The 144179-nt window shown below is 34.9% G+C and overlaps 12 protein-coding genes across 22 annotated transcripts; 3 read left to right on the top strand and 9 right to left on the bottom strand.

The window, feature by feature from the left end:
• Nucleotides 1-3180: 3180 nt before the first annotated feature.
• LOC132301084 (uncharacterized) lies at nucleotides 3181-4065 on the bottom strand. Its single transcript, XM_059798372.1, has 3 exons — nucleotides 3880-4065; nucleotides 3554-3617; nucleotides 3181-3413 (listed from the first exon to the last, which is right to left on the bottom strand). Exons 1-3 carry the CDS (start codon nucleotides 4063-4065, stop codon nucleotides 3181-3183), a joined length of 483 nt encoding a protein of 160 aa, XP_059654355.1.
• Nucleotides 3407-13703, bottom strand: LOC132299381 (putative disease resistance RPP13-like protein 1). 6 transcript variants are annotated; one of them, XM_059795940.1, is made up of 10 exons: nucleotides 9514-13703; nucleotides 9285-9410; nucleotides 8958-9203; nucleotides 8683-8851; nucleotides 8289-8498; nucleotides 7911-7977; nucleotides 5480-5722; nucleotides 4401-4492; nucleotides 4090-4296; nucleotides 3407-3908 (listed from the first exon to the last, which is right to left on the bottom strand). In XM_059795940.1, the coding sequence occupies exon 1, from the start codon at nucleotides 13624-13626 to the stop codon at nucleotides 9583-9585; it is 4044 nt and encodes a 1347-aa protein (XP_059651923.1). In that variant the 5' UTR covers nucleotides 13627-13703; the 3' UTR covers nucleotides 3407-3908; nucleotides 4090-4296; nucleotides 4401-4492; nucleotides 5480-5722; nucleotides 7911-7977; nucleotides 8289-8498; nucleotides 8683-8851; nucleotides 8958-9203; nucleotides 9285-9410; nucleotides 9514-9582. The 6 variants fall into 6 exon arrangements, with proteins under 6 accessions (XP_059651923.1, XP_059651921.1, XP_059651922.1 ...); XM_059795938.1 differs by having other exon boundaries at nucleotides 4401-5722; XM_059795939.1 differs by having other exon boundaries at nucleotides 4090-4492.
• A 2685-nt stretch (nucleotides 13704-16388) lies between these two features.
• On the bottom strand, nucleotides 16389-22191 carry LOC132299380 (putative disease resistance RPP13-like protein 1). The gene is made up of 3 exons (XM_059795935.1): nucleotides 18658-22191; nucleotides 17907-18154; nucleotides 16389-16758 (listed from the first exon to the last, which is right to left on the bottom strand). Exon 1 carries the CDS (start codon nucleotides 22091-22093, stop codon nucleotides 18740-18742), a length of 3354 nt encoding a protein of 1117 aa, XP_059651918.1. The 5' UTR covers nucleotides 22094-22191; the 3' UTR covers nucleotides 16389-16758; nucleotides 17907-18154; nucleotides 18658-18739.
• Nucleotides 22192-26516: 4325 nt separating this feature from the next.
• On the bottom strand, nucleotides 26517-31761 carry LOC132299379 (serine/threonine-protein kinase-like protein At3g51990). 2 transcript variants are annotated; one of them, XM_059795934.1, is made up of 3 exons: nucleotides 29958-31761; nucleotides 28692-28784; nucleotides 26517-27608 (listed from the first exon to the last, which is right to left on the bottom strand). In XM_059795934.1, the coding sequence occupies exon 1, from the start codon at nucleotides 31496-31498 to the stop codon at nucleotides 30029-30031; it is 1470 nt and encodes a 489-aa protein (XP_059651917.1). In that variant the 5' UTR covers nucleotides 31499-31761; the 3' UTR covers nucleotides 26517-27608; nucleotides 28692-28784; nucleotides 29958-30028. The 2 variants fall into 2 exon arrangements, with proteins under 2 accessions (XP_059651917.1, XP_059651916.1); XM_059795933.1 differs by lacking the exon at nucleotides 26517-27608 and having other exon boundaries at nucleotides 28383-28784.
• Nucleotides 31762-36597: 4836 nt separating this feature from the next.
• LOC132299378 (structure-specific endonuclease subunit slx1) lies at nucleotides 36598-40891 on the bottom strand. Its single transcript, XM_059795932.1, has 3 exons — nucleotides 40567-40891; nucleotides 38393-38499; nucleotides 36598-36992 (listed from the first exon to the last, which is right to left on the bottom strand). The coding sequence occupies exons 1-3, from the start codon at nucleotides 40803-40805 to the stop codon at nucleotides 36799-36801; spliced, it is 540 nt and encodes a 179-aa protein (XP_059651915.1). The 5' UTR covers nucleotides 40806-40891; the 3' UTR covers nucleotides 36598-36798.
• A 1106-nt stretch (nucleotides 40892-41997) lies between these two features.
• Nucleotides 41998-62864, bottom strand: LOC132299377 (protein transport protein SEC31 homolog B-like). Its single transcript, XM_059795930.1, has 22 exons — nucleotides 62298-62864; nucleotides 60344-60398; nucleotides 60108-60227; nucleotides 57431-57527; nucleotides 57284-57320; nucleotides 57072-57177; nucleotides 56929-56986; nucleotides 56173-56270; nucleotides 55805-55924; nucleotides 51690-51732; nucleotides 50540-50649; nucleotides 50323-50450; nucleotides 49652-50216; nucleotides 49345-49437; nucleotides 48057-48239; nucleotides 47762-47975; nucleotides 45427-45533; nucleotides 45135-45302; nucleotides 44398-44523; nucleotides 44037-44319; nucleotides 42690-42928; nucleotides 41998-42546 (listed from the first exon to the last, which is right to left on the bottom strand). The coding sequence occupies exons 1-22, from the start codon at nucleotides 62612-62614 to the stop codon at nucleotides 42457-42459; spliced, it is 3357 nt and encodes a 1118-aa protein (XP_059651913.1). The 5' UTR covers nucleotides 62615-62864; the 3' UTR covers nucleotides 41998-42456.
• Nucleotides 62865-65789: 2925 nt separating this feature from the next.
• Nucleotides 65790-67624, bottom strand: LOC132301083 (glyoxylase I 4). Its single transcript, XM_059798371.1, has 2 exons — nucleotides 67334-67624; nucleotides 65790-66023 (listed from the first exon to the last, which is right to left on the bottom strand). The coding sequence occupies exons 1-2, from the start codon at nucleotides 67622-67624 to the stop codon at nucleotides 65790-65792; spliced, it is 525 nt and encodes a 174-aa protein (XP_059654354.1).
• A 4286-nt stretch (nucleotides 67625-71910) lies between these two features.
• On the top strand, nucleotides 71911-79491 carry LOC132301081 (agamous-like MADS-box protein AGL15). Its single transcript, XM_059798370.1, has 10 exons — nucleotides 71911-72248; nucleotides 74149-74268; nucleotides 74561-74647; nucleotides 74812-74890; nucleotides 77274-77338; nucleotides 77427-77526; nucleotides 77690-77731; nucleotides 78120-78161; nucleotides 78289-78464; nucleotides 79057-79491. Exons 1-10 carry the CDS (start codon nucleotides 71911-71913, stop codon nucleotides 79142-79144), a joined length of 1137 nt encoding a protein of 378 aa, XP_059654353.1. The 3' UTR covers nucleotides 79145-79491.
• Nucleotides 79492-81734: 2243 nt separating this feature from the next.
• LOC132299376 (F-box/WD-40 repeat-containing protein At3g52030) lies at nucleotides 81735-96309 on the top strand. Of its 2 annotated transcripts, XM_059795928.1 has the most exons (9): nucleotides 81739-82048; nucleotides 83348-83551; nucleotides 84736-84790; nucleotides 85851-85949; nucleotides 89224-89330; nucleotides 91915-92004; nucleotides 92742-92881; nucleotides 95378-95462; nucleotides 95815-96309. In XM_059795928.1, the coding sequence occupies exons 1-9, from the start codon at nucleotides 81906-81908 to the stop codon at nucleotides 96179-96181; spliced, it is 1290 nt and encodes a 429-aa protein (XP_059651911.1). In that variant the 5' UTR covers nucleotides 81739-81905; the 3' UTR covers nucleotides 96182-96309. The 2 variants fall into 2 exon arrangements, with proteins under 2 accessions (XP_059651912.1, XP_059651911.1); XM_059795929.1 differs by lacking the exon at nucleotides 84736-84790 and having other exon boundaries at nucleotides 81735-82048; nucleotides 83348-83546.
• An 11957-nt stretch (nucleotides 96310-108266) lies between these two features.
• Nucleotides 108267-118320, top strand: LOC132299374 (N-terminal acetyltransferase A complex catalytic subunit NAA10-like). Of its 4 annotated transcripts, XR_009480095.1 has the most exons (4): nucleotides 108267-108955; nucleotides 115937-116059; nucleotides 117208-117292; nucleotides 117654-118320. XR_009480095.1 is itself a non-coding variant. In XM_059795927.1 (2 exons), exon 1 carries the CDS (start codon nucleotides 108380-108382, stop codon nucleotides 108944-108946), a length of 567 nt encoding a protein of 188 aa, XP_059651910.1. In that variant the 5' UTR covers nucleotides 108267-108379; the 3' UTR covers nucleotides 108947-108955; nucleotides 115937-118320. The 4 variants fall into 4 exon arrangements, 1 of the variants encoding a protein (XP_059651910.1); XR_009480093.1 differs by having other exon boundaries at nucleotides 117208-118320; XR_009480094.1 differs by having other exon boundaries at nucleotides 115937-117292.
• Nucleotides 118321-119070: 750 nt separating this feature from the next.
• Nucleotides 119071-120048, bottom strand: LOC132301080 (mitogen-activated protein kinase kinase kinase 20-like). Its single transcript, XM_059798369.1, has one exon. The coding sequence runs from the start codon at nucleotides 120046-120048 to the stop codon at nucleotides 119071-119073; it is 978 nt and encodes a 325-aa protein (XP_059654352.1).
• Nucleotides 120049-138168: 18120 nt separating this feature from the next.
• LOC132301079 (mitogen-activated protein kinase kinase kinase 20-like) lies at nucleotides 138169-139146 on the bottom strand. The gene has a single exon (XM_059798368.1). The coding sequence runs from the start codon at nucleotides 139144-139146 to the stop codon at nucleotides 138169-138171; it is 978 nt and encodes a 325-aa protein (XP_059654351.1).
• Nucleotides 139147-144179: the final 5033 nt, after the last annotated feature.

Genomic DNA, 144179 nt, shown 5'->3' with positions numbered 1-144179 from the left:
GTAGAGGTCTCAAAAGATTCTGTGAAATCTTATGATATAAGAATGTGGGGTCTATTTGTTTGCAATCAGAGTCCATTTGGGAATTTGCCCATTTCCAAAACATAAAAGGCCAACCAGAAAAAGAAGATATATTAGTGGGCCAAGAGCTAGGCCCACCTTCATCAGCGTGGTATCAATCTGATGTGAAAGATGCTGGTTAGTTTTTGTATTCTTGTTATTACAAAACATAGCCCTATCACACACACTCATTTTTTTAAATTTTTTTACAAAATTAAGATGATAAGAATGATACATATAACGCAAATTCTGATTTTTGGGATTAATTAGTAAAGCTATGTAATGATCATCGTTCAATCTGTTGGCTTTCACTGCGGTCTCCATTTCTTTGAAAAAAAATATTAATGCTTCGGTAGCAATTGATTCAGGGTTTAGAGTTTAGGGTTTAGGATTAATGCTAAAATTGAATTATTAATACAACAAAAAAGGAAGAACACAATTATTAAACCGAGGCAAGACTATTGTTCAAGACAAAAGTTGGAGATTGAATGCCCATACTTGCTAATAATAAGTTAATATAGGCAACAACATTGTTAAACTATATATATATATATATGTTTGCATGTGTGTATGTATTCTTTTTGCTCTTCCCGAAACCCTGAATTACTTTGAAAGTTGAGACTCAAAGTTATTGGGATAAAGATAGACCAGTATAATAAAATATATATATATATATATAATTTTTTTTAATCTTGCGAAAATAATAAAATGAGCAAAGGATGTGACAAAGTGGGACCCACGTCCTGATAGGATGCATTCGGCTCAGCATTTCGGTTGCAACGTTGGACCTCCAACTCTACTTGCAAGTCAAAAAGACATCTAAATGTCTATAACAACAGTTCAACTCTACTTGCAAGGCATTTGCCCTAATGTGTGTGTGTTTGCTTTACTATCCAAAATAAAAAAATAAAAAAAATAACATTCTAACTCTACTTTTCAACTGATCCATAATAAAAGGAAAATTTTCTCTTTTATTTTATTAACAAGAAAATTAAAAATTAAGCATTGTCATTGAAATGAAGGTTGAGTGAAAATATAATTAGGGCTTTTGGTAATGCTTTTGATATATTCTTTGTCTTGCATTTTAGACACACAGAATATGGATCCATAGCACCATGTATGTGTAATAATTCATTTTTAACTTCATGGAATTGACCTAATTGAAAAAGACTGACCCCTAATATCTAATGAAGTATCATGTCTCATGATCGATTCTTGCCACGTATAAGCCATTCTTTGGAGGGTACGTGTGAGAAATAATTAATAAAATTCCTTAATTATATATTTTTGCAAGGGCAAAAAAATGTGCAATAACAATACCTATTTTCGTTACGTTACTCTGATACACACCCGATTTTGTTATGCCGTGACATACTGAGGAACATGTAGTTAAAGTAGAAATGAAGCAATGTTGCATTCAGTCTTTTCGCATTTTAGGTACCACACAGCCTGTCTAGTGACGAAAGAAGCCAAATTTTTATTAGGAAACTGATTATGACACAACAAAATGATAATGACCTTAAAAGATGATAATGACTCAATGCGGTGACAAGAAATTGAGAAAATTTTTGTTACTTTTTGTTGTCCACTGTAGAAATCCAATTCATATGCACTTTATGTGATAATAGGAAAACAGAAGAGATGAATAAGGTATTTGCATTTTTTTTTTGTTTTCTTAAAATTGTTACGTAATTTTGACAACCAAATAGATTTTAGAGTTTGTGTTTTCTGAAAATTGTTTTGTAGTTTTTTCAAACAAGTTTATTTTTACACTAAAAAAACTAAAAATTATTTAATTCTTTGAAAATTGTTCTCATAGTTACATTCAACAGAAGATGAAGTTTTTCTAACATCTGGATATCAAATTTCTACAACTAAAAAATTGAGATTCTCAAAAGTCAACAAAAATTGATTGATAAAATGGTTAGATTTCAAGAAGAATAGTGTTGTACAATCTTAGTTCTCAGTTCAATGGCAGAAAAATTAGAAATTTTAATTTTTTTGTAAGTAATTTGCTAAGATTTATTTTGAAACATAAGAATGAAGAAGTGGGTCTTTTCTTAATAATAAGTAAAGAGCATGTTGTATAAATTAGAGTAGAGTAGGCTTCAGCCTAGGCTGAAGAAACAGGCCATAGGCCCATGTGAACAAAAGAGAACAAAACATGGCCCAAAAACGAGGACACAAAACACCTACTGGCTAGTGTTTCAGAATCGGTTGTAAAAAGTAGTTCTCCAGAGTTTGTTTGGGCCACAAAATCTGGGCCACTATTTGCGTTTTGCGACCTTTGTTTTCTTTGTGCCTATGGGCCTAAAGTTGGGCTGTATTGCCCAATAAAATTATAAAAAAAAAAAAAACCCTAATTTACCCAAGCCAAAACCTGCACACCGCCTTCTATATGCATTATCTATAGATTTTTTTTGTCAAGGGGCCAATCTCCCAAAACCTGGACTTCGTTACCAAGTAATATCCCCTCTTCCTTTTTGGCAAGTAATATATATATATATATATATATATATATACACACGCGCATGACCGCCATATCTGCACACCGCCTTAATCTCTCGTGCCACAGTTAACGGGAGCCTCGGGTATACTACGGATCGTAGGTGAAACCAAGAGTGCCCGGTTGTGAGCAGCCGACCGAACCGAAGATCAGTACGCCGTGAGTAGCAGCGGGTTATCGGAGGCGTTCCGGTCAAGCGCTAAGCGACATCAAGCAATTCCTGGGTTTTAGTAAGTAAGAAATCCCATAGGTTCTCTCTCTTCTTTTTAGCAGCCAAAGTATTTTTCATGGACGCCTCTCTACAATTCTTTGAAGAACCGTATGAATGGACGTTGAAGAAACATATTCTTCTTCTTGGCCGTAAATCATTGTGCTCTGATTCGTTTGGCCTGTTTGCATTAGTTGCATACAACAATGGAATTCCCGATGTGTTTGAAAAAAAGTGCCCGATTTCGACAACGGTGTTGTCTTCCGATGAAACCGCACGCTCGTGTTTCTCTCAATTCCTCTCTATGGTTGGAATCACTGACGGTCTGTTTCGTGAAATTCTCCGTTCTTGTCGTGTCTTGACTATAGACACAAGTTCAACAACTAGCATACCCTTTCTTGACGATTTCTCATAGAAGTCCAGAAACTTGGGCATTAAGGAGGACCGTGACAGATTCCATGGAAGACGATGTGTCAAAGACTGCACCGGCAAGTGAGTCGTCCATTGAGCAGAAAGTGATGGTACTCGAGGGATCCATGGATGAATGTATGATATGTTTGGACAAGTTTCGGGTTGGTCGGAAGTGGTCAGCATGCCATGCTCTCATTATTATCATGGGAGTTGTTTTTGTCCAATTTGTAGCTTCAACAGAATAATTAATCACATTAGACAGATTGTTGTAAGGTTGAATGTATCAATTGTAATTACAATATTGTCTCCTATTTTCCAGTGAATGTACTGACAATTTGTTCTATCAATATATATAATATGCAAGCCTTTACACTTCTCCACAATTTCTTTACCAATCATCTCTAGGTCTGCATAATCTCCATTTACAGATGCATGCTTTACAAACAAATGACCAACAATCATCAACTGACAATTGCTCTAAGCGATGACTAGGAACAGTGACAGACACAACATTATGGATTCGTGTTGTTATGACAATCTTACTTGTATGTGCTCCAGCTCTAAAAGGTCTTCTTAGGAGGTCCCAATCCATTGTAATTTTCATTTCAAACAGCATCCAGAACTAGAAGAAATTTCTTTCCAGTTAGGCTTTCTTTCAACATGATCTGAAGTTGATTTAGGTCATTGATGTATTGACCGATGTGCTAAGAGCCTCAAAAAATTTCTCTGTTACAATAGAAATATCCAATTCATTAGAAACATAAACCCATGCTTTCATATCGAAATTTTGATTGACCCTATCATCATTGTAAACAATTTGATCCCAACAATGGGGATCAACATGATCTACCCTCAACTCTACACCTTCATTAGAAAAAGACATTGAAGTTGACATGATGCCTCGTACCTGAATTTTGCTGGACTCGGACTCTGCCTCCAACTTGCTTTACGAGGCCCTAGTAGCAATCACATCAGCAAGTCCTCAGCATGGTGGACAGTATGTTGGAGCTCATCGAGCCAACAGTTCACTGCTGTGTTGGTAAACTGCTTCACCTCTGCATCATCCATCACTGCTTTAAGAGCCAGCAATGCTATCTTCAGCTTCTTTAAGAGCCTGCCATCATGTTTTCGTCCAGTAAAGAAATTTCTGAACTACCGAGAAGTTACTCTATCAAATAGAGGTGAACAGAGTATGTTTGTCCTAAAGGCTGGATTTACCTGAGAGAAATTTCTTTGAGAGAGCCCAAAAGCATTTGTTAAGGGCTCATGAGAAGCAGCAGTTTTCACATCAAGCGGTTGATATATATAATCTTATCAAATTGATACAAAAATACACACACAAAGTGTTATATACAGTGGAAAATTTGATGAAATGCATATTCACTACTAAATTCAAACCAGAGGGGCAATTTTAGCATTTTATTGGATTGGTAAAGCAGATTAATTGAGGCCGATCTGCTGTAGAGATGGGTGCAAAGGAAGAAAGAGAATAAGCAGAGCGTTCAGAAAGTTTCTAGGTTGTCTTTGTTTTGATCTTTTTAGAACATGGTCTGAGTCACTTTTCAAATTTTTTTATTAAAAAATATCATTAAATACTCGTAGAGGAAAACCAGAGATAAGACTTAATATTTGATATAGTTTTGCACGAAGTGAATGCTCTCCTACTTGAAATCACATGTTCAAGGCTTGTTAGGCCAAGTTTCTACCACTGAATTAAACAATGACCCAAAAAGCAAACCAGACCAATCTAAGCTACTTGCCACATTGTAGTCGAGTGTGCACCAAAATTGATGCAAACAAGAGTCTGCATGCATTTTGAACCGATGCTACTTAATTTTGCCTACCTTGTCATAGTATTTAATAGGTCCAAGTGAGCTCCAAAGGCACATGAACCTAGTTTTGGTTCCTTTATAGCATGAATATATACTGCCAAAAAATAAAAAATTCAGGGATTATGGCTTCACAAGACCCTAAGGCAATAACAGGTATCTGTCCTGTAGATCGAAAAGTCTGTTTTTGACAACCACACATAGTTTACAAACATAAGGATAATTTACTAGAAAAAAAAAGTAGTAGTAATTTAGTAACTGATGCAAAGTAGAATTACAAGTCTACTTTGCCTAGGGATATAATATACAAATCAATAAATCACCCTGTGCTAAGGATATAATATGCAGACCAATTTGATAATAAGAAGAATTAAAATAAAGGTGGCAAAAAATTCATGCAGGTCTTGATGTTGAATAGAAACAAGTTGACATCATAGTCTCTCCAATGCCATGGCAAAAATTCATTACCAAAGGAAATTAAGAAATGCTAACTGAATTCAGCCATTCAACATGGGTCCAAACCAGCAATGCTTCCCATGGCTTAGGAGTTGCCATCACCAACAGTACATCTAATCAACCTTGATCCCATATCACAATAAGCAAATGAGGGGATTGGACAGCCAATCACATTCCAAAGAGGTTCCATGATTTTGTGCTTCAGCATCAGTCTTCAGGCACCAGTATCCACTTGCACTTGCATCCATATGTCCCCTGCAATGGGTTTTATGAGAAATTGAAAACAGTATTGCACAATAGTAGTCAAAACAAGTCTTGGTTACAATATTGCAGTGACATTGCCACATTGTAGTTAAATATTCACCAAAATTGGTTCTAGTACAAGTCTGCATCTCTTTTGAACATATCCCTAGTCAATTTGCCTACCTCATCGCAGTACAAAATCCGTCCAAATTCAGGACGGGCCAAGGTCCATGTGAGCTCCAAGGCACTCAAGTTGTATTAGTTCCAACCAGCATGCATATACACTACAATTAATAAAAGATTGACAGAAGTGCTGGCCTTGTCTCAAAGCAAAGTGGATCCTTATCCAGTATGTCAGAAACTCTAATATAGACAACCATATTGCTGGAAGAGGATACCAGATCTCCAAAGACACAAAAAGGTGTACCAAATAACCATAAGTCATGCAAGAAAATATGAAACATGGATAGGAGTGGTGCATGTAAGAGAGAGAGAGAGATGTCCTTTTTCCTTTCCCTAGTGATAAGGATGATTAATCTGAGCAGCAACAGCTTGAAAGAATTTTCAAAAAATTATCAAGTGCTAGTTGCCAAATTCCAAACTTCAAAACGGAAAATTTTGGTAACTATTTCATGGTTAAAATGCCTTTTTTTGCTCACCCATCTATAAAATTAATTTATTTTGACAAAGCTTTAGCAATAAAACTCCTTAGAACTGCATAATTATGTTCTTAGCTTGAAATGTTGCCTCATTGTATGTATTTGAAAGCCAATAGCCTCATTGTATGTATGAACTACATAATTAATGAAATAATGATTTTGTTCAACTAATCCTAGACTTCAATTTACTAGCAATCTCTATTCTGGATTGCCTACCACAAAGAAACCTTGACTTTGGGCCTGACTGACAAACTCTTTAAGAGTAGCCTCAAACTAACCGTATCTTTATATCTTTGCGCATTTTTCCAGCCACTATCTAAGGACATTGTTTTCTTTTCAAATTATCTTTATTATTTTCTTCAATCTCATTCATCTACAAGTGACTTTACCCTTCTTCCTTTATCTTAATTATTTTCAAGTTGGTTAATTCATGTTGAAAAACAAACAAGCCCCGTGTCAGTGCAGGCTACTGCTATAACAGAGTAACATAAGGTCACCCACTTAGAGAATTTTAAGCTAGCACCCTTCCTAACAGCATTGAGACCTCCCATTGAACACATTAAGGTACGTAAAATTTCTTTATTTTCAGCTAATAACATTTTATTTACTGAAATTTCTATTTGAGAAATCCAGGAAAACAAAATATAGCTACTTGAGAAACATACCAGCCACATTCTATTCTTGAGTTAATGATATGAACATCACCATAAAATTCGCCATGGCCTCAGCAAACATAATCATTCATCTTTTATAATGACCGAAACATTTGTGCCTTACTACTAAATGCAAATATTTAAAGGAAAACCATCTCTTCCGAAGACAATATTTTTAAATTTAACCAATGGGTAGTTGAGTAAAAAGTAGTTGTCTCCACTGACTATGATAAAATATACAAATCAATTTAACTATGAGAAGAAACAGACTTGTAAACCACAAGTAAAATTTACATAAATTCTCAAAATTTTGTGATAATATATCAGTTTTCCAACACTATTATCCACTCCTGTATTTCCAACACTATTATCCACTCATCGGTATCGACCTATGCTAAAAAGCTTTCATAGATGTATATCAATCATTTGAAAAATAAGACCTAAATATACTATTATAATGTTACCATGTATTGGGGAGATTATGGAGGACTATCAATAAGAATTGAACTCAAACTCCCGCACAATTCCCTACAATGCCTTAGTTCCATGTGAGCTCAAATTAAAGGTATATGAGCTCTCTCTTAGTTCCATAACATGCACACTGCCATTACTAAAAAATGGAGCGATATGCTGACGCAATAAACTCAAGGCGAATGGAACCTGCAATACATAGCTTAGGAAGTATATTATGTTATATGCAACCTATAGTTCTGGAAGAAGATATCTAGATTTAGAATCATATGGTGAATTGTCATCTAATTAATAAGTCTTGAAAACTAGAATTTAAACGTGCCTGAGCGGCTAGTGAAAGTGAAATTGAGGAAGACAGTCATAGATCTTGCTATCAAATTCACAAGGACAATGTATGTACTAAAAAATATCACTTACTAAGGATCAGTGCCTCTCTTATTCGACAAGGATCCCATCATCAGAATCCAGTCACACTCACATGTCTCTGCAAAAGCATCCAATATGTCAGAAATTGAGATTTTTAAAAACTATAGTAACTAAAAGTGCTGAGATAATTATTATATTTCCATTATCTTCTAGAGAGGCAGGGGATTATGAAAATTAATTGACCTAAAATCCCCCAACCCCACCCAAACAAATCACATGTTTACCATGTTACAATGGCTCTGACACATGATGGTTAAATAAAGAAGTCGCTCATTACTCAATTTTGTTTCAACCAATGCATAGTACATGCAAGCTGAGCTTTTAGCATTGAATCCAAACAAGGACTCCAAAAGAAATACTGAAACCAACCTAAGCTAGTTGGCCATATTGTAGTGAATAATAACCAAAATTGATGCAAATAGAAGTTTGCATTTCTTTTGAACAGATGCTGCACCCGACGTGAATTGTGCTTTAGTTCCCTTCTAGCATGCATGAATAGCGCAACTAGTGAAACATAGAGGATTTTCTTGCCTTGTAAAACCCAAAGCGAATTGATGCGTGTCCCATAGCTTAGGAAGTCTGTTATTGCCAGCCATGCAAAAATCAAGATTACAAATATGAGAAGAATTTAATCAAGCAACTAAAATTAACCAACAATTATGCAAACTAAATTGCAACATGTGTTTATGAGGTCATGTAAGAGAAATTGAGAGTTCATTGATAAAAAAAAAATAACAATAAAAAAATAAAATAAAAAATTTACCCAGTTTTGGTCCCACCAATGCAGGGTCCTTGGGAGGGAGGACTTAAGACAGACATAACCTTTTGTATTTTCTACAGTGACTGCTCTGAAGCTCGAACTTGCGTCAGAAAACCGATGCTCAAGCATTTTACTGCTGAACCAGGCGCCGCCCTCAGAGAAATTCATTGACCTTGTATTTAACGAGAACAATAAAATAGCACTCATGAATGTCAGAATTATCAAAATTACTCAAAAAAATGTTTGTGATCAACAACTGTGTTGCAAATAAGACTCACCAGAGATTAATGTTGCTGCTGTACCCACAACGGTGTTAAGGTGGAAGATACCATTCCTTTTCTTTTAATCCTGGTGAGAACTCGCCCAAAATGTTTGTGATCAACAGTGATTGGATACTGCTGGGCTTGCCTGTAAAGATATCATTCCTTTCCTTTCCTTTCCTTTTACATTTGCATTTCACTTCCCTATTGTTTCCGAGAATCAGAACAGAGGCAAAGGATACTTTGCTGCAACAGAAGAGGAGTCTAATGGTGTGTCAGAAGCATCATATAATTGGAGAAATAACATTAATTAAGATGGTATGTTCCCAATGTGGAGGCACATACCTGATGAAGAATGAGATTTCTGTGCAATATGAGGGTTGATAATTGAGAAAAGCGACAGATTGATCTGGGCATGCACTTCAACAATGATTCTGTCATCAATGCCAGTGGTCCAAAAAGCCCACACCGCTGGTGTTGAATGATTATGCAAGGAAAGCGAAGGAAAAAAAATGAATAGATAGAAGAAGTATATAAAATTTGGGTTATGTTGTATAGAAAGAATATCAAGTACCTGACTGGAATTCAGGGTTTTCCAGCCTGAATAAAAACCAGAAGGATCGAATGTGAGAATGAGTTTGAGTCAAAAGTTTAAAATGTCTTCAAAGTCGAGCTTGATGTGACGGATTCGAGCAATGGTGGACCAATCTTTCCCTTTCTGCTCCTGGTAACGTTCTTTCAGCAGTGGACAGTCGATTATTTTCAGGAAGGAGAGGGAGTTGGGCAGACCCTCTTCAGGCAAGGACAGTAGGTTAGTGCAATCACAGATGTATAGAGCTTGAAGAGAGGTGAGGTGTTGAAGGCCCTTGTGGTTCAGAGACTTCAAATTTGGAAGATGGCAGAAGTGAAGAGAGGTAAGAGTGGTGGGCAATAGCCACTCCTCCGGAAATGGCCCCGACACATGTTCTTCACATTCACCGGCGATGGTGAGTTCTTCAAGAGAGGGAAGTCTTTGCAAACCCCACTCCATGCGGCACTTCATCAGTTTCTTGCAATTAACAATCTCAAGTTTACAAATGTTGGCAGGCAATCCTCCGTCTGGAAAGGATTCAACTTCTGGACAGTTCCATATCTCCAATGATTGAAGAGATGGGAGGTGGGTGTGCATTCGCTGCGGCAGCAACTTCAGTTTCTCGCAGTTGTAGATCTCAATCTTTGTCAGATTTTGAAGCTCATCTGGAAGTGAAAGGGCTTCAAAATTTTTACACCTCCAGATATTGAGAGAACAAAGTTTGGGGAAGAAACTTAATGACAGAGATTTGAGAGAATCACAGCTATTGTATATATGCAAATGTTCAATGGATATGGAGCCCTCAGACATTATGGGAAACTCCAATTTCTCACAATAAATGATGGATATCTTTTTCAATGTGTCAGGTACACCACCAATGGGGAAAGACACCAGAGATGAACAATCAGAGATGGATAAATCCTCAAGGCAAGTGTTGAAGCGCATGATTCCCTCTGGTAGGGACTGTATAGCATCACACTTTTTGATCTTCAGAGTTTTAAGCATTGGCGGCAATGCAAAGTCTGGAAATGACACGAGTCTGGAGCATGAGTCTATCCGCAACTCTTCAAGATTTATTAGTCTCCACAACTCCCGCGGCAATTCCTTCAGGCATGGCATGTTGAAAATTAGCAATTTCTGCAGAGAATGCAATTGTTTCAACTCCGGTGACAACTGCGTCAAGTTTGACATATTTGAAATTTTCAATTTCTGCAGAGATGACAGGTTTTGCAGCTCTGACGCTAATTGCATGAAGTTTGACATTTTTGAAAATTTCAATTGTTGTAGAGAAGAGAGATGTTGTAGCGACAGCCCAACTTGATCAGACTCCAGTCGTTGGCATTCAGAAATTCTGATTTTCCTTAAACATGGAAAGTGGCTGGGTAATTTCCCGGTTAGATTGGGGCAACGAACTAGTGAAAGTTCAAGAAGAAGAGAAAACTCTCCAGCTCCAAATGCATGCCATTCCTTCCACTCTGCCATATTCTCGAAGCGTAATATCTCCAAAGATTGAAATGGTTTGATCAGAGAAGCATCCCCATAGAATTCCTCACCCACCTTCCTTACTTCTTTCATCCCACAAATGGAAAGGTGTTTTAGAGATGAAAGATGCCCAAGTGATGGCAAGGAATCACAGTATTCACAATTAGAAAGATGTAAACACACTATATTAGTAAATGACAGATCACCTAACCAATCTGGAAGTCTTCTGCCTCCAAAGCCTTTGATCGTAACATACTTCAAGTTTGTATGAGGCTTTAGATTGTCAAGTACATCACTTTCATTTTGTGAATCATGAGTATTGCCACTCCACTTCAATTTTAACTCTTCAAGGTGGTGCTTATCCTTAAAATTGGCCTCCAGTGCATCCCTACTATTGGTAACATTTTGCAGCTCCAAAATGGAGAGTTTCCCACGAAGACAATAAAGTGTCTTCAAGTCGCTGATCCCTGATCCACTGTCTTTGCCAACTACAAAATCTGTTAAGTGTCGGAGACGTATGAGCCTGCTCATCTGCATTGGCATTTCTCTTAACATAGTTCCCGTAGTATCAAGATAGTGCAAGTTAATTAGCTTCCCCAAATCTATAGGCAACTTTGTTAGTCCAGTATAAGCAACATTCAGACGGTGCAAGTTAATCAGCTTCCCAAAATTAGTCGGCAACTCGACGAAATCTCTACAACTTGATAAATTCAATGTTTCTAGATTGCACAAGGTTAAAATTGAATCAGGCAACAGTTTGAGTCTTGTGTTGGAGAGATCCAAATAGCGTAAATGTATCAAATAGCCAATTGTTTGAGGCAATTCAAAAATCTGATAACCACATAAAGATAACACCCTTAAGCATCTCAATCTTGGTAACATATCATGTAAGACCTTTTTGCTTAGGAAATATCTTCTGTGTTGCGGAAATGATATGAAAGTCCGTAAATACTTGGCCTTATTGTCAAAATTGAATTTCTCAAATGCATCATATTTGACCCGAACATATGAAAAATGACGGACTTTTCTAGAGAGATCACCTGGCTTGCCATGATCATTCTCTAACTTAAAACAGAACTCTCCAGATACAAATTCAGCTAAATCATGGACTAGGTCATGCATTACAAAGGAGGAATTGGTGCCACTTAATCGCTGAAAAAAGGACCTTGATATTAGTTCAGAGAAGTAATTGTTACCTTCATCTTCCATTGATTTATTGCCTTTAGGTGGTCGCTGCACAAAGCCTTCTGCCATCCATAATTGGACCAATTCTTCCTTTTCAAACTCGTGATCTTTAAGAAACATTGAACAATATGCAAAGCATCGCTTTAAATGTGAAGTGAGATAATGGTAACTCAATCTTAGAGCTGGAAGAATGTTGCTCTGCAGATGCCACATCTCACTTTCTAAAATACTTTTCCATTCCTCAATATCCCGTTCAGATCGTAAGAGACCTCCAAGTGATTTCACTGCTAAAGGCAAGACTCTACACTTGTTCACAATTTCTTTACCAATCATCTCCAAGTCTAGATATGCAGAAAAATCTTCATTTTGAAATGCATGCTTTGCAAATAATGACCAGCTATCCTCAAATGACAATTGCTCTATGTGATGACTAGGAACACTGCGCATGACTTTTGCAACATTTTCATGACGTGTCGTTACGATAATTCTACTTTTTGGTGCCCCAGATCTAAAAGGTCTTCTCAAGAGATCCCAGACATCATAATTTTCATTCCAAACATCGTCTAAAACAAGTAAAAATTTCTTCCCACTTAAACTATCTTTCAACTTGATTTGAAGTAAATTTAGGTCGTCTGTGTCATCACTCGATGCGGTAACAGCCTCAACAATTTTCTTTGTAATCATAGAAACATCAAATTCATCACAGACACAAACCCATGCTTTCATATCGAAATTCTGATCCACTTCAACATCGTTGTATACAAGTTGAGCAAGGGTGGTCTTGCCCACCCCACCCATTCCCACAATGGGGATTACAGGGATTTCATTGCTAATGAATTCATCAGACAATAGCAAATCAATTATTTTCTCTTTGTCCTTATCCCTACCATATACACCAGATTCATCCACCAGACAAGTCGTTGGAAGCCTTTTCAACTGTTTCCTTCCAACATCTTCCCTCAAACCATGGATATCTTTTTGTGTTACAAAATATTCCAAGTCAACGATGACCTCTTTTATCCTGGACTCTATGGCTTCATTAGATAGATAAATAGTAGTAGAGACGAAACAATTAATCCGTACTAGAAATTTCTTCATTAGATGGATAAATCGATTGAAACCAACCTGATTTGTGCTGCTCTGGGACTCGGCTTCCAACTCGGCTTTCAAGGCATTGGTAGCAATCTCGTCCAGTAAATCCTCAGCACGGTAGACAGCATGTTGGAGCTCGTCAAGCCAAGCTTTCACCTCTGGGTTGGTAATCTGTTTGTCCTCTGCATCATTCAGCACTGCTTTGAGGGCCAGTAAGGTTATCTTCATCTTGTCTACGAGTCTATCATCAAGATTTCTTTTTGAAAAGAAGTTTAGGAACTCGCGAGAAGCCATCCGATCAAACAACACTTGAAGGGATGCAGATAGAAATGCTCCACCCACCAAGGCTTCAGCCATGTTCTACTCTTCTGCAGTTGGAAGAGAGGGTGTGTAAGTGAGAGTAGTTGTGAAAGAATAGCCGCGAAGAGAGAAAAAAGATCAATCAAAGCTATTAATGGTACAGTAAATTGCACCAAAAATCTTATAATTGTTGCTGCAATAGAACCCCACACGGCTAGTATCATTTTCAACATTTAACACTTCTAATTGTTGGGTCTCCTACGTAGACTACATGAAGCATCCAAGAAGTATCATTTTGTACGTTTATGGACTTTGTAGTTAGACGTTGGTGTGGTGGAAACCAACATGAAAAGAAAGTTGTTGAGGTTGTTACCGCGTCAATGGAACCCACACCAGGCGGGCTTACCAGACAGAATTATCTTGGAAGGTGGTTAAAAAAAAAAAAAAAAAAAAAAAAAAAAAAAAAAAAAAACAGTATGCTTTATGTCTTAATTGATACCAAATTGGTATAATACAACCTTTCGAAAAAAAGAAAAAAGAAAGGTACATAACGGCAGTAAAGGGAAGAACCCAATAAAAATCATTGATACAGATAGCACAACAGAAGAATGCGCAAACACCTAAGAATTGAATTTCTCAAATCGAATACTCCAATTGTTGTTCTTAGCTAGAAATGCCCTTTGAGCATATGTTTTCTCACATGATCTTAAGACATTTATGTTTCTCTCATATCATTTGAACCAAGTGGCGAAAATTTATGGCTGTAAAGCAATTCGGCAGCAACTCTGTTTTTAAAGTTGGAAGTAACATCGTCTCGCTCTCCAGAACATTTCACAGAAGGGCTTTGCTTGGTTCAGTTTTTTGGAATGTTTTATTTTATGAAAAACAGAGTGTTACTTTTCATAGAACTGTCTTCCATGCGTTTTCATAGAGCTGTGGCTGAAAACAGTTTTCGGTCTTGGGTTTAAGGTACTACGAAAGGAAATTGCAGACAGTTTTTGGTCTTGGGTAGGGTACCACGAAAGGAAATTGCAGCTGCAACATAAGGATTGTTGGCATTCATTATGCCTAGATATGAGTTGTTTTCTTAGTAAGTTAATTTGACTATGTAAGAATTGTGTGGTTGATAAATTTGTACGTGTTGAATTGTAGGCATGATGAGTTGTCAAAAACGTAAATATATTGCCTAATTATTTATATAAATAAAATACATACGTTGCTACTTTAAAAGTATAAGTATATATATATTTGTGGAGGTATGACTGAATTGTCAATGTATAAATAAATATACTGGGCATGGTTGAGTTACCAATATATATATAAATATATTTAAATTAAATTGCTATGTGTTAGACAATTAAAATTTTATATATGATTATTGTATGGATAAGTTGGATTAGGATTACATATTCTTGATAATTAATACTTACAAATTAATCATTTATTACACGAAGCATCCAAGAAATATCATTCTGTACCTGGGGTAGGTTGCTTTCAACGTAAAAATGAAGTTGGAATAATTAATGGAACCCACATTCCAATAATGGAGGCTATGTTTGTATTAAAGGCTGGGAGAGAATAATCTTGGTGGAGTAGTGTATGTGTAAACTAAACTAATTGGGGAAAAACAAACTAATAAAATTCGTCAATACAGAAAATCCAACACAAGAATGCATAAATACCCAAGAATTGAATATCATCAAAAACACTAACTCTTATTTGCTAGAATTCTAGAAATGCCCTTGAACATATGTTTTTTCACAGAATCCTAGGGACATGTATTTTTCTTTCTGACAGTTTCTATAGCTGAAGTAACATCCTCTCCACTAATTCATCCATAAACTGAGTTATATATACTTCTAATTTTTTTCCCCAAGATCCTTGGTGCTTTTCATCCAAAAACCTCAGTTGTTAAATGACAAAAATGCCCATCAAACCTCCCTCATCTCCCGCCACTGTGATTCTCTCATTCCCTCACCCTCTCAGTCCATAAAACCTAATTTTCATTTTAAAAAAAAACTAATCTCTATCATAAACCCTGTGGATTGTCCTAAATCTCTCTTATTTCATCTCTATCATGTTTTTTTTTTTTTTTTCAATCTAGTTTTAAATCACAAATTATCGTTGAAGTATATTTTTAGGGTTTCGGAATGATTTCATATGAATTCGACAACTTTGTTTATGGACAATAAATCAGAAGATTTAAAAGAAACAGTGAGTTGAATGTGTACCCGGCTTTGTATTTGTAATGGCGGAGACCTGTCGCCGGAGAATGCTGAACGGGGAGAGATTCATATATTTTTTCGTTCTTAATCTAATAATACCCTCCAACCCCTTTTGGGCTCTCTCTTTCTTCAATCCCAAATCGCCCAATATTGATTTTTCAAACCGATTGTGTATAATTTGATTACTGGGCTTCAATTTCAAACCGATTGTGTATAATTTGATTACTGGGCTTCAATATATATGTTAATGAATGGATTAGGTACACATTGAGAACCAGAGTAAAGCAGAGGATTCGAGTTCGAATTGATTATTGGGCACTGAAGGAGCTAAACCGAATTATATTTTACTTGACTTGTTAAATTCATGAAAATTAATAGAAAACAAGTACGTACTAATTTGTTTTCCAATTTTCCATCATTAAAGTGACTTGCAGAGACTGTAACTGTCATCGTTATATAGTTAATTAGTATACAGTAAATTATTAAATGTAACATATATATTTCAAATAGTTTCATGTTAGTATTTACACAATAAATTTAAAAGAATCGAGTTAAACAGAAAATTCTAGAATAACCCAGCCATTGGATGATCCATATGAAGAAAACAAAGGAAATGATTTAACATTTACTGGGGGGATACAATCAACAACGGGCCTCTAAGCAACATATATTGGCTGAATCAACAAATATATGAACACTTTGAAGAACAATGCAAAGCACAAATAATTGAAACCCATAATTAACCTACATCAATGTGATTTGTGAGCTCGAACCAGTAGTGTTGCTTATAGGAGTGACCATCACTAGGCAATAGTACATCTATCAACCTTGATCATATCACAATAAGCAAATGAGAAAGTGTTGGACACCAAATCACATTCTTGATAGGTTCCATGATTTTGTGATTCAGCATCAGACATCAGTCTCCAGGCTCCGGTATCCACTTGCATCCATAATATGTACCCTGCAATATGTTTTGGTTTTATGAGAAATTGAAAACAGTATTCCCAGTAGTAGTCAAAACAAGTCTTGGTTACCATATTGCAGTGACATTGCCACATTGTTGTTAAATATTCACCAAAATTGGTTCTAGTACAAGTCCGCACCTCTTTTGAACATATCCCTAGTCGATTAGTTGCAACCAGCATGCATATACACTTAGAGAAAATGTTAAGCAAAGCACCCCTCCCAACAGCATCAAGAAAATTCTTTATTTTCAGCTAATAACATTTTATTCACTGAAAAATCTATTTGGGAAATCCAGGAAAACAAAATATATTTATTTGAGAAACATATCAGCCATATTCTATTCTTGAGTTAATGAAATGAACATCACTATAAAATTTGTCACAGCCTCAGCAAACATAATCATTCATCTTTTCAAATGACCGACACATTTGTGCTTTACTAATAGATGCAAATATTTAAAGGAAAGCTAGCTCTTCCGAAGACATTATTTTCAAATTTAAACAACAGGTAGTTCTGAAAACAGTAGTTGTCTCGATTGACTACGATGAAATGAACAAATCAATTTAATTATGAGAAGAAACAAACTTGTACACTACGAATCCGTTTGTTTGGATGTAAAATATTTTTCAGAAAATATTTTTTTATTTTTTGGTGTTTGGTTGTCATAAAATATTTACGAAGAAAAAAAAATATTAAAATTTAACAAAAATAACTTATCCATCAATTTTCGGCAAGTTATTTTACATTTTCTGATGAACTCAACCTCAACCTCGACGTAGACCATTGCCAAACACCGTCAAAGTAAAAATAAAAGAATATTTTACCTGAAAAAGAAAAATATTTTTCAAAAAGAATATTTTACATCGAAACAAACGGAGCCTACAAGTAAAATTTACATAAATTCTCAAATGAATAAAAGTAATTAATAAGTCTTGCAAACTAGAATTTAAACATGTGTGCCTGACAGGCTCATGTAAGTGAAATTGAGGAAGAACCAGGCAGCACCCTCAGAGAAATTCATTGATCTAGTATTAAACGAGAACAATAAAATAGCTCTCATGAATGTCAGAATTATCAAAATTACTTGAACAAAATGTTTGTGATAAACATATAATTGGAGAAATAACATTAATTAAGACGCACCAGAGATTAATGTTGCTGTTCTGCCCACAACATTTGTTGTACACTAGTACATGCCACCGTCTTCAACAAAGTCGAAGGTTTAGCAGTTCTATGGAGAATCCAATGGAACTTCAGAACCAAAAAGGAAAAGATGAAAAATGCTATGAATTCGAGCTCCATTTCTCTCTCGCTGTGCAGATCTTTGTCAAAAACACTTCCCATTCCATCTTCTTTGTTCCGTGGACAACATTGATTGGATACTGCTTGGCCTGCGTACAGAGAAAGTATACCGATTATCCCATAAAGCCATTGAATTGCCCTTGGTTGTCCTACCCATTTGTATCTTATTCCAACTTAAACAAGTTACTAGTGTTGTCATTTTTATTTTTTATTTTACTTGTTTGGTTGTAATGGAAAACTGTGGGGAAAATAAAATAAATGAAGGGAAAAAGAAGAGGATTTTCGCAACTAAAAAAAACACAATTTTTTATTCAGACTAACAAGAAAATGGCAGAAGACCTGTAATGATATGATTCCTTTCCTTTCATTTTACATTTGCATTTTCATTTCCCCATCGTTTCCAAGAACCGAAACAGAGGCAAAGGATACTATGCTGCAAGAGAAGATTATATTGGTTGGCAATAGTATTCTTTGAAACACAACCAGACTTATTAAACATGTTGTTAATGAATGATAAATTTGTCAGACGCATCATACCCTTGGAGAACTAACATTAAGTAAGATGGTATCTTCCCGATGTGGAGGCACATACCTGATGACTGAGGATTCATCTGGGGCAGTTGTAGATCAAAATCTGTGTCATATTTTGCAATGACAGAGATTTGAGAGAATCACTACTCTTGTTCAATGGAGGTGGAGCAGGGCTCCATTTCGTCAGACATTACGGGTAACTCCAATTTCTCGCAATTAGAGATGTGAAGCTTTTTCAATGTGGCCGGTACAATGCCAATGGGGAAAGACGCCAGAGATGGACAATCAGAGATGGATAAATCCTCAAGGCAAGTGTTGAAGCGCATCTTTCCTTCTGGTAGGGACTGTACAGCGTCACAATTTTTGATCTCCAGTGTCTTGAGCTTCGGCAGCAATGCAAAGTCCGGAAATGACACAAGGCTTGAGCATCCTTCTATCTGCAACCTTTCTAGATTTTTTAGTCTCCACAGATCCGGTGGCAATTCCTTCAGGTTTGGCATCTTTGAAATTATCAATTCCTTTAAAGAATGCAGCTGTTGCAACTCTGACGGCAATTGCATCAAGTTTGACGTGTCTGAAATCTCCAATTTTTGAAGAGAACACATGTTTTGTTGTAGCAATAGCCCAACTTGATTAGACTCCAGGCTTTGGCATTCAGAAATTCTGAATGTCCTTAAACATGGAAAGTGATTGGGTAATTCCCCGGTTAGATTGGGGCAACACAATAGAGAAAGCTCTAGAAGGCGAGAAAACTCTCCAGCCCCAAATGCATGCCATTCCTCCCACTCTGCCATATTCTCAAACCTTAAAGTCTCCAAAGATTGAAATGGTTTGATCAGAGAAGCATCCCCATAGAACTCCACACCCACCTTCCTTACTTCTTTCATCCCACAAATAGAAAGGTGTTTCAGACGCGACAGCTGCCCAAGTGATGGCAAGGAGTCACAATATATACAATTAGAAAGACATAAATCCACTATTTTAGAGAATGAAAGATCTCCTAACCAATCTGGAAATCTTCTGCCTCCATAGCCTTTGATCGTGACATTCTTCAAGTTTGTATGAGGCTTTAGATTGTCAAGTACATCGCTGTCATTTTTTGAACCGTGTGTATCACCACTCCATTCCAATTCTAACTCTTCGAGGTGCTCCTTATCCTTGAAATTTGCCTCAAGTGCATCCTTACAATCGATCACATTTTGCAGCTCTAAAATGGAGAGTTTCCCATGAAGATGATAAAGCGACCTCAACTCACTGATCCTTGACCCACTCTCCTTGCCAACTACAAAATGCGTCAAGTGTTGGAGACCTACCAACTTGCTGATCTGCATTGGCATTTCTGTTAACTTAGTTCCATTAATATCAAGATAACGCAAGTAAATAAGTTTACCCAAATCCACAGGCAACTTTGTTAGGCTAGTAAAAGCAACATTCAGATGGCGCAAGTTAATTAGCTTCCCAATATCCACAGGCAATTCTGTCAGCTTAGTATGACAAACTTCCAGATGGCGCAAGTTAATTAGCTTCCCGATATCCACAGGCAATTCTGTTAGCTTCGTATAACAAACTTCCAGATTACGCAAGTTAACTAGCATCCCAATATCCATAGGCAACTTGATAAGATTTTCACAACCTGACAAATTCAATGTTTGTAGATTGCACAAGGTTGAAATTGAATCAGGTAACAGTTTGAGTCTTGTGTTGGAGAGATCCACATGGCGTAAATGTATCAACTTATTAATTGTGTGAGGCAATTCAGAAATCTCGTAACCACATAAAGATAACACCCTTAAGCATTTCAGGTTTGGCAGGATATCATGTAAGACCTTTTTGCTTAGGAAATTACCATTCCTTTGCGTAAATGATATGAAAGTCCGTAAATACTTGGCCTTAGTGACAACATTTAATTTCTCAAATGCATCAAATCTGGCCTGAGCATATGAGCAATGACGGACTTTTTCAGAAAGACCACCAGGCTTGTCAAGATCCTCTCCTAACTTAAAACAAAACTCTCCAGATATGAATTCAGCTAAATCATGGACAAGGTCATGCATTACAAAGAAGGAATGGGTGTCATTCAATCGCTGAAAAAAGGACCTTGATAATAGTTCAGAGAAGTAGTTGCTACCTTCATCTTCCATTGATTTATTGCCTTTAGGTTGTAGCTGAACAAAGCCTTCTGCTATCCATAACTGAACTAACTTTTCCTTTTCAAATTTGTGATCTTTAAGAAATAATGAACAATATGCAAAGCATCGCTTTAAATGTGAAGGGAGATAGTGGTAACTCAATCTTAGAGCTGGAAGAATGTTAATTTGAGAATGCCACATCTCACTTTCTAATATATTTTTCCATTCCTCAATATCCAGCTTAGATCGCAAGAGACCTCCGAGCGATTTCACTGCTAAAGGCAAGCCTTTACACTTGTTCACAATTTCTTTACCAATCATCTCCAAATCTCGATGTGCAGTAAAATCCCCATTTTGAAATGCATGCTTTGCGAATAATGAACAACTATCCTCAAAAGATAATTGCTCCAAGTGACGACTAGGAGCACTGCCCATGATTCTTGCAACACTTTCGTTGCGTGTCGTTACTATTACCCTACTATTGGGTGCCCCAAATCTAAAAGGTCCTCTTAGGAGGTCCCAATCATTGTAATTATCATTCCAAACATCATCTAAAACAAGTAAAAATTTCTTCCCGGTTAAACTATCTTTCAACTTGATTTGAAGTGAATTTAGGTTGTTGGTGTCATTGCTTGATGCAGTAACAACCTCAACAATTTTCTTTGTTGTAACAGAAACATCAAATTCATCAGAAACACAAACCCATGCTTTCAAATCAAAATTCTTATCCACCCTAGCATCATTGTAAACAAGTTGAGCAAGGGTTGTCTTCCCCATCCCACCCATTCCCACAATAGGGATCATCTCAGGATTGCTAGTGGCATCATCAGACAACAACAAATTAATTATCTTCTCTTTGTCATCATCCCTACCGTACACACCAGTTTCATCTACTAGAGAAGTTGTTTGTTGTCTTTGTGATTGTTTCCTTCCACCGACATCGCCTTTCAAACCAAGGATATCCTTTTGTTTGACAAAATAATCCAAGGTTTCGAGGATCTCCTCTATTCTGGACTCTATTCCTTCATTAAATGGAGAAGTAAAAGTGGAGACGATGTCCCGTACCTGATTTCTGCTGCCCTGGGAATTCAGCTTGATTTGCAAGGCTCTGGTGGCGATCTCATCCAGTAAGTCATCAGCATGGTAGACTGCATCTTTAAGCTCATCAAGCCAATCCTCAACTGCTCGGCTACTGAACTGCTTGTCCTCCGCATCATTCACCACTGCCCCAAGGGCTCCCAAGGTTGCCTTCAGCTTCTTTAGGAGTCTATCACCATCTTTTCGTCCTGAAAACAAGTTAATGAAGTCGCGAGAGGCGATCCGATCAAATAGCACTTGAAGGGAAGCTGAGACCAAGGCTTCAGCCATTTTATTTCTGCTGCAAGTTGGAAGAGAGGGGTGAGAGAGAGAGAGAGAGAATAGATGAGTGAGTGCAACAGAGAATAGATGTGATTAGCTCTTCAATATACAAATTTTCTGGTTAATAAGGGATTAAGTAAAGCTACCAATGGTACAGTAAAAGCTATATAGGATTTTTTTTGTGGTTTATCAGTTACTCTGTATAAAATTGGCACTTCATTTTAACCGAACATAGATTCGCCCCTACAATTAGAATGGAAATAGTAGTTTGCATAAATGGTAAGAGACAACGGAGGGTGACCAAAACAAATGTTTTTTAACTTTTATTTTTTTATAAGTAAAACCTTGTATAAAAAATAAGGATGGCAATTCACCCGTGGATTTCGACGACCCCGCCCCTAATAGGGGCGAATTTGGTAGCCTATTAAATAATTTGGGGCGAGTATGATAAAATGATTGAAAATTTGACACGGACTTGGGGTGGGGACGAATTTGGTGGTAAACCTATCCCAACCCCGCACCAGTTATATATGTAACTTTAATTTTTTTATATATATATATATATATATATATATATATAAATAAATGTATATTTAATATTTTGAAGGCTCTTGTTACTTTGGTGGAAGTAATAGTCACTACTTATCCATTTGGTAAATTTTGCGCTTATAATGTTGACGTGCGAGGGTATATATTTTTTATCATTATAGTTAAATTCTTACAACCCTTTAGACACAACCTGAATTTTGAGTGAACCAAGTAAAATTTGTGCGTTCTTGTTGTGTATATAATCTTTTTTCTTTTTATTTTTTATTTTTTATTTTTTTATTTTTTATTTTCTGTTTAATTTCGCAACAAAGCACTCAAAAATTTAATTTCGATCTGAACCTAAGTCACATAATTCGCTCAAACCACTGGCGCTCCATCGTTCTGCCCGCGAATTGGCGTTTTGAGAGCGAAATCACCAAAAATTCACGCTCTCATGTTTTTGAATTCGTGAATTCATAATTTTGAATTCGCGAATTCAATTTAAGAATTCGCTGGTTTTTAAAGTTCAATTCGACGAATTGTGTAAAGTAAAATCGCGTATTTTGTTCAAGAATTCAACGACTTTTGACAATAAATTCATGAATTTAGTGTGAATCTTGATAAATTTCAATTTTACCCCAACTAAAATACACCAAATAAGGTTAATTATGTAAAAAAATAATCAATTTAATTTAATTAAGTAAACTCTGTCGTTTATAGGTAAAAATCAAATAATATAACAATATACTTAATATTTAATAATACTTATTTATTAGTAAAGAAATAAATGAATGAATAACTTTTCATATTCTGATTGTGATTTCTCAATTTTCTCTATGCTATTAACTGTTAGATTCGTGATTCTTAAACTTCTTTAACTAGTAATTGACTCTTGATTCACTCTTATAATCTTATTCTCGTTCCATCATTTCATATTCTCTATGTTATTTCATATACTTTTCATATGCTTTTGAACATTTCTATTTCAAAGACAATAATTGTCACCATGAGAGTTTAAAACAGGTTAAATGTATAAAAGACAATGTTTTTTGAACATTGCCTATTCTATTATACCCTATTCACTGTTATGTTTTTATTTTTATAAAATAATTTGTTTAATTGTCATATTTGTTAATTTATGCATTTTTATAAAACATTATATTAGTTATAATAGACTCATATTTGATTCATTATTTTATCTTTTTATTTGCATGAAATTTATTTAAAACATATATTTACTATTATAAATTAATATTTTATATATTTATAATGCGGCACTCTAGCGGCGTTCCCGCTCTAAGATTTTTTGAAATATGCCGCTCTCACGGTCCTGCTCCCGCTCTCGTTCCCGCTCTATGTAACTTAGATCTGAACTTTGAATTTTTTTTTTTTTAAAGCTAGAAATGCTCTTTGAATTTTTTTTTTAAAACTAAGGAATTAAAATAATAATAAAAATAATACTTGGATGATTTTAATTATTTGTGGAGGTTAGGACATAAATTAGTTCCAGCTAAAATAGCGTTGTATGAAGTGAAAGTGTTCATTTAATAATCTCATCTGCCTCCATTCATTGCCCCTCCATTTCAGCCTTTAAATCCCCTTCCCCTTCTCTCTCTCTCTAGGATTTTATTTCTCTCACTAAAAATGCCACAAATATTGGCGTGTGGAATATTCAATAAAGCTGCTTTTTGGCCAATTTTTCTTACAGAACCGCAGAAAGAAATATAAAACATTGACCCAACACTTGTGGAATACACCCCATGAAAAGAAAGCTAGAAAAATGGGCCAATTTAAAATTTATTTTTTGTGACTTTCCCAAAAAAAAAAAAAGGTAGAAAATGTTATTGAAACTGGAAACCAATAAAATAACTTGTTGAGTAAATTATACTTACCTCATCTAAAATTTATTAATATCTCACATAAATCTTTTTATTTTTTATAATTTTACTTACGTTGTAGACTTATAAAGTGTTTATTTTATTGTTTTATCCATAAAATATTTACTTTTATTGCAAACATTAAAAAGGGCAAAACTAACATTCTACCAATTTTGTAGTACTGGCGTCAACAGATTATATTTGACTCCATTAAACGTTTAACCCTAAATAAAAACTCTAAAGAAGGTAAGTAAAATTATGAATCATAAATGTGTCTACTTAAATATTAACAAACGTCAAAAAAGTTAATGTAGAATTTATCCAAACTTAATTAAGAAAAGACCTGTTTCAATAACTATTTTTTATAATTATCTTAATATATATATATATATATACATTTTTTTTTTTATTTGAAAATTATTTGGAAAAAATTGAAATTCGAATGACAAATTTTAGAATAAAAAGGATCTTTGTTAAAGTGAATTATAGAAAGTGTAAGATGTCCCCACACGGCTAAGCCGCCAAGGAGGGCCAAATATCCTTGGAGGGACTGTAGTGATTTAGACATTTGAGGAACTCTTGAATATTCCACACGGCTAAGGTAGGCCCAATAAGGCAATAAAGCTACTTTTTTCTTTTTCTTTTTTTACCAATATTTCTTATAAGAATCACCTAAAAGAAATATGAACATTGATCCAACACTGGTGGAATGCACTACGAAATGAAAGCTAGAAAATTTATTGAAATTAGAAACCAATACAAAAACTTGTTGACCAAATAACACTTACCTTCTCTAAAATTTATTAATATCTTACATAAATCTATTTACGTTTGGTGATTTCACTTACCTCATTTCTTTCTGTCAGGCTGTTGTAGTATGTCATTTTACTGTTTTATCCGTAAAATATTTATCTTCATTTCAAATATTAGAAAAACAAAACTAACCTTCTACCAATTTTATTGATACGATCCATTTACAACCTTAACAATGACCCATTGCATTATTAGAGGTGTGTGTTATCACACTACCTTGAGGGTGACATGGTCAGTAGTAACACCATTATAGAAGGAATGTCAATCATAAAACCTTAAAGAAAACAAAAAATTCTATGATAATTTTTTTTTCAAAAAAAAAAATTATTATTATCAAATTTGTCACCTCTTGTGTTGCGTAGGTGCTAATCTAGTTGGGATGTTTGTAGTTTGTCACCTCTTAATGGTACTATTTTAAATAATCCCATGGAGATAGTCTAGTGACAAATATTCTCAAATTTTATCTTGAAAGGGGAGAGGTTTTTTTTTTTCCGGTAATTAAAAAAAAAAAAAAAATACTATAAAGTCCTACAAATTACTACTACTAAATTTAAAATGTAAAAGTAACAACTACTGTTTTTTTTAAGGAAGAGCGGAAGTTGCCGAGGCCCTGCCAGCATGGGTTTACTTTTGCAGTTCGGCCCAACTCGAATCAAAACTTTGGATTGGACTGGCCCACTCTACACCCTAGTGCTAGTTATTTTAAAATAATAATAATAAAAAAATAAATACTACAGTAATAAATTAATAATTAAAAGATCAAATCTTTTATTCGACCCAAATCGGAATCTCTATTGCATTGACCCCTTTAACTGACCTAGTTAATAAAATAGGTTTTAATGATACTGTAAACTACAATGACCTGAGTTTGATTTAATTACAAATAAATTTGAAGTTTGACCCCATTTTGCAAACACCTCCCCTTTGTACAAAAATCAGTATTTTTTGTCAGAAAATTTATAAAATACCCTTCAACTAAGTGGAAAAGACCCTAATACCCTTATATTGTGATGAAATAACAAAAAAAAAAAAACATGTAATAGTATACCAAAATACCCTTTAAATAAATTTAGGATATATTAATATATTTTGATTTGTAATGTTGTTATAATATATTTGATCTAATAATATTCTTAAATATACAATATATTTCGATTTATAATATATTTAATCTAATAATATTTTCAAATATACACTATATTATATTAAATCAATATAAATTACAGAACCACATGCCCTTGGTGGTGATTATGGGATGCTATAAGAGGCCCAACACAACCATCGTCTCCAAAAAAAAAATAATTATTAATAATAATGAGAGAGCCAGAGAGATGGAAACAGAACCAAGAAAAGATTGATTAGTTGGATGAACCTGCATCTGAAAATGGATTTAGTCTCAGTTTCAAACACCAAATCCACAAAAGTATGCACAAATCCTGGGTGCCCAATCTAAGAAAATGTATATTTAATTAACAAAACACAAGATAATTATGTCACACGTACTTAATTGTCATTAGGCAAACAAGATAAATAGAAACCTGAATTTACTTTTCCTTCAACCAAAACAATGGTGTCAAGGCCTTTTCTACAAGGTAGGAAGAGAAGTTTCAAAAACCTTATTTTTTATACTAGTGCTAGTGATTTATATTTTTATTTATTCCTGAACAAGTACAAAAGAATAATAGTGTTGGGTGACTTTATATCCACAGTTGAATAGACTAAACAAGCTGCATCACAACAATCCAACAAGATGCTCCATCAATGTACAAACAAAGAACATGCAGTTGAGGAAATGAGTGCATTTGACATTTTACTATCCTACCAAGTAGAACAATTCACCATTTTCCTCCATTATGATGAAAACCCTTTTCCCCTTCTCTAAAAAAGTAGCACTTTCTCTCATAATTTTTTTTTTTTTTAAATAATAATTAGTGGGCCTAGGTTAAATTTTATCCAAAAAAAAAAGTCAATGCATCGGGGCTGCTTAAAAAGAGGACTTACTGATCGAAAGGTGAGGATCAACGGTCTGGAGTGCTCCACTAGTTGATGCCAATCCATTCAAGCTGTGCTCAGGTCAAACATTCATATATGATACACAAATACATGTGAGAAGTGAGATATCAGCATGTCAAGAGGAGAAGCACATGGAAATGAATATACATTAGCTGTAAAGCCTTGATATGAGGAAAGGAATATATAGTTTCATACTTACTGTTGGTAGCTAGAGACACCATCCCTCTCCAGTTTTGGGGGTGTGAGTTATCTGGGCCAGCTTCTCACTATCTTGATAATTGAACTCCAATTGTCTGTACTAAAGAGGGTGTCTACAACAATAAGTCTAGCTGAATACAGTTACTTGGTGTCTGTGTAAAAGTCCTTTTCTTGGATAAAACACACACTAGTATGCAAAGAATGCGCACCAGTGCCAGGATAATTTAACTGACACCAATCCAATATTCATCACAGAATGCACACAGAGCAATGAAGAAGTACTTAAAAACAGTAATATACAAAAATGATCCCATCATGTTAATGTTTTTAGTCAGAATGACTCCATCTGAAAGACAGCGGGTTTATTCCATTTCATGCACAAGATCATGACCTTTCAATGATTTCACAAGGATGACAATCATTCAAAAAAAAAAAAAAAAAAAAAGACGGACCATTGGATGAAGTAATTAGAAACAATTTAAATTTTTTAACATAATAGGAAAATAACTTGTAATAGAAAAAATAAAATAAAAATAAATCATGTGGCTAATCCTATTCATATGGAATAAAGTCAGTGATGATGATGACAGCAATAGTTCAAGAAACTGGAAGTTTGCAACAGAAACTACCCAAAGAGGCAAAAAAATAAATAAAAAATGGAAGCACCTCTTTTCGATATGAACTGCTCTACAAGAGGAGTTCAGAAGCTCCCCAGGCATAACAAATGGTCCCACTAGGATTTTCTGTCTACAAGAAGATTTCATAGTTCGAAACACCTCAAATGAAAGCACCTTAATGCAACTACAGCTACTTTTAATTGAACAAAAAAAAAAAGGCAACAGTCAGAGAGCAAATTATGACAATAATGAGGATAAATTTACTGATCAATTGCCACTACATGTAAAGAAATGACAATGACGAAATCCGAGTTTTTGCTGAACTCTCTCTTACACTCACAAGCTAGTAATGAGAAAGTATTTTGGCTAAATATGGAAACACCAACAACTATGACTATGACATATGACAATAATTCTTGAAAGATCTATACATATTATATACGAACTTAGTTTGGTGTATCATGACCTAACCAATAAATCAAATAAGAAAATTATGGAGTTCTAGTATGATTATTTCGGAAGAACCTGAGACAATACAACAGTCAAATGCTGTTAACCAACCTTGCTAATTAATGGCCCTCAGAATCCAAATGGCTTTAGTTAACAAAAGAAGTTTCTTGTGCTGTAGATTATTTAACAGTTTCGACTGCTGGCCTGTGAATTACAACAGATAATAATTGTAAATAATAATAAATAAATAAACCATTTAAATATTTAAAGATTAACACTTTTCAAGTTTTGTATTAGAAAAAATAATTGCTTTATGAATTTCTTCTTACCAACATTGCAACATGCTGTTTGATGAGTGATGATAGTAAAAGTTCCTTTGCATAAGGCAATCATCTTTGAGATGCAAAAAGCAGGCTTCTTATCAAAGGAAATCAATTTTAAGACAGTTACTCCAGTAAGATTAAACACCATTACAATAAAAAATCTCCAAAAACCCCAATAAGGAATGCATTCCAGAAAAATCTTCTTTCTTCCGGTGCAGACGAAATTTCGACATGGAAATTGCGATGAAATTTGAGCATTTTGTGGAATCACTAATTAGCAATGACAAATATTCTTTCTTGGACTTCATTTGATTTTAACCAAAAATTCAGTTACATTAAGTTTAAACACATTCTGAATGCAAGAACACATATTTTGACACAATGATCTTGCACCACAATTTTGTATGGGAACTCCAGCATTTTCACAAAGAATCCATTGCAGTTATCAAGAACAACATTTCTTTCCTAGTGTCACGGCAGCCCCACTTTCATTTACAGTGGGTGCACAGGGAGCGTAACAAGGTTGCCCATATCCCAAGTCAATTTGCTAAGTCTCAAAAGCAGTGGTCTGTTTAGAGAGTGAGTTTCCTGATGTTGCATCTCATATTGCTCTCCTCCAGTGTCTGATTCTATCAATGAATTATCTTACTTGCCTTGGTTTGAAATATAAAGAAGAAAAAAAGTTATAATAGCGAGGTATTGATAGGAGTTCTGATATTTGTAGCCCGGCATAATTTCTTTTGCCCCTTCAAAAACATACAAATAATCCCTCACTCTGAAAATTTTAGTGAATATTTACCAAGTCAACTTACATTCAATTCAAATTACAGTTCACTGGAGATAATACAATAGTACAAAGAATAAGATTAGCATTAATACAAAATTCCTATTATTCATTAGTTTTGCATAATGAAGAAAACAGATGAAGGGCTCTAAGCAACATATATGGCTGAATCAACATATACATTAACACTTTCAACAACAATGCAAAGACAAATAATTGAAACCAATAATTAGTCTACAACAATGTGATTTGAGAGCAAGAAAAGCTTACACTCTTTAGCTTCGCTTGGTTGTCAAATCGGCTAGAGACTGCAAATGCTCTCAACAGAATTTTGCATCAAACTAGCTAAAGTCAGCTGCTCGAGCACTAGAACTCGATCGAATGATCATGTCAACTCTTCTTGAGTATAATTCTGAACTTTCACCAACTGATTGGTTTCGCCTCATGCGAAAGCCACTGCCTTTCTCATTACCACGAACCACAGTCCGAGAGCTCCTGCCAACAAACCTTTCACTAGCAATTCTAAAACTAGAACCCCCATTTGCCGATTTTGATTTAAGCTCAGCTCCATCATCCTCCCCCCGAAATTCATCATTTCCAGCCATGAGATCCATCAAATTATTCCTGAAACCTAAATCAGAGTACACTCTCCGCGAATTCCTCAATGGCCGAGCACATACAGCATCCCCACCATCTTCAACACCCTTTGGCCTCGAATTCAATTGGGCATTCCCTGATTCCACCGGACGTCCCACTGTCTCAACCATCAAACAGGGATTGCTAAAACCATTCCATGAATGAAGAGGAACCAATTTACTCAAGGCACCAAGACTCTCAGCCACCTCCTTCATTGAGGGCCTCCGTTCCTTACAAGACCTCACACACTTAGCAGCAATCACTGCCAATTGCTTCCTCAACGAAGGATCCTTCGGAGGCGGAATCCTCGGATCATATATAGCTAAAAGCTTACCCCTTCTTATAAGTGGAATTGCCCAATCCACAATTGAAGGTGGTGAATGCCCAACATCAATAGCTTTCCTACCACTAATAATCTCTAACAACAATATACCAAAACTAAACACATCAGTTTTAGTACTCAAATTATCAGGAGTCACATACCCTGGATCAAGGTACCCAATTGTGCCAGCCGGTGGAGTTGATCGGAGCCGGAAATCATCGACATGGCACCGGAGCGCCAACCCGAAATCACCCAACCGGGCATTGAAATTCCGATCAATCAACACATTTGCTGACTTTATGTCACGGTGGATCACCGGAGGGACAGAGGAATGGAGGGTGTCGATGGCTTTTGCTGTTTGAAGAGCGAGCCGAATTCTTCGGCCCCAATTGGGTGGCCGAGGACTGGAATGAAGAACCTCGTACAGGGTTCCATTGCTCATGAACTCCACCACCAAGAGGCGATCACGAGAATCGCTTGTGAAACCCACCAAATTGACGAGTCTCGGACTGTGAAGTTTGGAGAGTATGTCGATTTCGTTCTCGACTTCGTTGGCGCTTTCGGGTGCCGAAGAGGTGGAAAAGCGAGGAGCTGAGAGGCTGCCTCTGGAGGGTTTCTTCACGGCGACCAGCCGGCCGCCGCGGAGGACGGCTTTGTAGACCAAGCCATGGCTGCCTCTGCCGAGAAGCTTCTGGTCGGAGAAGCCATTGGTGGCTGCTTCAAGGTCACTGTACTCGAATTGTTGGATTTTGATGGGCTTTTCGATTTCTTGCTGGGTTTTCTTGGAAGAGGTTGGCGTTTGAGAATCGGAGATTGAAATGGATGATTCAGCTTTACAAGATAGATAACCCATTGATGTTGGATTAGATGCAGAGATATGACAATATATGTATATAAACTAACATAAGCATAAAAAGTGAAGAAGCTTTTTCCAAAAGGTTTTGTTGTGTCTGGAGATCTTCTGGAGATTGAAAGATGTGCTCCTGCTGGGAAGCTCGTGGTCTATGGAGAGAGAGAGAGTGAGGAGAGAGATAGAAATGGGAACTTTCGGACTATTTGGTCTTAAATTTGGGTACCAACCTGGAATCCAAAGATTGCCGATGCCAGCCCATAGAATGTGGATTATGGTCCTTGGATACAATAATTTAACTTTTGGACTTTTGGTCCACAAAGTTAAAAATTGTCATAAAGTTTTATTTTTATTTTTCAGTAATTATACAAAAATAAATAAAATTTTGTGTCCACACATACATGTCTTGATTGGAATTTTTATTATTTTTCAATTGTACAATATCAGTAACAAAATACAGATAAGATGCATAACTCATCCACCGGGCATGGATTTACAGTGAGCTCGGTGGGGCATCCGTTCCCACTAAAAATTTTTGTTTTTGCATTTTACATCTTTAAATATGTACCTTTTTGTATTTATGCCTATAAACTTTTGAAATTGTCCCCACTGAAATTATAAAAAAACTCCTCTATATAAATTTGTCCTCCCTCGTATGAATTTCTAAATCCGTCATTGCTCAACTCAATGCATGTCTTTGTCTAAAATAAATTTGAATTGAATTTTTGAATTGAACTTATTCGAATCGTAAAATTCCTGTTTTTTTTCTTATAACTCTCCATGTAAAATAAATTTGAATTGAGCTTTATTTAATTTGAACTAGTGTCTGATGTTATGAAGAAGCTTTATATAATCCAGAATTATTAATTAAATTGCAGTCACCCCTCCTAAAGTACGATTACAGAATTACTAACTGTCTTGAAATGGATATTTATGACATACAAAATCAATAACCATTAAGATCTGGTAGGAATGTCTGTTTATACGCAAAGTACACATAAGAAAATTTTAGAATATAATAATTTATGAGTATTTTTGTTTGTCCCCAAGGATTTTTTTTTTTTTGAGGTGTTGGGTCTCTTTCTTAGAACACCCTATAAGTACAATGTCTGTCTCACATACACCAAATAAGAATATAAAAAATTTCTAAGAGTGGTCTCGAGTGAATTCAAACTCTCAACCTTCTCAATGAATTTGTGAATTCAACCCGTGATGAATTTTCTGAAATAGACCCTAAATGTTGAACTTGAGATCCACTGGAGATCCGGATCTAAATTTCCTTTTAAGGTCCCAAAAATAATTTGAAAAGTTGTCACTTTGCAGTTGTCTCAAATGCTAAGATGGTAATGGTTTTGAATTGTTTACTGAAACAGAAAGGGCAATAATAACCTTTGCTCTTTGGATGCTTTTACAGTGTTTCCAAATGAAGCAGTCTGATGCTTTAAAGCAACAGGCTGTGAACTGCAACAGCTCTTTTTCCAACATTCATTGGCGCCAATTTCACCACGCTTGATAAGCCAATAGTGATTTGCATGCCATAAAAAGGGTATTTTGGGCATGAATTGTACAGTTTCACAGTACAAGCCCATTGATGTGAGCTGTGAACTACTGTAGCTGCAAAGTTGAAGGTGCAGGGTAGTTTTCACACTGTTATACAACCCCATTGGTGCAATGCCACAACCTTCTAAGATTATGATTGATTTATAGATATTGCTAATAATTGTATGGTCTTAGGAGCACCGAATTGACGCGTTGGATTAAATTTCATTTATTAATTTCATTGTCAAGACGTCAATTCAATGTTCCCAAACATAGTTTCAATGTAAGTTTATCAACTTGCTAGTATCATTAGGGAAATAATGGAATTCAATAGTGGCAAAGATTTATTTTTATAGCTCAATGTGTTATTCGAAATTTTGTCATTCTTCGAAAGATGTTGAAGTTGGTATGGTGTCCTTTTTGACTGAAATGGTAGCACCAAATAAATCTTGTCATAAGCACATGTAAATCCAAATAATAGATACACTATATATATATATATATATAATACAAAGGGGAAAAGAAAGGAAAAAAGCAAACCAGCCAAAACCAAACCAAAGAAGATAGATCCTGTGATTTCCACCACAGGAGGGGATCCGGATCCCTGCCAACTATGCCTCCAAACGTCAATGTTTTATGGCACAGGATAGGCCACAAGAGGGGACCCATCAAACAAAATGAGTGCAAACACTAAATAAAAGATGCTAAAAACAATTCTTAAAACCAACAAACACTTTGGATGCAACCTATCAAAAATAAAACTTTGAATATAACTCAGTTGATAAAAAGGAAAGAAACTATTCTAATACAATATCATCATCATTATCATTGTTTGAGTCTTGAGGGTAGGTTTTCGTGGGGAGGAGGGGTGGTTGCATTGGGATATCAAATTGACCAAATTATAGGATCCCAATTCTTTTCTTCTTCCAAACTTGATTTGTTCTCTCTCCACTTATAGTTTTAACCATAATACTCACAAAAGATAGAGAAATTAGTCACTGGCAAACATGAGATTATTGCAACACCAATCTCAAAAAGGTCAATCAAGAAAGTAGATGCCAACAAGAAGGTGAAAAAAACAGGAAAAGGAAAAGAACAAGATATGAAAGAATGAATGGAAGCTTCATCCAAAGAGTAAAGGCATGCTATAATTGGCATTAGACTTTGAAAGTGCTAATCTAATGATGCTATGTTGAAATTATGTATGCAAATTTACCTTTCTTTATGTATACTGCAAGCTGCTGGGCCTCCTCATCTTTTGTTATCCCGTGTGTCGATTCTGTACAAAAGCTGAAGAAGTTTGGTGAACTATGTAGTCGTGACCCTTCGTGTCGAAAATGATATTCAGCCCTTCTTGTGATTGAGGAATAAATTAGAAATTCATTGCTAAAATAATACAAAACGAAGGTCAAGTGGACTGCAAAGCAAACAATCATGTCTACAGCTGGCCAAGACAGCATTTTAATGAGTTTCCAGAACCACCACCACCGGGGGACCTTCTAATATCATGTAACTTCGTAGATTTAATAATAACTCTTTAATAGGTCTACAAAACTGTATAAATGAAATGGGAGCATATTTATAGTTAAAGCAAGCGACTATATTATGAACTGGCATTTCGACTAGATTAGAAGACCTACCTAGGTTAAAACCATAGTCATGAGAGTGATAATTAAGAACAGGGAATGCGAGGGATACAAAAGTGAAAAATACATCAGGATCATTTTAGTTGTATGGTTAATCAATGATTACACTTTATGCTTAGCCAAAAAAGAATGATTAAACTTCTACAAATAAAATAAAATAAAAAAGAAGAAGAAGAAGAAGAAGAAGAAGAAGAAAGAAAAAAGAAGAAGAAAAGAAACTTCAAGGGCAACTAGAAAGATAAAAAGGGGTTTAATTCAGGTGTCTAGTTGAAAAGTTCAGTTGCATTCTTGAAGCCAATTAACATTCACTTTCAAGAGAAATACCAATGCAGAAAACCAAGTAACCCTCCTTTTAAAAAAATCAAAATAAATAAATAGAGCAAACAGGATTAATAATTTAATAATAAAAAATAGAATCTTTCCAAACCTAAGTAAAACACCATAAACGCATTCAGTTTCTATTCCATATCCAAAATCCCCATAAACACCTAGCTTTCTTCTTCTTCATTATTTACTTATTGTCGATTATCCCATATCAATAGACACACCACCCTTTCCACCATCCTAAAAAGAAAACAAGAAAAAAGGAAAGTATCTTCTGTCCCTCATCAGCGAAACAAAGACATCTAAGTGGCCCTTGATTGTTGCAGCACAAAACTAACAATTTTTTTTCACAAACAAACATACAAGCAAACACGTGTAAATGGTAAAAATGTTATTTTAACATATATAAATTAATCAACCAAAATCTATCAAAACTGGCATGCTGCACTTCCATTTTTAGTTTTAAATAAATTCAAAGAGGTTTTTCAGGTAGTCATTGTCCAGGAAGAATATCGATAATGTATCAAGGTTTTAGAAAAAAACAGAAGCATCAAGGATATTAAAGTCAAGTTAAAAAAGTAAAAGAATATATCACATTTGAATTATAGCTTATACTTACATAAGAGGCATATCACACATGTTCAATGACTTAACAATAAATCAAGGACCATGACTGCATGACATTTACAAATATTTAAGACAATCATCGAGATTTGAACTGGCGAGTAAAATGTATGATTAGAGGAGACATGTTTATTACATAACTGCAGCCATAAGCATCAACTACTAATTGTTGTTTGTACTGAGAATGTAATTTTTCTTTCTTTTCCTACCAAAGGAGGACGGTAACCAGCAACTGTTTGTTTTCCTTTCTGCAAGGATTCAACTGTTTTCTAACTTCATGGTATGGGAGTAGCAGTAGACAAGAATGCTTGCATTCTGTATTGAACACCACCTCTGTCAACAAAGTAGCAGTATGTATGCAAGACTTTAAATATATATCTTTTCTTCTTCACATTCATTACCCCCTATCTTGCAATTATCATTACTTTTCTCAAATTTTCTCCAAATGACAACTTGAAATAAATAGTAGACTTGAGAAGTATATTGGACCAAACTCTAGGCTATGACTAGAGTAGCACAACGTCGTGATCTAGACCTAGAGGGGGGTGAATGGGTCTTGAATTAAACCTTAACTAATTCTAACTGATTTTCAAATTAACTTAACAGATTTCCAAATGAATCAAACATGAAAATCATGAAACCCTAAATATTATATGCACAGACCCTAATTGGTGGACGTCACAATTCAAGTTGTAATTTTCCTTGTTATCCTTACCACACTGTGAAATTCTCAATCTGCCCAAGAACAAGGTTCCCTAAAATAAACAAAAATACAGACTCTTAAGGTTTCACCACAAATTTGACATTCTAAGTCCTATAACTAACAAGACTAAAAGAAGTCCTTTCTATATATATAATAGCATATAGAGATTATGCATTAGTTATATTTCTCATCTCTTTATCTCGTAAACTAATAGTCCATCTCTTTTTAGTTGTTCTTACCAAGCCTTTAAACAAAGAAAGAAGAAGTAGACCAAAAAGAGGGTCCCCATTATATAAAATAGAAATACTCAATTACATTGATAGTGCCTTATTCAAACACTAACCAGTAAACATGAAGGTGTTAGGAATTACATATGCCCATAATATATAACATTTTTATCAACTTCAATTTGCTTAAAAAACTGAAGTAGATTATACATTTGAAGAAAAAAAATGAAAATTGTCAAATCAAGAAGGATTCAATTGCCAGTCAATTTCTAAGTGATCACAATCAATTGAACCTTTAACTTTCTTTAGAGCTGCTTGCCTGTGTTGCAACAGCAGAAGTGAGCCATTATCTAACGGTTTCTCCATCTCATCACTTATCCTCTTACGAGGCAGTTTCCTCGAGTAACTTTTCCATTTTGTTTCAAACATGCAAGCTACAAATAGAAATGTTACAAGGAAGTTGTCAGCGGCCTCAACCACTAAGAAATGAAAAATCATTGAACTGTGACAGAAACACTAAAGGAACAGAAGAAGTCAGCAAGTTGGCATCAAGGAGCAGACAACAAAGAAGAATATCTTGTTAACTCAAATTTCATTATACAGGGACATTCAGCTAGCAGAAAAACTATTACCACTTAAATGACTGTGACTATGTTGATTTGTGAACCAAAGGTGACTTCACCTGAAGTATCTTGACCCATTATTTGACAAAGTATTCACAGGAAAAACAATCGTCATTGGTCCATGGTGATGAGATATTTCATACTGGTATCAATCTTCCTGTTATGAAGCTCGTGATCACTTTATAATAGGTCAATTTTGGAAAAGACAGATATCTTTGCAAGTTGAACTATTTTTCTACAGCAACTGTGTGTGTGACAAAGTTTTAAACAGTTTGAATATAATCAAGCACCACTATCAAACCACCGTTTGGCTAATATTGAAAAGATAAGCTGAGTCTAGTGTATCTCATATTAAGACACTAAACTAGATGGTTCAGAAATCACCACACTAGGAAAGAACAAAATTGTTAAAAAGGACAACAATACTGAGACTGCATAAGAAAATAATGCATGCTCAAAAGCAAAGATATATCTCTAAGGGATAACCTTCCATTGTTAGTGTGTGACAGATCATGTTAAAAAACACCATGAACCACACCAAAGTAATTGGTAGAATTTGACAACTGTGGGGAATTGGGAGAATAAACATGATAACCAGATAACTGATGCACGCCCTCAAGTACTGTGATGTGTTGCTGTGAGTGGTAATTGCATGACTACAAATGAGCTAAACAGCATAAACCCCATACACCATAATGCTCATGCACCAGTGTTGTAAGCTATATAATCGAACAGTTTATCAAGGGTAAGCATGACTTCCAACATAATATGCAGAATCTGTTGGAAAATGCCATAAACAAGAAAGAGGAAATGGACTAGTTCAAGAAATGTGTTCTAGGATTGTCAAGAATTTCGCAACAAAATTGACCGTCCGGTACAAGGTAGCCTTGAAGAACAAGAGTATGGCTTCTAAGACAACTCGAGAGCCGCTGAATCATATTTACAATAAATGAAATGGATGGGAAGGATGCAAAATGGATATCAAGATTTCCCCAAGGTAGCATGAACATGAAATGGGGTGCCATTAGAAACAGTGGATCGTTTCAAATCCTCCAACATCTGACAATGTTAGCTCACATGAATTTTTAGCATACAGAAGTTTTAAGACATTCCTACTTTCTGATAGTGCTGCAAAAATATTAGTAGTCCCTTGATATAAGGATAAACTAAACAGGCCGTTAATATGCTATGACATTAGATTAGACAAATACCTTCACTTTGATCCTTAAATCCTCGAATAAGGCATGCACAAACCCATGGCGTTCCAGCACGAGCGGCCTTTGCACCTCCTTTCAGTTGACCATTATGTTGTTTCAAACTATAAAGAAGTACCAATAATATAATTAGAATATTTTCATCAGGTAACTTAAATAGACTACCCATGTTTTATCATCTGAGAACAAAAGGCAAAGCTAAACAGTTCTACTTTCTTAAATTTCAATATAATTAGTTTCATGAAATGCTCAGGAATCAACATCTTTTTGGCTGTGGAAGCTAAATTTCTGATGCAGAGGTTGTAAACATGAAAAGGGGAAAATTGTAAATTTCTCATAAATCTCTCTGGCTCTCTCTCCCTCACACACACGCGCGCATGCACACGCACACACAAGCACAAACCTTTTCAGCTGTGGAAACTAAATTTTTTATGCAAATGCTTTTAACATGAAAAAGGAAAATTGGAAATTTCTCATAAAGCATGGAGGAGACCACGTGCAATTGAATCTTCTCTTAAATTTAGTCTTATTTTTGTCAGTTTTCACAAACTTAATAGCCAATAAATATCTATATAATCTTTTCATTTTAACCGAGTGATTTATGGGAATTTAAACTTTCAGTCCCCATATCAAGACAATAGGTAAGGTCATAGATTCTGTTTCACAGTTCTATTTCAGTCCCCATATCAACTCCATTACATTACCAAGCCAAGCCATAATCAGCCCTAACCTATCATCCTACACAAAACCTTACCTTACCAAGCACTAATCAAACCTAACCCATTTCGCTACTCATTGTCCTTTAGTTTAACACCACAAATCAAATAAACTCTTACTTACCTGAGTTTCAAGTTTATACAAAGTTTCTTTCAAGTTTAAAACTTTCTGCATGAAGCCAATTCCCCTTCATCTATAGATATTTTCTTAACTTACAAAAAACCTACATCTTTAAGCTTCCCTTGACCTAAGCACACCATAAAACCATTCATGGGCAGCACTAATTTGATTTTGATATATTTTTTTTTTTTATTAAAATTTTTTTTGATAAGTACACTAATTTGATTTTTGACTTTCTAAAACCGTGCCTATCTGTAATCGTCCTGCATCAATTTGTTAACTTGGTGGAACTATACCTGCAAAAGAATTTTTTTTTTTTTAATTAGTAAATTTAAATGCAAACTTCAACCTACTAAAGAATTGGATGCACACAGCATACTTTTGGGCCATGGAAGGTCAATTTATTACTTAGTGGAACTGTGGAACTGTACCTACTGAAGAATGATAGAACATAAAATTTCCTACAGAATATTATCCGTCTTTCTGAATAAAAAAAGGCTTGATAATTCTCTCCTAAAACAAACCCCTGATGTTTGTTTCAGTTCCCGAACAAATGCCACAGCTCTTATGATCATTATTTGGCACCACGACTCCTCATTCGGACACATTGTTCTCGTACATTGATTCTTAACCACTTATTGCTTCCCTCTTCCCAGTCATATTCCTGTTTCCATTCCCACTTTCTCCTCTCTGAATTCACTCTAGCAATTATAAGCTAGACATAGCATCAAAGACCATCTAGTACTAAACTTGGGATATTTAAACACAAGATGATAGCTTTATTTTCAGATTAGTAGCCAAAAAAGAACAAAAACCTCACAAATGAAAGGCAAACTCCAATCCTTGCTCAGCATCCATGTTTTAGACAAGCACACAATGTTTTGATTATCATCATTATGAAAATCAATCTGAGAAAGCATAGTCGGGTTACTAAATTAATGGATCAAATAATCAAAGTCAAAGATGTGTACTTTCAATATAAAAAATTTCAAATGAAGCATTGGACAAAGAATCACGAGATATAGCACATATAATAGAATGATCTTTAATTTAATTCAATACCCACAACCGAATATTGAAATTGATATTAAAATTTTCAGAAGGAAGCAACGGGTAATTAAAGAATTACAGATATAATAGCATGATATTTCATATAATTCAACACCCACAACCGAATTTTGCCATAGAATTTGGAAATCGATATAAAAATTTCCAAACAAAGCATTGGGTAAAGAATCACAGATATAATAGCATGAATTTTCATTCTCAATACCCGCAATCGAATTTTGCCAGAGAAATCGAGAAATTTCAGAAGAGATTGGTTAAGGGTATACCGGCGAGAGAAATTGGTAGAAACACCAACGTAAGTTTTGATTGGGTCGCCGGTGGAGAGGATGAGATATACGCACCATGATTGCTTCGACAATGTCAATCTTTTCAATGAGGTGGATGTTGATGGTGACGAATTCGATGATTGGGAATGTAGTGGTGATGATTTTGGTGGTGTAGGGTTAGGTAGACAACTATGAGGCTTCAGGGATCGGAATGTCTTTGACAGTAGCCTCACCATCATCTCAGGCTACGATGATTTTATGACTCGTGTTTAGTCTTTTTTGTATTTTGCTTTTAACAACGTAAACGTTACCTCTGGTCCTCTACATCTACAGGTAGAAATTTTCACGTCACATTTATTTTATAGGTAGAACAAATATGTTAATATGATTTAAGTAATTTAAAAATAAAAATAAATATGATTAAAATGTATTCCAACTTTCAATTTGAAAGTATAAAGCATTGATGAAATTTAGAACAAATGTTTTGGAGACATGATTTAAGAGTGAAAATTTTGAACACAATATGTATGAAAATTTATAATTTTCTCAGTTTCTCCTCTATTCATAATCTATTTAATTTTATATATATCAAAATGGACAATAGAGTTTTTTCACCTCTTTTTTAAGGGGATAATTAACTGCAAAAAAGGTCTTGTAAAATTTGTTTAATAGCTCGGGGATTTATTTGCCAAAAACATAATTAGGGAAGTTCTGTGTCACAAGTAGGGATGGAACCGCAACGAGAGGAGATCGCATTCCCCATCCCCATTTTCCGTGAATTTTTTCACCCCATCCCCATCCCCGCCCCTGCCCCACCCCCTAAACCGGCTAAAGGTTAAAGAAAAAATATATATCCTCTATTGGTGAAAGTAAAAAGTAAAAGAAAGATATAAAAAGGTGAAGGGAAAGAGACTCCTCAATTAATGAGAGACGGAATAAAAAAAAAAAATTTAAAGTTGTTCTTACATGTTATATATATATATATATATACACACACTTACCCTTAACATATATTTAAGGACATTTTTGTAAACTTACACCATAAACGGGCCTAGACAGGGCAGGTTTACCCTATCCCCAACCCAGCCGGGTTTTCAAAAATCATCCCCATCGTCATCCCTATTTACATAAAAGGATCCCCAATCCCGCCCTAAACAATGCGGGGCGGGTCCCTGCCAGATTGGAGATTATTTATCCATCTTCTTGTTCTTGTTTATTGAGTGGAGATCATCTATCTTCTTGATTATCTGAAATTGTGTGTTCTTTCCATGGAACTGTGGTCCTATACATTCCTCACCTAAAAATTACAAAAAAAATAAATCTGGTTCTTTACTGTGGGTTTACACAAAAAAAAAAAAATCAAAATTTGACGTTCTTTCAGCCTACCAAAAAGACAAACAACATAAAAGCTGAATGGCAAAACAAAGAATATTAAGATGCCAATCACAAAACTAAAATTCATCTTATTGATAATTGATGAAAGTACAAGTGTTGGCCTGCAAATACAAAACCAGGGGGAAGGAAAGTTTCAGATGCTAACTACTACTCAGAACTCAGAAGCAGCTTGCTGACTCAACTTCAAAAGAATATGCTAAATGAAAACAAATTCTATTTCTTAGAACTACAAATGTAAATGAAAAAAAAAAATCAGCAAAGTCCTTTGATATCCTTCGCGCTATCTACTCTAACCGCTTTCAAAAGAATGGAAATGGGAGCCAGATGAGAGATCATCCCTGGCAGAGAGTAAAAGAACACACAACCAAAAGCCTTCCATCCAATTTAGAGATGCCGAATCTTGTGTACATCGAAAAAGGGGGCATCCTGACATATCCCCACGCGTAAGAACTAAAAACCATGGTAGAGATGGTCGGTGAATACTAGCCTTCTAATTTATCTCATATTCTGCCTAGTCTTGATCATTCGTTTAAGAGTCGCTAACCAGAAGTTGCATTCATCCCAGTCACAAGTGGTAAGAAGAACCTGTACCAAGCAGAATCAACAAAGGGACAAAAATGTCAATCTATAAAGCATAATAATAATAATAATAAAGAGAGAGGGGGAGGAATGAAAAGAATTTGCACATCTCAATCAGAGTTGCCTCTCTAAATTATCAGGACCGTTACCTGGACCTGGAGGGCAGCATTGAAATCACCATTGTCCAAAGCCTGACAAAGGTTAGCAAGCCTCTCAGCAGCACTTTTTGATATGTCCCCACCATTAAGTTTACCAAACAATGCACCTATTTTCCGTGAATTGTCTTCTATTTCCCGCTTCTTAGATGGATTTGCACGAGAACCTCCCAGCGCTTCTGAAGTCTCGTTAAAAAGTCTTGTCAAAGTTGTAATAACAGGCCTTTGATGCGCTGGAGCACATAATGCACAAAGCTAAATAGGTTAGATACTGCAAAATGAGCAAAACCACTATAGGCTGCTTTCAGACAAATAACACAACATTAGAATAAAAAACAAAAATAGAAAAAATGCAAAAGAACAGCATTTTACAGAAGAAAAGAAAATACCAACAAAAATTCATTTCTCAGACCAGCGACTAGTAAAGAAATATTAGATGATTTAGTAAATTTACCAAAGAGAGAGGGAGAGATCCCAAGGGGACAACAAGGGTGGCTTCAAGACCACCCTTTAGGAGTCCGAGCCCCACCCTTGTCTCTTTACTTAACAACCAAAACATATTGTACTATGAAATTCATTGGTCAGAGCAGTATAGGTGTCGATGGCTTAGCTTATTTTAGTAGTCCTCAAACTACAACCCACATTCTTCCCAACAACCAAGTCTTTTAAAATTGCTTTTCAGGCAATAGTCCCAAAAAAATCCTCCGATCAGCTATCTTTGAACAAGAGGTTGATGCCATGAAGGGCATCAAAGCATCATTTTGGGTGTCCAGCATTCTACAATATATAAAAATATACTCTAATGTTAGCAATTACTTTGCCAGGATTACAATCAATAAGCACTACACCATTACGGGATCCAACGCCAGTCGCATAGCACTGTTGTCATACACCTAGACCTTAACACAGGCTTTTTTATCTTTCAGTCTTAGGTGTAACTTCATTAGTGGAAAGAGAACTTTGAATCCCTAAAATCGATTATATTATCAAACATAAATTTAAATAAACGGGTCCTTACTCATGGTCCCCGTTAATCGAGGGTGCTATGACGGTTGATTAGAAACAGACTTATTCTTTGGCATTAATTGCACAAAGTGGCTGCTCATCAAACATAGATTTGAATGCGTTGCTTTAATTTTTCAATGACTAAATTACACGTCACTGAAACAAATGTTTTCATCAAATCCCTAACCCACTAACTGGTCCATGTTTGTCATATTGGATATTTATGAATCGGATATTGCCAACCACACAAAATAAGGAGCTTCAGATCTTTTTCACCCAACTACAATTGCAACTCTCATAAATTAATTTTGAAAGGCAGAGAGAGAGAGAGATTACCAGGTACATTGGAAGTATCCGCTGTCTGTACTGTAAGCAAGGGAGCTGCAGAAGTTATGGCTCGTTGTACTGATGCTGGCTGAGTAGCACTTGGCGGTTGCATTGGACCCATTCCAGGATTTTTAATCCCTGAGTTAGTAATTGGCATAAATCCCCTAGTTGATGGGGTGGAAGCCACAACCTGAGGCATCTTATGCCCAGGAGGTGGACCTGGTTGAGAAGATAATGGGTCAAGTGAACCACCACCAGGATTCCCAGCTTGATAACTATGGTTAGCAGTCCCCTGAAACAAAGAAGGGAAGTTCTATTATATCATTCAGATTTTAAATATTTCACTTAAAAATGAAGTGCATATACATACAGGATATAACTGAGAACCCAACGTGGGCTGCTGATATTGCTCCACATTTCTCAACGCAGCAGGAGTTGCAGGAATGAATGGTTTTGCTGCAGGCTGAGCAGCAACGGGAGGTGGAGCAAAAGTTGGCTAGAAGGAAAAGGGGAAAGAATCTTAGTTCATTATGGGAAACAATCTTTGAAGGCGGTATTTTTCATATACTATCTTGTAATATAAAAATGTGAAGAAAAGGGGATGCGAGACAAGTTCACACAATTGCAATATCAGAAGGCAAGAAATTCCAGCTAGAGTATCAATTAAAGACATAATGTATACGTTAAACATGAAAAAGAACACTGCTTCTAGCTGAAAGATCAAAAACCAAAACTACTTCAGAAAGAGCAACTATAATTGAACTTCTACACAGCCGAAACACTAAAAAAATCTCTCTCAGGATGGCTGGGTAGTTAACTATGAAAAGGAACAATGCTTTTGATAACAGATTTATAACCAAGCAAATTCCAAGAGAGTGACTATAATTGATAAACATCACTTGTACGAAGCCGCAAGAATGGAAATAAAAACATATTTTCGCAAAGCCAGCTAGTTGAAGATGAAAAAGAGCAATGCTTCTGAATTATGTAAGACAGTCGCCACTAAAAACAAAGAGCAAAACATTATTATTATTACTGCTGATGTAACTAAGCAAGTATGACCTAGTTAATTAACTCCCAAGGCGAATAGACCAATGATGCAAATACCTGATGTACTTGAGGTGGCTGGGACGGAAGAAATATTTGAGGCTGCGGTGCAGACTGATATGGTGCAGGAGCACCAAATCCTCGCCCATAAGAACCAAAAGACTGTTGGTAATTTTCACTATAAGGACTGCTAGGAACATTTTGCTGCGGTAACAATGGTGCTGTTTCCTAAGCAGAAGACAGCATAAAAAATGAAAACAAAAAAAAAAAAAAACTTTAATACTAAAGCAGCAATTAAAAGAAACTGCAATACAAATATATCACATATTGAAGAGATGCAAAACAAAAGAACCTGATAATAATTTTGAGAAGCACCAAGACTGGATTGTTCAGCACCATATACAGATCCTGTTTGTGATTGAGAGTTTTCAAAAGCCACAGACCTGGGCTCTTCTTTTTCTGCGAGAGAGAAAGAATCATAAGCCGGCTAAAATTTCTGGGAACACAAAGCTCACCCACAATAGGTGGTACAGAAACTTATTATCAGTGGGGAAAAAATCATCATCATAGATACAATACTATTATATAAGGATTACCAGCATGCAACATATTACAAAAAAATGAACAGGCAACTTCTGGATCCTATAAGGACATATGATGGACACACTGAAAATAAGAAGTAATATTCTGCCCTTGTTGATCTTATCAAAAAACATTTAATTTTGATTTGGAGGTATTTATAATCCACAACTCAAGAGTTTACCTTAAATTTATATCATCTTTTGTTTCCTAATTGCAAACATAGAAACCAAAACTAAATTGATTGTATACATATTTAAAGTGGTAATAATATTACATTTAATTTTGATTTGGAGGTATTTATAATCCACAACTCAAGATTTAATCTTAAATTTATATCATCTTTTGTTTTCTAATTGCAAACATAGAAACCAAAACTAAATCGTGAAAACATAGAATGAATATTCTTCTTCTTCGATAATGTAATAATGCCGTCTAATAGGTAAGGCGCTTGTCATATTCACTACCTCTCTAAGATGCTTTCTAGCATTTATCAAAAACTTCCATTAATAATATCAACTTCCTATTACTCGCTCACCATATGCACCAACCATTTTGATCATATTAGCAGACATACGCTTTTAAGCAAACATTTGTTTTGATAAGTATGCTTTTAAGCAAACTTAATGGAAAATATTTAATAATATAAACATTACTAGTTTCTTACACACAATCATCACAATCTTCTTCAAAAAAGTTCACGCAATTACCATTAACTCCATTTCTTTCATTGATCTAAGAATTTTTTTTTTTCCCCATTAGAAACTTTCTAATGACTTTCAAAACTTATAAAAAGTAGGCAACATTTTCCTGAGTTTCAATCAGATATCATATAACTGCCAAAATAGACCTTATCACAATGACTAATTGACTATACTCCAAATTCATTCTAGTGCCAATACCTTTAAGATCACCAATTCAGGAACAATGATTCCATATGGTACGATTAATTCATGTCCATTTTCTCTTATTGGCCCTCTATTTAGAAGTTAAAAATCCAAACATAAATAGGAGACCTACCTCAAAGGTCGATGCACAAAAACTTTCAATTCTAAAATGAAAGATTCTCTAAGCACGTACAAACATGTGGAAGAAATGGTTTTCATTTGGAGTTCTGTAGATTCTCTCTCCCCTGAATAAGATTCCAAAGATACCCAATAATACAAAAAAGCAGGAAGACAAATGAAGAATATTTATGTCAACCTTGAAGCCCTTCAAAATATTTTGAAATCCCAACGTTAAAATATTCATCACTACCATGTAGATCCTGACTACACGATGAGTAATATCCACATAAATATCATTAAAAAATTTATTGTGGAAACCTGATTTTGAAATTCTAATACAGCGACCTTTTTAGTTAGTTGAACATGCCTAAGAGAAAATCACAGCCACAATATCTACATCCAATTAGGTGACACTCGTAAACCTGCTTCACTCACCACTTGACAGTGACTATAAAATGAAAATTTAGAACGTGGTCAGGGATTTGTGAGAGGAAGGATGTTCAAGTATCAGATTGTGCCATCACACGTACACATGCACATGCAAGTAACTACTCATGGTCATGCTTTAAGAAGGCATGCAAAACCATGTATCGGCTGTAAATGCAAGTAACTACTCATGGTCATGCTTTTAGAAGGCATGCAAAACCATGTATCAGAAACCATGTATCAGCTGTATTGTCTAGTATAAACAAAGGAGCATCAAAATAACAAAATATACTGCAGATCAATTTTAGATCGATTACAAATTGGACAAGGTCAATTCCAGAAAATGATATAATTCAACGGTCAAACTAATCAACTTCATTAACAATAGGCATGAATCGGGATCCTAATGCAAATGGATACATATGGTCCAATGGGGACTAGAATTTCCAAGAACATTTGGAACAACTAGTTTCTGATCTGAAGAGTTGTTTTCAATCCATTAGCATTAATGTATTTTCATATATATTGAAAGAAACAAGAGTGCCCAATGCGTAAATCCTGAAATAAACCAAAGAGTTTCTTCAAGGAATACGAGGAATATCTCCAAATCATCAGCAAACTAATTAGAAAAAGGCACATAAAAACTGCAAATAAGTTTTTACTAGAGAAACATACCCGGTTCTGCTGAACGAGCAATACGATCCTGTAAGATCATGAGTTCAGGAGACAATTCCTCAGTCCCCATAAGCTTTAAGTATTCCATAGCTGTAGTTAAAAGCCCTTGACTTACTAATATTTCAGCATAATTCTCAACAAGCTTGCACAAAGAAGTGCTAAATCGCTTCTGCCCGGTTGCCAACGCAAGGACTATAGTCTTTTCCATTAAATCCTAATGAGAAATTAATAAATCTTGTCACATCCTTGACTTGAAAAGTATATTTCCAATAAAATTCAAAGGTAGGACAATAACCTGGACAAGATCAACATAAGATTTTCCCTCATGCTCTGCCAGACTCCGTGACCAAATTTCCACTGTTCTATCGATATTTCCAGCACATATATAACATAAAGTTGCAGCTAGCGTATTGCCAGCACCCATGAGTCTAGAAGCAAGTGTGTCACAAAGCAAAGTCCAATCCTCTCTCTGTGCAAACTGTTTGTATGGCAATGATAAGAATAATGAGAAAAGAAACAATGTTATAAATGCCACAATCTCAAGTTCATTATCTTTCACTTCCATGTATAGAATAATGGTAACCAAAAATGATTTTAATACAAATAAATAAATACATACATATATATATATATATATATATACATACACATACATATATACACTTATCCAAGTAAAAAATTATTGGGCCTGCTTTTGGTCTGCATTAGTTCTGGCAAAGGCACCATGACCACAACAAATGAAGAGGGGCGCTGAGTCTTTCGTGACAAGAGGGATTTCTTGACTTCATAATTATAATCAAGGGTTGAGCGTTCTAGAAAATTTTGATTAAGAATTCACTCTGAAGAGCAAAAATTTCTACAGCATTTGCAGCAAGTGATTGCAGCAGATAGGGGTGGAACTAAAATGAGACAGTGACAGCCAAAGGACCCCCAAAACTTTGTAAACCCCTAAAAAACGAGTTCCCTATAAATGGTGAACATGAAAACAGAAAAAATGATTCAACATGTGAAACTCCGAGGCCCCACCCCAAAACTTATAAAGAACTTCAATTTTGGATATTTTTGCCTCACTTTTAGAAGCCCACATTTAGAGGGAATGGTCATAAGACCCAAATATAACACATATCCCCTGCTCATTTAAGCACTAAATGGATTATGAAATAGTTTCTATTTACAAATAATCTTATCTTAGATCTTATATTGTAAAAAAGAGAAATATATTACCCCCCAAAACACACAACAAAAAGGAAGGGGGGGAGGAAATGAGTGACATTTACTAAGTCTGCCCCTTTCAGCAGATATGGGGTACCAGATATGTACTGCTTTAGTTCCATCATCAGATTTTGGGGTTTTTATATCTCGGGCATTATCATGCAAAATCAGGAAATAGAGTTGTTAAAATTTCAAATAAAAAAATTGCACAAGGGACAGACAGTGGAGAGATTGCCCGAAATTTCCTGTAACAATATTTGCATTCCTTTCATATACATATAGATTTCCAAATATAATCGAAGAATGAAAACAATCATGACAATGCAGTGTCATACAGTAATATCCTGATCCCTAAATTTTGAGAAACTTACAGTGCAGAGGAGAGCAAGTGTTTCTTTCCAGGATTTCAGGGGCCTAATGTTGACAAGGCTTATAAGGTCATTGTTCAACATCGCAGAAACAACCTGGAGGTGGAAATGAAATGATAGAAATTCTCAAAACAAACAGTAGTCATCCCATAGTTAGTATAAGTAGAGGAGAAAAAATCTTAATTCATCATATGAAACCATATCATTACTTGAAATTAGAAAAAGAACAACACAGCTTCTTAAGGAGAATGGGTGAACTGCTTAAGAGGTAAACTGCTTCCAAAAAAAAACGGAATGAAATTTTTACTACCTTAAGATAAGGAGAATGGGTCATCTTGAGGTACTGATCACGCGTACTCTCCCACAAGAAAGAGCCACCAAGATGAGAAATAACTAAAGCATCGGCCATTTTCTTTGCAGAAATGCACTTTTCAACTGCCCCCTTGTAGTCCCCAACAACCAAAGTTCTTTGAATGGCGTCATCAAATGATGGGTCAGTAGACTCAACACTCTCCTTTTGTACATTCGTTTCTTGTTGCATTTCTTCCCCATCAGGAACAGAGGCTCCAACAACAAAGTTGTCCCCAGAAGTCGACAGAGGTGTATCAGCCTTAGGACTTGGAAGATTGTTAAAGAAATCCTCTCCATTATCAGAAGGGAAGAGAGTGGTTTCTTTGTTCCCCACATGTCCTTCTTGATCAGCTAGCATTTCTTTGGGGCCAAGACCACTTAATTCCTGAGATATGTCTTCTACAGTATCTTTTCCTTCAGTAGGTAGACTGAAACCAAGGTGGTTAAGCAGCTTTGTCCTTGCTGTTCCATCATCCTCAAACATAACCTTCAATAAATCCCATGTTTCTCGTTCATCCTCCAATCTGCTCAGGCAATTCAATGAAAACCACATATTTCAAGTAATGGATCAGTTCAGCACTTAAATTAAGGAGAAAAGAAATAAATTTATTCCTTTGCACAGAAACATACATGGACTCTTCAGATTTTTTATCACATAAAAGCTTCAGCGAAGATCTCTCTCCGTTTTGTATCGCTGCTTTAAATTCAGAGGAGCGACTCACTAAACTGTGTTCTGTAACTAAGTTATGCACAAAGACCTGGAACAAAGAGGAACAGAAAATGCCATGAAATGAGAACCAATTAAAAGAAAACGAGAACCAATTAAAACAGAACCCACTAAGCATACCTCTGAAGTTACAGCTGGAGCATTTGTGGAGCAAAATGAAACAAGCTTGCCTCCAAAACCAAAAGAGACTCCTGCTTTACGTTTGTACCATTTTGGGGCTCTCAAAGGTACTGCATAGAATGGATAGAATGTGAGAACAAAGATCGAAACAAGTAAATTAAAAGGGGGGAAAAGAACCACCACTGATTAAAAGTAAAAAAACATGCAAAAAATTAGCTGAAAACTTATAAAAGTTTATAAGAGGGCTGATTGGTAAGGAGTGACAAAATGAGTACTTTGATTAGGCAACTTTAAATTTGTGGAACTCAATACTGATAATCTTGACAACTTTTATAATCCTAAATACCAATTCTAATAGATGTGTGCAGACTAGTTCTTTTCGCACAACTTTTGACCTGAAATCTTCAATGTCCTTCAGAGATCTGACTTACGCACTCCTGACAGGCTCTTGCTTGTCCAGAATATTTCAATTGGATCTCCATCATTTTTTGACCTAAGGAAGACTAGGCTGTCTCTTATCAGGTCATGTGTAATTTGCCTTTCCTGGTTTCCAAATAAATAAAGTTTTCTTTTTTTTTTCGATATCCCGATGCTCATCTCCATAAGTTATTAAAGGAAATTCTCCTTCATATTTGAATAGGAGTCCAACATATCATATTTTTTTAGTAAAATACCAATTCAGAGACCAAGTCCTAATTCTAGTGGCAATAGTGTCCACAATTTCTCTCTCAATACACGAAACTATATAAATGAACTTGCCACCTACACTGAAAATAATTTGACCAACATTACATCTTCCATATGGTTCTTGTTAATATTGAACTGACTACTAAAAAGCTACATGGAACTATTACAATAAAAAGATAATCAGGGTGTAATATGTGAGCATATAAATATGACTTAATGCAATTTAAGGCTTTAAGCTCATTATATAAATAGATTTATCTAAAACTCATAAGTAGGCCCATCATAAACTCCTCTGATAATTGCAGATCGATAAATGTTTGAAACCCAAAAGCAAACAAATCGCACATAAAAAATTCATGTTGGATGGACAGATGTGGAATATCTGATCTTAAATCTTGCTGTTGGACAGTAACAAGTCATTTTGAAACAATACAACATTAGGATTATCTAGAAACTACATTACCTGAAACAAAATCACCTTCTCCAACACCATATTTGCTGCAACCCTACAGGAAAAAATCAAATGTAAATGATGCAGGACGGGTAGGGGCGCTTCGATATCAAAATTCAAGGAGAATAAGAGAGAGGAGAAGAAGAAGAATGAGGGGGAAGGAAAATCTGTAATCACTCAATATTGAATTCAATAATCATAAAAAGGTGCCTTAACAATGTTATCATCCCACATATAAATAGGCATCAAGGAAAACCCTGATCAAATAAATAAAACCCTAAAATACTAAGTTACCAAAACATCCCTAAAATCAAAACATACTAATATAGTTATAATATAAAATGAAAATCAACCCTAATTATCTATCTTTGCCAGGTCTCCAATTAGAGGCGACACATGCACTTCAAGCTTTCGGGCTATGTCCGATTCTCCATCAGTCCTTCCCGGTTGAGAAGAACTCTCCTCCAGAGAGTAAATGCATATGTACATTATCTTAATCTGGATAGCCTTTCCATCGCACAAGGTAATAATTAATGTCTCCAATATGAAAAGCATCACTCTGATAGTCAAAAATATCCTCAATCCATTCCATATAATGCAGCTGAGAAGGAAGAAGAACTAATGCTGGTGCTGAAGGAAATGTAACTCCACCTGTAGGAACACATGACAATAGAATAGGAAGCTAAAAGGTGCCTAGGTCAGATAGCAAACACATGACATCTATATCTGGGTGTTTGAGTAAGTTATTTGCACGTAAGACATTTATTCCAGAGAGATTGCGTGTTGAATTAATGTTGATGGATCTTGTCCCACTTTGCATAAAAGAAACTGTAACTCATCAAGTAGGTTAAGGAGTTCAGGATTAGTAGATGGAAGCATAAAGAGTCTATTTCCAATGTTTAGGAGTTGTTGGACCACTTCCCTTTCGACAATTCTCTTTCTCTCACTTTCATCTTCACACCAGTTAATACAATTTTCGTGTGATAGGAAGTTTGGTCTGCGCTAAACAATCTTAGTCTTGCCTGGCATAGAACACAACCATTTGGGACATAAAATGATGTTCTCTAGGTCAGTGGAGATAGTTCAAAGAAGGTTGGTGATGGTCATGGTGTCCTAATGGAATTGTATACACATAAGAATGTTTGGGGATAATGCTGATATAGGACTTAAATTGAAATAAGTAAAACCAAATTATAACTATCACAATGCACAACTAAGAAAACCAAATGCAATGAGATTGGTATGCCAAAATTAATGCGCCGGTTGCAAATATTTAGTTGCAAAAATTAAGTGAAAACAGTTATAACAAAATAAGAGTGGATGTAGTGAGATCAAAGGCAAATGGCAATAGAAAGAAATAAAATAGCGATTGATGTAAATAGTTTACTTCACTAATCAAATGGTTTCAGTTAGGACCTTTTTGCAAATTTCTAGACTAATCAAATAGATAAGGTACTAATCACAATTTTTCAGTTGAAGTATACGTACCTTTTTTCCAAAGTCCAATGCAGCTCCCAATTGTGGAAGATTACCCGAAAGTGGTTTGTGTGAACTGAAATAGAATTCTGTTATATTTTTATTTTATTTTTTTTAGTTGTTGTTGTTGCTGCTGAACTGGTTCAAGCTTGGACTGGTTTTCTACTAAAGTGATTAGCTGGAGAACGGTTCAGTTCTGGGTTAGTTCCATAACTAGGTTAGCCCTGTACTTGTAAACAAACAGTCCCAATGTGACTTCTTTTATATATATCTCTGCTCTTCCTTTTGCAAAACAACAGGCGGACCCACAACTTGCAATCGAACCTTGACCTCCCAGCAACAACCAGTGGAGGTTCTTACGAGGATGACGAGCTGACCAGATGATGGCGACGACTAGAGAAGTTCCCAATAACGACGGGATGGTGACAATCTGTCAACGATTGATGATGATGAGAAATTCCGATGACGGCAAGAGATGCTTCGATAACGAAGGTTTGGAGAGGTGAGGATCCCGGCGACGATGGCAAAAGAAGTTCTGGGAACGATGCTGTGGAGCAATAATAGACTATGAATTTGCAGCAAGGTTGCTTTGATGGCAAACCACAAATGGTTTCCAACAATGGCTGTTGGCTTTGGTTCCAAATATAAAAGAGAGATGGGTTGTGGGTTCGGGTTGCATTGGTGTTCGGGTTTTGGGTTTGGATTGCGATTGGACTTGCGGGCTTGCGGCTTGGATATGGTGAGATGGGTATTTGTTGATCGGGTTGGGGCTTTGATGTATGGTGAACGGTTCTGATGGCAGTGGTTAAGTAGGGCTTCGTTTGGCTTGGGCCTGTTGTAAATGGTGGCAGTGGCAGCTACGGTCATTGGGTGGTGGGTAACTGTGTTTGTGGTGGAGATGATGGGGTTGATCTAACGATGGAGGATTTTGGGTTGGAGTGTGGGCTGTTGCAGCGGGCAGAGAAAGATGACAACTAGTGTTTGTTGGGTTTTGGTAATGGTGGGGCAGCAGTGATGGGGTTCTGGGTTAGGTGGGTGATGATAAAGGCTACGGTTTGATTGGATATGGGTGATTGGTGTTCTTGATGAACAATACATATTGATTGCTGTTGAATACTATGGATCTTTGCTCTGATACCAAAACTGATGCAGGACGGGTAGGGGCATTTCAATATCAAAATTCAAGGAGTATAAGAGAGAAGAGAACTAGAGAAGAAGAAAAATGAGGGGGAATAAAAATCTGTAATCACTCAATATTCAATTCAATAATCATAAAAAGGTGCCTTAACAATGTTCTCATCCCACATATGAATAGGCATCAAGGAAAATCCTAATCAAATCCTACTACCATATATAAAACCTTAAAATACTAAGTGACCAAAACATCCCTAAAATAAAAAATACTAAAAGAATAATAACATTAAATGAAAATCAACCCTAATTATCTATCTTAGCCACGTCTCCAATGGTAGAGGCGACACACATGCACTTCAAGCTTTCGGTCCATGTACGGTTCTCCATCAGTAAATCTAAAACAAAATAACAAAAATATGACTCATAAAATCCACTTGACCAGTCAGACTAAAATGCATTCGCCATGTTAAAGTTGGAAAACTAATAATGTTGATAAAAAATGACAAAAACGATGATGACAATAATGAATAAATTGCAAGAAATATTAAATGATCACACATGTTTTTTGGGTAGTGTACATTTTCATTAAACAGTAACAAAAAGAGAGTGCATATCCCAGGTACAGGTGAAGTTTACGAGAGTGAGCCAAATAAGACCAAATAAGCAACCTCGAGTCAAAAGGAACAGAAAATTTTAAAAAGGGACTCAAAAGGACCCTATTCAACTTGTGAGACGATGATAGAATGTCCCCAAAGAAACTGTGATTCCTTTCTATCCAAGCACTCCATAGAAGACACCCAAAAATAAAATAAAATAAAAAATCATCTTCCACTACTCCAACATCTCCAATGTCCACTACTCCTACACCTAGGGGTTCTTGCAATAAAATCGGAGGAATATGAATCTGAGTGTGCATATTCTACATTGTCACAAAAATTATACAAATAAAATCTGTAATCTCTGTTTTACATTGTGATGCATCTATGTTATTCCATTAGTAATTAATAAATACTAAATCATGTTAAAAATAATAATTTCGATAAGGTGCTGACGGTTGAGGAGTTGAGACAAGTCAAGATTCAAGAGTACTCATGTCCTGATTTTTGCGCATATTCTACATTGTCACAAAAATCATACAAATAAAATCCGTAATCTCTGTTTTACATTGTGATGCATCCTGTTATTCCATTAGTAATTAATAAATACTAAATCATGTTAAAAATAATCATTTCAATAAGGTGCTGACGGTTGAGGAATTGAGATAAGTCAAGATTCAAGAGTACTCATGTCCTATTTATGTAAGAACTTTTCGTAGACCTGCTCAATTTGTTGACTCGGTATTGCATGTCAAATATATATATATAGGAGATTTAAAGAATTGAAAGAAAAGAAAGTGCGACAATGAACAACCCCCCAACTTAATTTTCCATTACTCATAAAAGAAATAAAACCATGCTACATGAACTTACCAAATAAACCATTCTACAAATACATATTAACATGCAACATGAACTTACCTCAATATTATAAATGCCAATTTTTCCATCAAATGAAGATGCTGATATAACCCCTGGTATCTTTGGGTACCAGTGCACATCAAAATTCCAGTTAGTTCCTGCAGGCAATTCAGAGACAATCTGCACAGAATCAAGCATCAAAAACAAAGTCAACATATCTGGAAGTAGAAGTAGGATAGATCATGGTTCCCCGACCCTCCAGACCCTAAAATAATAAAGAAAATGAAGGGGGGGAAAAAAATAATAAATAAATATATAAAAAACAAAGAAAGAGAGAAACATGCATGCGCACAGAAAAGAAAAAGTTTCAGAACAAAAATAACACAATCAAGGAAAGAAAACTGAAGCCTATTCACATGAATATCTACCTCTCCAGAAACTGTGTCCCAGCAGATGGTACGATTGTCTTTGGCACAGGTTAGCAAAAACGAGCTGTCATTGGGACACCATGACATTGCAATTACACCTGGTGCAAGATATGTGGGAAACCACAGATTAAAAAAAGAACATAATGAACATGTCCACATTAAAAAGACTAGAAATAGATTGTAAAGGATCTAAGAACTGAAAATCATTAACCAAATATAAGAAATTGTCCCTGTAGAAAACCTAACCTAGAAGATAAAGCTTCGGCATAAGATTGAAACATCTAGAGTACAGCATAAAAAAGAAACAAAAAAAAAATCTGCATTACATACAATCTAGGCTAGAAGCTAAGGCTTCTGCTTAAACTTACAAGCAAGCATCAGAAAGAGCATAAACCATTGAAAAATAATATGTTTCTATACTATATAATATGAATACCCATAACAATTGAAAAGCATAGCATAAAATAAAGAAATAATGGGAAATTTTAAATGTTTGATGGTTTTTAAAAACGCTATTATTTGTGGAAGATAATGGAAACTCAAATCAATCTAAAACACAAATTCAGATATAGTTATCACAAAGATAAAGCCACTGGGTTGAACTTCAGCCAATACAACATTATAATTGATTTGTGCAAGTTTTAGCAACGAAAAAATGAAAATTGTCTCAAAAAAAGTGAAAATGGAAGGCAACTCTAAATAGCAGCAATTTGTAAATATACAGAATATAAATTATTTATTTGCTCACTGGTGTACCTTTAGTGTGCCCCACAAACTCTTTGACTGGTGATATTGTATTCCTCATGTCCCAAAGCTGCATGCAAACATAAAAGGAAATTACGTGCATAAGACATTTCACATCTATAAGATTAAAAAGGAAAGGGAACCAAAATCCTTACTCTAAGTGAAGGTGAACTATCTTCATCAGAAGCAACTATAAGCTGAGTGGCAACATCAGGATTCCACTGCAAAACAGAGCACCTCCTCCTATGTGAATCTGAGAAACTGATAAGTTTGCAAGTTCAGGTTAGTAAATGAGGAAAACAGAGTGTTTTGACTTTTCGATTCAAAAACGACCAACACACTTCGCATTCAACTGCAGAAATTTTACCTTATCACTGGCTTTTGCTTCTTTAGGTCCCAAATCACTGAATATAGAGAAAATATTCTTTTAACAAGTGACAAAATTAAACATATATAAATCCAAGAATAAAAATTAGAGAAACAAACAAAAAAACTGGATATATTCCATACGCACCTATTGTCCCATTATACGAAGTGGACGCCAATATGTGTTGAACCTTGCTATTCCAAGATAAAAATGAAATTTCACCTTGAGTAGCAGATCCATTACCCTGCATAAAGATCTCGTGAACTATGTCGGATGCCACAAATAGATTTTGAACATTGAAATGGAAGAATGGAAACCACCAAGACAGCGAGAGAGAGGGAGGGAGAAAGAGAGGGAGAGACAGAGAGAGTTATAAATCCCATATAGACTTGAAGAATTCGATTAAATTTGGAGCACAACTTCAAAACATAAGATGCCTTTACAAAGTAGAAATATAACAAAAGTCTGACAATTAACTGAACTACTGTGTAAGAACGTAAAGCAGTGACAAGAAAAAAGCACACGAGCAGATGCCACTAAAGCTCATATAATGCTCAAATTTGGAGCAGATCAAGCCTCAAGGTATATTCGAACCTAATCCACTCGGACAATATTTTAATCCCATCCCATTTTAATAATCAGATCCCATCCAACTCTACTGGAATCATCAGATACTATATATTATACTACATTATATTATGCCCTGTTATAATGTATATATGTTCACATAATTGGATAGAATCACATGTATCTAAAATTACTTCATATCTAAATCCAACAGATAGTATTATTTCAAATTGATTGGACCGCCAAAAAGTAGTCACATCAAAAGATCATATCAAATCATATGTTGACTCATCTGTGAAGTTTGAAGACTTAACCCACATGTCCATCATTTTTTAATAAATGACATAAAAATAGAAAATTTTGTACAAATTTTAAGACAGCCAAATTATCTATATATTTTCGTTCAATAACTACAATGTTTTACGGCATTCTAGTTCAATAACTACAATGTTTAAGGCATTCTACACCACCTTGAGGCACATCTTGAAGCAAGACATTCCCAAATCGGACAAACACAACAGTTCAAATGCCTATTGTGCCTAGATCTCAGGCATTCAAAAGCAACAGTTCAAATGCCTATTTTGCCTAGATCTCAGGCATTCAAAAGCAACAGTTCAAATGCCTATTGTGCCTCCTATTTGTTTATACACTTCTCACGATTGGCCATGGAGTCCTTTAATGGAAATTTTAAATTATTATATTAAAAAAAGAGAGGAGGAAAATCCTTAACTTAAACGGATCGATATAGAACAACTAGGGGAATGGAAAAATTAGTTACTCTTTCCTTCAACAGGCTTCTGCTTTTGCAAATCCAAATAAATGGAACCCATTGATATAGATAAATTAACTACTGGTCAGATGCCTGAATGCTATACTGGAATTTTAAACCCTTAAGAGGACTCTTACGAAAACAAATAAGTTCTTCTATACAATTGTGAATCTTTCATCTTCCCTACTAGCATGCATGAGAATGGAGGAAGCTTCAAATTTTGTAGGTATATGATGGACTCATTGCATCCTCTTCAATCAAAGAAGGAAATAGGCGAAGGCCCAAGCATGTTGTGGTCATACCATGAATTAAAGATGTACCCTAATTATTCCAGATATAAAAAATTTCTAATTATTTTTTTTCCCCGAGGAATTTACCCCATTTCTGACCCTTTGTAAAATTGTAATAACCCACTGTTCTCAACATTTAAAATGTTAAAGTCTTGAAAAGCTCAAAGATTCAAGACTCACACCATACCTGGTGAGGGGTGTAGTTTTGCCTTACACTAATGTATTTTAAAACTATGATTCAATAATCATGTCTGCATACTACACACAGCTTATCCAAGTACCTAAGGCTTACTATACATATCTTACACACCATTAATAAAAAAAATTCAATAAAATACATAAGGTGCTATTTATAACCCTATTAAGTACTTAAAAGTGAATAAATTAAGTGATTCTTCAATTAAATGTGTTTGACAACGTAATTTATGTATAACAAAAGACCATCACCTAAAACCGGTCCCAGTTACGAGTGGTGCTTTGGAGGGGAAGACTGAAGAAAGACCTAAATTTTGACTTTTTTTAAAAACCATCTAAACTTGACTAATCATAGCAACCAACTGTCAAGATTTAATCCCTCACAAATTGTCCAAAAAAAACAACAAAAGAAGTACAACCACTGGAACATTAAGGAGCCTTACACCACCCTCCAACAAAATTGCTCCTCTTATGTGTTAACAAAGGGCACTGACCGACATACCTGTACAACTGACCTTCCAAACCAAAGCACTAAAGCCATTGCAAGTATGTTGTATACTTGTTGAGAAGGATACACACACATATGTATACATAGAGAGAGCCAGAGAAAGAGAGACTGTGTTGCCATGCTTTTTTACTTTGACCAATGTCTTTCACATTTCCATCATACTTGCACTTACATTAATTGAAATTTTCAGGGAGGGGGGCGAATGTTTTGGTTTTTGACTTTGACCAATATCTTTCACATATCATCCATAAGTTCTTATTTGCACTTATATTAATCAAAAATTTCAAGCAAAGAAAACAAAAGTTATTGGTGAAAGAAGGGGAAAAACCTAGAATCCCACCTTCTCTTTCTTATTACAGACTTGCATTAATACAGCTTGACTCATGACAAATATTAGTGATCAGACAAACTGATTTCCTACATGTTGGTTGTAAGAATTTTAAAGATGAGGAATGTGACTTTGTGTGTATTGAATGTCAGAACATGGATATATACCTTGAGAGGAGGAAAATGAGTAGGTTCTGTTGGTTTTGCCACATCCCATATACAAATTTCACCTTCATCGGCCCCGGAAGCAAGATGGTGAGACTGAGAGTTAAATTCTAGACCACGTACCTGAAAAGTAGATATGATGTTAGATCAACCTCATTGTACTATCTTCCTATGCCTGTATAAATGGAAGAACCATCAACAACCACAGGCACATAAAAAGGTAAAACATGAGGTCTTACAGGCCCACTATGCCTCGAAAGATGTCCAACAAGAGCGCTTTGAGTTTCCTCAGCACTGAAATAATAAAGATCAAAAGAAATCAATCAGGAGAAAATGAAAGTAAGAAAAAATTATATATTGTTTGCTCCTCAAGAAGATGATAAAGCATCCACTAGACAAGCTGGCATTGACAATTTATTCAGATTATTTTACACTCGAGAAATTTCCTTTTTTACAACCCACCAAAAAGTATTTACTGCAATATAAGAAAAACCATATATTATTTCCTCCTTGAGAAGATGATACAGCATCCATCAGAGAAGACAGCAGTGGCAGAATTCATTCTGATTAATTTTCACTAAAGAAATTTTCATTTTAACAACCTACCAAGAAGTCATTACCGAAATATTACCCCCGAGGGATATTTTCATCCCTATGATACCTGTTCTGACTCATATATCCAATGTTGCTAAATGTACAATGCATCACTCCTTGTCTCAAGAAAAGAATAGCCACAGGCCATTAAAAGTTTAAACATGGAATATATAACAAAATATAGCACAACAATAATAACCTAAGAACTACAAATACATTCAAAGAGAATCTGTATCAATGTTGAACACTGACACTTACTCCAAGATAAATTTCTAACATAATTTTAACATATATATAATTTAAAATGACTGATATTTCTCGACCTTTTGCTAACATATGACTTATAAACCTATGATTTTGGATTAAGACTTTCTTTTAGCATGGAAAAATGATTAAAAATAAAAGTAAAATTAAGGTTTATATAGAACTTATAGAAAGTTTGATGATGTGTTTAAAAAATAATAAAAGGAGTTATACAAAGTTTTTATTAAATGATAGGGTATTAAAGCAGACACGGACTCATCAAATTAACAAATGATACATAGTGCAATATAATCAGAACAAGGTATTATAGTAAAAAAAGAATCTCGGAGATAGGTAAACTTATCAACAGTTTCCTCATCCTCTCTTTTTTGTATGTATATATACATATTGTGCCCTTGTTATGAATTTCTTTATATGACCAGTTTGATTATGACTATATAATTTATTATTCAAAAGTTTCACATAATCATAGAATATTAGAGATAAATTTCATGAAGTAATGTTTGTTATAACATAAAAAATATATATATATTTTGTTACATGTTCTCATCATGTCAATGCCCTACATTTTTAAGATTTGTCATCTCGACATATCCATATCATATTATGTCCATACTCCTAATGGAATAGCCACTTTCAGTATAATATAGACACGTCTAACTACAGAAGAAGAATAAAAAAAACAAAGTGACAGCAGTTGTTGTCCAATAGCAAAGGTAAAGTTCCTAAGAGTAAAAGAAGGGAACAAGTTATTGTAGCAAATGGAATTAACAAAAAGAAACCACATAGCCATGATTCCTGTAGTAAAAATATAACCAATAATCAATAAGATAATATCAAGGTACCACATACTGCTTTCTTCTATCAAGTTACACACCGACCCATACTTGAGTAAAAATCAAATCCCCTACTTCTCTATACGCCAATTGAAAATACCCAAAACTAAAAGAAAAAAACTAAAAATGGAAGATTCATTTTACGAAAGTAAACAAGCACACAGAGAAATTGATAAATGACAACAAAAAGACATAGCAATGTTCAATCCGACATCCAGTTTTTGCTTCAGAAGAACTTGGGATTTCAACTGGTTTGGTGTCCTAGGCTGTGCAACAGAGTGATGTGACAGGTAAATGGTCTCTTAGTAAGAGGGTGGGAGATCTGCGATCTAATTGAATCAGTGCAAGGTCAAGAAATATATACTTCCTTCCAATCAAATAAATGTACAAACCCTCAAACTATGACACCACAAACAGCCCAAATTCAATTCACAATATGATAAATTTCCAAACAAATTAAAGAGTCGATATAGAAACACAGTGAGAACAAGATCAGTACTTGATCAGACTGAGAGGATTCCAAAGTCCAATATTGCCGTCAAGAAGCCCACCGGCGATTAGACCGAGTGAGAATTCCTCGGAGCCCGATGGATTCCTCCCCCAAGCTAACCGATTGAACCGCTCGGAACTCGGCGAGGCACCAACTAATGGGAGTTCACGATCGTCGGACTGGAAATCGAGCTTGAAGATTTCAAGATTCGCCGACGAACTGAAGGAAAGATCCACCGCCCCCGCCATCGTCCCCGCCGCCAGGTACGTCGCGTCCGGCGCGAAAACCACCGACGCCGATCTGTTCACGCCCTTTATGCACGCCATAGACACAAACAGAAAGACACAGCAACAATATATGTATATGTGTGGTATAGAATTGTATAGAGAGGAATTGAGATCTGACAATGTGGAATTGTGTGATTAGGGTTTGTGACCTTGAATTGGAGTGGTTTTGATGAGAAAGATAACAGATCGTGAAGAAAGGTAATGAATGTTTGTGTTTTCTCTCACCATTTCGCTTATTCTCTCTTTCTGTTACTTCAGTTCTTACAAAAAAAAATTTCGTTTATGGGTTTTTTTATTGGCGGGTTGAGCTACTCTGGGTATTACACACTTTGATTCATCATTCGACCAATCAGGTTCTGCCACGTTGTAGTTTAAATAATTTCTAAGGAGAAATTTTAACATTGTTGGGATTACATAGCACAACGAATCAAAACCCCACAATCACGAGTAAATATATCAATTTTATTTAAATTTTTATTTACGTGTTAAGTTATAATTATAATAAAAATAAAAAATGTCGAAACTTTCCAGATTTGGAAAAGAAAGAGTGTCTGTTATATGATATAACTAAAAAAAAAAAAAAAAACAACTCTCCAAGATTAGAAGGAGAGGACAAAAGAAAATAAACAGAAACACAGGAAATTCAGTAATGTTCTGTTATGTATTCAGATTTATAATTTGGGTAATGGAGAAAAGGGAGAGTTTTTAGTTTCCAAGTTGCGAGGGGAAAAAAGAAGCACCTTGTTTTTTATTTTCCTATTTCTTTTCTTTCTTTTTTTTTTTTGTCTTTTAATTATAACTTATACCATGTAAAAGGGCACTCTTCCTTTTCTTTTTTTCTTTTAGTGTTTTCTCTTTCGGGTTGTATGTCATTGCTCTTGTAATAAAATAAAATACACTCTTAAAACAGTCCTAATTAATGTTAATTAGAATAAAAACCGATCACAAAATTTGTTGTTTACTTGGGTCCTTGACTCGAGAAGGTCTCACCCTCTCTGGTTATTTATTTTTTTTATTATTATTATTATTTTTTTGGCCACCCTTTGTGGTTGGGACCTATGTAAATTTTGCCATCTTTTCATTGGAAATTGGCTGCAAAAAAATAAAAAAATAAATAATCCATTTGAAGCTATCATATGCATATAATGTACTGATCCATACCCATGAAATGGAAATCTGGATTTATATACTTCTGGGTATCAATGTTTCTACGTATATAATTGCGTGGTGTAATGGATGGACATGTCAATGTCTATCCTCATAATTGCAAAAAGTTGTTATACTACAATACAAAAATTGTTTATATCAGCACTATATTTCTTTACTCTTTTTTTTTTTTTCCTTGTATATAAATTGGTTTTTGAATGATGCCATGTTCTCTACAAATGGTGCATACATTAGTGATAAACTAAGATATTATATGGATTCTTGCTATTCTTGTCGAGTCGATTCCAGTGATCACGATATAATATATTTAGACGAATATCGGTGTAAATCGATTCAAAATAGTCGATTCATAAAGTTTGTAACAATATTGAACTCTTAAAAAATGGTTACGAATCGATCGATGTGTCGCGTATCAACCGATACGGCGAACCATGGTTACGAGGAACTGAGAAGAGAAAGTGCATGCTTCTTGTGGGTTCCACCACGACTTTGGATCTTGTCGATTTCAACCCAATTTTACAAGAATGACATTTTTCTACTATATTATTATCCTTTGAAGCAACGTAATAAAAATGTTGGAATAACCAACAGGCTTGTGGTCTAGCGGTACAAGGCTTCTACCTCTCAAAGGGAGGTCAGTAAGGATGGCAATTTGACCCAGCTCCGCGGTTATCCACCCCACCCCGCACCGTTTTTGGATGTTTTGGGGGATCGTTTTGCTTCTTTGGGCGGGAATGGTTTGATGTAATAAAAACCCGCACGAGTTTGGTGCAGGGGCGAGGGAGATTGCCTCGGCCCGTTTAGATAGGCAAATTACTTAAGTACTCTTATTTCATTAATGTATATATTTCCTACTATATATTAAGTACCCTATATAACAATATTAAAGTAACAGATGAATTTGATTAAAATGAAATTTGCAATGGTGAAGAATTGAAGATGAGGGGAAAAAAATAGAGCAAATCTATTTAAACAATAAATAAATTTTGGTATTAAACGGGGCGAAATGGGTAACCGTGGGGTAAAAATGTTAAACGGTTACGGGGATGGAGTGAAAAGTTTCCCCGTTTTTACGGTTTTGGGCGGGAACGGGGGCGGGTTTTTAAACGATTGGGGGGCGAGGGAGGGTATATCCACCCAAACCTGTCCCCGTTGCCATCCCTAGAGGTCAGGGGTTCAAACCTCAGTGGAGGCAGTGTGTGTGAGTCCCAACTAAGAAAAAAATAAAAATAAAAATAAAAAGGTTAGAATTATGTCATATTTGTTTAGATGTAAAATATTTTTTAATTTTTAATTTTTAATTTTTTTGGGTATTTGATTGTCAAGAAAAAATAAATAAAATTTAACAAAAATAACTTAACCATCAAATTTTGACTAGTTAATTTATCCGCCCCATTCTTGACTTGAACGGCACTTGTGTTATGTATTGATACAAGTACTCTAACAAATAATAATAATAATGAAAGCATTAAATATAGTAAAAACATTAAATAGTGCTGGTGAAAAAAGTTACTGTACGAGTAATTAATAGTTTAGGTTCAATTACAGAAATATTACGCCCAACAATGAGACTCGCAAAGGTTCACTTATGGTAACTTACGATTAAAAAAAAAGGTTCACTTATGGTCATTGGATCATAACAGCCATTCAAACGAGGGAGGATAAGGAGAAATAGGGAATAGGCTAGTTGTTAAATTGTCAAATAAGATAATATAATGGTACGTGTAATCATTTTGTTTATTAAAATAAAGAATTAGAGTACGAAAAGAAATTTATAGGACACAAATGTCTTCTGTTGGAGTGCGAAAAGAAATTTGTGGAAACAAACTTGATGAGGAGCGAAAACAAACTTATTTATATTTATATTCACACCGGCATTGAATATTTGTACTGAATTATCTAATTTAATAATTTTTAATTAATTATTAATTTATATTTAGATACAACGAAGTGAAAGACCCCAATTTCCAAAATTTCCAATTTCTTATTGAAAAATGATAAAAGATCAAACACATGTTGTTAATGGCATTTATTCATGTTCACAATTCTAATTGGCAAATATCATTGCCTCCAACTCGATTGGGGGAAGTTTTATGTTGCCGAAAGAAGCTGCAGGAACCAGCTTGAGATTTTCGCAGTTACAAATCTCTATCATGAATCCGTCTGGATCTTTGAAAAAGAGTTGGTCCAAAGCTGTCCCATTTTCATCTTCCACTGTCCTTTTCATGTACTTTATTTTCAGCTCCTTCAGTTTTTGCTCCACTGCTTCAATATCTTCACACTGAATGTACCAAAGGGATTGCTATTAAAAAAACTAGCTATATCCATGAATAGGGAGGAAGAATTTTTATTGTATTATTTACAAAAAAAAAAATTTGTATTGCTGATTTAGTTAAGCCTTGAATTGAATCTAGGTGAATTTAAAATCTTCACTCTAGTTAGTAAATAGGGTTGAAAAACACGTTTTTTTTTTTTTTTTTTTTTTCTAAAAATTCGATCACATGTACTATTTTCATCTATTATGCCTTATTACAACCATTTAAAATACTAAAAATAATAAGAAAGTACGGAGTATTGTAGAGATGAAGGATTTTAAAAGAACATTGATGGGTTTTGTAGAAATTGATAGATTGAAAAAATATTTAAGAAGGGTAGAGAATGTGTAAATACTATATATAAGAGGTCTACAAAATAAATGTAAATTCTTGTCTGAAAATACAATATTTATAGCTCATATAATAATACTCCACGTATGTTGACCTGCTCACGACATATATATAAAATTAAAGACGAAAAATAAAAAAACAATAAGAAAATAACTACTATACGAATTTACTTCTAATTTTGCAAAAATACGTGGTAGAGCTCCCTTAAAATTGTGTCGTTGTGTTTGGGCTGCAAGGGGCACTTGCATAGTTCAATGTGCTCATCAACGCCTAACTACAAGGTTGAATCCAGGAATTATTAATAGGGAGTTAATATTAAACAAGGGAGAATTGGGGATCCAAAGATTAAGGAATTGAAAATTTTTAGAAAAAATAGGGTTAGACTTTAGAGGGAGAGAAGGAGTGAGCTCTCTGATTTGTGCAAGATTAGGAATTTAGGAGTTCTCTGTCCTTTGACTTAGTGATTGTTTAGGTCTTGTTTGACTTGGGCCTTTATTTTAAAATTGTGACTTAAAGATTGAGCTTGTTTGGATGGGTTAAAATTAGGGGCTTATATTACTACTAATTTTTTTCTTTTTCAAAACATTGGGCTAAATATACCTATACTAAAATAATAATAAAATTTCTTGGGAGGCCCTTGGATCCACCATGGCCTGACTATGAGATGTGAATCATTCCAGACACATTAGCATGTGTATTCCCCAGTTCGAACTGGGTTTGAAACCAAACTTCTCCTCAGGAGTATAGATGGGGTGATTGAGGTAAGCTCCAATGTAGATCCAACTTTCAATTCACTCCTGCGAGTATTTTTTTTTGGGTACTTTGTATACAACTTTTTAATTTTTTTATTTTTCTGAGTAAACATTTGTTAAAGAACTAACTTGAAAATGGCATAAAAGCTAGTGATTTGATGAGTAGAAGAAACCTGAAATGAGATATGGTTATCCATGGGATCCAAGTCATCCGAATGGGCCAACCTCTCTTCATCCTCAGAATGCACCAAGTGAATCCCCACGCCATAATTGAACAACCACGCGCCGTCGAAGTGGAACGCTTTCGGCCGTTTGATCAACACAAACCCAAGAACTTTGGTGTAGAAATCAACAGACTCCTTCACACACCTGCACAGTCTTGAAATATGGTTGAGCGCCATTAGAGGAAGCTGCTGATCATTCTCTGCATGATTGCCTTTGTTTCTCTCGTCTTTCTTCTCCATTTTCGACCTCTAATTGTTTCAAGTGCAAGCATTTGTAGTGTCGGTTATGAATGTGTGGAGATGACACGTAATGAATTAAGTACTGCATGGAGGAACTTATACGTGTGGGGATATGCTGAAGACGCCTCTGATGGGAAATTTATACGTGTGAGAATATGCCGGAGACTTCTCTGATGAGCAGAGCGACAAGGTATGTTTTGAGGTCTGACATTGGCAGGGTCTCTGTTAGCACGGGGAAGCTCTCCCCTGACTTGAGCCCCACAATATATATATATATATATATATATATATATATATATATATACATATTTCTAAATATATATACATATTTCTAATTCTTTGTTTCTTCCTTTAATTTCTCTTTTACTTTTCCTTTTGTTTAGATTCCTTTAATTTAATTTAATTTAATTCTTCCTCTTCAATCAATCCTATAATTTGTATTATCTTCGTTAATGAATCCTAGTTTTTATCTTTTGGAATTCTATATGATGTATGTGTTTTAAAATTCTCTTTTTATTGTTTTCCTGTCACTACTTTTTTTCTACTTTTATATATATATATATATATATACATATTTCTAATTCTTTGTTTCTTTCTTTAATTTCTCTTTTACTTTTCCTTTTGTTTAGATTCCTTTAATTTAATTTAATTTAATTCTTCCTCTTCAATCAATCCTATAATTTGTATTATCTTCGTTAATGAATCCTAGTTTTTTCTCCTTTGAAATTCTATATGATGTATGTGTTTTAAAATTCTCTTTTTATTGTTTTCCTGTCACTACCTTTTTATATTAATTAATGTCTATATTTATGTTTTGAAATCTTATTTACTATTGGAAAAAAAAAAAATAGTCTTTTTATATAGTAATTTAATGTTCCAATTGGAGACTTGGAGCGTTTGTTTCTAATTAGTATAAAATATCTTCTAAACCTGTAAATAAATTTAAATCATCATCAATGTCAAAAAAAAAAAAAAAAAAAAAAAAAAAAAAAAAAAAAAAAAAAAAAAAACGCGTCATGTTTATATTTTAATGATAAAATATATTTAAAAAACAAAGTAATATGTATAATTGTTACACTACTCATTTTTATATTTTAAAAATAAAGTAATAAATATGCTTGGTAATATACTTTTTCACATTTTAAAGTGGAAGGTTGAGGGTTTAAGTTTGAAAAAAACATGTGAGTGAATCCCAGAGTTGGTATAGCGGGTGAGAACTTGGTCGTGATATCTCATGAAATATTATGGAAAAATAATTTATGTGGTTTATCAACTAAGAAAAAAAATGTGAGTGCGTTATTTCTTTGAATAAAAAACTAAATATATAAGAATAAAAGTAGTAAGTGTATATGTGGATTATTTTTTTTTAAATCTTCCTTTGGTAGGAAGGAAAATATTAAATGGATGGGGGAGAATATGAATCAATGAGATCTCTTTAGAGAAGAGATTGTGTTATTTTCTCTTTTTGTTCGATTGGATGAAAAAGAACATAATAACTATGTTTGTTTAGAGAGGAGAGTAGTTTAAAAATAGTTTAACCACCCATCATTATTTATGGTATTGTTATGCAAGATAGTATTAGTATTATAATTTAAAATTTGCATGCATAATAGTTTTACTTGTCTTTCTCTGCTCGTATTTGAAAGGATGAAAATTTGTAAATGATTAAATATGATTTGTCTATTTTATTATCCTTTCTCATTGTTTCCTCTTCACCTAACGAAGTAAATTTGTACATTCCTTCATATATATTTTTTTCACCATTCTTCATTCCTTCATTTTTTTTTTTTTTTTTTTTTTTTTCCCGGCCACCATTTTTCATTCCTTCATACCGAACAAAAGTATTAGTGCATATGCAAATAAGTTATTAAAAAAAAAAAAGACGAAGAAAAAAAGGAAGGAAAGAAAAAAAAGTGTTCCCTGGAGAAATTCTTTATTTCCTCTGTATTTTTAAAGTTAACGGATGAGAGTTCAATTTTCTATAACAAACATGTGTGAATTTCTTTCCAAGAAAAAAAAAATTGAAAAAGAAAGAAAAAACTCTATCTATCCCTTTGGAAATTAAAAGAAGGTTTCTAGATTTTTACAGTCTTTTACTTATTTGATTGGTTCATTTGGTTTCATCATATGATCGAGAATTCGAGATTAACTTGGAATTTTTTTTTTTCCCCTTCAACTTGCCAAATGAGGCAAAATGACTAACATGTACGGCACGGGTTCAAATTAGAGAAGGATGAGCTCTACAAAACTTGTTGGAAAGGGATAGAAGTGAACTCAATTTCAAATGAAATTTTATTCCGCACATATGCACAAATCCAATTCCTCTGTTCCGCATTAATTGTTAATTCCAAAAATTTTGACTTATAATTTTTATGAGTTAAAGTTATCGAAATAAATATCTAATATGGGCTAAATATATTAAAAGAATATGACTAAAAATAACATTAAATGATTCAAAAATAAAAGATGATAATAAGTCAAAAATTTTCAAATTGACAATTATTATAGAAAGGGGGTAGTATAAAAATAAATCTCTACAAATTAGAAAGTATGGACATTTTTTAAATTTTATTCCGTACATATGAGGACATTTTTTAAATTTTATTCCGTACATTTACACAAATCCAATCTATAAGAATAGTTCGCCTACAAATTCGGAAATAAGGACTTTTTTTATGTGATAACTTCAATTTAAAATTTATTCCGTACATATGCACAAATCCAATCTATAAGAATGCGTTGCCTACAAATTAGGAACGAAGGACATTTCTGTGATATCGTGGTAAACACGTTGCGAACACTTCAGAATACTATAGATAATTTTATAAATATAATTTTTATTTGGACATTTTCAAAATATAACGGTTAATTTTATAATTAATTTTTAAAGGATAAACACTTTTAGGATATGATAGATAATTTTATAAATATAGTTTTTATTTGGACACTTTCAGAATATGACGGAAAATTTTGTAATTAATTTTTAAAGAATGAACACTTTCAAAATACGACACATAGTTTTATAAATATAAATATGACTTTTATTTGGACAATTTTAGTGATATCCTGTAAACACATTGCTAACACTTTCAGAATATGACATAATTTTATATATATAATTTTTATTTAGACACTTTCAGAATATGACAGGTAATTTTATAATTAAATTTTAAAGGATGAACACTTTTAGAATACAACAAATAATTCTATAAATATAATTTTTATTTGGACACTTTCAGGGTTTGACGGGTAATTTTATAATTAATTTTTGAAGGATGAACACTTTCTAAATACGACACATAATTTTATAAATATAAATATAATTTTTATTCGAACACTTTTATTAGAATATGAGGTAATTTTATACGTATGTCCTATTGTACATTCTTAGCTTGTAAATTAAGCCAAGTAAACAATAATTGTAATTGAAAAAAAATATATAATAACTGTAATTCTTATTATGCTTAATAATTTAACTACTTCGGAAGACAACAATTAATGTATTATTGTGAAATCAATAAAAAAAGGGGCTCTTAATATTGACAAACCTCGAAGGGATAAGATAATTATAATTTGCCCAAAATAAGAAGATGAATTTAGCATAACAAAATGCCTTTTAAATCATTCTCCAACTATTATCACTAATGGGACTAACCTAAAAGAGGAAAAAGAAAGGAAAATAAAAGCAATGACCAAACCAGAAAACAAATAAATAAAGCAAATATGTAAATAGAAAAAAGGTAGTCAAATTAGCAATAATAGCAATATTACTGGTAAAATCGAAAAAGTAGAGAGAGAGAGTAGAGAGAGAAAAAGACGAGTCTTCTGGCTCCCTCCAAAAGGCCAAAACTGCTAAGTTTAAATTTACAGAAATAGCCACAGGTCAGAGCCTGTACCAAATATGGCAAACACTTTACCAAATGCAGAGAGATGCGAATACCCAAAATAGCCAAAAAAAGTGGGACCCACCCGTGAGCCCCATACTGAAAGAAGTCTAAATGTGGCGAAAGAGAAGAGTCGTGCGTTGTATAGAATAGCCATGCAAGCAAGCTTACCGTTTCAAGGCACTGCCATTTGGGGTAAGACTCTCTATATAGTCTCTTTATCTTCTGCTCTAAATATAGCACCCAAATTCCAACTATAGCAGAGCAACAGTAAAGAGGGTTTACATATATATATACATACAGACATATATAGGTTTATATATATATACATAGATATATAGAGAGAGATTGAGAATTGTTTAAGGGGTTTTTTATCAATTGGGTGTTCTGGGTCTGAATCAGATGGGTCGAGGGAGGATTGAAATAAAAAAGATCGAGAATGCGAATAGCAGGCAAGTCACATTCTCCAAACGCCGTGCTGGGTTGCTGAAGAAGGCGCGTGAACTAGCGGTTCTATGTGCTGCCGAAGTTGCAGTTATTATTTTCTCAAACACAGGGAGGCTTTTCGACTATTCGAGTTCTGGGTATGGTCTGGTTTTTTTATTTTATTTTTTGTTTTTGGGAATAAAAAAATTCACATACTTGCATGTGTTCTTCGTCATGTCAATTGATTCTTACTCTGTTTTGTATGATTTTTATTTTTTATTTTTTATTTATATATATTTGGATCTTTACTTTTGATCAGATTGCATTCAAGTTTTTCTTTAATTTACTGAAGTGATTCAATGCTTATGTTAATTTTTATGCTTTGCAGGCTTGTCTAGATGATGTTGGTACTCTGTTTTTTTTAGGGTTTTTGTGGCTTAGTTGTTGTTTCTGTAGATTAGTGCCTTGCATGTGTTTGATGATCATCCCCTCTCTGTTAGATACTGTGGTTTTTGAGAGTTTCCACTGTTTGAGTTATTTATTTCAATCTTATTCTTTTGAATTTAGTAAAAGTGATAAAACCCAATCATTTTCCTAATTTTTAAAGTAGCATGCTTGAATATGATTGTTAACTATTCATGGTACTTGATACTCTGTTGAGTAAGGTTTTATTATGCTTAAATTTATCCTATTGAGATTCGATTTAGCTTTTATTAAATCTGAAGGATGATGCGCCTGATTGATTTTGTTCTCTCCTTATTAAAACAGATAATAGAGGTATATCTCCAAAGATTTAATGGAACCAATCTTTGCCTAGTTGACAATTTTAATGTCTAGCTTAAAATTATATATATATATATTGATAAGTTTAAAATTATTTATATTTGAAATGTTTTATCTTTAAGCAACTTGGTTAGAATACTATAGATGGTTGATTGAATACTTTCTTTGACGCTATAATTGTGAGATATGGATTGTGACTGGATTTTCGGGAGGAGCCAAGTTCCCTCATTTGGATATTTCATTTCCAATGCCTGCCTTGCTTTTCTGAGATTGGATTGTGATTGGAACTTGTTTGGAGATACCAAAAGAAACCGAATCCCTTCATTATTGAGGAAGAGTGACTTGGTCTCCCTTAGTAAATTTAGTGTGCTGGCAATTAACTTAAATGGGCTAGCTGATTTGCGTTTTTGTTTTCCCAAAATATGTTTAGAAGTTTTTCTATGGTGCAAGACTATTTGATTGAAATTTAAAGGTCAAGTGTTGCTGATATGAGTTATGATCTGAGTAATGAATCACACCATATGTAGAGGAGTAAGATAGAAGGACATATTAAGACTCAATGCTGTTAATTGAGAGCTATGTCACCTTCAATCATTTTTTTCCTGCAGCGGTATGAGATCAGGCTATGAAGCATGTGCTCATGGGTCTGAGTCTTAGAGTAGCTACTCTATACAAAGCTAATGCAAGATCTAAGTCTGTGTTGAGTTTATCTCCTTGAACATGCTAAAACAAGATGAATTTTAGGCATCAACTAGAGAAAATTATAATGTCTTAATTGATTTGACATAGAGAGCAGGGTTAAACTTTAGCCCTTATTTCCTACGTAGCGGAGCACAAAACATGGCTACAGGAGCCCTTCTATCCTGCGCTGGTAGAAAAAACATTCCAAGCGAACTGATCCCGTCTAAGCCAGACCTGCTCTTTTAGCCTCTGTATTCATCTCGTTCCTTATGTACCTAGGGTGAGAGCCACAAATTCTGTCATGGTTCTTCTTTAATATCAAAAGAAATGATGCCATCTATTTTTGAAAGAAACCTACAAGGTAACCTCTACAATGAAGTGAAAAGATAAATGAATCTGTAGTGCAAGAATCAATGAAAGAGACCTACAACGAACCGACTTTTTATTATTTTTTAATCTTCAGACACGATGCCTGCTCTTTTTGGAAGAGACCTAAAATGAAACCTCTAATGTGAAGTAGAAAGGTAAATGAATCTGCAGTGGCTGATTAATAGTGATGGACAAAGAGATTAAAACAACATTGGAAATTTGAGACATGTCCAGTATGCATGTATGTGTGTGTGTAGATATATTGATATATGTATAAACACATACTAGGATGAAATTGCTGGCAACCATACTTGATTTCCACCAGCATCCAATTTGACAACCATATCACCGATTGTGTTGTGGCCATGGAAATGTATGCAGCAGCCACAGTTGTGGCAATCACAGTAAGCGTGCATTTTCTGCTGCTCAGTCACAGCATATTTGGGCTACGGTGATTGCAACCACAATGTGCTTGTTTGATAGCTCCTCGATCATGCGATGGTAGGGCTTTCCCCATTTTCTTTCTTTTTAAACAGATGGATGAGGCTTAAGGGAAAATGATAGATGAGGGGAGATTTATTTGATAGAGAGATATTTGGGGGCTGATAAATGAGAGAGATAATAGTTTGATGGGGCATGGGATACCTAAGATATTTTTGGGGTTTATGATTGGTACAGGTTGGTATTATGGATGGGTTTGGTCTTTGTGATGGGCTTACCAGATCATTCTCTTTAGCGTGCCTTATAGGATTCCAGATATAATCACGGCTCTGAATAAAGTTGTTGAATGTAGGATTATTGGGCATGTGTTTGATATATTTATGGATGTGTTCATGAGCCTATACAAGCCGAGTGAAACCCTACTTGAGTCAATTATTAAGTGAGCCTAGAAAATGAGCTCAAGCTTGGTTGAACAAGCACAAGCTAAGCCAAGCTGTTCATGAATAGTTTGTTTCCTTTTGCTGCCTGATTCATGCACAGCTATTATAACTTCAGATTTGCAGTTTATCTAAGGTATTCCTATTTAATTGTCTGTTTTCACAGCAGCATGAGGCAAACGCTTTTAAGATACAATGAATCTCAAAAATCTTCAGAGACTGCTCTAGTAGAAGTGAAGGCAGAGGTACTTTGTGTTTTATTTTTACTTAAAATACATGTGTATTTAGTTATAGAATTTATTCTCTTGTTCACATTAGTTACTACTACTATCTTTTGCCTTATTTCTGCTACGTCTGCAACAAACTCTCTCTCTCTCTCTTAATAATTATATGACATAAATTGATGGGATTCGTGGTAAAACGTGAATGTGATGTTCCTGGTTTTTGGACAATGAGTTACCATTGTTTGTGTTAATTGTTTCGTGGAATGGGTGCTGTAGAAATATGGATCCTTTCCTTAGAAATCTGAGTTGTATCTGAATGAAGGATTATGTTTTAAGTTGTGTTAGCACACTTGATCAGTTTTAACATCCATTAGTTAATCACAATGTCGGGAATCTATGGACTGCCCTTGCATGATAATCATCTTTTTTTTTGGTCATACAAAATGGTCTACCATACACAGTTTTTCTGAAAGAGAGAAACTGAAGAAGTGACAACTCAGATCTTTTGTAAAGTCAGTTATTGTCACAGACACGTATGCATGTTCGGGTCCCACATCGGATTATTGTCACAGACACGTATGCATGTTCGGGTCCCACATCGGATGGGTTTTATTGGGTAATCTCTTTCTTCTTAAGTGAGTGAGGGAAACATCATAAGTGACTCGTGTGGAACTGTCCCCTTCACAATGGTATCAGACACGACTTAGAGTATTACCGTGTGACAGTAGGGAAAACTGTTCCGTTGGTCCAGGTGGAGGTGTGGTCCTCCTTTCAAGGGTGCAAGGCCTGGTTAGGGGAGACTGTAACAGAGTGTAGACATGTTTTGAGTCCAACATTGGGTGTACTGCATCATCTTTGACTTCTAAAGTGGACAAAGGGAATCCAACAACTGACTAGTCTTTTTGTGTCAGGAACCAGACGGTGGTATCAGAGCTGGCACAAAGGTACTACCATGTGACTTGGGAGAACTATTACGTCAGTTCCACGCCCAGTGTGGGTCCCTTTGTGGTCATGGTTATTAAAATCACAATCTGGATCGTACGATTCTATGATCCCAAATTGCCGAATCCATCGATATCACACTAAAAAATGCTCGACATTAGGATTGTAGTGGGATCGGCAGGATAACAAATAGGATTGTGTAGGATCTTATGATCCCACTGATCCGAAATTTTGAGCCTACAGCACATTCTAGATCAGAATCGCAGGTTTCAAGTATAAAGCCCAAGTGCTCAACTCTTTAAAGCTCAATACCATTTAAAAAATATGATGAAAATCTTGTTAAAACTCAATAATCGGAGCTCAGGGCTCAGCACTCCTTATTTTCTTAGTGAAGCTATGTGACTTCCAATGATATTCGACGAGCTTTAACAAAGCTTCTAATCAGCTCCTCTAGATTTTTTGTTCACATCTTCAAGGGTAAGTTTCATAGCTGAAATTTCTTCTTCTACTTTACTTTGCATCTTAATTTCTTCTTCTTCTTTTTTTCCTACTATATTCTATAATTTTTCATTCTACCACCATGCTCTATTATTTTAATTTCTTCTTCTTGGTCTTATTTTCTTCATTCTATTTCTTTATACTTTTTTATTTTCTTCATTCCACTCCTTTATAATTTTTTCTTCTCCTTTTTATTTTATTCATTCTCTGTTTTCGGTTCTGCGTCTGTTTTTTTTCCTCCAATTGAAGTTAATAATGTTCATATTGCAGAGACAATACACTACTAAGAGAATGTTTTCTTTATTTTTTATTCTTTTTGTTTCAAATCTCTTTCTATTTAAAAATAAATTGACTCAGTTATGAATGTTATATATGTTTGGGGTAGTATTTCTATATTTTTCTTTGTGTTTTAGGCTTGATATCTATTTAGTTTAAATAATTTTTTATTTAGAACGATTGAGTTATTTTTTTACTAGTTTTATAGGATCTTATGATTCTTGACTCTACCATATGGACCCCTCTATCTCTCCAACTTAGAATCCCATCCCAACAACCTTGTCAAGGGCACAAGGGTCTGAGCAAGAGCCTCTGCCATGGACACATAAACGTGTTTCGAGTCCCACATGGGGCGTATACTGGGTAATCTTAGGCTTCTTAAGCGGGTGCCTGAAATTCTATGAACTAGTCCTTTAAAATGTGGAACCAGTCCTGTGCATATTATATTGGTCATCTTAAAAAAATTTATTATGTCCTTTAGAATTTTGTGTAACACCTCAAAATACCATGTGCCAATTCATTATGTGGTTTATTTCACATATATACTCAGAGTCTACCTCCTTGTCAGAGTATCTACCTCATTGTCAAAGTATCTTTTCCTAGGTAACTTTTATGATTGTTTGCCAACATCTTTTTTTTCTTATATAGATAATTTATAAATGGTTTCTACCTTCTTTTAATTAAATAGAAGCAGGAGTCTAAGGAGGTAGACACACTGAGAGAGGAAGTTGCGAAGCTCAGATGCAAACAGTCGTAAGTTTTTGTGAAACATGTGACCAATTTTTCATCAGATTTCTTGGATTCTGCAAATGATTCTCCTTTTATGACGTTGGTTTTGTAGGCAGCTGTTGGGCAAGGACCTTAGTGGCTTGGGTTTAAAAGAATTGCAGCAGCTAGAACAGCAACTTAATGAAGGGTTATTGTCTGTGAAGGGGAGAAAGGTGGCTTTTTCATCCTTTTTTTTTCCCCCTTTTCTTTTATTATTTCAAATGAAATGCGTAACTGTAGTAAAACTGTGATATTCAGTAGTCATATAAAGTGCAAGTGCTTTAAAAAATAAAAAATAAAAAAATCCAGGCCTTAATGGGAAGTTTTCTTTTTCAGGAGCAGTTACTAAAGGAACAACTGGAGCATTCAAGATTACAGGTATCAATGGGTCCATCATAAAATTTGCATCTTCTTTGATCTGAAACCTGTAATGTTGAGCTACTGATATCATAATTACATTAATTTCCAAGTAATGAAAGACAATAATTTTATGCATTTAATTGATATATATATCCTTCATTTATCTTCTCTAATTTTGGAAATGAAACTGAAGAGTTTAGGAAAAAAATAATGGAACTAAAGAAATAAGAATATGCTTGATTCAGCTAGCTTCCTGTAGACAATATCAGGCAAAGTTTGTGATAAACCTGTTCAAGATTAGATCAATCAGAACATGCAAATGAAAGTTGTTCCTACACTTATTACTTTACATACTGTTTGGCACTTCTGCTTCATGGTTATTGTATTTCCTTTGATTTCATTCTAGGAACAGCGGGCTATGCTCGAGAATGAGACTTTGCGAAGACAGGCAAGCCAAATTCTTGTTGAAATAATCATTAACTATCTTATGGGTTTGAGTGGATGTATCACGTCTAACATAAAACTTTTTTCTTTGTCTTTTCTTCTTCTCTTTTTTAACTTGATATGAATAATAGGTTGAGGAGCTTCGAGGTTTTTGCCAATCGACTGAACAGCCATTGCCACCTTATCATCAACGCTATCCTTTGCAATGGGATAATTCCCTTGTACAAAATGATGCCAGAAGTCCTCCCGACACGGTCTGCAACAGCTCAATTGAGAAAGGGGATACGACCACCATGTTGACGTTGGGGTGCTTTTCTTACCTTGTATTCATATGATAATCTTTCCCTGCCTTTGGATTTGAGACCGATCACTGCCCTCCTCATATGGGGTGCCCAGTAGGCATTGTTAACTGCAATGCCTCACTCTAATTTAGTCTATATTCGTACTTGCATCAATTTTTTTCCCCTGTTTTGCGAATTCCTCTGCCTATTGCTATGAGAAAGAAAGAGAGTTGTAGATGAAGTTTTCTTTTCCTTTTGATATGGCCTTCGTTTCCAATTAGTTGTCTTCCATGAATGAAGAACAAAGATTTATCTCCACACTACAAGGTGTCAACATTATAATTTTTTGTTCCTGCCACTTTTCATCTGTACAGCCAGTTTTCCTTATTAAATCTCCTTCAGTAATCGGAGACTGGCATTAGAGTACAGTTCCAGTAAGTTCGTGTTTGTGAAGATTTGCTCATGTCTTGCCATGTGGCCTTTGAAGGAAATGCCTTGATAGATTGTACCTTTATTAAATAATGATCATCCATTTGCTATTGTTTCAATTTGTCTCATATTATGATTATCTATCTGTTATCGTTTCAATTGAACTTATATTAACTGCTTGTTGCTCAGGTCAACATATGATCTTCTCCAATTGAAGAAGACACCCGAGAGAGAGACTCGTTCCAGCAACTCCGGGAGTCAAATTGGCCTGTTATGATCGATTTTCCCGCTGGTCTCTCCCCTCTTTTTGCAGTTGGAACAAGTGAACTTCAAGTTTAGCAGTTCTTGTTGAAGCATCATTTTGGCTAAGAAATTCATGATGTTTAGATGACTTCAACATCCCCAAAATGCTGGTACAAAAATGTTTCTTTTTCTAGAGGAAGTTTTCTACAGGATGCTGGTGAAAAAACAAAAATACAAAATGAAATAGTATAGATCTAGTTAGTGTTTTTACTCCTTTGAAGTAGTGAACCATGGACATCTGAAATTACAGGTTACTTTAATGTACAATGTCCATCTTCGTTATCTGAACACTCTTTATATACTTCTGTTTTTTGATGCTCTTTTTTAGTTGCCCGGAAGAAGAAACATTGGAACTTTGCAAGTATTACCATGGGAGTGGTGGTTACAGAATTCCAATTTTTTTTACAACATTTAGGCTTCCTATCTTGAGCAAGTACTGTGTGGCCACCGTTAAACAAATTTCCATGTACCAACCTATGTAGCACCGACACGTCAAATTTAAAAGTAAGACACGGGTACGGCATGGATACAATTATATATAAATATAAAATTTTATTTTTATACATCTATTCTGTAATAGTATTATAAAATTTTTATTCACATATAAATATAAATTTTTATTTTTATACATCTATTCAGTAATAGTATTATAAAATTTTAATTCATTTATAATTTCTATAGTGAGAGTGGCTCTGAAATGAATTAGATCGGTAATAAGTTTTATGTCATATATATCATTATTTCACTATTTTGTCATGATAGTATTCATATTATTTTCAAGATTAGTGAGTAGACTTGTGTTACAAATGTTGTTTAATTTTTATTTATGAAGACGTATATAAAGTGTCGGACACTGTCGATGTTCGACAAGGGTACGAAGTGTTTACTTGGGTACCAATTGTCTACTTAGAAAGCACTTTCAAAAGTTTTATGTTCAAATTAAAAATTAAATTAAACCTTCATTGTTGTTGCTTTTGTTTTTCCTTCTTTTTGGGTCAAGAAGAGATTTGAAAACCACCATAGTTGGAGACTTGGAGTTCACTCATAACTTAATCAAGGGCTGCTGGCAAACCTGACATTTCTTCAACCTTTCATTTGATGGTTCAAGTTTCGCCCAAAAAAAAAAAAAAAAAAAAAGAAAAAAAAAAAAATTTGAGTTGTGTTAGTTTCTTGCCATGGCTAATAATTAAATAAACACAAGAAAAATTATTGGTGTCTTAATTGAATTGAATATTTTAGATCTATGTAATAATTACAAAGAGATTGACCACTGAGAAAAGACTTGACTTGATGCAATAAAATTGAATTATTTATTTATTTATTTTTTAACAAGTTACGATCAAATTGAACTTTCATTTTTTTATTTTTTATTTTTTATTTTCTCTAGAAAGCTCTGTGCATGAAATCTTAATGTCTTCATACATAGAACATTTTTATTTCTCACTATCAATAACGAGATTGGTCATGAAGAAGAAACTAAAAAATAAATGAAATTGAATCTCTTCCCATGCATTGAGATAGTCCAATACATAACAGATGATGAAAATCATTGTATAGGAAACATCATATTAGTGATTTCTACCCTCTTTGTATATTTTGACCATCTAATATACTAAAATAATATTTGAGTTTAGAGATATACACATGGCACATTAAAATGGTGTAGTTTAAAAAATAAAATAAAATAGAAGTGTTTTGGTATTTCACAAAATACTATATTTGTAATTTAAAACTAATAAGGGGCAAATCAGTATTAACATTAACTTGATGACGTGGATTGATTTTGTTATGTGTGATTATCTCTGCAATTCTCCATAATTTAATTGTGCTTTAAGGGTGATAAAACATAAGCTCAATTATATTAAACTATATAGAATTAACAAATTCTTCCTTATCGAAAAATAAAAAAACACAAGTCCTTTATTTTGATTAATAGGTGTCATTTTCTTTGGAATTTATAATCATTTTACAAACAAAAAGTTCCTTTATATATATATATATATATTGTCATTGACAAAAAATTCATACACACCATACATTTTATGTATTATGTTCGTAAAATTCTATTTAAGCTCTTTTCAATAATTCTATGAGGTACTGATAAGAAAATACTCTTATTTACAAAGTATACTTTTAAATATCTTATACCAAGGAGACTTTATAATTACAATAAAATAAAAATAAAAATTTGAATCCTATAATTCTTTAGCTAAACAATCATATTTGAATCAAATTAGGTTTATCCGATCTATTTACATGTTATTTTTTTAAAAATACATTTTTAAAACTGTTGTTTTATTTTATTATGTAATTTTTTATATATTAATGGTAGAAAACTGAACCAAGCAACTCAAAGTTTTTTTTTTTTTTTTTTTTTCAATTGATTTTACCTTTTATTATTTAATTCAAAAATTGTCCAAAAACAAAATTTTGTATTATTTTTGGTTTTATTTTTTTTTTTTTTCTGTTCTTGGAAAATAAAAAATTGTTCTGAGAAAAAACCTCTACTTATGTATAGATTTGATGTGCTTTCCAAGTCCCAGTCAAAACCATAAAATGAAAAAAAGAAAAGAAAAGAAAAAGAAGCCCATAAAATGAAATCAGCTAAAGCTAAAACTTAAACACAGAAAAACATTGATAGATGAGAATAAAAGTAGTCCGTAACACACACTCTCTCTCAATATATATATATATATATATATAATCTATATACCATACCTCTGGCGAGGACAAGGATGAACACCACCACCTCCGGCGGTGTACCACCGTCGAAGAGGAGGAAAGGAATCCACGCCCTCAGTCACGACACTCTTTGTACGATTTTCACTCTTCTCGACCTCATCGAAGCCGTTCGCTGCACCACCGTTTGCAGATACTGGTATGCCTTACCTTCAATTCCTCTGTCTTTTTCTTCAATTTTGGACTTTCATTTGATTTGAATAAAATATAGGAAAACAAGGAAATGCTATAGGAAAATTTGCATCTTTTTCCCCCTTTGCTTACAATTTCTGAGCAGCCAAACGGAGCCAAAAAGTAAGCGCAAATTGAATTGAAATATTTGTATCGAATTATATTAGTTGGTAACTTTGGGTTTCATATATTTAGGTTATTTATTTATTTTTTATTTTATGTTACTCTTGATTATATAGCCAAAATTACGCAAATTTGAGGGAAAAAGCTAACTTGAGTGAATAATAGAAGTACTTCAAATTGATGCTGCTGCTTTTGATTTTACTGAATATTTGGAATGACGGTTTTTGTGTTATTTCTGAATAAGAAAATGGATTTTAAAAGTGTACACTAACATTATGTTCAGTGGAATTTGTTTAAAGCATTTAAATTTGTTCTGATCTTGCTGAGATTCTGTGATAAATGGGTATTGGGTAAAATTTGTTCTTGTTGTGGTACAACATTGTGCTAAGGTTATGCAGAATTCTCTATTAAACATGTATATGTATTAGTTCAAAGATTACTTAAAGCCTATGAAAGCGTTTTAAAGACTACCCTGAATAGTGCTTATTTGCATTGTTGGGACCTCCTTAAACCAACCTAAACTTCATTTTGTTCTAGATTATAAATAATAAAGCCAACTTACATCTTATGCTGATCCTAGTTTTTACTGGAAACTGCATGTGTATCATATTCTCATTCTAGTATATTATGGTTGTACTTCTTTTCCTTTTCCCTCCCTCTCTTTCTCTACTTTCTTTGTGGGCTGGGTGGACTGGATGAGAGGAAAAAGAAAAAAGAATCTAACTTTTAGTAGATCTTGTTATTCCTGGTGGGCACATTGAGTAATAATAATTCTTAATTAAGTCACTGTACTCTACTTGTGCACCCATTGTTGGAATATTAATTTGTAAACTGTTGGAATTTCAAGTTTAAGATAGTTCTCTCTCTGTTAAGTAAGTAATGTCAGTATCAAGTTTTATTATTTTTAAATGTAGTCTACAAAAGAATTTATGCAAGTCATTGTCATTAAATGAAGTATTTAAAAGTTAATATTTTTTTTGGTGATAGATACATAATATTATAATATGGATCATTGACAATTTTTTTTGGTAAGCGTGCTATTTTCAGCTCTATTAATAAATTCATACCAATTTATGTATCTCTTCCATATTACTGACCAAGGTAACTCCTCTATCTTCAAATTTTATTTTTTAACCCAATGAAGGAGAACAGTCATCAATAAGTATAAGTTGCTACAAGTACTATACTCCAAGCAAGAAAGGAGGAACTCTGCAGACCTCTTTGATGCGTCGATGTGTTCAGAGAGGTCATTGAAGATACATTTGGAGGAGGTAGCTATGGATTGGCATAGATTCTCCTTACGAGTAAGACCGATTGATATCTACCAGTGGAAAGGTCATTCAGTTGGGTAAATTTTATTTTTCTCTTTCATTTTTTCTTGTAAGCCATTCATTTTATTGTTATTTAAAGCACCAGATTTTATTATCAATTGTTTTACTTTGTATCTGCATTGATGTTTATACTTTTAATCACAACTTGTTGGATCTTGAGGATCTTAATTCAGTAGTCAGTAATACATACAAGGTAAAATATGTGTATCAGGTGTTATGGACTTTCGAAAGTGGTAGGCTGCTAGAATTTCCAAAATGGTGTTGCCAAAGTTTTAAGATAGCTACTGGTTAGATAACAATTAAAAAAAATTAATTACAAATTACAATTCCAACAATAAATCTACTTCCTAAGAACTTGAGGTGGAGCAGGTTGGTATTCTAGTAATCTCACGTTGGATCTCTTGGGTTTCAAATTTTCAATCATGCTTAATCTCTGAAGCTTCAGAACTTCTTGAAAAAATCTTCAAACTGATTTCAATTGAATTAGTATTTAATACATATATTATAAAAATGTGGCAAGCGAAGCTTACATTACACCTGTCAATATCTTGATGTTGAATTTATTTTTTTGTTAATCTCACTATTGAATTATATACATTTGTCATGTTTGTCATATAAATATATCAGCTCAATTGGATATAAGTAAGTATTTCATCTATGAACTTATATTAATAAAACATTTTAGTATTACTCTAATTTGATGTGGTTGATGGTGATGCTGAATCAATATGGAGGTCGATGATGGATATGGCGTTCTTTTCTGATGAATGTAGTGAGTCAATAATTGGGTTCAATTAGAAAGATAATGGAATGTTGCTGAGATGAAAGACATGCCTAAGTGGAATTTGGAGGGATGATAGACATGTTGATGAATGGAACTTTTATTAGATTTGCTAACACTCCATAAAAAAGCAATTTATTTCAGTTTTCTAAATGCAAGACATATACTTTTCTTCTTGGTGGGAGTCTGAATTTTACATTCTAAATGGGTACAATGATCAGTTTTAATTAAAGTTCCAAAATTTTATGAACAATTATGAAATTTCTCCAATTTGCAGCTATTAATTGTTAATGTCGAAAAAGAAAAGTTGGTACTTCTGGCAAAATGTTAAGTTTGTTATATATCTGGAGGTGTTAAGCAATTTGAGCATATATGTGACTTTTGTGAGTGAATTGTCCTTTTGACCTTGTTTTCTGTTAGGGTTGATAAGTGCCGAATGAAGATGGGATTGATTCTTACCGGTGTAGGTGATAAGGTATGATATCTTACACTAAGTACTAGCCAGTAACTTTGATAGCATCCTTGCGAGTTTCGTATGAACTGCAAGTAAAAATTTCCTCTTTTACCGGGATTGATTGAGTAAATGGTACTTAAGTCGTTGTTGGTCAAGTTTCTATTCCTTAACCTCCAGATCTGCAGCAATATAGAGTTGGGAAAGGAAATGATCAGGACTTTGTCCAATGAAAGTTGTGACAGTGATATATCAAAGAGAGAGTGATATCATGGTAATGACCTATGACATCTATTTGTTGGACCAGTACTGTTCTTTGCATCTAAATTGCCTGTTGAAGGATGTTGCCTTAACTTCAGCTTCCAATACGTTGATCTTAAATTTTACTTAATTTCTTCAAGTCTTAACCAATTTCTATGAACTGTCTATGACGCCATGGACTTGTAATGCATTCTGTGTTTGTCAAGATTTAAGAAAAACAAAGCGATATTTTTCTATTTTGTTAGGAGTAGTTATTTTATCTTGTGGCTCTTTTGAAGGAGTTCTTTCCATATGGTTAAGATTTTATTAGCATGTCACCAAGTAACACTGGGTTGTCTAGAATTGCTTTCAAACTGCGATGTTTTTTGTCCAGACTGACAATAGACATGCCCAACTTTTTGGTGTTGTCTGCTTAAATTCTTCTATGCTAAGCTGATGTTTTCTATAAAGTTATAAGACATGATATGTGTTCTCTTCTTAGTAGCCTAACTTGCATTATTGGACTTTCCTTGTTTCTTGAGTATCTTCAGCTTCAATGGTATTACTTTCTGTAAGATGCAATCTTTGTCATCAATGCACATGATTCTGATCTTTTGGCTTTCTCTCATGTGCCCTCAATTAGTGTGATGATTCTAATTCCTCTTAGTATCCAGTTTAATTTATTTCACATTATTTATATAGACATACAAACATGTGAATATAATATAATTCTAATATTCATCCATTCCCTCTGCTGCAGATTTTATTTATTTTTTCGGGTGGTTTATGCTGCATAGAAATTATGGAACTTTTTTACTAACAGTTTGGTTTACAATGATGCTAGGTGATGCGTCTCTGGTCAGCAGAAAGATACAAATGTTTGGATGAATATTCTCTTCCAGATAACACCCGTTTAGTTGATTTTGATTTTGATGAGAACAAGGTACAATGAAGAAACCAGTATCCATCTTACTTTGTGGTTTCTCTGCACTTGAAACCTGTTTCTAGTGCACCTTCTTTTGCAATTGCTTTACACATTGTTCAGCTTTTGCATGAAATATCCGACTAATTTTTCATGGGTGCATCTATATTTTACTATGTGCAATCATGCATGTCTTTATAATGTCTCTATGGGCGTTTGGTCTTGTTTATATGCCATATATATGGGATATAGTGCTTTCATTTTTCTCTATGATTGGAAGAGATGTTGTCAACCTTGTATTTGCACCAAATAATCTATTGTTGCAACTTCTTGTTGGGTACTTATTTTAACTCAGTTTTCTAGGTAATATCTTGACTGATTTAGCCTAGATGAATTCAGGTGGTGATATGAGAGTTTATGTGATGGAATTAAATGAAACTTTTGGGCATAGGAAAGTCGGATTGCCGATAGAACAGCCTATCATTTCTTTTGGGTTGACCGTTGCTTAGATTATAATTTCTGTTAATATTTAGTTGAAGTATCAGCTACTACAGAGTGTTGCTTTTTATAGTTCCTCTTTTAATTTTTCTCTCTCTCTCTATTTTTTTTTTTTTTTTTTTGGTTCTGGAAGCTGGTGATTGTAAATGTGGTAGACCAAAACACGATATTGATTAACATTCGAATTACTCTCAACTTGTTTCTTTTTATAGTTCCTCTTTTTATTTTTTTATTTTTTTGGAATTACTCTCAACTAGTTTAAATAGTAGACTTAAAAAAGGTTTAGTTCAAACCATCTCTTGGATTGTCATGTAAGCCAATTCTTTTGGAATTATTTTAATAAGAAATAGTTGCCGGTAGGGGATGTTCCTGATATTGAGATGTTTGCTCAGATCCTCGGATGTGGCACTGGCTCATTTCCTATTTCTTATTTAGGTTTGCCTCTGGGTGCTCCTTCGAGATGTGTGGGGAGTTGGGATCCGGTGGTGGATAGATTTGAGAAGAGACTGGCAGGTTGGAAGAAGCAGTACCTTTCCAAAGGGGGGCGGGTCACTCTAATCAAGAGCACTCTCTCTTGCCTTCCCACCTATTTTATCTCCCTTTTTTAGATTCCTTCTTCGGTGGCGGAGAGAATTGAGAGTTTGCAGCGGAATTTTCTTTGGGGAGGGAGAGGAGAGGAGTTCAAATATCATCTGGTTCGTTGGGAGTAAGTGTGTCGTCCCCTTCGGAGTGGAGGATTAGGGATTCGAAGGTTGTTGCCTTTCAATAGGGCTCTTCTTGGGAAATGGCTTTGGAGATTTGGGGTTGAGAGACTTTGGCTTTGGAGGAAAGTTATTGCCAGCAAATTTGGGGAAATCAGTGGTGGGTGGTGTTCTCTTGAGGGGCGTGGTCCTAGGGGTGTGGGGGTTTGGACTTGCATTCGAAAGGGATGGGACGTTTTTCGTAATCATGTTCGCTTTAGGATCAGGGATGGTAGGAGGATCAGATTTTGGGAGGACCTTTGGAGTGGGGATCTTCCCCTTGCTCTTTCTTTCCCTCGGCTTTACAGGATTGCTTCTGACAGGCAGGCCTTGGTGGTTGACTGTTATCACCTTGATAACGGAAGACTAATTTGGGACGTTCAGTTTAGGAGACATTTTCAGGATTGGGAAATTGAGGAGGTCACTCTTTTTTTGGAGTTACTGTATCGTTAGGTGATCTCTCATGAGGAGGCTGATTGTTGGCTTTGGAGTCCACACTCTCAGGGTCGTTTCGAGGTGAGATCCTTTTTCAGGTGTCTTTTTGATGGGGAGGGTGGCACTTTCCCTTGGAAGGCTATTTGGTGTTCCAAGGCTCCCCTTAAGGTGGCTTTTTTTGCTTGGACGTCTGTCTTGGGTAGGATTTTAACTCAGGATAATTTGAGGAGGAGAATGCAGGTGGTTTTCAATCGTTGTTACTTGTGTCGTTGTGATGAGGAGACAGTGGATCACCTTCTGTTGCATTGCAGTATGGCCAGAGATTGTTGGGATTTGATGATTAGGTTGTTTGGGGTTCCCTGGGTTATGCCCTGTTCCTCTAGAGGGTTGATTAAGGCTTGGAGAGGTGTCTCTGTTGGGGCGCTCATCCGGGATGCTTGGAGGGCTACCCCTCTCTGTGTTTGGTGGTGCATTTGGCTCGAGAGGAATCGAAGATACTTCGATGGCAAGGAAAAACCCATTTCTATGCTTAAGTTTTCTATTATTTCTACTCTCTTTTGTTGGGTCTTAGGGAGAGATTATCGTTCTGTTGAGGAGATTGTTATGTTTTTGGCCTCTTTGAAGGCTTAAGGCTCTTTTTGGTTTTTTCTTCTTGTATCCTTGGGTTTCGCTCCCCTTTGAGCGCTTTTTTATAAAATTCTTACTTATCAAAAAAAAAAAAAGAAATAGTTGCCTTTACTTACTAAAAATATTAAGTTTGATTTCTTTTTTTCAGCTGACTTTTTTTTTTTTTTTTTCCTGAAGAAAATAAAAAATAATAGTGATAGAGCTGTTAAGTGGATCAAGGCATTGCACATAAAAAATAACTAAACAAAGCTGTAGAAGTGCCTAAACTTTCTAGAAGTTTCGCTCAAAGCAATTCGAGTTGAGCGAAGCCTAAACATCTTGTGAGCACAGTGAGCGCAAATCTTTTGACGCTTCTTTTCGCTAAGTAGCCCCTTTCCACTTCTGGTTTGGGGAGCTCCAATAGGGGGACAAGAGTCTCAGGTGAATATTCCTTTTACTTCTCTTTCCTTTCTCTCAATCCTATGTCCTCAAATGAGAAGAAGAAGAGAGATGGGGAAAGAAAGAAATGATACTTTCATCCTTCCACCACATTCTATTTATACTAACAAGTTTCAGAAAATACACATAAGCACCAGACATTATATAAGTAATAACAAATAAACCCCTGACAACATTCTCTACTACTCTTTGACTCTTTGTGGTATCAGGGCTAGAACTGTACTAATTCCTGCCAAGCGGGGACTGAACTAAGATTCTCTAGTTCAATACATGCTCGAGCTATACCTCAACCGGTGTCATTTTGATCAAACTAATCTTAAGTGCACTACCTGGCTCATCTGTCGCTTTCCTTTCTTGTGGTTTTATGTGAAGTTTGGATCCATAGAGTGATGAGCTTTCTCTGACCTAATCATCTTCAGTGCCACTAGCTAATTTAATTATTCTTCTTCTTCGAGATTTGAACTGTTTAAGCATTATTGACAAGGTTTACTTATGAGTCAATTCTACAGCTTTGCTTGCTTTGTAACCTTTGGATATCTTTAACTATTTTTCTTTAGGTTGTTGGTTTGGTCGGGACTCGTATATGCATATGGAGGCGGCATAATGCGGAGAGAAATATATTTCCCTCACGTGAAAACCTGTTTACAAACGGTTTATGTATGCGGTGAGTTTTATTGGTATTCTCTTGATTGTAACATGTCACTGCTAAACATTTAAAGTTGTACATTAATATCTGTTGTGTTAACTTGGCTTAAACCTTTTATCCAGTCAACATCCTACATCTCACGCTAGATATGCAGGATTTCATTATGATTTGGAAACTTTAGCTAACTTAATATGATTAAGTTACCTTCTCCACATTTAATTAGCTCGCAAAGTTATATGTTACTATGTGTCTCTTTCACCATATGTGAGCTATAAATGAATCTCGCTTTTCTTGAACAACTTGGCTTGTCTCATTAAGTGAGTTAAAAATAAATGGGGAAAGTGGTGATGGTTTTGAGGTTGGTTGTGAGTTGATGACAGTGGTGGTCGTTGAGAAAAATATATAGAAAGAGAAATTGGAATATGTAGTGGGTCTTACATAGTTGTGATTTGAGGGTTCATTGGTCTGGTAGTGGTAGCTAACGTTAGTGGGTTTTGGGTGTACTGATTTGGGGGTTGTAGGTGTTGGTAATGTGGGCCTTGACCTGAATATAATGTGGGTGTTCAGTGTATTTATTGTATGGTTAGTCTTTATACATCAGCTAACTTCCAACTTATATTTACTTACTACTGACAGATATTCTGCTATTCCATTAGTTAACTGTGTTAAAGGTCTAAAATATAAAGTAGGAACATGTTCTTTGTAACTAGCATACGACCAAAGAGTGGATGTTGATGTCAGCAAAGAGTGGGAACTAACCTCAAGCTGCTGTAACTTGAAATCAAACAAACGTTTAGTACAAGAACCAATAACTCAGTTACCAACTTGCGTTAAAATAAGTTACTCAACTCTTAGTGCCTTGTTGCTTTCAAACATTTACTCTCACAATGTGTTAGGTCTTGTATTGGCTAAGTTCTTTTGATTATACTGAAATTTTCTCTTTGAAATCATGAGAGATAAGGAACCTGATAAGGGTTCACTACACAAAATTTGACTATATCCAGCATATTAATCAAGATTGGCATCTCGAAAGCATAAAGTAGAAAGTAGAACGAAGAAGATCCATTTTCCAAGACTTGGAGTCATGATCAATTAAATCAGCAACAGTCTCAATAGTCGTGGTTGATGGAGTGGAAATCACTGCAAAATTAACAGGATCAGTTATTGGACCAGCAATGAACCTTGGATCCGTTTGTAACCTTCCACTTCATACCCTGTTTGATGACTTCTTTTGCAGCACAAATACTTTTAGTGTTATAGACATCTTTTTGATATGATTTGTTTATAGAAATATTGATCATACAGAACAGCTCTTAACGCAGGCATAGAACAAAATATATCCTTTAAAATAGCTTAAAAAGGGAAAAATCGACCTATGGAAAATTTTAGGATTAGTTTATTAACCCCTTCAACAGTGATTTTCAAATATCTGTATGATCAAAATAAGAGCGAGACTCCAACTTTTTCTTTGAGTGGTAAAGGAAACTTGAGGAAGAATGGAAGACAACTGATCTTTGAATGAGAACTTATGGAAATAAAGTTAGCTAATATTTTGACTCCTGAAGCCAGTGGAGGTGACATATTTTATGGATTTGCTCAATTTGGTCGTGATAGTACTGATGAAAACAGAGGTCCACTCTCTCCCACTCCAAAGACCATCAGTGGTAGTCGCGGTAAAGAAGTGTGATTGTGCAGTGATTTTGGTGGTGGTGAATGGCCATTAAAAAACTTTTGCACTACCACCAAATCTATCAATGGATGTTAGTTGTAGAACTGCTTCGAAACTTTCTTGCCTCTTACACCTAACATCCTGAAGCAAACAGAGATGAACGGAAAAGTCTTCTTACAGAAGTAAGAAAGACTAGGGTTACTCATCACCATCCCTTACGTCTTGGTTACAGCAGATAAAGAGTGCTCTCCCTTTTATAATACTACTATTAACAACACTTGACTTCTCCTAGAATGACTTTTAGAATCCCCACACATCACTAATAACATTTGACCACTTTCCTAAGTAAATACTTGGTAATTCCAAAGCTTAATTACTTAGTACCGGAAAACAAGAATGACACTTTGACTTTTCCCAATGCACTTTCCAAAGCACCATTAATTATTTTCATCAAACCCCCCTCCTCGGAGAAAACTCGCCCTCGAGTTTGAAACAATTTACCATGATCAATGGAGAACCCGAGTAGAGCCTTTCATCCTTTCTTTCTTTTTTCCCATACTTGAGCAAAGCACAGTAAGCTTTTGTTACTGACAAAGAATAACTTTGAACGAACTTTCAGATCTCTCTTGTTAAATAGCCAAAACTTGTTTGAAGATAAATCATGAATTACTCTGATTTTTACATTGGAGCAACTTATTGATGATTCTTTTCAATTTTGTTCCTTAATATATCATTTATAGGACAATTCCACGTCTTTAATTACTACAAGGTAACTACTTCTAAAATTTCACCAGGGCTCTTTACACGAATTGTTCCCTTCATATAGTATCTAATATTTTCAGTTATGTTTGAACTGATTCAATTACATGATATTATTTAGGATGCATGCTTTTGTTGTTTATGGATAAACACCTCAATCTTTTATGTTTGCAGTTATGTAGATCCAGAGGCAGTGGTTGGATGTGAAGATGGTACTGCTCGCGTATTTGACATGTATAGCAGGAAATGTTCTCAAATTATTAAGTACGTATTGCAAGAAATTTTTTTGATCTTTTATTTTCTCACCTTTCCAGTGTTCTATCAATTTAGTAGCTAGTCTAGGTTGAGCTGAACTTTAGTCTATCTCACACACACACACACACGTGCACGCACGCACACACACACATACAGACATGTTCTTAAAGTTTGAATGGCTACAGTTCAATCACATTTCTTCAAAACTAACTGGTTACATAAATTGTGTCTAATTCGTTCTGTGAAGTAATTAGGAATTAGGGCAGCACAAATGATTATATTATTAAGCCCAATACTTCTCGTGGTCATTATAATTTTTGCTCGTGAACACACTCGCTCAAAGTGGAATTCATTGTATGTATACTTTTCCTGTGCATATGACGAGCTGAATTTTCTGAAGTGGGTAATCGAAGAACACCACAACTGAAGTTGGTTTACTCTTAAGCAGAAATACTATGTATTAGGCTCAACAAAATGCATTTAAATGTTCAGACGAGGCAAATTTCTACAACACACCCAACAACGGTTGCTTATAAGTGTTTCCCTGAAAAGTAAACTGTTGTGTAATCTGTTGCTTTATTCATGCCATTTTTAGCCTGTTTGGACACATCTTTCTTGTATGACAGTTTGGATTAGGAGAATTTGTTTTCTTTAATCTTGTTAAGAGGTAAGGTGGGAAGCAATTTGTTCCATGATTTTTAAATTACTTAATAAGTCTAATGTACTGCACATATTCCTTTTTGCAGAATGCATCTTGGGCCAGTGACATGCTTATCACTGAGTGATGATCAATTGATTATTAGTGGTTCCTCAACTGGTGGTATCACAGTATCAGGTCTTTCAACTGGTCAGCGGGTAGCTGCCCTAATGTCAAGTGATTCCTCAGGTTTTATGATATGCCTTCTCTGTAATGATTTTGATTATAATTGCATTTCTGCTGTGCTTATAATTTGCTTCACACACACACAGTGTGTGTGTGTGTGTGTATGTCACTCATCCTCTACCTCCATCTCATGTTGTATGCTATTTTTTTGAACTTGACCAGCAGTATGATTCACACACTGATGAAAACTGGAAGCTTTCAAAATTGAATTCAAATTCAGCTAAGAAAAGGCAATTAAAAAAATTTACAACAGTAGGTAGATTTATTTTTTGAAGTGAATATCTAGTGTGGGCATTTTAAAAAAATAAAAAAAGATGGATAAATGATAAGGATATGTGGAGTTTCGCATCTATAAATAAGAAAGAGAAGAATCATATATGTAGAAATGGATAACATGAAGCATGTAGATGAGGAACTTTTCCAAGGGACTTAAAGGAAAGGATATATAACTCAATGCACCAGCTATAACTTAAACTCTTCACACAATTAAAAGATTGTAGCGGGTAAAAGTGGCTCCTTGATGAACAATCAAAGAAGCACCAATTCTGGGCAATTTGCTTGCCTCTCCTTGGCCAATGAGGAAACCATCTAATATCCACCTCTAAGGTAGAGAGACATGACTTAGTTCTGGTCCCGCTAAAGCAAGGTCCTGGGGAGGTGAGATTCAGGACAGATCTAACCTTTGGTAGTTCACGAAGTGACTGCTTTTAGGCTTGACTTTGCACCAGTGGTGCTGATGCTCTAGGGTTTTACAGATAAACAAGGCAACGGTCAACTTCTCCAAGGAAGAGACATGATCCAAAATTTCTCTCTTATTCTTAGCATTCATATCTTCTTTCCACTGAAGTGGATAACATAAAATATGTCTCGCTGCTACAAATACCTGCAATTCCTAATTTCCTCTAATCACTCACGGAACATCCAGCATCTTTGATCTTAACTCTTCTTTAGTGCAGGTGTCCGACCAATCAAAACAACTTCCAAACTGCCTGTTTAGTGGGTTTGCGGCAATCAACTTGCTCAGGATCATGGCCACCAAAGCTCCTTTGACCTCTATAAACAAGAGCTCACAGAGAAACAAATAATTGAAGTCTAACCAGAATCTCTTTATTATGGAATTCTCTGCCTTCAAATATTTGCAAAGTCATTGGTGCCAACAACCCAAACAAATGCACTGATATCATAATAGCAACAACTTTTCCGTAAGTATGTCCCATTCTCACCCTCCAATGCATAATACCCTCCCCAAAAGACTTGAGATTCATCAACAATGAATCTAGTGTGAGGAGATAAATCTGATACCCCATGGAGCTTTCACCTCTCAAACCACCTCAATACAAATGGCTCACGTTTTGATTTCTCAGCTGCTTTGCATCTGGCTCAGAAAATAATAGCATTATCATGATGTCAGCAAGCACAAAGCTACCCAATAAGCCTCGCTTATGAGTTTGTCTCAACATCCTACTCGAAGCCTCCGTCATCAAACTAAACAAAGTGTGAGAAGGATGATCATTCCTCAGATCCCTCGAGCTCGAGAAGAATATCTTAAGATCCATTTACTAGGGCTGAGAATTTAACCTTGGAAATGCAAGCTTCTATCAACACCTCTACCTAGTACCAGAACCCAGTCATTCCAACACATAATGAGGAAAATCCCATTAGACCTCTACAACTCCAATCCAATTACCCACTAGAGCTGCAGTGGCTCCCCAGTCACTGCCACAAGAATTTGAGTCCGGATGAATTTTTTCTGGTTGACCATGTCTTTGTTGATACCTATAAACTGATCATAACAATTCCTTAGGGCCCTATACACTTCAGGCACAACAAATGTAAGGGATGAACTTTAAAACTTCTAAATATTTCCTTTTGTCCTGCTTCTGGCTCATGGCAACATCCCGCCAAAGCCCATCTCCAGGAAACAGAGGCTCTTCCTCAAAATCCCAATTTATCTCCTTGAGAACACAATGCAGTTGCTTATTATATGAACTGGTTAAACCACAACACTGTCTCCACCACTCCTCACAAAATCAATTCAAAACGATCTTCAAAGGAACTAATGGCCAGTCCTGAAACTGTGACAAGTACAGAAACTCCTATCGTTACTGTTGTTAAGCCCTCTGCAGAGCTATATACCACCTACATCCAGCCATTCCCTCCTTCAGACAACTATGGGATGAATTGACAGCTTATGGTTCAGCAATTGTGAACTTCCACATAAATTTACAGTTTGTATTATAATTATGATCCACTTTCAATTGGTGTTGATGACTACTGAAGAATCTAACACAGTTACAAAACCCTCTCACCTTCGAAGCCGAAGCAAGTGTTCCATAAATTTACCGTTTGTATTATAAGCTTTTTTAGATTATTGGTGTTTCTTGTAAATCTATATTGTGGGATGGATTTCTGGTTGTAGCTGGATCTTTTCTGAAACATATGAAGGCATTGTATGTTGTGATAACATGGTATGACTTGTTTTTCAACTCCTTGTTACAGGCATAAGAACCTTGTGTTTCAATCCTTCTTCTCATTTACTGTTTGCTGGATCAACGTCAGGATATGCTTCTTGTTGGGACCTTAGGTATGCTCAACTGATAAAGAGTTTGCATGCTGTTTCACGGAGTTGAGCTCTCTTAGAGTTCTTTCTTTTTCATTCGGGAAGCTTTAAATTTTCGGGCAAAACCATTAAGTATCTCAAACTAATGCCCGGGGAGGTATTTAAACATGCAATCAAGGTGTTAGCTTTAAGATTAATCTTCATGGCTCAGAGAAAGCGAAATTTAGTACTATCGAATATGCTTATCTGAACTTAGTAAATTCTAGCTAATTTTATCCAAGTCTTTGCTTTCTGATAGTTTCCCAAGTTTCTTGACAATTGTTATGCTGGAGGAGTTGTAAATTTGGCGAGTTGACCTTGTTCTGTAACATTTCAGGACAATGAAAAAACTTTGGGAGACACGAGTAAGTCCCAATGTTTTATATTCTATGCATCACCTGCAAATTGATAGATCAACATTAGTTACTGGTGGAATAGATGGTGTGCTACGTGTATTGGATCAGAACACGGGTGAAGTGTATTCAAGGTGCATTATGTATGAAAGTAACAGGGGATCGAATCGCACAGAAGACGTGTATGGAGTCATTAAAAGTAATCAAGCGGTAAGGCTCGCAGAAGATGACCGCATTGATCTCATTCCTAGAACTTCTCGACCTCCCATCAGGTGCTTGGCTGTTGGAATGCGGAAGGTTGTCACCACACACAATGACAAGTGCATCAGATTATGGAAATTCAAAGCATAATCAGTATTACCTCTTCTGGTGCGGATTTGTGATTATTAAGCTTCAATGTTAGTAACTTTTAGGGTTAATTACAATGACACCCCTTTGAGTTTGTCATAATAACAGTCATATATAAGTTGGGTTTTTTTTGAACAATGACATCCTCTCAAGTTTAATAAAGTTAACAAAAGCACCCCAACTATCACCTGTAACCTCCGACACTTAAGGAATTTACATTGTTGCCCTTTTGAATTATCAATTAATCAATTTAAATAATAAAATTACTCTTCTGACCTTATTTTAAAAAAATTTAAAAAAAAATCCCAAAAATTGTCCTTCTCCTCAATAACGTCCATTATCACACCACCTATATCATCTAAATCGATCTCTGTTGCAGTGAATGCCTCACCCATCATCATCACCACTTCATTATTTAAAACCTAAATCTTCAACACACAGACACACACATACACACACATACCATCAGTTTCAAACACCAGATCTTCAATATATATACGTATATATAAAGTCCTAAACTTTGACGGTGGCTGCGACAGAGGCGGAGTTGGCGTCGACACCACCACAACCTTCACCTTAAGCATGACGACGCCCAATTTGATGCGTCCAAGTTCCCCACTCGATTCAACAGCCAGATCCGAGGGTTCAACGACGAGGATTTTTGGTGGCGGCGGCGACTAGATCTGAGGGTTCAACAATGACAAATTTTTTTGGTGGCGGCAGCGGTGAGATCTGAGGGTTCAACGACGACAAATTTTTTGGTGGCGGCAGCGGCGGTATCCAAGGGTTCAACAACGACGGAATTTTTGTTGGCGGCGGGATTCGAGAGTTCAACGACGACGGAAGGGACCGTGGGTTGGGTTTGTTAGGGTTAGGATTTAAGAGATTATGGTTATTTGTTGCTCTGTTTTTTCTGTTGTGGTGGTGGTGGGTTTGTTAGGGTTAGGATTTGAGAGATCATTGCTTTGTTTTTTCTGTTGTGGTGGTGGATTTGTTAGGGTTAGGTTTTGAGAGGTATGGTTGGTGTCTAGGTTTCTGATGGAGAAGCTGAGAGGTTAAAGGGAGTGGTGACATATACTGATGACATACCAAGGGCAAAAACGTCATTTGGGAGTTTTGATTATTTTTTAATTTAAATTAATAAAATATTGAAGGGGTAATATTGACTTTTCATACCTTTTAAGGGCTTGTTTGGATTCAATTTCTGACCAACGATGTCATTGTTCAAAAAAACCCAACTTGTATATGGTTGTCATTATGACAAACCTTAAGGGGTGTCATTGTAATTAATCCTAACTTTTATAATTTTCTAGACCCATGTACATAGTCTCAGATTTGACCGTCCAAGATTACCACCAATGGGAAAAAAAAAACAGCAAGAAGTAATAAGATAGGATCAAATTCAAAGGTTTTAAGCCGAGATTGGATAGTGACCAAAAGTTTCCAAATGATTTGTGTTTGTTGGCTAGTTGTCACAAGGGGTTCTTTGTCCCACATTGGATCTGGATGGGGAAGTAGTTGGGTATATATGGTTGGGTGTTTGTATTACGTACTGATTTAAGTTTTTGGGTCGAATTGTGAAACACTCGGTCTATTACAATTGGTATCAGAGCTAAACCCGTCCCGACAACATAAGCACAAGAACAAACACCTCCTGTATGGCTCAGGGAAAAGAAGGAACTCAGCAGAATTAAATATTCTTGTTCATTCTGCTATTAACCTTACGGTATATCACCAGTACTGGTACATATGAATGGTACCTTGCATACCATTTGTGCAAAGCCACAATATACCTCAAAGCAACAATTAATGAATTAATTTAAATAATTGACCAAAATATCTGATGACTCCATTATTACACAACAGATTAATTTTCTAAAACCCACCCTTTCCAAAATTAAATTACTCTCTTCAGTTATTTCTCTCTTCTTATTTCTCTCTTCTTATTTCTCTCCTCGTCTCTCCTCTCTTTTTTTCTCTCTCCTCATCTCCCTCCCTCGTATTCTTGTTCCTACCCTTTCTCTCTCACAGGGTGGCAATTACGATTTATATATCTATATCTATCTATTTATATAAACAGCCAATAAAGAATATATCAATATAAGATCTATTAGTTGATGTATGTGGACTGGTTTTTGGTTACTTGAGGCCTGTTTCGTTAGGTTTTTTGTTTTGTTGGGCCTAATATTTTTGTAACTCCGTTTTAACTTTGCAACTCTGTGGTATTGTTTTTGTTGCCCTATCCATTAGGCTTGATTTTATTTTGTTTTGAGTACAATCTAAACAGGTGTTGCTTTCATGCTCCAAGCAGACTCCGCTCTCACGCTCTGCGTGCGCTCTGACTCAAATTCTCACTACTTATAACTTTCACGGTTAGAACAAGTTGACCGGTTTATTGGAACCCTTACCCATTTATGACCCGTCATTAATGGGTTGAGAATGGGCTACTGACCCATTCAAACCCAGCCCAAAACCCACCCCTTTAGGGTATGCATTGTAACAACCCTAATTTTCATGACAAACACAATCATATACCAATCCATTTTTAGTTCTGTACATGTACATGTGTGTTCTTCACACATTTGTCATTGTATATTGCTTCATATAATTTGGCTGACAATCATACAGCTCGCAATAAAGATATTCCCATGAAAAATGGTATGTTTTGTTTTTTTCACACGCACATATATATGTACACACCAAGATCTATACAATACACAAGTACATGTGAACTGTGGATTTTGAGTACATGTGAACTGTGGATTTTTAGAGTGATATATTGGAGGAAACCAATAAAACTCCTTGTTAAATATACAGCGCCACCTCTCCCAATAATTTTACCATTCCATTTCGCGTGATTTTCGAGCAAACAAATCCACCATAACGCAGACAAGAGACCATATACTTCATTCAACCCTAATTTAACATACTCATGAGATGTGTAAAGAGGAGTCGTCCAAAATTACCGAACACATCATCACCATCAGTTACATATGATCACCCTTCCCAGCATGTAGTTTCCAAAATTAGCTATCTCAACATAATTGTATATGTTTGGAATATGATGTGGCACTAATTAAACGATAAACATGTAGTTTCCAAAATTAGCTATCTCAACATAATTGTATATGTTTGGAATATGATGTGGCACTAATTAAACGATAAATATGCTCTCAATTTGATAAGATATTACCCTTTCTTTTTCATCTTATTGATATATTAACATATTTAAGTTATATTTAAATTAAGAAAGCAACTTACCAAAAAAAATAATTTAAGAAAGCAGACAAATTCAAAAAAGATGAGCGGATGATTTTGATTATATACATATATATATATATATGTATGTATGTATGTATGTATTTATCTAATTATTAACACATAAAATTTGGCTTTAGAAAATTAGGATTCTTATTGAAGATAAAGAGTTAACCCCTAAAACGTCCATCAAAGAGTTATGAATTTAAGATTTTATCATAAATAATTTTTCCTATTTTTTCTCTCAATTTTGCTACGTATTATACTATGGACAAAATCGCTTTCAGAATACACAAAGTTAAATTTTCATATCATTTACCACAAAGTTACCACATCACCTGCCAAGTTATTTTCATGACACAAAAGTATGTGATGTTTAGCATTTTCCTAGTTTAATTGAATGAATATTCAAATTATTACTTTGTTTGGTATGAAATTTAAAGTGGGAATGATTATTCCCTTATAATAAAAATTCATTTCAACAAATAAGAATTCATTCCACATCTAACTTATGGAATAATGGTCACTCCATTCCCAAATAATTTTTTCAGAAAAAATTTAAATTTCTAAAAAATCATCATGCAAAAAAGATAAAAGTGTCCTTTCAATATTTAGATCATCAACAGTTTCCTAATTAATTACTGGATAAATTCACTTAATTACCTTTCTTGTGTTCTCACAGTATCCTAATAGTTACGTGATCAACCCAACACCAAGAGGCTTGTAGTCCTTAGTAGTATCTCTTTTATATTCTAAAGTAGATGAATGGCGAGGGTTCAAGTCATTGTAGGAGCAAATGGATAGGTGTATGTGTTTCTTGCTAATGAAAAAAAAATAAATCTATTTTTCAGATCTCTCAAAGGGCACTAATGAATTCTCAAAGGTATTTGCGATTTAATCATCAATCGGGTAAGAGACTAAATATTTTATTTAATTAATGGTAATATTCTTAATTTCTACATGTGGATTATTTATTTAAAACTCAATAATTGGTATCAGAGCAGGTTAGGGTTTGTAGAAATCAAAAAAAAAAATAGTAAAAATTAATTTATAATGTTTTGAATCACGCTGATTTGAAAATCCTCGATTTTGTGCGTGATCAATTAGATGTAAAGCTAAAAAAAAATAAAAAAAAATAAAAAAAAATAAAAAACTGCATGTGTGTTTATACTGGTTCACACGGATATGTAACATAAAAGTTTTGTTTTAATTGCTATCATGTATATATATCATGGCTTAAGCACGCCGAACGAGGAAAACAATTCATCAGTTTGTCTGTCTTTGTTATACAATGAATCACGTGCTCTTATGTACCATAATCTGTTATGCAATGATTTAGAATTTGTTTCTTTATTAAGTCATGCACGCCGAACGAGATACATATATACAATTCTAATGTTTCATCCTCCTGTTTGAGTACGAGTTTCACAATCTCATTTGAAAAGTCAATGCTGATTCCATGTTAGAAAAGGAAACAAATGCTTTATTTATTTTAATCAGGTTTATTTTGGATCAATTTTGTATTCTCTAATTTCTTGCGCAATCAAATAATTTTGTATTCTCTAATTTCTTGCGCAATTAAATAATTTTGTATTCACAATATAGATATATATATATAAATAATTTTGTATTCTCTAATTTCTTGCGCAATTAAATAATTTTGTATTCACAATATAGATATATATATATATATATATATATATATATATATATATATTATTTTAAAATAAATAAATACAGTGGTGTGGAAGCAATGAGGCTATTGAACATGAGTTTTTAAATAATATTATATTATGCACAATTGAGTAGTGAATACTTTAAATGTAATGGTAAATATGTATGCATCTATACACTAATTTAGAATTTGATTTTGATGAGATACTCATTGGTGAAGCTTGTAGATTCACAAATATAAAGTTACTTTACACACATATGATGATTCATTTCATGGTATTTGAGATGTCAATTCGTAAATTATTTTTCTTATTGTTTTGGGTATATATTCAGTATGTGAATATACGTGATATGATTGACTGATCTATGGTGAACTAATTGAACATTTAATCAATATGATATTCAATTCAAGTTCTAATATATATACAGTAATTAGTTGATCGATATCAAAGAATAGTTGAATAGAAATTTTCTTTGAAATTTTATTATCAATTAAATTGTTTGCATGACAGTATTGTGAACAAATGGTTTATTCATGAATAGTGAATAATAAATGGTATTATGTTCTTAAGATTGTATTACATATACAAGTCAGCTTTAGCTTGAAAAATCTAGGGGGTTTAAATGCCATAAGCAAGCAATATTAACTTGATTGATTTAAAGATTCAAAGTACTTTAAATTGTTTGTCGGATATATAATATGCATGCATCACGGTTTAGTTATTTTATTTTAATTAAAGTATATATAGAATTAAAATTTTTAAATCTTGATTGATGTGCATGTTATTATTATATTATTTACTGTAATTTCTTAAGATGTATGAGGGGGCTTTATTTTATTTGTATTAAAGCCATTTATATTACGGTGAAATTAAGTGTTCCATAATATTTGGGTTTAGTTTATGTGCATTATAAAGAAATTGTTTAACTTAAATAAATGGAACTTTTACAGTTTAGGTTCTTCCTCGGGGTTTAAGAAGAACGGTGAAGTGACCGTTTCAAATGTGGTAGCCAAAGTGGGTGATGCCTGCCAAAAGGTGACACGCTCACGGGGGTTATTATTATTATTATTTTAATTTTTTTTTTTTAAGACATTGGTCTTATTGAGGTCTCACAGTACACTTATCTACATGAGGGCATTTGTTTTGCCAAAAGGTGATCAATGTCTTAGTGTGGAATAAGTGAGTAAAATATTTGAGAGTACTTGGATTATAACTAAATAACCCTCTCGCCAAAAGGTAGTGGAAGTGTTAAGTAATAATTCAAGTATAATCAAATAGGTCTATGTGCGATTTGATCGCAGGTTTGGGGGTAAAATAAAATCTAGAATTCTGCCAAAAGGTGATTTTTAGATGGCATTTTATTTGATCCCGCGGGGTGAATGGTTTTGCACATAGTAAAACACCCTGATAAATTCGGCTTAAAACCCCAAGCACGAATTAAAGTTATAATCCCTAAAACTGAGATATATTACTATATGTTGTTTATGTGATGTTATTCAATATAACATTTATTCAGGTTACAATCGCTTCCGCAATTTAAAGATATCTTATAGGGATTGAACCATTGAATGGTTAAAATTATACAGCCTAGAAGACAGGTTTTAATATTATATTGGATTTCTTGGACTACGTGTCTGTTGTTTTAGAAAGAAACCCATATGCCCAGTGCATTGTCTTCTTAGGTAGAAAAGTTGTTGCATTTTTTAAAGTGAACTACAGGTACTACCATGCCATTAAATTAATTTATACTTCTATTGGTGATACTATTCAGGGTGGTATTCTAGTTTTGATACTGCCAAGAAGCTTCTGATTTGATCAAGAAAGAGTTAATGGGTATTAAGAAGTAACTACAATACTATTATCTGACATGGATTATGTTAGTGAGATACGATGGTAATGGTTCAGTGAGGGAGTACATCTATAAGATGTGCAAGATAGTTAATGATCTGAGGTAGTAGAGGATCATATTTGCTAATAAGTTAATTAATCCACATGGTGATCTATTCTCTGCTTAGGTTTTTCCAGCTTTTCAAGGTGAATTATAAGTCACAAGAAGTTAAATGTGACATTAACTAGCTATTAGCATTTTGTGTTATTGAATGGAAACGACTCAAGGGTGTTAAAACTGAGTCAGCTTATCTTATGGTGATAGTAAGAATAGTTTCATGAAGAAACTAGGCGGCAAGAAAGTGAATAAGGCTAAACTGAATAAAAACATTGATCATGCAATGATAAATGTTGATCTTGTAGAAATAAAAGGACATCAAAAGAAAAAGTTATTGTGGTGAAAAGAAAACAAAGCAAGAAAGAAAATTGCCATATTAATATTTGAGCCTAACTTGGTAAAAATATAGGTATAAACATGGTGGATGGATTTGGGTGTGATCCTACTTGCTTCTTGTTTTTTAATTGACTTGATACCATCCGAATAAAATCGTGTTTTGGTCAGAGATGATTCATCTGTGTTATGCATATGATATTGGGGAATGTCTCTCAAAAGAATTTGAACGCTTGGTTAAGGATGAGATTATTAGGCCACAAAATTTATGCGTTGGTTGTGTCAAAGGACAAATGCTAAGAAACGCAATTTTGAGGCTAGTCGGTCATTTAGTTTTTAGACTATATTTATACTGACATTTATGGTCCATTTTTTATTGTAGCTCGTTTGCAGCAAAGGTATTTCATTGTCTTCATTGATTGGTTCTCAAGGTATGATTGTGTACTTAATCCACCAGAAGTCCGAAACACTTGATGTGTGTAAAATCTACTAGACTAAAGTTGAAAGTAGTTGGTATAAAGATTATGGTTTTAAGATCAAACTAAGGTGGTGAGTTTTAATAGGAGAATGATAAGGAGGGTGTAAATAGTAATATTTTTAATACATACTTAAAGAGTAGAGTATTGTGCCACAATACACCATTTCTAGTTTTCCTGAACAAAATAAAGTTGCAGAAAATAGAAAGTGTAGGAATATCTTATAGAGACATAGTTATATAATGCAGATATTAAGGAGCTTAATACTCACATTACCAATGATTATTTTATTAGACATCTTGAAAGATTAAAGAATTCGAGATTTTACTGTTCTGTAGACCTATGAAGATTATTGGAATATGTCATGCATATTTAATGAGAGTGGTGAATCCAGTGAGAGTTTAAAATATTGTAGTTTCTTTTTGCAGAAAGTTATTTTCAGCATCTATTCTATTTATTCCAGGCTTCATTCCACTTTCTTTAGTGGTTTCAGTTAAAGCTCATATTCTTACTCTTTCAGTTATTTCTCCTTTGCAAACATTTCTTTCAGTTTCCAATCTAGTTCCTAAGCCAGTTTAGCTTAGGAGATTTTCTAGAGCTAGGAAGTATGCTATAGTTGGTAATTTTGAGATGTCTGGTAGATATAAGACAAAAATTGATGGCCAAGTGCTTAAGCAAAAGTTAAATGTTGATTTCTTTGAAATTTTCTCCAGCTTAATTAAAGGATTTTTTTAAGAGTTATTCTTTCATTATCACTCAGTTATGGATTAAGTAAGTTTTAAAGCAGTAGTATCCAAAATTTTGATACAATGGTTACTAATTGTAAGTTCAAAGAGAATATTATGGATAAATGCATATACCTCAAGTTCAGTGGGAGTCATTTTGTTTTCCTTGTCCTATATGTTGATGATATTTTGCAAGGTAGCAATGACATTCATGTGATACATAATATTAAGAATTTTATGTAAAGTTTTGACATGAAGGACATGGGTATGCAAAGTATGTCATTGGCTTTAGAATCCACATAGATCATGCTACTGAAATATTTGGACTTTCTCAAAAGGCTTATATTAATTAAGTATATGAAAAATTTTAACGGTGACCAATCGTAGTAAGCCCATTGACATAAAATTCATTTTCAAGCATGAGAAAGTTAAGGTTTAAGTGACTTTAAGATTTTTCCATATGGTTACAGAAAGATTGTTACATGTCCTCTCACTAAAGGTCTTCAGCCAGAGATAATAAAGTATTTATAAAGCATGTGATTCGGATAGGTGTTCGAGAGTCATCATGTTATGATGTCCGGTATTTTTTTATATATGCTACATTACAGTTAGTTTCTTTACGCCTTGTGGTGACAGTTATTTTTCCTCCAGTTTACGCCTTATGGTGACAGTTATTTGCATCCAAAATAAAGTTATGATGCATAATTATTATTATCTTAATATAATGGTTTATGTACGTGCCATTATGTTTGGCTGGAGTGATATTTCACTCATGAGGTTGTTTGGGTTAGATGTGAGATTGACACCACATCGATAAATCCAAAATAATTATTAAAGGTTGTCTGAGAGTGATAATTCACTCATACGGTTGTTTGGGCTAGATATGAGATTGACGCCATATCGGTAAATCCAAATATAAGATTTGTCTGGGAGTGGTATTTTACTCATGAGGTTGTTTGGATTAGATGTGAGATTGACACCACATTGGTAAATCCAAACATAAATATTAAATTTTGCCTGTGGGAGTTTTTTCACACTCTATGAGGATAGCTTGGCTAGATATGGGATTGGCTTGATATCGGTAAACCCTCACACTAAACAGAAGGTTGGTAGTTTGCTGTAATATGTTCAGGTGACATACCGCGATGGTATGAAGTAGGATGGATAGCTTAGGCTAGATATGGGATTGGCTCCATATCAGTAAACCCTCACACTGATCAGAAGGTTGGCGGTTTGCTGTAATATGTTCAGGTGACATACTGCGATGGTATGAAGCAGGACGGATAGTGAGGTGTGCGTTTAGACCCCATGCAGTTTGCACATCTCATGAAATACAGTAAAACCACTATATTTGCTTAACTCCTAGATGGAATCAGTTTTGAGACCATGGAACTGTTTAGACTAATATATTACTTGTCTACGCATTCATGATCCACTATTGAGGAAATTTATGGAGGAGAGTGTTCTAAAGTTTCAATCCATAAATTTCGATAATTGTGTTTTCTAAATAAAAAATGAGTGGTCACTCGACTTTTATAAAGTGTGTTGCAATCCATAGTGTCATTTTATAAAACTTAGAGTGCATGGACCAAGTGGGAGATTGTTGGAATTTATATATATATATATTTAAATAATAAAAATTATTTTATGGTCCTATGCACTACGTTTTCTAAAGTAAGATTGTAATGTAATTATCGATACTTAATGGATTGGGTATGTACTTTCTAATTTGGTGGTCTAATTGGGAGTATGGTTTTTATACCGTTAGATTGTGGTTTTCCAACTTATTTGGTGTGATTTATTTCTAATCATTGATATCTAAGTTTCCATGATAGGAACGGAGACTTAGATATACTTGTTTGTAGAGAAGCCGTCCTCTCCTGTTGTTGTTATATATAATGGTTTTAAAACCCTTATTCAGACCTATCGTATCGATAACTTTCAGAAGAGGGTAAAACGCTCTATTCTTCCGATCTCTCAAAGGGCACTAATGAATTCTCAAAGGTATTTGCGATTTAATCATCAATCAGGTAAAAGACTAAATGTTTTATTTAATTAATTGTAATATTCTTGATTTTTACATGTGGATTATTTATTTAAAACCCAACACGAGTCTCATCTTGTCAAATGGTTAATTTTTTTTATTTTTTATTTAAAAGAAGAGTCACATCTAATGGCTATTTTACTGTTGAACACCTTTAACATTTAACTGTGAGTGCTCCATTTTGGTTGAATGGAATAAAAAAATGAATGCATAGAGAAGGAAAGATAGACGAGGATCCATCGAGAAGAGAATGTGTCTCCTTCCATTTTGTTTGGTTGAACATAAGGATGGTAGAAATGAGAGATGAGGTGGCACAATTTATTCTTTTTTCTTTTTTGGTAAGAAGGTGAAGAATGAGAGATTTTATACTATTTTTATGAATATTCCCTTATTACACATGTGAGAGAATGTTCCTGGAGTTTGATAAGTTGTTTGGTAAGTAATCAAAAGTCTAAGATTGGTATTACATATTTCTAGGGCAAGTTTATTTCTTTCCCTCCTCTCTTGGGCCCAATTTTGGAGGGATAATTTTTTTTCCAAAAACATGGGCTAGGGCTAGGGCTAGGGCTAGGGCTAGGAGGGATGCTTTATCTATACTTTTTTTTTTTTTTTTTTTTTTTTTTTTTGAGGTAAAATGCTTTATCTATAGTTGCTTCTTCTGTCTACAACAAAACAAGGAAAACTTCTTCTATCTATTCTCTCTTTTATTATTCCTCAATCCATCAAACCGAACATATCATTAATTTGTCTGCACCATTAACTTTTAGGGCTAAAATTTATTTTTGAGTAATGCTCTTAAGAGAGATCTCTCTTGGGAAGAGCCATAAACTCTTTTTATTTTTATTTTTTAGATGCATTAAATAATTGATTTGATTTTTCATACATCTCAAAAAACTGTTTCATTCAATGATTAAAACAGGAGAGCACATGGCTCTTCTCATAATAGAGACATGTTAAGAGCACAACTAGTTGACGAGGTTTTTTTTTGCATGCTGCACATATATATAAATTTCACAGGCACAAACTCAAGAGAAATTATTTCATGGTTACGGGCCCCATCAATGACTGATATGCAAGCAAAAAGTTGATACAAAATTGATGCATTTACTTATGTGTAAGTACATAACATACAAGCTAAATGTTGATACAAAATTGACATATTTACTTACGTGTAAGCACATAATTAGTTGAGACTCGGAGACAAACAGACACATTTACTTATATATAAGTACTTAACATACAAGTAAAAAGTTAATATAAAATTGACACATTTACTTACACGTAAATACATAACATGCAAGTAAAAAATTGATACAAAATTGTAAGCACATAATTAGTGAGACCCAATGACATATAATAATTTCTTCACTCTCTCTCCAAATTTTTAATAAATTATTAGATACCTAACACCATAAGCCCCATGGTGGTCCAATTCAGTCCCTAAAAATTCTTGTTTATTTTGTATTTTAATGACTCCACAATTTTTAGGTTTGTTTTTTTTTTTTTTGGGCCCCACAATTTTTAGTTGGAGAGTGTTATTAGATTGGACCATACAAATTGATCCGGTATCATTTAGTAATTTATCCAAATTTTCATCAAAGAAGGCCCAGCGAAATACCGATTCTTAGCCCATTAAAAGTCCAATTGTCCGAGCCTAGTCCATCGACTCAACACCACCATCGCGTGTGCACAAACTCTTCTCTGCAACAAAGAGCAAACCCTAACCGTAGGAACACAAGCAACCATGGTGTGCATACGCAAAGCCACCATAGACGACCTCTTGGCGATGCAAGCATGCAACCTCTTCTGCCTCCCAGAGAACTACCAAATGAAATACTACTTCTATCACATACTATCGTGGCCTCAGCTCCTATACGTTGCCGAAGACTACGGCGGCAAGATCGTGGGCTACGTGCTGGCCAAGATGGAGGAAGAGAGCTCCGAGAGTCACGGCCACATCACCTCCCTCGCCGTCCTCCGAACCCACCGCAAACTCGGTCTCGCCACCAAGCTCATGACCGCCGCACAAAACGCCATGGAACAGGTGTTCGGTGCCGATTACGTGTTGCTGCACGTGAGGAAGAGCAATCGGGCGGCGTTTAATCTGTATACGGAAACTTTGGGTTACAAGATTCATGATGTTGAGGCGAAGTACTATGCGGATGGTGAGGATGCCTATGATATGAGGAAGCAGCTGAATGGCAAGCACCACCACCACCACCACCACCATGGTGGTGGATGTTGCTCCGGTGAGGCGAAGAGTGGCCATGCAAAAGCGGAGTCTAAGACGGTGGCGGCATCGGCAGAGTGATGGTGAGAGGTAATTTGGGGTTATGGTTTAAATTTGTTTTTTTCGGATTGCTATTGTTCTTATTGTATAAGTAGCAAGTGGAAGCAAAGTAGAAATTGGGAATTTTGATAAATGTTTGTGCTTACGGTTTGGTATTCAATAATTTATGGACGTGATTTTTGAATTATGTGATTTTTATTTGTCTTAAATTGAGTTCTTTGGAATGAATTAGTGATTTATTTGTTTTATGTTGGATGGCTTTGTGATTTTGAAATCATGTGTGATTGATTACCTCTTAGGGCTTTCATTTGGCAAAATATCTGTGATTCTATGCTTCTATATCACTAGACAAACTGTGGACATGTGCCACACATGTGGTGGTTCAGATTTTAGGACAGTGGCGTGATACTTCCTGCCTAGTAGACCAAGTGTACATAATTGGACTCTTTATTTGGAACCGTTCGGGCTATTTGGGCAGAAGCAGCAGGACGAATGCTAAACTTTATAGAACTTATGTGCCATGCAATGTGGAAATATTGCCCAAGTATTACATTATGGTTGGAAGTGAATCTTTGATGCGGTTTTGATATCCAATAGTACAAATCCTTCAAGGATTTGGTTGACAGGGCCTATATATGGAGTTGTAATAGGATCTGTTTTATAAAGGGTGACTATAAACAAAAAATCCATGAGTATGTAAGTTCAGAATTTTTTTGTCTCACTTTTTGAAAAGGAAAAACAAAAACGAAAAAACAAAAAGAAATTTACAGTGATATTGGCACTGTAAATTTCGAACAATTTTTTTCTTCAAATAGATTTTGGAGCAAAAGGAATATAGTAACACAATAACATTGGAAGTCCAATTTGGGGTTAAGAATCTTATTGAGGAAGATGTCTGGGAGAAAGTGATTTATGGTGAGGTCTACTCCTGGAATTTGTTTATCATTGCTTTGCTGGCAAGCCTGGCATTCATTAGTTGATTTTTTTTTTTCTTTCTTTTGGGATTCAAAGAGTTTAGAATTTTTTTTTCCAGGGTTGGAGTTATTTTGCATTTGATTGTAGGACTGGAGTTTTCATAAAAATAATCCCTTCTAGATTCTATTGTAATTTGTAAGTAGGGGTCACTTATTAGTGAGTTATGAGTCTTATCATTGATGATAATATAATTTTTCTAGACCTTCTTGTAATTTGTAAGTAGGTGTATGGACACTAATTCTATGTTTGGTCGGAAAGAAGGATTGAGGAAGGATAGAAAAGAGGAGGGATAGAAGATTTTGCTTTGTTTGGTTGAAAAGAAGGGAAGAGAGGGAGGAGTAAGCAAGAAGGGATGAAGCATCTAACCCATGGCTTTCGATAAAAAAATCATCTATCCAAAAATGGGCGGAAGAGAGGATGGAAATAAGGAAAAGTTACCCTACAAATATGCTATACCAATTTTAACAGTTAATTACTTTCAAAATCACTTGTTAAATCCATAATAAAGGTATATATTGGCACTTAAAAAAAAGGGTATATTTGCAAAATGTAAAAAAAATTCATTTGCTTTCTTCCAACCTAACCAAAAAAAAAGAGAAAAAGGTGTCACCCCATCCATCCTTTCTACTATCCCTTCCATTCAACCAAACAAAAAGTAAGGGAGACACCTTCCATTCCCTTCCCTTCCTTAAGGATGCTTTATCCATCATTCCTTCTCTCCCTTCCAACCATTATTCTATCCCTCCAACCAAACGAAGCATAAAATTTTGAGATTGACTCATCATCGTCCGATTGGTAAGTGAGTCAAAATCGCTTGATCAAGTCAAAGTCTACGAATGCGGGTCCCACAATGGACACATGGCAAAATGTCAAGGTTTAAGCTTTTCATGGAAAGTTTGATAAATCAAGTTAAAATGCAAATTTATTTCCAAATAAACCGAGACAAAATCTCTTGATTTTGGAAATTTAGAGCAATCATGGTGAATTTTCAAATTAAACACTCAAGGGCCTATAAATACAACTATACAAGGCCACTCAACACTTTCTGGAAAAACACAGTTTTTTTTATTTTTTATTTTTTATAAGTATTTCTGGAAAAACACAGTTAAAAAAAAAAAAGAGACCGCTGAAGCTTTGCCAAAGCTCTGACTCATCCAACACTTGGGAAGTTTTGAAAACGAATAACAAGTATGTCACACAAGTGCCGTTCTTCGAAGACCTTCAACACTTAAGCTTCTGAAGAAGAAGAACAACAAGCGCGCTGCACGCCACGCTGGTGTCATTCTTCTTTAAATACCTTCTACACTCGAAGAATTTGAAGATGGAGAAGAACAAGCACGCCACATAAATGTCGTTTTTCTTTCAAGATCTTCGACCCACCGTTTGAGATGAAGCTTCGTCTGCCCTAGACAGGAAATTCAGTTAAGCCTTCTTCAATTTCAAAGATTTGAGGATAGCTCATCACCACCGGTTCAAGATCAAGCTCCCCTTACTCCGAACATCAAGGAGATTGAATTAGAGGAAGATTCCTGATGGTACAAGAATTGACCATAGAGAATTGCCATTTTCTAAAATTAATTTTATTAATTATTTGTTCATCATTTTCGTTCCTAGATTTTCGGGCATGGCATGTCCCAGTGGGAACAGTAGGTTTGTACACACAAATTTCGAGTCCCAAATCTAGGACCAAACACATGGACAGTAATAATCAAGAAATGGATACAATTTTCAGTGATTGATTCTTTTACAACAAAGAGTCTTCCTCTCATTAAATCTCCTTGGAATATCTGGTGCAAGGTCTGCAAAGAGCTTGATGTTGAAAGGATTATTGAAAGTTGTTCAAGATTGAAGAAGACTTGAACGGATTTGGGCTCGTAAAGATGATGTCCAACAATGTAATGAAGGTCTTCAAAGAAGAAACGGCACAAGAGTGGCAAGCTTGTTGTTCTTCGGCTTTAGAACTTCGAATGTTGGATTTCAATGAGTTTCATCAGTTACTTAGTATGTGTGTTAACACCCCCGCCCCGCCCCCCCCCCCACCCAAAAAAAAAAAAAAAAAAAAAAAAAAAGGTTCGGTGGCCTTGTATTTATAGGCAAAGGGTGGAGGGTTTAATTTGGAAACTGCCTAATGATTGCTCTAAATTTCCAAAATCAAAAGATATTTGTCTCTTTATTTGGAAATAAATTCGAATTTGATTTATCAAACTTTCCATGAAAAACTCGAACCTTGAGATTTTGCCATGTGTCCAGGATCTACATTTGTAGACTTTGAGTTGGTCGAGAGATTTTGACTTATTGACCAATCGGATGGTGATGAGCCAAATTCAAAATTTTAGTGTCTACAAGGTGCTCACTTATTGGTTAGTTATGAGTCCTATGACTGATTATAAAGTATTTTACTTTTCTAGTTTTTTTTTAATAATCTGATTTGCCGCACAACAATTCAGTATTAATGATTATATTTTAACTATGCAATTGAATATTAAGTTTGAATTATTTTGGTATTTTGATGTTGTGCAATTGATATGATGCAAAATGCTGTTTGTATTTAAGTATTTGAAGATACTCTATGGCATGCTATTTTCACTGAAGGTGTGAATGACATCTATTGAAGTGCATAAAATATGGAAGTAGTATGAGATGCTAAGCTGTGAAGACATTAGTCATACTAGCTTTTTATGGTCCAAGGACAGCAGAAAAATGTGTTTTATGGATTTTTTGCTGATCCGAGCAAAAAGGGCAAAGGGAAGGTTGGACAGAGGTTTACCTTGTACTAAATCCCAAATCTTAGGAGGAAGAAGCTATACTTTTCTGCTTTCTTTGGCCTCTAGGGCCTGTATGATCCAGATTGCCAAATCGTCATGGGAAACTCACTGTACACCCCTCCCTCTCCCAGACATTCTTTATTCAATCCTGATATGCAAGTTTTCTGTTGGAGTGAATTCTATAGTCTACCTATTTCCAAGCCAAAATTTAAATGATCAATTGTGAAAATCTTGATGGGGTTACCATCATCCGGATAACGCCACCTCTGGAAACTCACTGTACACCCCTCCCTCCCCAGCAGACATTCTATATTTCTTCCATATCCATGTAAAGGGTGGCTAATATAGTGCAGGGAAATCATCTGACCATCTGAGCAGGAATAGTTGTTTTCCGTAACCCAGCAAACTGGCAGGTCATTTTTTGTTTTTGTTTTTGTGGGATGGTGGTTCTTTTTTTTTCTCCCTAGTTTGGTAAAATGAGCTATGGGCTCGAACCAACCCTCACCTCCCATTTGGAAAGGAGAGGTTATACCAGGTGGTGTTTCCATGGGAACTTGTCAGTCCCTCAGCTTGTGTCTTTCTCCACTCCCATGGTTTTTTAGGGTATTAATTCTTTCCATTCAGTTTGAGAAACTATAAATTGGTCTGGAAAAAATTTAAACTGTTTGAAATTGCTGGCCTCTCTGTACTAAATACAGGTTGCAATGAGGTTCCAACAAAATGTTTGGCTTCTGGCAAAGCACAGTCTATTTCAAACTAGTTAGATGAAATGCGTCACATTCTCTTTGTTCAAGTAAACATGCCACCCTACTTGGGTGGCTCAGCAAGCTGATATTGTTTATCCTGGTAAGAGAATACCATTAGCATATCTTTTGGGTCTAAAGTCTTAATTGTTTGAGTCTATACCTCGAATAGCCTGTTGGAGAATTTACAAACCTATCAGGTTAGACTTTAGATGGTGTCATGTTTGTCTCTTAATCTATATATCAGGGGTTTAGTCGCTTTGTTGCCTTTGTATATCTGGGGCTTAGTCAGGCTGACACTCTTAATTGCCTAAAAAATTCCAAAGCAAATAAAAGGTTTTAGAAAATCTTTGAAGTTGTTTGGGACCTCACATCTAACTCGGGAAAAGGCTTTAGAATTTTCCATGTGCAAAATCCATGTAATTGGATGATTTTCAATTGTATAATTCAATAGCTTTATTTTGCTTTTCCTTTCTCCTATGAGAAACCATCCATATGATAACATTTTAACCTGGTGTGTAGAAGTTTGGCAGCGATAAGGTCAATTCTGATTCTCATTTTAATCTTCTATAATAACTATTAATTTTCGGGAAATGAAGGTTACGCTGTTTAATTGGCGATCCATCGTAAGATACTAAGAGCGATGGTGGGTTGTTGGTAACACACAAATTGTGTGTGATTTGTGACATAGAGAGAGAGATGAGGAATGCTTTGAGCTATCTGTCCAATGCACGGGTAGCTCAATTGGTAAGGCCTTTGGAGGTATTTTCCTTGGGGTCTTTGGTTTGAGTCTCATCGAAGGTGGTTGAAATGATGCGCGTGGTTTTTTTGGTGATTGTGTGCGTTCTTAGTTTGCAAACTATCCAAAAGTCTAAATTGGCTAACGAATGGGTAGATTCTTTGTTACTTAAAAAAAAGATCTATCCAATCTTATCCGTCTCACATTCCATATAAAATTCATTTCTTCGATAATGGATGGAAACTGAATAACCATCACTGGAATGACTATTCAAAGCGCTGTGCCTAATGACCTTAATGGAATTGTAGATTGCTAACTACGCGTAGCAAAGTGAGGTAGACCCTACAATCAAATAGAAATTAATCATACAAAATTGCGTTACTTTTTGATTTTTGTGTTTTAAGGGAATTATTCACGGGGTAATTGGATGATGAGTCACCCCAAGATATCAACAAAAACCTGAACCCACTTTTCTTCTCCAATCACTCGTATCTCTTAGGTCATTTTCAACCCTATTTACCTTTTGATAAGTGTTCAACTCTATGTCTTCTGATAAGTGGAGGCCCCACTGGTCAATTATAGTTATTAAAAGAAAATACATGAACACCAGCAACTTTAAGGAAATTTTCATAAACTGAAGTACAAATTTTCAAAGATAAGATGGTATGCAATTGTCCCAGTTGTTGTCCTCGTAGTTCCTCTAGTACTGTTGTAACTTATAACTGATTTCTCTTTCAAGTGGTTGGGCGATATGTAGGTGAAGATGAGGGAAAAGAGTGGTTCGGCTTGGTCAGACTTCATTTTTTCAGCAATTTCAGTTGTATCAGCATCATCATTGTCATCCTTGCCTTTTATCCCATGTGAATGGGGTTGGCCACATGAATTCTCCTTTTCCAATTTTTCCTATTATACACTATGTTTCTTCTTAAGATTTAATATTCTAAAATATTTTTTAGTTACTTTATCCCTTGTAAGTTTTGGCCGGCCTTTTTGTCGTTTACCTTCAACAATTTTCAGTTGTATTGGAATATAAATTCCATGACATTTAAGTTGAATTGCTCTTTTGCAAATTGGCTATGTGGAACTCGCAATTGGCTTTTATCTTGAGGTAAACAGACACATTTAAATGACCAGGACTTATGGCAGCACAAATGATAATATTATTAAGGCCAACACTTCCCGTGGTTCTTATAATTTTTACTCATGACTGCAATTATTCACTCAAAGTGGGTTCAATGTATATATTCTTTCTCTGTGCATGTAACAAGCTGAAGTGGGTAGACCTAGAACACCACAACTGAAGGTGGTTTACTCTGAAGCAGAAATACTATGTATTAAGCTTTACAAATGCATTTAAATGCTCAGACTACAGGCGTATTCCTGCAACACACCCAAATAAAGGTTCCTTATATGTGTTTCCCTGTCGCATAAACTGTTGTTTCATTCATGCCATTTTTGGCATGTTTAGACACATCCAGTGACTGACTTATGAAGAACTCAGTGGGGACAGCCGACCCCACTGATATTTATTTATTTATTTAAATTACCTATAAAATTTATGAAAATCTTAAAAATGCCTCCTCAAAATTTCTGATGGTACGTTGTTCAAGGCGCCCCCTCTCATATAATTCTCTGGGTCTGTCACTGGACACATCTTTCTTGTATGACAGTATTGGATTAAGAGAATTTGTTTTGTTCTTTAATCTTGATAAGAGGTAAGGTGGGAAGCAATTTGTTCCATGATTTTTACATAATCAGTTTAATGTACTGCACATATTCCTTTTTGCAGAATGCATCTTGGGCCAGTGACATGCTCATCATTGAGTGATGATCGGTTGATTATTAGTGGTTCCTCAACTGGTGGTATCACAATATAAGGTCTTTCAACTGGTCAGCGGGTAGCTACCCTAAGGTCAAGTGATTCAGCCGGTTTTATGACATTCCTTCTCTGTGATAGTTTTAATTGTAATTGCATATCTGCTATGCTTATACTTTGTTTCAAATATACACACACACGCATAATATGTACCCTTTCCTCCATCTCATATTGTATGCCATTTCTTCCCAGTTGCCAGCATTATGAATTCACATTCAAGTGAAAACTAGAAGCTTTGAAAGAATTCAAATTCAATTAAGAAGGCAATTAATATTTTTTACAACAGTATGTAGTTTTGTTTTTTGAAGTGAATATCTATTCCGGGCATTTGTAAAAAAATACAAAAAAATAGATAAATTATATAGATCTGTGGAGTTTTGCATCTTTAAATAAGAAAGAGAAGAATCCTATATGTAGAAATCGATGACACGAAGCATGCAGATGAGGAAATTTTCCAAGGAAATTAAAGGAAGGGATACTAACTCGATGCACCAGCTATAACTTAAACCCCACACACACAAAGGACTTGTAGCGGGTAAAAGTGGCTCCTTGATGAACAATCAAAGAAGCACCACTTCTGGCTTCTAAAATTTAGTTGGCAGTCTTTGATTCTTACCAGTCATGATATGGCTAGTTTTCTCTCTCTTTTCCCCTATTTGTGGTTATAAAAATAGTGGACACAGTGCAAACACACCCAATATAGCACATTTTTTGACCTTGGGACCAATATTTGATACCTCTTATACACGTTAGAGGGAATATTTCTTCTCTTTCTTGCTTCATTTAGGCATTGCTCAAGAGTTGCATCGGTTGGGCTTGCGGAGTTGCCATGTTTTCATCGTCCTGTTATGTTTATATAATAAAATTTATATTTGTTTATTTATTTCTGATGTGTGTGGGTGTGTGTGTGTGTTTTTTTTTTTTGGTAAATAATATATTTGTGATGAATCGCTTCCTCAAATCTAGTATATATTCTTCTGTTCATATTGAATATTTAACATTCTTCATCAATCGATAAAAGTCTAGAGTTCCTTTACAATAAGGTTTTGTAGATTTTTGGTGTTTCTTGTAAATCTATATTGTGGGATGGATATCTGGTTGTAGCTGGGTATTTGCTAAAACATATGAAGGCATTGTATATTGTGATAACATGGTATGATTTGTTTTTCAACTTCTCGTTACAGGGCATTAGGACCTTGTATTTCAACTCTTCTTCTCATTTACTGTTTGATGGATCAACTGCAGGATATGCTTCTTGTTGGACCTTAGGTATGCTTAACTGATAAAAACTATGCATGCTATTTCATGGAATCGAGTTCTCTTAAGAGCTAATTTTGTTGCAAAACCATTATCTCAAACTAATGCCTAGATGCATATTATTGCTAATTCTGAAAATGAAACTATGCTAAATAAGCAGTATATTTGATTTATCCTCTATTGCCTAATATTTACAATGACTAAGCGTTGAGGAAATTGTTTTTGTGGGGACTGAGGAGGTATTTAAACATGCAATCAAGGTGTTAGCCTTAAGATTAATCTTCATTGCTCATAGAAAGCGAAATTTAGTAATATGCTTATCTGAACTTGGTAAATTCTAGCTAATTTTATTCAAGTCTTTGCTGTCTGATAGTTTCTGAAGTTTCTTGATGATTGTTATGCTGGATGAGTTGTAAATTTGGCAAGTTGACCTTGTTCCGTTACATTGCCGGACAATGAGAAATCTTTGGGAGACGCAATGTTTTATATTCTATGCATCACCTGCAAATTGATAGATCAACAACATTAGTTACTGGTGGAATAGATGGTGTGGTTCATGTATTGGATGAGAACACGGGTGAAGTATATCCATGGTGCATTTTGTATGGAAGTAAAAGGTGTGTATGGAGTCACTGAACGGAAGCTAGTGCAGCAGATGCCCCCATTGATCTCATTCCTGGAACTTGTCGACCTCCGATCAGGTGCTTGGCTGTTGGAATGCAGAAGGTTCTCATCGCACACAATGGCAAGTGCATCAGAATAAGGAAATTCAAAGCATAATCAGTATCACCTCTTCTGGTGCGGATTTGTGATCAATGAAGTTTAAAGATGACGGACAACCATTGGAAGAAAAAACAGCAAGAAGAAATAAGATATGAATAGTGACTAAAAGTTTTCAAATGATTTATGTTTACTGGCCAGTCTTCTTATCAGTTGTATTACCCATAACTTGTATTTTTTCGTATTCCGTATATGCATTATTGTCAAATTTATGTCACCTCTCTATTATGGTTAAATTAGTAAAATGATTCATATTATAATTTAGTTCACTAAAAACCTAGCTTCTGCCGCATTTATTGTGGAAGTGTTCTGCAGCTACTGCCAAACACGTTCATTATCACACTATAAATAGTGCAAAAGCCATAGTGACGTAAATTAAATTAAATATGTGGCTGAAGTCATTTGATGACTTCATTATTAAATAGAGATTGATCAATCAGATTAGTGTATATATATATATATATATATATATATATTTATTTATTTATTGTAAGAGATCAAGTGTACTTGCTAGTTCCATAATAAAAATTCAATCCATAACTCGAGAAAATTGGGATCTGAACACTTAAACCACTATGCATTCTCAGCATAGTTTTGTGCAAGGCACAAAATATGTATCTCATTCAGCGTTTTTTTGATCGATACCATCAGAATTAAAATTCTTTTCCATTCCATTATTAACCTTTTGCCACATTAATCTTGAATACATGCAGTAGTAGTGTTTTGCAGCTACTTTCAAACCGATCATGATCACAACATTGAACGAGATCAAATAATGTACATCAAATACACATGATAAAAATCAATTCAATCCATAACCCAAAAGAAAATTGTGATTGGAAACACCATTTACTTCTTCATTTTAAAGTTTATGAACAGAGAAAATTGATCACTGTGCTGATCGAACAACTTTAATCAAACAGATTAATTATATACATGTACGTTTGAAAGAATCTAAGTATACACATTAGTATACAACATGAAACTAAAAATCAATTCAGTCCAAAACCCTAGCTTGGGGCAACTGCATGAACACCCTTTAGCTGTTGATTGATTAAAAGAGAACTGATCAACTCTGCGTCGTGCCGGTTGTTGAAGGGATGGAGTTGAACAAGTTTAGAAGCTTTTTTCAAAGATGATGGCAGTGGCTGGTGTTCAACCATAAATGGATGATTTAAGAGCATCTTTGCAGTCCATCTCTCACTTGGCTCCCTCACTAGACACCTTATCAAGAAGTCGGTGGCGTTGGCAGAAAATCCCTCTGGTATCTCCGGCTCTTCTTCTCCTCCGAAACCAATCTCAAAGAGCAGATCATTCAAATCTCCATCAATATTACTCCATACCGGCTTTCCGGTGAGCATCTCCACCATAACGCAGCCGAGAGACCAAATGTCCATTGGTGCTTCATTCAAGCCTAATGCAACTGACTCCGGCGATGTGTAGAGAGGTGTCCCTCGATAATCATCAAGCCCACCACTCACATATATATCACCCTTTCCAGCCCTCTTCGCCAGTCCAAAATCAGCTATCTTAACAAGATTATTTTCGACCCCACATCGACATGGTACTGATGATGTAGGAAACACAAGGATATTAGCGGGCTTGATATCACAGTGAACAAACCCTTTCTCATGAATGTAATGCAGTCCTTTAAGGATCATTCGGCTGTAAACCCTAACTTCTGGTTCTGACAACTTGCCGCCGCGTTTCTTGATCAGGTCTTCCAAGGTGCCTCCCGGTGCATATTCCAGGAAAAGATTGTAATATTTTTCATCTTTTGCAATCATCTCCTCGAATCCAAAACAACGAATGATCTCCGGACAACCTTTCAGAATCTGTAGAATGATTTTTTCTCGTTGCAGCGAGGCCGATTTTGAGAAAACCGATGATTTAATGGCGATGGGTGGAAGGGTAGGGAAGGTTGCAAGGTACACAATACCGTACGTTCCACTGCCAAGAACCTTCTCTATCTTCCACTGTGTCGCCATTGATGGAGTGAATCGAAGGTTCTTGCCCGGGATAAGTTGATATATATATAATGCAATGTATATATATATATCTTAGTTTCCTAATTGATATATATATATATATATATATATATATATATATATAGTGGTTTCCTTAATTGGCCGGGACCGACTTGATACTTCGAGATTAAGTTATAAGGAAATTAATTGTTTTGTCTGGAAAAAAAATCATCTCTGATTTATCTCTGTTAGATATATTATGTTTTTGACAGGACAAAAAATAATAATAATACTAAACAAAAACTAAAGAAGTAAATAAGGTTTAAAAAAAAAAGAAAAAAGAAGAAGTTAAATTTATAGTATAAAGGGTATTTGTTGTATTTTAAAATAAGAAATGATGCATTAATTATTTTATAAATTTTTTTGTCATTTTCTCTAACACAAAAAGGCAAGTGAAGTACAAGTGTAGAAAAAATGAAGTTCCTCTTTCTTTTTTTGAGATTATCAAAATTATGTTTTTTATCGTTTTTTCAGTCTAAAGCACAAATATGGATCTATCCCTAATACCTGAATTCTTGTAGTGTAATTTGTGTTTCTTACGAAACTCAAATATATATGCAAATTTCCATTATTTAGTATGCAACAATAATATAACTCAAAAAGGAAGAGCAAAGTAGGGATGCATGAATGTTAACTCATATATATGGATTTAAGTGAATATAGTTGTGGTATTTGATGGAACCGTATTCGTTGAAAGGAGGGGAGTTGTGGAAGCTTGTTGATTTTTTACAACCGAGTTTTTATGGTGAGTTTTGCCTCTCCTAAAAAGTCTACGTTCAACCTTTGCATACCCTAGAAACACAATTTATTTTATTTTTAAAAAATCCTGCATTTGTCTTAACACAATTAAAACCTATAGCAACAACATCAATCTCAAAATCCGACACCAAGTTTCACATAAAACCAAATAAAAAAAAACTGATAAGTAATGAGAATAGATTTAAGATATAAGTAAATATTTGGTGCATATGATAAAATATGTGACTCCACAAAGTATATATTTACCATGCAGGAGATGAAACAAGAAGTTTGCTGATTACCCAATTGTACGTTATCCATTGACGAAAGCTTGAAAGGAAGGTTGATGGCTTTGATGGTGTAAGAATATTAGGGTTTTCTTTTGGAAAGTATATTAGGGTTTTAGTTTCCTAATTGGATTACAAAGACCTATAATGATACAATAGTGATGACGTGGAGATTAAGCTACTTCAACTATCACAACTTTATTTATTTATTACCAAAGTCTTCTAGCCTAGTAAGTAACACCTAACATGTTCCCAAAAAAAAAAAAAAAAAAACTTCATTTATTTATTAGGGAGCCATATTCATAATCCACTTTACTTCAATTTTTTTCTTTTAAATAAATGACATAAAAGTCCCTAAATTTATTAATACATCATCTTCTTAATTTTTTTTTTTTTTACATTCTTTATTTACTCTAATACTTTCTTTTTTCTTTTATTTTTATTTTTATTTTTCTGTGAGAAGAAATTTACTCAGTTGAAATTACTAGCATGATGGATTAGTGTTAAACTCAGTTATCACTATTCATCAAAGCAAAATTAGAGAACAAAAGGGTAAAAAAAATATCGGAGACAAAATTGTGTGTAAGAGAGACTAATAAGATCTAGCCAAAGATTTAATTTGGCTTTTATGGTACTTTGATTGCAATTATTGTGTATCATTAGATGAAGGATGCTGCAGCTGTTATCCTGGAAAAAATTGAAATCAGTGCTACCACATGAGGGATTATTGTCTCAACCGGATTAATGTTTATTCCTCATAATTTTTTTTATTTTTTTTTATTTTTTAGGCGGGGAGAAAGTATAGACCGGGAAAAAAAAATAGTTTTATTTATTTAGTTATTGGTTGAGAATTTATTTATTTGTGTTAATGTGTCTTATGTGATAATTATTTTTAGTAGGTAATGATGCAATTAAATTTTATAATAATAATAATAATGAATTAGAAAGAAAATAAGAGAAAATAAAAGAGAATTGAATAATGTATATAGGTTATATATGTATACTCTGTGCCCAGGTAATGTTGTTTGATATTTTGAGGACAAATTTTTTTTTTAAGGCGGGGAGGATGTAGAGACCAGGAAATTTTATTTATTTAGTTATTGGTTGAGAATTTATTTATTTGTGTTAATATGTCTTCATGTGATAATAATTTTTAGCAATTAATGATGCAATTAAATTTTATAATAATAATAATAATGAATTAGAAAGGAAATAAGAGAAAATAAAAGAGAACTGAATAATGTATATAGGTTATATATGTATACTATTGTGCCCAAGTAATTTTTTTTTTTTTTTTAAGTTAAAGGGTAAGCATTTGTATTAATATCTAAAAGAATATACATAAGGTCCAAGTAGGGCAACAGCAACTGCCATAGGCAGGAAGCAAGCCCAGAGGCTCAATACAAGCAAGCTCAAAACAGTAGCATTGGACACATTAGTGATAGAGAAATGAGGATTAGCAAAGCAGTCCCTTGAGTTGTGATAAATGCTGTAACAACAACATTTAGTCATAGGCAAGAGAATGAGCATTGGCAAAGCAGCAACCCTTAGTGAATAGCTTCTGTAAGTCCTCCACTTTATCAATTTTTCTCAAGTCATTTGCTTTTCTAACGCTGATTGAAGCAAGCCTTTCTCTAATACACTTTTTGATGAGATTAATGATGTAGGGAGGAGAAGATGAAGTGTTTCTGAAAGCTCTGTTGTTTTTTTCCATCCAAATGAAGTAAAGTGCAGCAGAGAGTAACAACCTAGCTATGTAAAATAAAACCTTTTGATCTCCAGTTAGCTGAGCACCACAAGATCAAATCAGTCCAGTTTGGTGGTTAATTGAATATAGAATCCTGCCGAGTGTTGAACAATGGTCCAGATCTCCTTTGAGAACTTGCATTGAAAGAATAAGTGATCAGGTGATTCATTATTGGCCAAGCAGAGAAAACAAGCATTTGTGTGGTTTGTGCATCATTGATTTCCTGTCAAGTGTGCTTAACCTACCTTTTATGGCAAGCCAAGCAATGAAACTATGCTTGGGGATATGGTGTTTGAACCATATGATATGGTACCAAGGGAAGATGAAAGTGGGAGGAAGGACGTATCTACATGTATGAGCAAGAGAGAAATTATCATTTGGTGAGGGCAACCAAATGATTGAATCTGTTTCCTTTGATGGAGTTGGTAGCTCTTGGAGTTGTGAATGGAAATTTTGTGATTGGAAAAATGGAATGTGAGCTACGGCTGCTGGAACTACCTAATGATTAAAGGAAATTAGACTATCAACTTTAACTCTCAAGTCCAATTGAAGAATTTTCCCATCATTAAGGTTGAGCTGGTTCAGGAGTGGTCCATTTGGCAACCAATAATCCAACCACATTATTTTATCTGTACCCTTCCCCGCCCTATGCTTCAATAAGCCCTTTGCCATATCCCTTAGTTTCAGCAATTTTCTCCATAAGCCTGAGCTTAAACCTGAAGCTTTAACAAACCAAAAGCTCTTATTCTTAATAAGGTACTTATAAGACCTTGCAACCCAAAGATTCTCCTTTCTAGCAAAGAGCTTCCATATATGCTTAAGGTTAGCAATGTTGTTTGTCATTTCTAAGTTTGGAAACCCTAAACCTCCATTAATCTCGGGTCTACAAACTACCTCCCAAACAACTTAATTTAGCACATGATCTCTTCAACTCTGGACCAGACCACAAAAATCTCATCAAAATTTGATTCAATTCATCAATAACCTTCTTTGGTAAAACAAATGTTTGAGCCCAATAAGATTGCATTTAGCTTTAATAAGAATAGCTCTCCCACCAAGGGAGAGGAACCTGGATGTCCATCTTTTCACCCTTGCCCAGGTAAAGTTGCAAGTTCTTTTGGGTTGGAAACTAAAGGCATGTGTTTTTTTTAAATAATATATGTATATATATTATGTGCATAGTCTGTCTCGGTGTGTGCGAGCGCATGTGAATTGCTGGACTATTTGTATATGCATACACACATGGTGCATATGGGTTACCTGAGGCTAAGTGGACTCATTATGTTTAGATAAAGTAAGAAAAAAAAAAAAACAACAAAAGGATTTGGCCGGGCTTGCCTCGTCGTACGTGTCAGGTAAGTAAAAATGGGTTAAAGAAGTATAAAAAACCAAAACTATCATCTTCCAACAAAACTATATATATATATTCCATTATAAAGAAAATGAAATTAAAAAAAATAAAAATGGAGAAGAATTTTAACGACATGTAGTATATGATGTCAAAAAATACAAAAAAACCACAGACATGTTGTGCTAGTCATTAAAGGCATACATCAACAATTTTATAGTAACGTTAAAATGCCACGTACGAGATATTTAAAAATTACGTGTTAAGTCATCAATGTTTCAAAGCAACGGTTATTTAACTATTTAACGACCTGATATTTTAGTATTGACAACTTTTAATGCTTGTCATGGATAGTATAAACTTTTCACGATTTCTTCAATAAAAGCATGCGTCTACTTGTCTTGTGAATCCGCATGTAATTAAAAGCCTTTTTTTTTTTCTTATAGTGCTCATGTCTAAAAATGGTTTTGGAAAGCTTAAAAAAATGTATAATTTCATAAATTACTTTTTACTGTTGTCTGAAAACAAATTTATTTATTTTTATTCTAATTCTCGAGAATAGTTGAAACAAGGCCCAAAACTGGTTCACATATCCTGCTGAAAGAAAGATCTTCTTGTTCACACCATAGCTTCCAGTTACAAGAAGCCTTGAACAAGTCTATTGTTTTTCATCAACAGGAATGAAAAATCATAATGTTAACCCTTTGAGAGTGGGCAGTGTAACAATTCTAATTTTGGTGACGGAAACAAATCCATCTTGAACTTTTGGGCATGTACATGTGGCTCAACGGATATTTTTTTAATCCTAATTGGTACTCACATACACATATCTCCACTGATGCTCAAACCCCTGATTTCTCTACAAACTATCTCCCAAGCAACTTAATTTAGCGCATGATCTTTTCAACTCCGGACCAGACCACAGAAATCTCATCAAAATTTGATTCAATTCATCAATAACCTTTTTTGGTAAAACAAATGTTTAAGCCCAATAAGATTGCACTTAGCATAGAATTGATGTAATAAGAATAGATCAACAAATGTTTGAGCCCAATAAGATTGCATTTAGCATATAATTGATTTAATAAGAATAGATCAACCTGGATGTCCACCTCTTCACTCTTGCCCAGGTAATGTTGCGAGTTCTTTTTGGTTGGAAACTAAAGGCATGTGTTTTTTTTAATAATATATGTATATATATTATGTGCATAGTCTGCCTCTCTGTGTGTGCGCGCATATGAATTGCTGGACTATTTGTATATGCATACACACATGGTGCATATGGGTTACCTGGGCTAAGTGGACTCATTACTTATGTTTAGATAAAGTAGGAAAACAAAAAAGAAAAAGGGATTTGGCCGGGCTTGCCTAGTCGTACGTGTCAGGTAAGTAAAAATGGGTTAAAGAAGTATAAAACAACAAAACTATCATCTTCCAACAAAACTATATATATGGAATATATATATATATAACAATATTCCATTATAAAGAAAATGAAATTAAAAAAAATAAAAATGGAGAAGGAGAAGGATTTTAACGACATGTAGTATATGATGTCCAAAAAACAAAAAACCACAGACATGTTGTGCTAGTCGTTAAAGGCATGCATTAACAATTTTATAGTCACGTTGTTAAAATGCCACGAACGACATATTTAAAAATTATGTATTTAGTCATCAATGCTTCAAAGCAACGGTTATTTAATTATTTAATGACCTGATAACTTTTAATGCTTGTTGTGTATAATATAAACTTGCCGTGTGAATTCGCATGTCATTAAAAGCCTTTTGTTTTTTCTTGTAGTGCTCATGTCTAAAAATGGTTTTGGAAAGCTTAAAAAAAAATGTATAATTTCATAAAACTACTTTTTACTGTTGTCTCAAAACAAATTTTTTTATTTTTATTCTAATTCTCGAGAATAGTTGAAATATGGCCCGAAACTGGTTCACATATCCTTCTGAAAGGAAGATCTTCTTGTTCACACCATAACTTCCAGTTACAAGAAGCCTTGAACAAGTCTATTGTTTTTCATCAATAGGGATGAAAAATCATAATGTTAACCCTTTGAGAGTGGCAGTGTAACAATTCTAATTTTGGTGACGGAAACAGTCCATCTTTAACTTCTGGGCATGTACATGTGGCTCAACGGAATTTTTTTTAATCCTAGTTGGTACTCACACACACATATTTCCACTGAGGCTCAAACTCCTAACCTCTTTTTGAGAAGTAAAAATTTGGTACCACTATGCCCGTGTTGGACGGACTTTTTTTGTTCTTGTGATTTGGGCTCACACTCTACAGTTACTATTCTTCACACTTTTAGTCCTTCACATCATTTACCTGACAGTCATGCTGCTAGCACAAAAGTCATTACCAACAAAAATGGTATGCTTTTTCAATATATATATATATATATATATATATAATATATGAGCTTTGTATTTTTTAAGACACAATAACATCACTATTAATACCATTCAAAAAAATAATAATAACATCACTATTAAATTGGTATATTGGAGGAAATCAATAATGAATGACTGTTTTTCTACCATACTTACAAACTCTACCATTTCTACTTCGATCTTCGGGTTGAATCTTCTGGTAAGTGGGGCACTTGTTCTCTGAAAACAATCTGAAATAGAATAAGATAAAACACGTCCTCAAAAATCTCGTTGGAGCAAAGGTTTAGGTTGATGGTCTAATTGGGTTGATGGCTGATGGCTTCTATACATAAATGGCGCTGAGTGTCTTTATATACGCATTAGGGTTTAATTCGTTTTCTAATACGAACACAAATAATGAATTATACCATAGTGATCCTAACAAGATGATATTAAGCTAAATTAAGTTTATGTTTGTTTGGATGTAAAATGTTTTTTAGTTTTTAAATCCTAAAATATTTAAAAAGAAAATAATATATATTTAAACCTAATAAAAATAATTTATTCATCAATTTTTAAATTATTATTTTACATGCTCCGACTAAGAAATAAAAATCAATTTTTAACTAATTATTTTACAATTAGTTTTACTAGATTCATATATATATATACACCCTAGTTCAAAGTATGCTCACTTTCTCATATATGTTTGCCAAAGCTATGGAAGCATCTTTTACTACTTCTTAAAGCTAGGTTAAAAACCAGAAAACAAGCTTGGGAAACATATATCAAACTAATTTTTCCTTTGTAAGAATATAAAAAATTATGTTTTCTATTCTCTATATGTTTTTTTTTTATAGGTAAAAAGGTAAGCTTTGATAAATAAAAGGAGAATGTACAATAGGTCCATTAAGGACATTACAAGCCAAAGGCTATGACAACAAGTGTTGCCACAGAATCACCAAAGAAGATAGCAAAACATGATACAACATCTATACATTTCTAATACACCACAACTGCTTTTCAAGAATGTAAATTGTTCCACCTGGCAATTTCAAATCTGTTTTTAATATCTCCTAATCTCAACAATCATATATTAGCAAATACCATCTAATCAATTAAGAACCAGGCCTAACCATTTACATACGAACAACCTTGAAGAAATAACTGGTGGAGAGCTTCAGGAGATCCAATCTTCCTAATTTCTGAACCAGACCTTAGTTTAAGGGATGTAAACCTTGCTCTGATGCAACCCTTGATTAGGTGGATGATGTGAATAGCTGAGGCTGCTTTGTTTCTGGATGCTCTTGCATTCCTCTCCTGCTAAATGAAGTAGATGGCACTTGAAAGAAGCAGCTTGTGTGTAATGAAATGGTTCTGTGTCCATGTTGCTGAGCACCATGAAATCAGTTCTCTCTAATTGTTAGGATTGATGTAGAAGCCTGCAACATGCTGAATGAAATTCCAAATGAGGTTACTGTATAGATATTTGAAAAAAGAAGTGATCCACAGATTCTTCAGCTGATAGGCAAAGGTAACATGCATTGGTATAGTGTTTCTTCTGCATTGGTTTAGTATCCAGTGTTGCTAATCTCTCCTTGAGGGCAAGCCAAGTAATAAAACCATGCTTTGGGATGTGGTGTTTGAACCATATAAGCTGGACCCAAGCAAAAACCAAAGAAGGAGTTGTAAAGTAATCCATAGTGAGTCTGTGAGAGTAATCCTTTGTTGAGCTTGGAAGCCATTCCACATGATCTGGACCAGTGGTTGGAAGGGGCAAACTAATGAGTTGTGTATTGAAGTCTTGACTTTGGAAGAATGGGATATGATGTAGTGAGCTGGGGATGGTCCACTGATGGTTGAAAATTAGGCTATCAACTGTGATTTGGGGATCCAGTTAAAGAATTTCCACATCATTGAAGCCAAGTTGAATTGTAATGTGACCATTCAGGAGCCAGTAGTCATTCCATAAGCTTGTGCTCTGCCCAGCTCCAATCCTGTGCTTAACCAAGCCTTTTGCCATACTCCTCAACTTAAGCAACCTTCGCCAAAATCCTGAACTGTTGGAAGAAGCTTTGACAGTCCAAATGGATTTGTTTTTAATAAGGTACCTATAGGTCCATGCCACCCAAAGACTATCCTTTTTAGAACACAGTCTCCACAAGTGTTTGAGACTTGACACTCTATTTGTGAGCTCAAGGCAAGGAAACCCAAGACCACCAAACCTTTTTGGCTTGCAGATGGTTGTCCAAGCAACTTTAGCACCAGTCTTCTTGAGATCAGTTCCAGACCAAAAGAAACATCTCAAAATTTGATTGATTTGATCAATAACTTTCATGGGAATTAATTTTTTTTACAACAGTATGTAGTTTTGTTTTTTGAAGTGAATATCTATTCCGGGCATTTGTAAAAAAAATACAAAAAAATAGATAAATTATATAGATCTGTGGAGTTTTGCATCTTTAAATAAGAAAGAGAAGAATCCTATATGTAGAAATTAATGACACGAAGCATGTAGATAAGGAAATTTTCCAAGGAAATTAAAGGAAGGGATATTAACTCGATGCACCAGCTATAACTTAAACCCCACACACACAAAGGACTTGTAGCGGGTAAAAGTGGCTCCTTGATGAACAATCAAAGAAGCACCACTTCTGGCTTCTAAAATTTAGTTGGCAGTCTTTGATTTTTACCAGTTGTTGATGACCGCGCCACGATAGCTGATTAAGTGGCGCCATCTCTGCAACATAGGCACAACTGGCCAGTGCTAACCTGGCGTGTCCATGATGGATTAGGTATTTTCGAGCTACCTATCCGATAACTGAACTCACTGGTCGAGGAAGGGGTCGTTACCCTTCCTACACTGTGGACGCGCCTCGCTCCAGTCGAATGGGCTCTTCCCCCCTTGGCTCGTTCGAGGACGCTCTCTGAAAGAGCGACCTCTACTAACCTGTTCACACATTTCCCGTCTCGGCAAAGAGGATCTCGGGATAAAATTGGGATAGGACTCTGCGAGGTCATGAAGGCAAGACCTCGAAAGGGACCTATCCCCACTGAAGCATGGGAATCTGAGGACATGTGGATAGGTGGTTGAGATCCAAGGGCTCGCCTCAGCCCGAGGCCAACACAAGGGGGAAAGGATACTCGGTACCTAAGCTCGAGCATTGAAGGATAGGAAATGCATTAATTGCGAAAGATGTTTGATAAGACCCGTATTAATTAGGGAGCGCCATTACCTCCTTTAACTGGGGAGCAAAGCGCCGCGGCTCATCCATCAATGTCTCATCCGTCAGAAGAAGAGACCATCAAACCTTTGGGTAAGAGCGGGCTCAGCTAAAGGACCAAAAGACATTAACCGAGGAGGTAAACACTATAAATAAAGGTGTTAATCAGTCTTTAAGACACAACTACCACATTAACAGATATTCCCTGACAAGCTCGAGCTCACACGGTACCAATGACAGCCTTCCCTTTCTCAATCTCTATACCTAAAGAATCCCTTGTGTTGCTTGGATCTCCACTTAGATACTGATCTCAGAGTTCTTGGCCTACGTGAAACGATCTCCTCGTCTTATTCATGTACAACCATCAACACCAGTCATGATATGGCTAGTTTTCTTTCTCTCTTCCCCTATTTGTGGTTATAGATATAGTGGACACAGTGCAAACACTCCCAATATAGCACATTTTTTGACCTTGGGACCAATATTTGATGCCTCTTATACACGTTAGAGGGAATATTTCTTCTCTTTTTTGCTTCATTTAGGCATTGCTCAACAGTTGCATCGGTTGGGCTTGCGGAGTGGCCATGTTTTCATCGTCCTGTTATGTTTATATAATAAAATTTATATTTGTTTTCATCTTGATCTCGATCAGTGTTTGTACGAAAATGTTGAGATTCACCTTAGGAAAATGTTGGAATGCATTTTTGGAAAATTCAATACACAGCTCATTAGTTTGCCCCTTCCAACCACTGATCCAGATCATGTGGAATGGCTTCCAAGCTCAACAAAGGATTACTGTCACAGACTCACTGTGGATTACTTTGCAGCTCCTTTTTTGGTTTTTGCTTGGGACCAGCTTATATTGTTCAAACACCACACCCCAAAGCATGGTTTTATTGCTTGGCTTATCCTTAAGGAGAGATTAGCAACACTGGATACTAAACCAATGCAGAAGAAACACTATACCAATGCATGTTACCTTTGCCTATCAGCTGAAGAATCTGTGGACCATTTATTTTTTAAATGTCCATACAGCAACCTCATTTGGAATTTCATTCAGCATGCTGCAGGCTTCTACATCAATCCTAACAATTGGAGAGATCTAATTTCATGGTGCTCAATAACATGGACATAGAACTATTTCATTACACACAAGCTACTTCTTTCAAGTGCCATCTACTTCATTTGGCAGGAGAGGAATGCAAGAGCATTCAGGAACAAAGCAGCCTCAGCTATTCACATCATCCACCTAATTAAGGGTTGCATCAGAGCAAGGTTTTCATCCCTTAAACTAAGGTCTGGTTCAGAAATTAGGAAGATTGGATCTCCTGAAGCTCTCCACCAGTTATTTCTTCAAGGTTGTTCGTATGCAAATGGTCAGTCCTGGTTCTTAATTGATTGGATGGTATTATGCTAATATATGATTGTTGAGAATAGGAGATATTGAAAGTAGATTTGAAATTGCCAGGTGGATCAATTTACATTCTTGAAAAGCAGTTGTGGTGTATTAGAAAATGTATAGGTGTTGTATCATGTTTTGCTATCTTCTTTGGTGATCTTGTGGCAACACTTGTTGTCATAGCCCTTGGCTTGTAATGTCCTTAATGGACCTATTGTACATTCTCCTTTTATTTATCAAAGCTTACCCTTTTATCTAAAAAAAAAAAAATGTTGAGATTCACCTTAGGAAAATGTTGAGATTCATCTTAGGAAAATGTTGGAATGCACTTTACAAATAATTTGGGATGTTTGTACGAAAATATTGAGATGTACTTTAGGAAAATGTTGTGATGCACCACTTTACAAATACGTTGGGATATATGTTACGAAAATGTTAGAAAATTGTTGTGCTGCAGTGGGGAAATTATTGTGATGTAGTAAATAAGGAAATAGTGCTGTTTGAAAATAAAATTTCAGATTTTATTTTCAAGGAAATCCTCTTATTTCCATAAGAATGGCAGAAACAAAGAAATCATACCTCTTGCTTTGATTTAGAGAAATCTGATCTGACCTTCAATTTGGAAATAGAATCGCTTATTTTATTTCAAAATAAAGCCGGCTTATTGCTTCTATTTGGAAAGAAATCAAAATCTATTTGGAAGAAATCAAATTCTAAACTGGGTTGATTGATATTTTGGAAGAGAAGAAGGGTAGCTAGATGGCGGGATTTGAATCAAAATCTATTTGGAAAGAAATAAAATTCTGAACTTGGTTGATTGATATTTTGGGAGAGAAGAAGGACTGGGTGGCGGGATTTCAAATTTATTTCAAATGGGTTGCTGAAATGAAGGAGGGAGGGAAGTAGAAATAAAGGAGGAAAGAAGAGTATATTTGAACAATGTATACATATATATATATATACAAAAATTCTGTATAAAGAAAATATAATTTTTTACCCACTATGGTAAGTACTATTCATTCACAAAAATGGAGCAAATGTTTGCACTATGCAATTGGAGGTGATTTTTACCCGGTGTGTTATATGTATTGGATGAGAACACGGGTGAAGTATATCCAAGGTGCATTCTGTATGAAAGTAACAGGGGATCCAATCGCACAGAAGGTGTGTATGGAGTCACTGAACGGAAGCTAGTGTAGCAGATGCCCTCATTGATCTCATTCCTGGAACTTGTCGACCTCCAATCAGGTGCTTGGTGTTGAGATTTTATTTTTTGTAATCCGGGATTATACAGATTGTATAGCTGTAGGATTGAATTATTTACTCCTTGATTTAGGGCTAATTGGTAGGTAATTAGTTTCCTATTATTGTATAATTAGTTACCTAGTTTAGCTAGGTATTAGTCTATAAATTGAATGTCTCTGAATTTCAAGATGGTATCAGAGCCATCCTGAACTGTACCTTTGAATCGTTTGAATTTACCCTTGAAATTCATAGACCCATACACATATCCATAATCGTACACAAACCCATACCCGCTGCTATTTCAGTCCATGCCAAATCAGTCAGCGCCGAATCCGTCGCCTAATCAGTCGCCGTCGCTGAATCAGTCACCGGAACTGCAGCCCCCGCCGGAAGTCCATGCTAGCCATCTCTGCCATCCGCCGCCGTGAGCTCTCCTTTCCCGAGTTTGCCGCTGCCGCTACTCCACAACCGCCGAGCTCTCTGAAGTCGCCGATCTGAACCGGATTTGGTCTCGCAGCGCTGATCTCTTGACGACCCACCACCGCTGCATCGCCAATCGTCTTCCTCAACCGGAGCTCACAGCCGAGCTCTACCACCGGTTTTTTCCATTTTCCAAAGCCTTCTGATTTGTTTAGTTGTTTTTTTGTTCTTTATATATATATATATATATATATATATATATTATATTGTATTAAAAAAAAAAATCAAAACCCTCTGTTTGGCCATAGGTGTATTTCTATTCCAGTTCTGGATTAGTTCAAAACTAAACTAGTTTTTGTAACCTCATTTGAAAACTAGTTCTGTGATAAACCAGTTCACAAAAAAAAAAAAAAAAAAAAAAAAAAAAAAAATATATATATATATATATATATATATATATATATATATATATATATATATATTGAATCATCTGGAGCAGACAAATCTACCTACAAATGCACTCATTGCAATCAGATTGGTCATACCAAAAGTCGCTGTTTCAAACTTGTGTGATATCCGGCATGGTGGGATCATTGGCGTTGGAAGAAGAATTCAACAAAGACCTCCACTACAGCAGTTGTTAAGACAACAGATATTGGTGGTAAGAATTTCAATATTTCTACACATGTTGCTAATAGTGCATGGATAAGTGATTCTGGTGCCACAGATCATATAACATTTGATTCTAGACAAGTCTCACCTCTTAATTCATCCTCACACAAATTTGTTTCTACTACCAATGGGACTTTGAACCCAGTTATTGGGGACGGATCTTTGATACTCACTGATAATCTGCATTTAGATTATGTTTTAGTTGTTCCATCTTTAGATTCTAATCTTTTATCAGTTTCCCAAATAACCACAGCTTTATCTTATGTTGTCATTTTTTGGCCTGATTTTTGTGTGTTTAAGGACATCCAAACAAAGCAGATGATTGGTTGTGGTATTAGGTGCGGGAAACTGTATTACTTAGACTTGATGTCCAAAAGTTCTGACAAGCTACGACAAGCATTGATAGTGGATGGTTCTGAGGGGGAGAGAAAAAAATCTGAAATCTGGCTGTGGCATCGACGTCTGTGACATGCTTCATTTGGTTATTTGAAAAAATTATTTCCAATTTGTTTGCAAACCTTGATGTTTCTAGTTTCCGCTGTGATGTTTGTGAACTAGCAAAGAGCGACCGTGTTTCGTATCCATTATGTTTACATATAAGTCCATTTCTTTTTATGCTTATACATTCTGATGTTTAGGGTCTGTCCAAAGTCACTACTTTAGGTGGATCTCGTTAGTTTGTTACTTTTATTGATGACTGCACCAAGATGACCTGGTTGTGCTTGATGAAGTCCAAAGGTGAAGTGAACTTATTGTTTCAGAATTCATAAAATGGTTGAAACTCAATACAATGCACATGTTCAGGTTCTCCGTAGTGACACTGGTGGAGAATATTAGAGTTTTGCCCTTCAGCAGTATTTGGAAGCACGTGGAACTATTCATCAAACCACTTGTTCCGATACACCCCAGCAGAACAGGGTTGCAGAGCGAAAAAATCGACACTTGTTGGAGGTTGTTCGTGCTTCATTGATAGAAGCGCATATGCCATTATCGTACTGGGGAGAAACACTTGCCTCTGCAGCATATCTTATCAATCGAGTACCTTCCAGCTTTATTGCCTTCTGGATTCCATTGCAAGCTCTCACTAACGCAGTTGTTGCCCCAACCGTCCCAAATCTACCTCCTCGTGTCTTTGGTTATGTAGCTTTTGTACACCTCCATAAGCATCAACGCAATAAGCTAACTCCTCGAGCATTGCGATGTATTTTTCTCGGATATGCTACTCATCAAAAGGGGTATTGCTGTTATAACCCTCCCACTCGATGAATGTTTATCACAATGGATGTTGTTTTTAATGAAGACTCGATGTATTTTTCCTCTGCGTCTGAACTTCAGGGGGGGTACCAGAACGAAATTCAGACTCTAGATTATGATTATCACATTTTTGAGGACGGCGATTCTAATGTTAATGACTCACAAGTTGGACCAACCAATCAGGAATCAGGCGAATTGGATTCGCGTGGTATAAGTTTGGATCAAAGTGGTGATGAACGCCCAGAAATGGAAAGTATGGCGCCAACCTCATTATCGTCCGAGTTCGAGTCCCTCGCAATTGATATATCAAACCAATCGTCTGCTGAGGATGTTCCTGATTTAGTGTCTGAGCCACTCAGAAAACAATTACCACCGCGTCACACTAGAGGTATTCCTAAACCCATATATGAACCCGAACTTTCTAGTAAAGTTAAGTATCCCATGAGCAATTATGTGTCAAACCATCGATTGTCAGAATCAAATTTGTCATTTGTAAATCAATTATCTACTGTATCTATTCCTAACAGTGTGCAGGAAGCCTTAGCTGACCCTATGTGGAAAACAATTATGAACGAGGAGATGAAATCCTTGCAGAAAAATAAAACTTGGGAACTCATTGATCCTACATCAGGAAAGAAACCAGTTGGATGTCGATGGATTTACACTGTGAAGTATAAAGCAGATGGCACAGTTGAACGCTTTAAAGCAAGATTGGTGGCGAAAGGTTACACCCAAACCTATGGAATCGATTACACAGAGATGTTCGCACGTGTAGCCAAAATAAACACAGTTCGTGTCTTGTTGTCTTTAGCTGCGAACTTGGATTGGCCATTGCAATAATTTGATCTGAAGAATGTCTTTCTGCATGGTGAATTATCTAAAGAAGTCTACATGGATCTCCCACCAGGATGCATGATACCCAAAAAGTATAGTCGGAAGGTCTGCAGGTTAAAAAAATCATTATATGGGTTGAAATAATCTCTAAGAGCATGGTTTGGAAGATTCACAAAGTCTATGATAGCCTTTGGCTATTGTCAGAGCAATTTAGACCACACGTTATTTCTGAAGAAACAACAAGGTAAGATCACTGCACTCATTATATATGTAGATGACATGGTGGTTATAGGGAATGATCCTGAAGAAATGAAGACTCTCAAGAAGTATTTGTCCAGAGAATTCGACATGAAAGATCTAGGTCCTTTGAGATATTTTCTTGGGATCGAAGTATCTCGATCTAATAAAGGAATCTTTCTATCTCAAAGAAAATATGCTTTAGATCTATTACAAGAGACTGGCATGATAGCATGTCAACCAGTTGAGACACCAGTGGAAGAAGGACTGAAGTTATGTGTTGAGTCCAACCAAGTACCTACTAATAAAGGAAGATACCAAAGACTTGTAGGGAGATTGATGTATTTAGCACACACAAGACCGGATTTGGCTTATGCATTGAGCATTGTTAGCCAGTTTATGCATGATCCTGGAGAGCAACATATGAATGTAGTTATGCACATTTTGAGGTATCTGAAATCTGCTCCTGGAAAAGGAATTTTGTTCACTAAAAATGCTGGTTATCAAAACATAGATGCATATACTGATGCTGACTGGGCTGGAGCTATAGATGATAGGCGATCTACTTTTGGTTACTTCACTTTTGTAGGAGGTAATCTTGTTACATGGAGAAGCAAGAAACAAAATGTTGTTGCTCGCTCGAGTGCGAAAGCTGAATTCAGAGGTATGGCGCTTGGACTTTGTGAAACTTTGTGGTTAAGACTTTTCTTGCGGGATTTGGGTTATTTACCTAGGCAATCGATTAGACTGTGTTGTGACAACAAAGCAGCATGTGATATTGCTCATAATCCAGTTCAACATGATCGTACAAAGCATGTCGAAATAGACAGATTCTTCATTAAGGAGAAGTTGGATGAAAAAATTGTGGAGTTGCCTAATATTCGATCTGATGATCAACTAGCCGACATTCTCACCAAAGCAGTCTCAAATCAAGTGTTTTCAAAAATTTTAGGCAAGTTGGGCATGTGTGACATCTATGCACCAACTTGAGGGGGAGTGTTGAGATTTTATTTTTTGTAATCCGAGATTATACAGATTGTATAGCTGTAGGATTGAATGATTTACTCCTTGATTTAGGGCTAATTAGTAGGTAATTAGTTTCCTATTATTGTATAATTAGTTACCTAATTTAGCTAGGTATTAGTCTATAAATTGAATGTAATACTCATCGTGAATGATATCGAATAGAGTTTTTTAATTCTCATATTCGTTCTCTGAATTTCAAGACTTGGCTGTTGGAATGCAGAAGGTTGTCATCACCCACAATGGCAAGTGCATCAGAATAAGGAAATTCAAAGCATAATCAGTATCACCTCTTCTGGTGCGGATTTGTGATCAATGAAGTTTAAAGATGACGGACAACCATTGGAAAAAAAAACAGCAAGAAGAAATAAGATATGAATAGTGACTAAAAGTTTTCAAATGATTTATGTTTACTGGCCAGTCTTCTTATCAGTTGCATTACCCATAACTTGTAAAAATTTTTGTCTTCCGTATATGCATTATTGTCAAATTTATGTCACCTCTCTATTATGGTTAAACTTGTAAAATGATTCATATTATAATTCAGTTCACTAAAAACCTAGCTTCTGCCGCATTTATTGTAGAAGAGTTTTGCAGCTACTGCCAAACACATTCATTATCACACGATAAATAGTGCAAAAGCCATAGTGACATAAATTAAATTAAATATGTGGCTGAAGTCATTTGATGACTTCATTATTAAATAGAGATTGATCAATCAGATTAGTGTGTGTGTGTGTGTGTGTATTGTAAGAGATCATTGTATATGCTAGTTCCATGATAAAAATTCAATCCATAACTCGAGAAAATGGGGATTTGAACACTTGAACCACTAGGCATTCTCAGCATAGTTTTGTGCAAGGCACAAAATATATTTCTCATTCATCGTTTTTTTGATCGATACCATCAGAATTAAAATTCTTTTCCATTCCATTATTAACCTTTTGCCACATTAATCTTGAATACATGCAGTAGAAGTGTTTTGCAGCTACTTTCAAAACCGATCATGATCACAACATTGAAAGAGATCAAATAATGTATATCAAATACACATGATAAAAATCAATTCAATCCATAACCCAAAAGAAAATTGTGATTGGAAACACCATTTACTTCTTCATTTTAAAGTTTATGAACAGAGAAAATTGATCACTGTGCTGATCGAACAATTTTAATCAAACAGATTAATTATATACATGTACGTTTGAAAGAATCAAGTATACACATTAGTATAAAACATGAAACTAAAAATCAATTCAGTCCAAAACCCTAGCTTGGGGCAACTGCATGAACACCCTTTAGTTGTTGATTGATTAAAAGAGAACTGATCAACTCTGCGTCGTGCCGGTTGTTGAAGGGATGGTGTTGAACAAGTTTGGAAGCTTTTTTCAAAGATGATGGCAGTGGCTGGTGTTCAACCATAAATGGATGATTTAGGAGCATCTTTGCAGTCCATCTCTCACTTGGCTCCCTCACTAGACACCTTATCAAGAAGTCAGTGGCGTTGGCAGAAAATCCCTCTGGTATCTCCGGCTCTTCTTCTCCTCCGAAACCAATCTCGAAGAGCAGATCATTCAAATCCCCATCAATATTACTCCATACCGGCTTTCCGGTGAGCATCTCCACCATAACGCAGCCGAGAGACCAAATGTCCATTGGTGCTTCATTCAAGCCTAATGCAACTGACTCCGGCGATGTGTAGAGAGGTGTCCCTCGATAATCATCAAGCCCACCACTCACAAATATATCACCCTTTCCAGCCCTCTTCGCCAGTCCAAAATCAGCTATCTTTACTCGATTATTTTCGACCCCGCATCGACATGGTACTGATGATGTAGGAAACACAAGGATATTAGCGGGCTTGATATCACAGTGAACAAACCCTTTCTCATGAATGTATTGCAGTCCTTTAAGGATCATTCGGCTGTAAACCCTAACTTCTGGTTCTGACAACTTGCCGCCGCGTTTCTTGATCAGGTCTTCCAAGGTGCCTCCCGGTGCATATTCCAGGAAAAGATTGGAATATTTTTCATCTTTTGCAATCATCTCCTCGAATCCAAAACAACGAATGATCTCCGGACAACCTTTCAGAATCTGTAGAATGATTTTTTCTCGTTGCAGCGAGGCCGATTTTGAGAAAACCGATGATTTAATGGCGATGGGTGGAAGGGTAGGGAAGGTTGCAAGGTACACAATACCGTACGTTCCACTGCCAAGAACCTTCTCTATCTTCCACTGTGTCGCCATTGATGGAGTGAATCGAAGGTTCTTGCCCGGGATAAGTTGATATATATATAATGCAATGTATATATATATCTTAGTTTCCTAATTGATATATATATATATATATATATATATATATATAGTGGTTTCCTTAATTGTTCGGGACCGACTTGATACTTCGAGATTAAGTTATAAGGAAATTAATTGTTTTGTCTGGAAAAAAAATCATCTCTGATTTATCTCTGTTAGATATATTATGTTTTTGACAGGACAAAAAATAATAATAATACTAAACAAAAACTAAAGAAGTAAATAAGGTTTAAAAAAAAAAGAAAAAGTTAAATTTATAGTATAAAGGGTATTTGTTGTATTTTAAAATAAGAAATGATGCATTAATTATTTTATAGATTTTCTTGTCATTTTCTCTAACACAAAAAGGCAAGTGGAGTACAAGTGTAGAAAAATAGAGTTCCTCTTTCTTTTTTTGAGATTATCAAAATTATGTTTTTTATCTTTTGTTTTTCAGTCTAAAGTACAAATATGGATATCTAAGGCCATTTTGGGGTTTTGAAATTTCCGCATTAAGTAAAGAGTGAAGTTGTTGCATGTTAAGATTTTTTCTATCCCTAATATCCTGAATTCTTGTAGTGTAATTTGTGTTTCTTTCGAAACTCAAATATATATGCAAATTTCCATTATTTAGTATGCAACAATAGTATAACTCAAAAGGAAGAGCAAAGTAGGGATGCATGAATTAATGTTATCTCATATGGATTTAAGTGAATATAGTTGTGGTATTTGATGGAACCGTATTGGTTGAAAGAAGGGGAGTTGTGGAAGCTTGTCGATTTTTTACAACCGAGTTTTTATGGCGAGTTTTGCCTCTCCTAAAAAGTCTACGTTCAACCTTTGTATACTCTAGAAACACATTTTATTTTATTTTAAAAAAATCCTGCATTTGTCTTAACACAATTAAAACCTATAGCAACAACATCAATCTCAAAATCCAACACCAAGTTTCACATAAAACCAAATTAAAAAAAACTGATAAGTAATGAGAATAGATTTAAGATATAAGTAAATATTTGGTGCATATGATAAAATATGTGACTCCACATAGTATATATTTACCATGCAGGAGATGAAACAAGAAGTTTGCTGATTACCCAATTGTACGTTATCCATTGACGAAAGCTTGAAAGGAAGGTTGATGGCTTTGATGGTGTAAGAATATTAGGGTTTTCTTTTGGAAAGTATATTAGGGTTTTAGTTTCCCAATTGGATTACAAAGACCTATAATTATACAATAGTGATGACGTGGAGATTAAGCTACTTCAACTATCACAACTTTATTTATTTATTACTAAAGTCTTCTAGCCTAACCGGTAAGTAACACAGTAACACCTAACATGTTCATAATCCACTTTACTTCAATTTTTTTCTTTTAAATAAATGACATAAAAGTCCCTAAATTTATTAATACATCATCTTCTGAATTTTTTTTTTTTTACATTCTTTATTTACTCTAATACTTTCTTTTTTCTTTTATTTTTATTTTTATTTTTCTGTGAGAAGAAATTTACTCAGTTGACATTATTAGCATGATGGATTAGTGTTAAACTCAGTTATCACTATTCATCAAAGCAAAATTAGAGAACAAAAGGGTTAAAAAAATATTGGAGACAAAATTGTGTGTAAGAGAGACTAATAAGATCTAGCCAAAGATTTAATTTGGCTTTTATGGTACTTTGATTGCAATTATTGTGTGTCATTAGATGAAGGATGTGCAGCTGTTATCCTGGAAAAAATTGAAATCAGTGCTACCACATGAGGGATTATTGTCTCAACCGGATTAATGTTTATTCCTCATAATTTTTTTTTTTTTTTTTTTTTTTTTTTTTTTTAGGCGGGGAGAAAGTAGAGACCGGAAAAAAAAAAATAGTTTTATTTATTTAGTTAATGGTTGAGAATTTATTTATTTGTGTTAATGTGTCTTCATGTGATAATTATTTTTAGTAGGTAATGATGCAATTAAATTTTATAATAATAATGAATTAGAAAGAAAATAAGAGAAAATTAAAAAGAGAATTGAATAATGTATATAGGTTATATATGTATACTCTGTGCCTAGGTAATGTTGTTTGATATTTCGAGGACAAATTTTTTTTTTTTTTTTTTTTTTTTTTTTTTTTTTTTTTTTATGGCGGGGAGGATGTAGAGACCAGGAAATTTTATTTATTTAGTTATTCGTTGAGAATTTATTTATTTGTGTTAATGTGTCTTCATGTGATAATAATTTTTAGCAGTTAATGATGCAATTAAATTTTATAATAATAATAATAATGAATTAGAAAGGAAATAAGAGAAAATAAAAGAGAACTGAATAATGTATATAGGTTGTATATGTATACTATTGTGCCCAAGTAATTTTTTTCTTTTTTTTTTTAAGTTAAAGGGTAAGCATTTGTATTAATATGCAAAAGAATATACATAAGGTCCAAGTAGGACAACAGCAACTGCCATAGGCAGGAAGCAAGCCCAGAGGCTCAATACAAGCAAGCTCAAAACAGTAGCATTGGACACATTAGTGATAGAGAAATGAGGATTAGCAAATCAGTCCCTTGAGCTGTGATAAATGCTGTAACAACAACATTTAGTCATAGGCAAGAGAATGAGCATTGGCAAAGCAGCAACCCTTAGTGAATAGCTTCTGTAAGTCCTCCACTTGATCAATTTTTCTCAAGTCATTTGCTTTTCAAACGTTGATTGAAGCAAGCCTTTCTCTAATACACTTTTTGATGAGATTAATGATGTAGGGAGGAGAAGATGAAGTGTTTCTGAAAGCTCTGTTGTTTCTTTCCATCCAAATGAAGTAAAGTGCAGCAGAGAGTAGCAACCTAGCTATGTAAAAGAAAACCTTTTGATCTCCAGTTAGCTAAGCACCACAAGATCTAATCAGTCCAGTTTGGTGGTTAATTGAATGTAGAATCCTGCCGAGTGTTGAACAATGGTCCAGATCTCCTTTGAGAACTTGCATTGAAAGAATAAGTGATCAGGTGATTCATTATTGGCCAAGCAGAGAAAACAAGCATTTGTTTGGTTTGTGCATCATTGATTTCCTGTCAAGTGTGCTTAACCTACCTTTTATGGCAAGCCAAGCAATGAAACTGTGCTTGGGGATATGGTGTTTGAACCATATGATATGGTACCAAGGGAAGATGAAAGTGGGAGGAAGGAGGTTTCTACATGTATGAGCAAGAGAGAAATTATCATTTGGTGAGGGCAACCAAATGATTGAATCTGTTTCCTTTGATGGAGTTGGTAGCTCTTGGAGTTGTGAATGGAAATTTTGTGATTGGAAAAATGGAATGTGAGCTACGGCTGCTGGAACTACCCAATGATTAAAGGAAATTAGACTATCAACTTTAGCTCTCAAGTCCAATTGAAGAATTTTCCCATCATTAAGGTTGAGCTGGTTCAGGAGTGGTCCAATTGGCAACCAATAATCCAACCACATTATTTTATCTGTACCCTTCCCCGCCCTATGCTTCAATAAGCCCTTTGCCATATCCCTTAGTTTCTGCAATTTTCTCCATAAGCCCGAGCTTAAACCTGAAGCTTTAACAAACCAAAAGCTCTTATTCTTAATAAGGTACCTATAAGACCTTGCAACCCAAAGATTCTCCTTTCTAGCAAAGAGCTTCCATATATGCTTAAGGTTAGCAATGTTGTTTGTCATTTCTAAGTTTGGAAACCCTAAACCTCCATTAATCTCGGGTCTACAAACTACATCCCAAACAACTTAATTTAGCACATGATCTCTTCAACTCTGGACCAGACCACAAAAATCTCATCAAAATTTAATTCAATTCATCAATAACCTTCTTTGGTAAAACAAATGTTTGAGCCCAATAAGATTGCATTTAGCTTAAATAAGAATAGCTCTCCCACCAAGGGAGAGGAACCTGGATGTCCATCTTTTCACCCTTGCCCAGGTAAAGTTGCGAGTTCTTTTGGGTTGGAAACTAAAGGCATGTGTTTTTTTTAAATAATATATGTATATATATTATGTGCATAGTCTGCCTCGGTGTGTGCGAGCACATGTGAATTGCTGGACTATTTGTATATGCATACACACATGGTGCATATGGGTTACCTGAGGCTAAGTGGACTCATTATGTTTAGATAAAGTAAGGAAAAAAAAAAAACAACAAAAGGATTTGGCCGGGCTTGCCTCGTCGTACGTGTCAGGTAAGTAAAAATGGGTTAAAGAAGTATAAAAAACCAAAACTATCAACTTCCAACAAAACTATATATATATATATATTCCATTATAAAGAAAATGAAATTAAAAAAATAAAAATGGAGAAGGATTTTAACGACATGTAGTATATGATGTCAAAAAATACAAAAAAACCACAGACATGTTGTGCTAGTCATTAAAGGCATACATTAACAATTTTATAGTAACGTTGTTAAAATGCCACGTACGAGATATTTAAAAATTACGTGTTAAGTCATCAATGTTTCAAAGCAACGGTTACTTAACTATTTAACGACTTGATATTTTAGTATTGACAACTTTTAATGCTTGTCATGGATGGTATGAACTTTTCACGATTTCTTCAATAAAAGCATGCGTCTACTTGTCTTGTGAATCCGCATGTAATTAAAAGCCTTTTTTTTCTTATAGTGCTCATGTCTAAAAATGGTTTTGGAAAGCTTAAAAAAATGTATAATTTCATAAAACTACTTTTTACTGTTGTCTGAAAACAAATTTATTTATTTTTATTCTAATTCTCGAGAATAGTTGAAACAAGGCCCAAAACTGGTTCACATATCCTGCTGAAAGAAAGATCTTCTTGTTCACACCATAGCTTCCATTTACAAGAAGCCTTGAACAAGTCTATTGTTTTTCATCAACAGGAATGAAAAATCATAATGTTAACCCTTTGAGAGTGGGCAGTGTAACAATTCTAATTTTGGTGACGGAAACAAATCCATCTTGAACTTTTGGGCATGTACATGTGGCTCAACGGATATTTTTTTAATCCTAA

The sequence above is a fragment of the Cornus florida genome, unplaced genomic scaffold, assembly GCF_030987335.1.
Source record: "Cornus florida cultivar Cherokee Brave unplaced genomic scaffold, ASM3098733v1 CherokeeBrave_3.0.0_Hap2_Chr03, whole genome shotgun sequence".
In the NCBI taxonomy this organism is placed as follows: Eukaryota; Viridiplantae; Streptophyta; class Magnoliopsida; order Cornales; family Cornaceae; genus Cornus; species Cornus florida.
This window is presented reverse-complemented; position numbering and strand designations above follow the sequence as displayed.

Excerpts from the sequence above, each read along its gene's own strand:
- LOC132301081 (XM_059798370.1), top strand. The coding sequence starts at position 71,911 with ATGGGTCGAGGGAGGATTGAAATAAAAAAGATCGAGAATGCGAATAGC. Across the intron at positions 74,648-74,811 it reads CTACTTGAGTCAATTATTAA|CAGCATGAGGCAAACGCTTT; the intron begins GTGAGCCTAGAA and ends CTGTTTTCACAG. Across the intron at positions 77,732-78,119 it reads TGGAGCATTCAAGATTACAG|GAACAGCGGGCTATGCTCGA; the intron begins GTATCAATGGGT and ends ATTTCATTCTAG.
- LOC132299381 (XM_059795936.1), bottom strand. The coding sequence starts at position 13,626 with ATGGCTGAAGCCTTGGTGGGTGGAGCATTTCTATCTGCATCCCTTCAA.
- LOC132301083 (XM_059798371.1), bottom strand. The coding sequence starts at position 67,624 with ATGGAGAAGAAAGACGAGAGAAACAAAGGCAATCATGCAGAGAATGAT. Across the intron at positions 66,024-67,333 it reads ATAACCATATCTCATTTCAG|TGTGAAGATATTGAAGCAGT; the intron begins GTTTCTTCTACT and ends TGGTACATTCAG.
- LOC132301080 (XM_059798369.1), bottom strand. The coding sequence starts at position 120,048 with ATGGCGACACAGTGGAAGATAGAGAAGGTTCTTGGCAGTGGAACGTAC.
- LOC132299378 (XM_059795932.1), bottom strand. The coding sequence starts at position 40,805 with ATGATGGTGAGGCTACTGTCAAAGACATTCCGATCCCTGAAGCCTCAT. Across the intron at positions 38,500-40,566 it reads TCTACCAATTTCTCTCGCCG|TTTGAAACAACATAATGGTC; the intron begins GTATACCCTTAA and ends ACTTCTTTATAG. Across the intron at positions 36,993-38,392 it reads ATTTAAGGATCAAAGTGAAG|CTTGCATGTTTGAAACAAAA; the intron begins GTATTTGTCTAA and ends TTCTATTTGTAG.
- LOC132301079 (XM_059798368.1), bottom strand. The coding sequence starts at position 139,146 with ATGGCGACACAGTGGAAGATAGAGAAGGTTCTTGGCAGTGGAACGTAC.
- LOC132299377 (XM_059795930.1), bottom strand. The coding sequence starts at position 62,614 with ATGGCGTGCATAAAGGGCGTGAACAGATCGGCGTCGGTGGTTTTCGCG. Across the intron at positions 57,178-57,283 it reads AAGCAAAAGCCAGTGATAAG|TTTCTCAGATTCACATAGGA; the intron begins GTAAAATTTCTG and ends CAAACTTATCAG. Across the intron at positions 44,524-45,134 it reads AGCCACCTCAAGTACATCAG|CCAACTTTTGCTCCACCTCC; the intron begins GTATTTGCATCA and ends TTTTCCTTCTAG.
- LOC132301084 (XM_059798372.1), bottom strand. The coding sequence starts at position 4,065 with ATGTCTTTTTCTAATGAAGGTGTAGAGTTGAGGGTAGATCATGTTGAT. Across the intron at positions 3,618-3,879 it reads TTGAGGCTCTTAGCACATCG|CATGCATCTGTAAATGGAGA; the intron begins GTCAATACATCA and ends TTGTTTGTAAAG. Across the intron at positions 3,414-3,553 it reads TAAAGAAATTGTGGAGAAGT|CTACAAATTGGACAAAAACA; the intron begins GTAAAGGCTTGC and ends ATTCTGTTGAAG.
- LOC132299380 (XM_059795935.1), bottom strand. The coding sequence starts at position 22,093 with ATGGCTGAAGCCTTGGTCTCAGCTTCCCTTCAAGTGCTATTTGATCGG.
- LOC132299376 (XM_059795928.1), top strand. The coding sequence starts at position 81,906 with ATGAACACCACCACCTCCGGCGGTGTACCACCGTCGAAGAGGAGGAAA. Across the intron at positions 84,791-85,850 it reads TTACCGGTGTAGGTGATAAG|GTGATGCGTCTCTGGTCAGC; the intron begins GTATGATATCTT and ends CAATGATGCTAG. Across the intron at positions 85,950-89,223 it reads TTGATTTTGATGAGAACAAG|GTTGTTGGTTTGGTCGGGAC; the intron begins GTACAATGAAGA and ends ATTTTTCTTTAG.
- LOC132299379 (XM_059795934.1), bottom strand. The coding sequence starts at position 31,498 with ATGGGTTATCTATCTTGTAAAGCTGAATCATCCATTTCAATCTCCGAT.
- LOC132299374 (XM_059795927.1), top strand. The coding sequence starts at position 108,380 with ATGGTGTGCATACGCAAAGCCACCATAGACGACCTCTTGGCGATGCAA.